Below are 143852 nucleotides of genomic sequence, written 5' to 3' on the forward strand. Positions count from 1 at the left end.
TCCCCCACCCTAGGTACCCACACTGTCCCCCCCGCCAAAGCTCAGCAGAAGTAAAAGGCTCAGGATGTTACTGTGTTCCTGTAGGGTAACTGGTAGAGCAAGGTGATGAAAAAGCCAAGGTCATGGGTTTTTATACCCAGGGTATCTGTACTGTACTGTATTAAAGATAAAAGTGTCTATTAAAGTAATGTATTATGTGTGTAAATGCAAATGTATTATTAAAGGAGTTCTATAGTTTATATTTGTATTTTTGCCTTTTTGTAATGGCATCTCTGTTATAGCAATACTACTCGTGAAAATCTGTTGCTTTTAGTGCACAGGCACTGTGGAAACATAGCAGTGTTTGTACATTTTTGGATTCGGTCATCCTTTTATCTCATGTGCCCAGAACAATGCACTGCCTGGCCAGAGTACAATCCATCCCCTTCCCTTGCCTGTTGTCACTACACACACACAAGTGTTTAATCCTCACAAGCCAATCCTACCAGTGACAAATGTTCAGTGTTGGGGGCCATTAAACAGTACTCAAAGAGCTGTTTGCTTTTGTGTATTTCAATGAGCCGTTGTAAAGCTTTAGTCTTTGGCTGAGCATTTGGTGCTATTTCAGCTTTGGTGCTGTTGATTCAGGCCCAGTATCTCTGTTTGTAGTCCTGTGCAGTGTTCTGTGACCTTTGTTCAACCTCTTGTCCACACCATTGTTGGCAAACATTTTCCTCTTTTTCTGTTTCTTTCTGTCTATTCCTTTCTTCCCTCCATCTGCCCATCTCTCTATCCCATTTCTTCCTGTCCATTTCGTCTGTCCTCTGTCTCTCTTGGCTTGTTTTTGCTCTTTCTCTGTCTTGTTTCTTTCTCTCTTCCCCTGTCTCTCTCTCTGCCTGTTTCTCTGTCCCTCTGTCTCCCCCCCCCTCTCCTCTCTTGCTGTCTCTCTCTCTCTCTCTTTTTTTTTGGTCTGTCTCTGTCTCTTTCTCAGGGCCAGAAAAAGGAAGATGTGTGGCATCAGAATACTTCACTGAGCCAGAAATCGAGATTACCACGGAGAACACAGCAAATATTCTAAGTAAGTGGCATGTCAAAAGAAAACAAAGCGAAAGGACAGCGTTTTGAATTAAAAACCCTCTGAGCTTCCTCCCCACTGAGCTCCTGATGATCTCCCATGAGCTGTATTTTGTTGTGTGTTCCCAAGTAAACAGCTTATTCCTTTGTAGCTCACCCTTCTCCTTGACATCTTCCTCTCTTCTCTCGTACGCACTCTAGAGATGGTGAGGACAGCCACACCCTTCCCCATGATATCTCTTCTCTTCGTCTTCACTGCCTTCGTCATCAGCAACATCGGACACATTCGGCCTCAGCGCACCATCTTGGCCTTCGTCTCCGGAATCTTCTTCATCCTCTCAGGTACTACATATTCGTTGTTATGCGGAGTTAAAGGAACAGTCCACGATTCTACTTCAATACACTCGCTGTCAAATTCTGCAAATTGCTCCTCACGGTGCTCTAGCTGTCTGTGCAGTATAAAAAAAACATACACGGTCCTGACTCTGTAAATAGGAAATAAACAAAATGGCTCGGACTGAGCCATACACCATTCCAAACAATCAACACATTACTTCAGGAGCATGGAAGGAAATGGTATAATTGTATTGGTTGTTGAGTTCAAATATCAACAGCCGTTCACCAGAATCATGGACTTTGCCTTTAAGCGCCAAGATTTTTTTCATTTACCACTTTCAGGGACCAGATGATGAATGTTTTGGATCTTTCGGATGTTGGAATATGCTGAATATGTTGTGTCCTCATATAGCAACTCTTGCATGAGGACTTGCCTAAGGTAAAATTAGAAGTCTAAGATTAGAAGTCTAAATCTGTTTCTGCTGTAGATTTCGCTCAGTTTTATTTATGAAGCAATAACTTGGACTTGGAGACTTGGACTTGCTTTGGAGCCAGATGTAGTGTGTGGCAGCGCCACAGCGAGTATTTTTACTCAAGTGTGTTTGCAGATGTCTCCACAAACATCGGGTAGAAATGAGAAGTGATCAGTTGAAGCTCTTTGTTCCACTATCGATGGGTCGCTTTAGGTCGGGAACTTTGTCAAACTTGTGCAGCACGGAGCCGAAAGCATTAGCCTGGTCTGATCCGACAGACGTACACAGGCTGTGTTGACTGAGCTTCCCGCTGTTATCTCTCTCGCACTGATAAGGCAGGTGGGCGATAACGGCTCCCTCGGTTGCAGATGTGAAATCAGGGAAGCTCGACGTTAACTTCCTGACACACAGCCTGCAGACAAACAAACACCCACCGTGGTTATGAAGAGGTCTAGAACCTTTCGGCCCCAGTTTATTGGTGCAGACTTGGTATCCACTGCAATTATGCCCACAGAATCCTGTAAAGTTAAGTAAATCAAATCCTTTTTTACAATGTGAGAAGACGTTTAACAGCATGTAAATATTGTAAATCTGGGCCCTTCTAGTCATCTGAGGAGAGAAATGTCTTCAAAGTTTTGTGAAAAATATAGTTACTTGCTTTACCATACAGGTTTAGAAGTCATCATGTAGGACGTTTTATATAAGTATATATATATATAATGTCATAAATAGAGACAAAGTAATTTCTCATCATGATTTGCTTGTAGCTGGCCAATATTTAGTTAAAAACTGTTATAAAAACTGTTTCAACTGTTTAAAATTCCTTTTGTCTTTTCTGGAGCTTCCCTGATAGGGAGAGGAGAGGAGCTGAGAGCTGAATGAATATATCTTGTCTTCTCGAGTCTTTGTCAGTGAAAGCTGCATCTATGGTTTCTGTGAAGTTTTCAAATCATGGCATGTGAAACTGTGGCTCAGTCAACGAGCTACTTCACTGGACATGGAGAGAACAGCCATCTAATTGGCAGTATTTCCTTTTGATGCTTGGAGTGCTTGGCCACTCTTGCACTAGATAGAAGATTCATGCACAGGCAAGTGAAGTGTTTGCGTGCTAGAAGACCGTGGATTAGTGAACAATGTGTACTGCCTTTCTGTTAGGTAGGTAGGGCTACTCAAGATCTTCAATGCAGGACACCAGGAACTCGTAGACTCTGTGGGAAACATCATTTTGGCCATGCAGTGTGTATCACCCCATCTCTAAAACTGAAGGATACACACTTCTTGTTAAAATTTAATGATTCTTCTTACCTTGTACATCACCCAAAATGGATAGTGTGTCTGTCTGGAGACAAAGAGCTAAACAGGGTGAATGTCTCTGGCAGCGGCGGCAACAGCTTGGCACTCCTGGCCCTCTCCTGAACACGCCGTTCCCCAGCCACTATCCCGAGCTGATCCATGCTTGGCTCACAGGAGCGCCGCTGCTGGGAAAGACCCGCCGTGCCAGCTGGGCCGGGCCGGACCGGGCTACTCGCTCCGGCACCATCTGCTGTCACGGCTAGTGCCACTGCTGAGGTCATCTCTACTATTGGTGCCACTGCTGACAGTGCGGCTACTACTGCTGCTACTGCCGCTGTAGTTGTCACTGCAAGGGTCATTGGTGACTACTTGGGTCACTGTTGCAAGTAGAGAGAGACACTGTTGTAGTCTCTGTGGCTGCTGGGGTCTTTGTCACTTCCATTACTGCTGATGAGGTCTGCAGTAGAGACATATAGTCTTTTCCTCTTTGGTGCTTCGCTGCAGAGAAGCACTTTCAGACAACTGCTTTGGTGTGTGTCTCTGCAAGGCTCGAACTCCACCAAGGTCATGGGGTTGACTCCTAGGGAGAGACACAAACTGAGAATGGTGTTCCTTCCTCCACTCTGCTGTATGTGATTCTTGATAAAAGCATCTACACTAAATAAATAAGTGTGAGCATATTTGTGTCTGTGTGTGTGCATGTAATTGGTTGTGTCTTTGTGTGTGTGTGTGAGTGTGTGTGTGTGTGTGTGTGTGTGTGTGTGTGTGTGTGATCGGCTGTAAATCTCTCGGTGTGTGTATTTACACACGTGTGTCTATGTGTGTGTGTTTGTGTCTACTTTAAAGGAGGGTATTTAACAATGCATGGCCGTCTCAGTGGATTTGTTTCCCCTGTGCTTTTTTGCAGTGCATTATTGCGTTGCCTGGGCTGAGGCTGTAGCTTATTTAAGATGCCTGTGGTGTGCTGGCTCTGAGTAGGGATGTGTCATGAATATGATATGGCATCATGTTCCACTGAATGCAGCAACCACTGCTGTTCTCTCTCTGTGTGGCTGGCTGAGTTGAGGTTTGCGGTGGGGAACAGTTGTGTTATTCAGATTGCGTTTGACGCGTGTGGTGGTGAAATTCGTCTCGTCGGAGTTGCGTTCACAGAACATGTATCGTGTTGGGATTTTGTTTGGTTGTGTTGAGTTGTGATGTTGTGTTGAGGTTGGCATGGTTGCAAATGTGTACTGACTGTGGTGTGTTTTGTGATACAGCATATGGTGAAATAAGTTGCATCACATGTGTGTTTTACGTCAAGCTAACCCATTTGTGACCACCAGCTACTAAAGTTGTCACACATTCAAACCCTCATTATTCGATTTTTCCTACTCATTAGTTTGGTTAGAAACACTGGATAATTTATGAGTTAATGACTGACGCTCTTATTTTGTCATTGTTTGGGTTGTGGTGTGTTCCTGGTGTGTAATGTTTGGGTTTTGAGCGGTTGTGGTGTGTTCCTGTGGTATAATGTTCGGGTTGTGAGCGGTTGTGGTGTGGTTCCTGGTGTGTAATGTTTGGGTTGTGAGCGGTTGTGGTGTGTTCCTGTGGTATAATGTTTGGGTTATGAGCGGTTGTGGTGTGTACCTTGTGTGTAATGTTTGGGTTTTGAGCGGTTGTGGTGTGTTCCTGGTGTGTAATGTTTGGGTTGTGAGCGGTTGTGGTGTGGTTCCTGGTGTGTAATGTTTGGGTTGTGAGCGGTTGTGGTGTGGTTCCTGGTGTGTAATGTTTGGGTGGAGTTTAAATGTTGCCGCTGCACTTCTAATCTGATGGGGGATTTAATAGAAGCTCAGGCAGAGAACAACTGCAGGAACCACTGACAGACAAGCAGAATGTGTGTGTGTGTGTGTGTGTCTGTGTGTCTGTATGTGTGTGTGTGCCTGTGGGTGTGTGTGTGAGTGTGTGTAGGAGAGAGAGCGAAAGAGATAGGGAGGGAAATGAGGAGGAGAAAGAGAAGATGTTGTGTATGCACATATGTTTGCTTATGTATGTGTGTGGGCCTTTCTCACTTCCCGGTCTCTTGTGGATTGAGAATATTCTTTCCTCATTATTCTGCCGTGGCTCATTTAAGCTGCCAGATTTGCTCACTGTTTCCTGATGTTGTCTCTCCTGAGCACCAAGCACAAGCCAATCTAAGCATTCGCAGCATTTGCAACCACTGCAGATGACCAATTACAGGATTATAATTATTATTATCCTTTTCAATTATCTCTCTATTTAGTCCAGATTGTTTTTCCCTGCTACACTGATCAGGGCCCCTCAGTCTTAAAAGATGTCAGGCTCAGGAATCCGTTGGGGTGGCTTTGTGGTGAGGACACAGGAAGAGGAATAGTTCATAAAGTGGTGTTGAATGGGTAATTATTAGCGGTAGACACTCCACAAGGGTCCTAAAAGGCAATGGGAGCCGTTCAAAGTCTTTTCTCGCGTAATAGGCCTCATGACAGCTGCTTCTGACATGCTACTTTAATCTGCTTTACCCTGCCAGAGGCGCTGTGCTACTCTCTCTCTTCTCATGCTCTCTCTCTCTCTCCATCTCTCCGTCTTCTCTCTATTTTTCTCCCATCTCTCTTTTCCTCTACATCCTCCTGTTTCCTCTCTTGACCTCTTTTTTTCCCTCTGTTTCACCCTTTTCTCTTTCACCCTGCAATTATATTATGTGTCAACATTTGAACATCCTTTCAGACCCGAGTTATGGAACGTGACACAGTAATAGATTTAGGGATGTTAGGCTTTGTGCCCTCACAGCCTTCTTATTTCTATCACACACACACACACACACACTTTCCCTCTTGTCTCTTCCTGTTATCTGTTAAGCCTTACCCTTTCTGCTGCGTGCCTCTTTGTGCCTCCAACATTTCTGTCCTCTCTCTGACTGCCATGAATGTCAAAGCATCAGCGCGTCTCTCCAGGAAAACGCCACCGAACCGACTCCAGACTCGGTGAATGCTGCTGATGCTGATGTAATATTAAAGATGTCTTTATCTCAGTCAGGATGTACAGAGTCGAAATGTGTCACATAACAATCCTTACAACAAAAGCATCTAAAACCAAGCTTGTCTTCTCTCTCTCTCTCTCTCTCTCTCTCTCTCTCTCTCTCTCTTTCCTTCTCTGTTTGTCTCTGTCTGTTGTTCTGTCTGTTTTTTTCTGTGTTATTCAGGCTTGAGTCTGGTGGTTGGTTTGGTGCTGTATATCTCAAGCATAAATGACGAGGTGATGAATCGTCCGAGGGAGCCGGAGGGCTTCTTCTACTACCACTATGGCTGGTCCTTCGCTTTCGCAGCCAGCTCCTTCCTCCTGAAAGAGGTCAGCTCAAAAACACACACATACACACACAAACACAAACATACACACACTCACACACACACACATACAGTACACACAAACACACACATACAAACACACACAAACACACCCACTCACATACACACAAATAAAACATACGCACACACACATATAGCCACGCACATACACAACAAACACACACAGCGAGGAAGCACACATGCCACACATAATTACATGCAACACACCTACACACACAACACACAACACACATCACATACACACACAGACACATATCTTCATATAATAATCCCAGAATAATTAGCACCAGGTGCTTGTGCCTCTGTGATCTCAGAGCAGCCTCAGCACCTACAGGCCCTCATCAATACACATTAGCGTTAGCGGAGAGCACCTGCTGCTACCCACTCACACTCGCTGGACACTTCCCTACCTGTCACCATGCATTAGCATGACAGCAGTGTGACTTCCTGTTGCTAACCGCCATTATCCACCACCAGCACCGTTTATTATTTTCACACAGCAGCAAGCACAATAGCAATAGCAAAAGGAAGACCCCGTTGCTGACTGCTAACAAGTAACAAACACCTCAATCCATACTTATTAGGACGTAAGTGAATAGGCGACAGCTCTGTCTGTCACTCGGATGGTCTGAGACCACCGGCTCTCTCCTAGCTCTTGCCCTGCCCTGCCTGCCTGCCTCCCTGGATGGCTGGGTTGTTTGGCAGTGCTTCTGGGCTTAACTGCACAGCTGAGGCGGTAATTGCCTGGCTGCGCCGCGAGTGAGCTTGACAGCGGCGTATCGTGGGCTGTCTGCCGCAGAGCTGCAATAGCCCTGCAATCCCCCCCGCCCCAAACGCAATGTCATGCCACAACTACAAAGCTCAAACTCAGGAGAAAATGAGAAAATACAAAATATAATTAGCATGATTTGTTTTTGTTTTAGAGTGGGTTTACTGTTACTGTTTTGGCCAAGACTGGGTTTACTGTTACAGTTTTTCTCAATTGCTAACACACATTTTTTGAAAGCATGCCTCGTTTCCTCAAAACTCTAAACACAAATCCCAAAACCACTCATACAAAATGCAAAACCCTTTATACATCCTGCAAAAGGCAACTTTGCTTTCAAAACAGTGTTATGTCACCTCAAAAGGGTACTTTGTTTTCTAATGACAAACACAGCCCATTATATGAGTAGACATTCTAAGCATCGATTGAACACTGATGTGCTCAATGGAAAACACTACTATGAAATGGGAAAACACCAGTATGAAGGCCTTATCAGGAACATTATGTTACTATACGCTTACTCCTGTAGTAAAATATAACTGTATAATGTTTTTACGCAAATATAAAACAACACACAAATATACAGTAACAACTAAAATATTTCTTTATTTTTTCCAAAAGTGCTGTAGCCTATACATCACAGCAAACACAAATGAATGTGTAAATGATTTGCACAGAACAAACAATAGGATATAGGCCAGTACAGTCAACAAAAAAAAGAAAGAAAAATGTAAAATAAAAAAGGACAAAAAACTACTGCATCCTGTTCTAGCTCAAGACAATATTGACAATGTGCTATCAGAAATAGACCTACACAGTGTTGTGAATGTTGTTGCATTTTGTGTGAGTGGTTTAGGGATTTGTGTTTAGAGTTTTGAGAAAACGAGGCATGCTTCATGTGTGTAAGCAATCGAGAAAAACTGTAACATTGGATTGGATTACAATACAGTACAGTAATGTGTCAGTGCTGATAGGACGCAATCAGTTGTGAAAATGTATATGACTTACTTGCACATAGTCATAGCATAACTGTTTGACTGTCGGAGTTTCTGACAAAAGGCAGCCTGTACACCTGCTTTACAGTTTTTCTCAATTGCTAACACACATTTTTTGAAAGCATGCCTCGTTTCCTCAAAACTCTAAACACAAATCCCAAAACCACTCACACAAAATGCAAAACCCTTTATACATCCTGCAAAAGGCAACTTTGCTTTCAAAACAGTGTTATGTCACCTCAAAAGGGTACTTTGTTTTCTAATGACAAACACAGCCCATTATATGAGTAGACATTCTAAGCATCGCTTGAACACTGATGTGCTCAATGGAAAACACTACTATGAAATGGGAAAACACCAGTATGAAGGCCTTATCAGGAACATTATGTTACTATACGCTTACTCCTGTAGTAAAATATAACTGTATAATGTTTTTACACAAATATAAAACAACACACAAATATACAGTAACAACTAAAATATTTCTTTATTTTTTCCAAAAGTGCTGTAGCCTATACATCACAGCAAACACAAATGAATGTGTAAATGATTTGCACAGAACAAACAATAGGATATAGGCCAGTACAGTCAACAAAAAAAAGAAAGAAAAATGTAAAATAAAAAAGGACAAAAAACTACTGCATCCTGTTCTAGCTCAAGACAATATTGACAATGTGCTATCAGAAATAGACCTACACAGTGTTGTGAATGTTGTTGCATTTTGTGTGAGTGGTTTAGAGATTTGTGTTTAGAGTTTTGAGAAAACGAAGCATGCTTCATGTGTGTAAGCAATCGAGAAAAACTGTAACATTGGATTGGATTACAATACAGTACAGTAATGTGTCAGTGCTGATAGGACGCAATCAGTTGTGAAAATGTATATGACTTACTTGCACATAGTCATAGCATAACTGTTTGACTGTCGGAGTTTCTGACAAAAGGCACCCTGTACACCTGCTTTATTCTCAAGGTGTTCCGCCTTAGAACACAGTCCACTGTGGCTAGGCTCACTGTATTGATGTTTAGGAATATGTCTTGGTCATCAATGGTTGCACTTTGTATTTGTTTATGTAATTTTACAGATACAGTACAATGGAAAATACAAGAATACTATGCTCCTGATAAGGGATTCAAACTAGTGTTTTCCTGTCATAGTAGTGTTTCTTACCTATTCCCTCTTCTGAATGTCCAGAGAATGGATGCAACTGAGAAGCGGCTTATATTTGGTTGAACCCTCTGGCCAGCCTCCTGCATGGTCAAACCATGGTTGACCATACGTTTGACCACAGTGGCCCGAATCTCATCAGAGATAATGGCTCTCCTTCTTGCTCTTTCTCTTCATCCTCTTCCTCCTCCTCCTCCTCCTCCTCCTCTTACTCTCACTCCTCTGCCTTTCTGATCACCTCTCACTTCAATGTTGCCATCAATTGTTCTCCAAACCAGGAGCTAACCTGTGGCCATCATATTGCTAAAGCTTTGATTTCAAATTGCACAACAGCCTTTGAAATGGAAGTTTTGCCAATTGAATAGCAGTGTGTTCTGTCTGAACACAAGGAGGTTTTGGCATTGATGAAGTGTGCAAAGTAGAGAGGATGGTGTTTAGTGTTTTGAAGAAAGTGTGGTTAACAATTGAAATTTGTGTCTAAAGCAGATAATTGTGTGTTGTGAGTTGAAGAAAGTGCGGTTAACAATTGAAATCTGTGTCTAAAGCACATAATTGTGCTTATAGTTTAGCCGAATTGGTTTAGGGAGTTGGCACATGAGTTACAGGTTGTGGTCATTGTGCCATAAGTTCCAGTTTTTGAATGTAATCAATCGAGAAAAACTGTATTCTCAAGGTGTTTTCCGCCTTAGAACACAGTCCACTGTGGCTAGGCTCACTGTATTGATGTTTAGGAATATGTCTTGGTCATCAATGGTTGCACTTTGTATTTGTTTACGTAATTTTACAGATACAGTACAATGGAAAATACAAGAATACTATGCTCCTGATAAGGCATTCAAACTAGTGTTTTCCTGTCATAGTAGTGTTTCTTACCTATTCCCTCTTCTGAATGTCCAGAGAATGGATGCAACTGAGAAGCGGCTTATATTTGGTTGAACCCTCTGGCCAGCCTCCTGCATGGTCAAACCATGGTTGACCATACGTTTGACCACAGTGGCCCGAATCTCATCAGAGATAATGGCTCTCCTTCTTGCTCTTTCTCTTCATCCTCTTCCTCCTCCTCCTCCTCTTACTCTCACTCCTCTGCCTTTCTGATCACCTCTCACTTCAATGTTGCCATCAATTGTTCTCCAAACCAGGAGCTAACCTGTGGCCATCATATTGCTAAAGCTTTGATTTCAAATTGCACAACAGCCTTTGAAATGGAAGTTTTGCCAATTGAATAGCAGTGTGTTCTGTCTGAACACAAGGAGGTTTTGGCATTGATGAAGTGTGCAAAGTAGAGAGGATGGTGTTTAGTGTTTTGAAGAAAGTGTGGTTAACAATTGAAATTTGTGTCTAAAGCAGATAATTGTGTGTTGTGAGTTGAAGAAAGTGCGGTTAACAATTGAAATCTGTGTCTAAAGCACATAATTGTGCTTATAGTTTAGCAGAATTGGTTTAGGGAGTTGGCACATGAGTTACAGGTTGTGGTCATTGTGCCATAAGTTCCAGTTTTTGAATGTAATCAATCGAGAAAAACTGTAACTGCCACTGAACAGACCTGTGTTTGGAAATGGAAGCAGTCTGTAAATTAATTTGTGATGGCCACAATTCCTTTTGTAAATGTTGGGATATTTATGATTTCACTTGGGTGTACAAAGTACAAAGTACGTTTTGTTGAATTTGCTAAAGTGTTTGTGTGTGTGTGCTTGTGCGTGTGTGTGTGTGTGTGTGTGTGTGTGTGTGTGTGTGTGTATGCGTGCACGCAAGCAAAATATCAAGACAGGCGTGTCATGTTGCTGACATTTCAGGTTCGTCGTTTAATACACTTTAGTGCAGAAACCACATTACAAACTAAAGACATACTTTTTTAAATTCCTTAGAATCAACATTTGTCTTCCCTGGGGAAACACAATGGCACACAAACGCTGTAATGAGCAGAGACAACACAACAGGTTCTTTGTCTGTTTTGACAGTTTTAGTCTACTCGTATCTCTTGGAGTGGGGTGGGGTTACAGGAGTCCAGACAGAAGGGCTTTTGCTCCCAGCCAGAACCTGCTGTACCCAGCAGAAACATCAATAGTGATTGGGGTAGGGGATGAGCATTAGCCCTTTCTAATACTGAAATTATGCTATTAGGCACAGTTTACAGAAATGTAAATAGATATTTCATTAATAAGATAATTTGGTGTCATTCATGCTTTGATATTATATGGAATGAGAGTTATGTTTAAGACAGTACAAATAATCTTTTGCACACTGAAAATTGTGTTGTACTGTGTGGCAATGGTGTAGTTAGAATGTGATGTGAGCTATGCGAGATTAAGTATTACAAGCATTACCAGATGCACAGTATATTACAACAAATCTCTGGGGACCACCTTAGTGAAGTTTGTCTGAAATTATGTCAGAAACCAGAAGAATTAACTGAGTTTCAAATTTATGAACCAATCCAACACCCTCTGAATGCAGAGAGTGTCGGCATTCAGCCAGGGAAATCATAACGGTAAAAAGGAAATGGTACCTTTCTAAGTTATGGGAGAGAAGGAAAGCCAGCCTTGGCTGCGGTGACTTTTGCCTCATTCCCCTGAAGAAATTCAACAAGTTATCCCCAGAGGTGCTCGCTTGCTATGAAGTGCAATGTCATGTCTGGCCTAGTGCCCTGATCAGATCCATAGATCGATATCGGCGTCAATACTGACATTATTAAATGGATCCGGTATCGGTTAGATTTAACCAATCCACGTCCGATGTGGTTACTTATTCATTATAAAATTGTAACTATCTGTTTATGTGTGAATTTTAACAAACCTAAAAGGATGTTGATATCTGAACGTCTCCACTAGGGTGCAATGGCCTCTACTAGAGGGAGTTTAGAGCGTTTCCTGTTATGGGAGCATGTAAATGGGAAGTCGAGAAGATGAAAACAGACTCTGCTAGCTAGCTAATAACAGATATGTCTGTGATTTGGACATTTTTTTTTTTATCTCGATGGCTCTTGCAGCTCAGCAGCTCTACCTCTTCTGACCCCCTGATGGTGATGTAACGTTATGCACAAGACTGTCATACTCACTGCCACTGCTTCATGTCCCATTCGTTTGGTGTCAGGTGCGTGTTTAAATGGATTGGCGACCGTGGGGAAGTTAGCTTGATATAGGACATCTGCTAGGCAATTACATTCACGACATAGCTGGATCTATAACTGTTATCTCATCGAAGGTTAAATGAACTAATTGCACATTATGTTATTCTGCCAGCTGTGAAATTGTAAATAGTAGGGATGCACCGATACCGATACCAGTATCGGTATCGGTGCCGATACTTCGTTAAAATACTCGTACTCGTTTTGAATTGCCGATACCAAGCACCGATACCACTCATCAGTATTTCACTGCATCAAACTGGCCGGGCTATGCTGACACAAAATGTGATTTATTGTCCTACCTGTCCTACCACTCTCTGCCAGACTAGTAAATAGCTTATTTGCCGTCTTGTGTTGCATTTGCTTGATGTTTGACTGTGTTAGGAAAGTTTGTCATAGTGTCAAAGTATTTCAGTATACAGGTTTCGCTAAATTTAGCTGCTAGCATCTCGTTAGCGATTAGCAATTCCGTTATGCTGCCTTAACGGCGATTTGGGCTCATTTTAAGATAAATGACGACGACAGGAGTAAGGCACAGTGTAAGATCTGCACTGCTACGGTGTCGAGGGGCGGAAAGGAAAGTACTTTGTTTAACACAAGCAATTTGATTAAACTCCTGAAGACACACCATAGTGCTAAGTACACAGAGTTCACTGATGCTAGTGGCGCAAGACCGAAGTAACCAATCTTAACTGACGTCTTGCAGAAGAAAAAAACGCGCACGCACACACAGAGAGAGAGAGGTAGAGAGAAAGACTGTGCCACATAGGTTAAGTGATTGTTTGTGTACTTGAGCAGGAGATTCTTCTGATCCTTTTGTAACTGAAATGTGCTCTTGTGCTAATCCAGTAATAGTTCTGTTCACTTTTTGTTAAGCAGACTGTGTTGTTAACTATGCAGCAAATTGAATTGCCTTTATCTGGCTATATTTGCATTTTGTCTAATGTGATGATATTGTCTGTTTGAAGGCTTTTTTTGTGTGTTAAAACCAGAAAGCTCTGTTTATTTTTGGCTTGGGATAGCCTTCTGTTAATTTTGTACCATAGGCTTGACATAATCTGCAGAGGATAAAATAAAATCTGCCTCCAAATTAATTGCACTTTCATGGAGACCAAATCTAAGAAGTATCGGTATCGGTACTCGGTATCGGCAAGTACACAAATAAAAATACTCGTACTCGTATCGGTTTGTAAAAAAGTGGTATCGGTGCATCCCTAGTAAATAGTGTTTGAACAATACCTGAAACAGTGCATAGTGGCACATTTTTGTATTAAACTGTTTATTCCACCGTTCGTCTTGCAAGATTGAGATCAAAATAAAAGTCCATGCATATTGAGGGTGAGTAGAGTGAGGAGAACATTGGTGAAGTAAGACCAGGAACGGTAAACAGTATTTGATTCAAAATCAATAGCTTCAAATCAAATGTTTTGTAATACGTTTAAATTTAAATACATTTTTGCATATTTTCGCTGTTTGGATAATAATGTGCTGTATGGTTTACAGCCTCATGTAACCTTACCTTACACATAATACCAACAACAACAACAACAACAATAATAATAATAATGATAATAATATTCAAGAAAAAAGAGCTCTCGTATTGTATAGCCACATATCCAAATTCAGGTATCTGAACCGGATCAGAACTGTACAAAAGTGGATCGATACATCTCTAGCGTGGCCCCGCAGCGCTTAGGCCCCTCATCTGAACCTCTGGATAGTTCTTGTTGTGACTTTACTCATGCAGTGGCTCTTGGTGCCACTGGCCACCACCTCTCTGCACGACTATAAGGAAGCCTCCCCGCACCACTAAGGGAGATCCGTAGTGTTCTTTGAGAGTTCTAAGTGTTCTAAGGGAGATCCTTAGTGCCAGTAGTTCCTGAGTTCATGAGCTTGAATAATTAACCTGTGATTCATTCCCCTCTAAACAAAGCATAAAATGTCAAACGGAGTGAGTTGGGCACGCTTCCCCAAAAAAGTCCAATTTGGGAGCACTCATTCAATGTAGGGCACGACTCAAATTCACCAGGAAGATTTGAATGGCTAATGTGGATTAAGTGTATATGGCTTATCTCTGTGTGTTGTAGGGTGCGGGGGTGATGTCGGTTTACCTCTTCATGAAGCGCTACACTGAGGAGGAGATGTACCGGCCACACCCAGCTCTCTACCGCCCCCGCCTGTCTGAGTGCAGCGACTACAGCGGTCAGTACCTGCACCCGGAGTCCTGGCCGCCTCCCCAGCGTGGCCGCAGCGCGTCCGAGGTCTCCAGCGACATCTCCATTCAGCTCAACCAGACCACACCTCCGGGTCCGCCCAAGGGGAGTGGCGCCGGCCCGCCCCCCGGCGGCCCTCTCTCTTCCGGTCCGTCGTCGGGGGCCAGCTACCACCACGCCCCACCTTCCTCCTCCTCCTCTTCCTCTTACCCTCACTCCATCCACCACGCCTCCGGCCACAACCCCCAGGCCTTGCCCATGGCCACGCCTCCATCAGCTGTGCCCCCGCCCCGCTACCACCACGCGCACATACGCATGAGCGCCTCCCCCTGCTAGAGGAAGAGAGAGAAGAGAGAGAGAGAGAGAGCATTGGAATCCTTACAGGAACACAAGCTTAAAACACATACACACAGACATGCCCAAACACATGCACGCAAACACACACACACAGGGTGGGGTGGGGTGCAATGGAAAATATGAATGTTGGATGAGAAGAAAAGGAGAGCTGAAAAGAGCGATGTAGAACAAATGATGGGAGGAAAAGGGAGTAGAGGTAAGGGAAGGGGGGGTAAAGGGAGGAAGGTGATAAGCGTTTGAAGGATTCATGTTTTTGCATTAACTGTGCCTGAGATGAAGACTAAGAGGTTGGGGAGGAGTGGGGGGAAAGAAGTGGGAGAGAAGGGGGGGGGAGGGCCAGAGCATTTACTACACAAACAATATATTTGAAACACAAGTAAACATACAAAAAAAAAACACAAACAACAATCAAGAACACTTCTATATGTATAGAGATTTGTACTTCATCTGTATGAAAAGAAAGGTTGTCATTTCTGTCGAGACGTTTTCATGTTTTCTCCTAGCTGTTATGCTAGATATGTTTTTTTTTCACCTGCATCGTTACTTCATGACAAAGTACAATTTGTATGATAATGTTTTTCTTGTTTGTTTTGATGGTAAGCTTTGCTGGCGAATGTTTGGAATAGTCTTGTAATAGTTGGACATTGAGGCGTCTTTACAATGGAAATGTTATTGCCTGAAGCTCAGTATATCTCTAGAGTTGAATCTTTATGAGGTATAGAATCTTTCTAAAAATTAGATTCTTCCTGAGGTACAGAATCTTGCTGAAGCGGAGATTCTTCCTGAAGTGTAGAATCATCAGCTGAGAATATAATATAATTGTTTGAGCCTAAATGAATCAGCCTTTCCCCAGTATTGTATATAATATCAAATAGCAGTCAGGCTCTTCAGAGAGGTGTGGTATATTGGACACATTTCACCCCTCCTTCCATTAGTCCTATCTCTTTAACTGCCGCACCATCAGTTGGCAACCAATTAAGATCACCCACAAAATTGCAAACGATTGTAGCAATACCATTTAAAGACGTAAAAAAACAAATAGATTTGCTTGGCCTCCCGATGTTGCTTCTTGCAGCTAGATGCAATTTGCCTCTTATTTTGTACTCAGTATTGGATATTGAGGGTCCAAACTCAGCGAAGGTTTAATGCAGCAGAACAGCAGTAGAATGCCTTGCCTTAGAAATGTTTTGTCTTTCTGTTCCCTTCAGGGACTTTCCTGTTTTAGCTCAATTTGCAGCTGTCTGGCTCTGTACTTTATGTTACTAACACTCTAATGTCCATTAATATTTGTACTGGGAAGAACTAGAGTGCTACTATTATTATTATTATTACTACTACTTCTGCTCCTAGTATTACAGTTATTGCTATTATCCTAATAATGTATTATGAAAAAACCTCCATATGCATTTCTAAATCAGTATTGTAAGTACTACTAGAAACCTTTTTTATTGATATGATGTAAATTCAGTTTGAGGAATGCTGAATGGAAGCTGAGAGTTAAAGAGAGAGAGAGAGAGAGAGAGAGAGAGAGATTTATGTCAAATGAAATGACCTTCTCACCAACCGTAACATAGCACTGTAGTCATGAGTGGCTGGAGTATACTACTGAACTGTCCTCTAAACATAGCACTGTAGTCATGAGTGGCTGGAGTATACTACTGAACTGTCCTCCAAGCCAGGGATGTGGACAGTTCAACTGTATTAGACTCTGACGCACTAATAACTAAAGCTATTTGCACAGACTGGTGGTAGCAGGGAGCTGTTGGTAGTTATGCAGCCTTGAACTAAACAAAGGCGTATCAGGTATTATGTCATATTGTGAAATACCTTTGCTATAGCACAATACAGAAATACCAATGCAGAGCCATCGGCAAGGTGAGGCGATTCCCACTGAGTGTCAGGCTGTGATATCATCGGAGGATAAAGACGTGTCTCTGTGGCGCCCCCATGTGGATGCAGAGAGTAACGCAGGTCTCGCTGACGGGGAGGAGGGTATGAGTCATGCTTACCCAGAGAGGACAGCTAATCATTCAGAATGTGGGGGAAAAAACGCCTGAGGATGGACTGCCCCTTGGAGTTCTTTTTTTACCCTCTGTAAATCCTAAATTTTTCATTTTAAAATCTATATTTCAGTTTTCCCTGACTATGAAATCTAGAATAAAGGTAGCACCAAGATTATGGTATTAGTTTAAGACAAACCTTAAGAATTGTATTCTGACATCCAATTATTTTCGAAAAATGGTACCCTAAGTCAGGAATGTACAGGAATCAGAGAACTTTATGTACTTATATGATGACAAGAAAAGTAAGTATAGCCACAACTATTTTTCTTCTGGATCCAAAGACCGTGAGGTAATATCTGTTTCAAATGGGACAGGGTTTGTTGCCCTTCTTTGACTTCCTGCTTTATGAACATGCAGGACTGGTTCCTGCTCGAGAGACTTTAGAGCGATTCGGTAGTTCCTGTTTATAAACCTGTAGCATTGTTACAACAGATGAAGCTCTGTAGTAGAGATTAGTTTTACTGACCATATCCTATATCACGTATATAAATGAGACAAAAGGTGTGTGTGTGTGTGTGTGTGTATTCTTGTGTGCGTTTTGGTATGTGTGCATGTGTGTGGGTACATGAGCCTGTACGGCACGTCATTGCATACACACAAGTGTGTGTTTGACTGTAACTGTGTGTGTGTGTGTATATGAAAGAGAGAGAAAGAGTGGGGCTGGTGATAGGTTGATGACGCAAGACACAAAATTGCTTTGCAACAAATTAGATTGGATTGTACATTGGCTGCCCAGTGTGCTTTCTCTCTGTCCCTGGCACTGTCACATATTTATCGTCATTTGTGCTGTGGCACTATCAGAAACATTCAGCCTGTAGGGTTGAACTGAATGCTGCATTCTGTTGGAAAGTCCTTGAACAGCATGTGTCACATCTGCCAAGTGTTTGGCGGAGTGGGATTCAGTTCTGCTGGTCATTTGTCTTTTGATGTATCTCGTTCCGTTCCTCCAGCACGTCCCCCTTTTCTTTGGTTGTCATTCCCAACCCTCTCTTTCACTCTCCGCGCCACTCCCTCCCCTCTCCCTGTCTGCGCTGCGCATCGTTAATCTTGATTTGTTTTCTCAAACCCCCGTTTGTCTCACCTGTCTCATCTCTGTCCTCTTCTCGTTTCTCTCCCCTCGTGCCAGTACATCTCTCTTCCTCTCTGCCCTGAATCCCCTTTTCATCTCTCTCTTTATCCCCCTTTTCATCTCTCTCTCTCTATCCCCCTTTTCATATCTCTCTCTCTATCCCCTTTTCTTTTCTCTCTCTCTATCCCCTTTTCATCTCTCTCTCTCTATCCCTTTTTCTTCCTGTTTTCTGTCCCCTTGTCCGTCAGTCTCCTCCCATAGCCTCTTGTTCTCTCCTCATGCTCCCCACTCACCCTTGTCGTCCATTGTTTTTGTCAAACTCTTTTCTTCCAGTACCCACTTCTCTCTCTCTTTTTCTCTCTCTCTCTCCAATCTTGTACAGTCAGCAGCTGAGTGTGAGATGACTCTGGTCTGTTTCATTGTCAGCTGTTGTCATCGTGCCTATCGTTTTGCTTCTCTCTCTTTCTTTATCTCTATTCCATATCCCTCCATCCATCCCATCTACTAGTTCTCATTCCTATGCATCTCTGTACGGTACTGTGTTTTTTTCCTTCAATCCTGCTCTTCCACACTCCTCTCTTCCTCACTGCTTGTCTCTCTTTTCTCACAATTAGAGAAACTGTGCCTGAATTAAACTTATATACATATTATTATTATTATGATGATTATTATTATTATTATTATACTTTTCATAAATAGGCTAAATCTTGTATTGTTATATATACAGTAGGTATGATGATTCCACATTGTTTTGCTCTATCTTTTACAATGCACTATCAGAGAGATTGTTCCTACTGAGGAGTATGTTGATGAATGATACATGAAATGAGTACAAACCGGAGGTACTGACTGCCATGTCATTGTCTTCAGCTACTGAATAAATCTTAGGGGTCAAACTGCCTCTGTCTCTGCCTTACATTTAAAGTTATAGAAAGAGTTGTGTCAGTCCAAACAAAGATGTGGTCTAGGTGCGCGGGCAAGGAGATGAACTGTGGGATATTCACATATCAGGACAGGCAAAGGCTGGCATAGTGACACTTTTTTTGAAAGCCTCCTTTTTTATATTTTTTTATGGGGACTTATTGTCTGTTCTGGTGTGTGACTAACTGGCATGTCTACCACTGACAATATGACCACTTGGATGGTTTTACTCTGATTAATGAGAGAGAGAGAGTATGAACGCAAGGGTGGATTGATGAATAGAGAGTTCCGAACAGACAGCCTGAACATTCATGTTATATTTATTTGACGTAGGCTACATATCAGTGTGATGGAGAAGAGCTAAAGAGAACTGAAGCCCAATAAATCTGTCCTGTATTGGACACACATGTGTACCATGTGCAGACATTTGTAAAAAAAAGAAAAAAAAGAAGCTGTGGTGGGTATATGAGATATGAGATAAGGTATTAGAAGACTCAAATACTCAAATGAGTAGTTTAATATGTAGTTTATTTTGCTAAAAAGATTCAGAAAATTATAATCAAATGAAATAAGATAATCAAAATGCACACCAATGCTTTAAAAAACCTCTCCTCATGCTTTACACAGGCTAGAAACATTATTGTATTACAGTACCTTTCATTTTTTTTATACATACATACATACATACATTTCTTAAATCAATTTCAGGAAGGCTTTTGAGATACATTATCAACATGCAATGTCAGTAATAATGGCACAAAGCACACAATTAAAATCCAAGATGCTTTTGTATCAATTATTTTAGGATATATCAGGATAATTAAAAATAAATTAACCTTGAAATGCTGTCTGGCCTATGGAAAAAATTGGGAATACACAATATGTATTACACTACAAAAGTACACAACATGATATTCTCATATCTTGTATCTCTTCTCATTCCCTGGCTGAGAGAGGTTTGCTATATGCATTTCTTCTATCTCTGCCTTAACCAGGAGTGCAATTATTTTCAGTGCTTATTCCACATCTCCAACATCTCCGTCCCAAATGATGTGTCACTCTTACATAGTCCCCCTCATATGGACTCAAATCCTCAGAGAATCAATGGCTGAAATGATCTGGATATAGAGGCACTTCAGATCTCACTTCAAACAGCTCTCCCTGGGGTGGCAGGGGAGGATAAAATGGCTGAAAGGCTTAGGCAATTGATCCTAGTCGTTAAAATACCATGCTGATCTTCACTGCAAAACAGCCTGATTTGTGTAGTTGCTACCAGGTGCTGTATGTGTGACTGCATATGACTGCAGGTGACTGCATATACAGTATGTGTGATTGTGAATATTGGCTTTAAGTGCACAAGCCCAGTGATGCTCCAGCCTTTTGACGAGTGTCGCATGTCTTAGTCACATATACACAGATTGAATAGCGGCTCAGATGGTGTGGTTTTACATCAGCCTAAAACAAGACTTCACGCCCATTTTGAATTGAGAAAAGATTCAAACACACACACACACACACACACACACACACACACACACACACACACACACACACACATTACCACACACCTAACATGGTGGCCTGTGCCTTTAAATACATTTAGTACACAGGCATTTAACATTTAGAGTGAGAGAGAAAGCTGCAGAAATGGACCCGATGTATCCTTTCCCCCTGAGGGGTCGTGGTTGTAGACCCTCACATCCCTCCTCCAGGGTCTGCTGGAGATCAATACCTGATGCTCTCCACCTGAAGCTCTGTGTGTGTGTGTGTGTGTGTGTGTGTGTGTGTGTGTGTGTGTGTGTGTGTGTGTGTGTGTGTGTGTGTGTGTGTGTGTGTGCGTGCGTGCGTGCGTGCGTGCGTGCGTGCGTGCGTGCGTGCGTGCGTGCGTGCGTGCGTGCGTGCGTACGTACGTGTTTGTGTGTGTGTGTGTGTGTGTGTGTGTGTGTGTGCGTGCGTGCGTGCGTGCGTGCGTGCGTGCGTACGTACGTGTTTGTGTGTGTGTGTGTGTGCGTGCGTGCGTGCGTGCGTGCGTGCGTGCGTGCGTGCGTGCGTGCGTGCGTGCGTGCGTGCGTGCGTGCGTACGTGCGTACGTACGTGTTTGTGTGTGTGTGTGTGTGTGTGTGTGTGTGTGTGTCTGTTAATCTCGGTCTCTCACGCGCCACTGCAGCAGGGAGGACCTGTCACCCCATGTTAGCTTTCACTCCTTCCAGGTTTGACACGCTTCCTATTTCACATCTGTTTAAACTGTCCTTCAAAACACACATGCATGAACAGACACAGACTCAGACACACACACACACACACGTACACACACACACACACACACACACACACTCTCTCTCTCTCTCTCTTTGTCACACACACACACACACACACACACACACACACACACACACACACAGACATATACACACACTGCTCTTTTCAGGAATCACAAGAGTGCTGGCCGCTGTACTGTGATGGAAAAAGACCATGAATAGATCATAGGCACATTTCCATTTATCCAAAGAGAAGCCTGTTTAAAAATAACCTTCAGGATTTTCACCTCAATCAGATGCAGCAGGAAGTTTTCCATTTGATTGTAAAATAGAAAGCCATTGAAAATGGAGACTGTCAGGTCCCGGCAGTCTGAGATTACATGCGCATGACAATGTCTCAGTATGTGTGTCACTTTAAATGGGACCAAAAAATAAACTTCTTTTTCGTTTTTGAATCTCCCCAAAAGCGATTTTCCAACCTGTAGTGGTCAGAGCAAATCACAAGTTTAAGTTCTCTCTTGAGTTGGCATATGAAACCCTTTCATCATTAAATTGCTTCAGAATGATAAACAAAGCACACTCAAACACATAGATTAAACCCATAAACACTTTTTGTGACCTCCCTTGTCTTCTCCCTCACAAACAGAAATGAAACCGAGGAAACGCTGATTGCAAGTGTGAGTTGGCTGATCTGCAGACATGTTCCATGTCCACTCTCTTGTGTCATTTTGACAGGCATGTTCTATCCAGTTATGTTAACATTAACATCCCTCACAAGACAAAGGGGACACAGGAAACGAACAAACAAGTAAAAACAAAAACACTCACTTGTGTACAAATCAAGTCAGCAATTATGTCAGAGAGATACAAAAAGAACACCAAATGTATATTGCATGTATTTCTGCAAATATATTATCAGCTTTCTTTTAAATAGGCAAACTTTTATCTGGAGTATAAGCCATATCTACAATAGAAAGAGTTCTCAGATATTTCGAAGACTAGAAAAAGGATGTGCTGAACCATTTAAGCCCCACCTGCAAAAATGCAAGTCTGCATGTTTCAATTCCTTAGTTAGTTCTGTAATTATCTTGGTCATTAAATAGAATTACTCTTTTTTTTCTTTATCTGATCTCAGAATTCACCTTTAAAACTGACATACTCAGGAAAAACTATTCATTCAACTTCAGCCCAATGTTAGCGATGGGGCCCCTTGTAAAACATGCAATTCTTTTTCAGTGCCTCCCGGTGTGTGTGAGCATGCTTTGAAACGGGAAAATTCAGACTTCTTAATTTACCTAGTAGGTACCAGTAGGCCCACTTGATTATTATGCATTTTAATCCAACCTTGAGGATAGCAGTATTCATTAAAAGTGAGAACGTTTTGCTATTTATAATGTGTATATTTTTTCAATCAAAGGAGTTGCTCGTGTTACTGACAGTTCACAAATGGTGAGACAAAGACCCACTGACTGTAATCTGAGTGCAGGCATGCGCAGGGAACTGTCTCCCAAGAGGTACACACTACATTTGAGAATCTCAAAACTTATCCAATTCATAAATCAGGGAGTTCGTTTTAATGGGCTTGTAAAGCAGATATGGCGACACCTCGACGTCTTACTAACGCTGCCCACCGCTCGCCCCCTCCGTCATCCCCCATCCCCGCCGCATCCGTGTGAAGACCATCAGAACTTAGTCTCAGCGAAAGCGCAACAGCAAACAGATGTACAAACAGTGAAGGTAAGATCATACCCAAACAGGAGATGTTTCTTGATGTTTGGTTTAGTTTGTATGAATTATTGTCACTTAACGTACATCGGATGTCTCTGCCTTGCTTCTTAAATACATATGAAGGAAAATGAGAGGCGTTTGAATTGAATTGTTTGATGACAGTTTTCAGGTACACATCTAAAAGAGGTTGTTAATTTCTTCAACGGTTCTGCATTTGACGATTGTGCAAATCCTGTTGTTGTTTAACGTGCAAATGTGGATGTTTATTCCCATTTTAGTACAAGCAAAATGAATGAATGTAGGCGTTGTTATTGGTCGTTTATTGATTTGCCTCAGGAACATAAATCGGGTTACTCGAAGCGTGACAGCAAAGCGTTCACAATTTTAAAGCTTTACTTATATCTTTTGGCAATGTTTTAAAACACAGGTATTTACCTCGATCATTCATAGTTGCCATCATTGGCATATTACAGGTTTTCACTTCGCCGGTGGTTTCGACAGTAGAACAAATCGACACACATCCATATGAAAGCCTCAAAGCGTCCATATCAACGATGTACAATGACGGGAACGGCACACACAAGCGGTCTCTGGCCACAACAGCACGTTCATTATCGCTACGTGTTGCAGTGGTGATACACTAGCAAGGTGTTACACTGAGAACAATCACACTCGCGTCTGGCAACAAGACTAGCCAAGAGCACTTTACCTGAACTCCAGAGATCACACGGCCATATCTCTGGAAGTTAGCTATTCATCTAAACACATTGTACATTTGTTACTTTTCTTTGCCTTCAAAAGGAACATGAAGGTAAAACATAAAGCAAAAGATTTTCTGTAGTCCATAAATGATACACAATCATCATTTGTCAGTGGCGCTACTGTCATGCAAAGATACACCACCACAACGCACTGTGCAGGTATGTCTTTCTTTAGTGCATCAGAAGGACAGGATGTGATGTCTAAGAGTGTGCATGTGAGTGTCTGTCTGTGTGTGAGTGTTTGCACACAAGCATATACGTATGTGTGCATGTGTGTGTGTACTCAGAAGGCACACACAGAATGTAATGGCTGTTTCCAGCACAGAAACTGCCCTGCTCCTGAACCATATCCATCCACTAGACTCGGGTCTGCTTTATTTCCAGTTGTGTCCAAATACTACCCATGTCCCAGGGCATGTTGTTTTCCCTGCCATGACCAGCATGACCGACCCCTGCTTGGCCCATGAACCTGACTGTCATCATAGATCTGTATCGGTCAGACTGCCCGCTCTCCTACACCGCAGTTGGCCTCTGACACCATGGCACCAATGGTCTAGCATCCTCAGTCCTCTTTCTCCTCACAAAGGACAGAAGGTTGCCAATGTGTCCATGGGTGGTCATACCCAAGGATTTGACATGAAGCAAGACCACAGATGAAGATCCTGATGAGATTCCACTGACGAACCACTGCTGCTTTTGTCTCATCTCAAAGTCTGTGTGATGGTTCTATGGAGTAGGTGAGGGAGCTTGTGTAAGATCTGTATGAGGATGTTGCATGTGAAAATGCATAGGAGAGGGGCTGTGCATGATCATATACTGTCATGCTGGCCAACCCAGTGTATGGAAGCATGGGGGCCAGGTGTCAGCTTCCCCTCCGCAGGGAGATATCATACCACAGGATTCCAACGTCACCGGCAGTGGTCAAAGACCTGCAGAAGGACTGTGCGGTCATATACTGCTTATTCTCCACCAAAAAATCCCCTATCTCATCCCACTCTCCCCATTCCTAACAGGCACAACCTACCACCACCATCACCCCCCCCCCCTTTCTCATTCTGTTTCTGTTCTCGACTTTGGAATCCACTGTTGCCATGGCGATGGAATGGAGCACGCTCTTGCTGTCGCTTGCTCTCCCTTTTCTTCCTTTTTCATATATGTCTCCTGTCTTTCCACGACTGTGTGGAAGAGAGACGTAACTATAACAGGACCGGTTCTCCTGTCAGTCTCACAGACGGATGACACCATGAGGTGAAACAATGCAGAATGGCCGTTTTGTCATGACCATTTTGAAGGCATTAAATAATAATGTTCAGTGTTGTGTGTTTGTGTGTGTGTGTGTGTGTTTATCCCCCTCAGGACCAAAGCAAGGACTCCTGCCATGAACATATACTGAGGACAGAGGGAGGAAGGAAATCAACACAAATATCCCTCCCACCTATAGGCAAAGAATAGGGAGTCAAACAGAAGAGAGGAGAGAGAGAGAGAGAGAGAGAGAGAGAGAGAGAGAGAGACGGAGGACAGTCGATGGATACAGCCTGGACAGAGAGACTCTTCAGTTAAAGGACTAAGGACTCTTGAGACATGGAGGGTCCAGGAAGACACTTGCCTCCAGGTAGAATGCACAGTACAGTACAGCGAAACACAGCACAGCACAGCACAGCACAGCACAGCCCAGCAAAGCACAGTACAGCACAGCACAGCACAGCACAGCACAGTCAAATAAACACTTTCCATCAGCCGCCTGAATAGATTTATATACAGTATATGGCATATCACATCTACCCTAACATGTGGTACATACATCTACTAAAACAATTTACACCAAATATGTTCATGATACTTAGCCCACAGGCTCGTTCTTGCTGAACATCTGCAGCACTAATTGATAGTATTGAAAGAACAAATGAGAATTGTTATGTCGCTCATATTAGATGAACTACTACAACTTGATGCACTATCAAGGGTCTTCTGTTTTCTGGCCTCCAAGGTACATGGCTAATAAGCATACTAGATTAAACTCCGTGATTCAGTGGTCACAAACTACATCATGGTTGTCTTTGACTGACACAAGTCTTGACTGGTCAGTGGTCATGTGACAGCGTCCTCCTGTGATGATGTTTTCAGCCTGTCGTGGCTGTCTTGTTTGCTGGCCTTCCTCTGAAATCTCCAGCTGTGAAATCACTGTTGGCAAAATAAAGCCATAGGAGGAGAAGGGCCATGACAAGCCTCTCAGGGAAGCATTGGGTCCTGCCTGTAGCAGTGGAATGGACTAGCCAGCCACATTAGTGTCAGTTCAGGAGAGACAGATGATCTGTCATCTGTGTTTCTCCTCCATCTGAGATGGATGGATTACACCAAGGGGAGGGCTGGGAAAATGCACTGACATGTACTCGTCATCATATGTACGGCATGTATGGTTTTTTTGTGATCCATAAAGTCAATACAATTCCAAAAGAAGAAAGCTGGTTAAAGAGGCACTTTGGCTTTTTTGAAAAACAAACAAAGGAACGAAGATGGGTAGTTAGTCATTTGTTTGTAGTTGTATTCACATGGCCATTAGTTGAATGGAGAGGTAGTGAATGATTGTGAGTAGCCCAGGTAAAGCCTGCTGTTCAGGGTGAATTATACACAAAACAGTGGCGTATTATGTATTATGGCGCTGACAGTGAAATGGGTTCTCTTACTTGGGAGGGGAAAAAAAAGAGGACCAGCCAGGAAGGCAGTGTGATGTAGTTGCCATGGATACAGACAACCTTTTGACCTCCTCAGCTCATTGTGTGGTTAACGTCCCTCATGAAAGCTTGCCCATATGGGTGCTTGCGAGCTATGCCTGACCTCCCTTACAGCGGCCCGCCCCTGCGCCAACACTGGCCCTCGTCCCCCTCACTTCGATTATGCTCTCAACTGCCACTTTCTCGGGCCAAGTGCTGTCTCTATATTTTTCCTTTTTTTTTTTAGTTGAATGTTTTTAATTTTCAGGGGCTATCTTTGCTTCTATGCTGTCAGCCCTCTGGTGCTCTGTGCTCTCAAATTACCATTGTACTTTATCCTCTCTCAGTGCAATGTAATGCCACCGTCTGATTTTACTTTCTCTCTTCCTCTTTGGATATCCTTTCTCTCATCCTTCATTGATGTCCTTCTTCTCTTTCCTGGTCTTCTCTTCTTTTCTCTTCTCCTCTGTCAATATCTTTACTTCTTCCATCCTCTCTTTTGTTCTTCTCCTCTTTTCTCTTTTCTTCTCCTTCCATATCTTCTCTTTTCCTCTCTTATCTCCCTTGTTCTCTCTTTTTTCTCCTCTGCTCTCTCCTCTTCTCTCCACTTATCTTCTTCTCTCTTTCTTTCTCTCTTCTCTTCTTCTCTCTCTCTTCTCTTCTCTCTTCCATTCTCTCTTCCCTTCTGTCCTCTTCTCTTCTCGCATCTCTTCTTCTCTGCTCTCTCCTCTTCTCTCCGCCACCTCTAGCCATGGTGTGGTGTGAGCGGGGTATCCAGGTGCTCCTCACTACCGTGGGAGCCTTTGCGGCCTTTACCCTGATGGCGGTGGCCATCGGCACAGACTACTGGCTCTACGCCCGGGCTTTCATCTGCAACAGCACAGCCAACTCCTCCAATCAGGACGACCCCCACAACAAGGACAAGAAGGACCCGGGAGCCCTAACCCACTCCGGACTGTGGAGGATCTGCTGTCTAGAGGGTGAGAGAGGAGTTCTCTTCTCTTATTTACTCTGTGCCAAACTATATATCTCCCTGGTTCAGGTGTCAGGGATCTACAGTTTAGCTTTTGATGATTTTTACAGACATTTTAATGCCCAAGCAATCTAAGTAATGCCCAATATATTGAAAAATTCACCTTGAAGCTTGACATGTGAACTCAAGCTGTCAATATTTACTGTGTTTTGTCCTTGTTTATGAAACTGACGGTAGGTATTGATTTCAGAGTTATGGTGTGCATTCATTGTTTTGTTTATCGTCAAGGTCCGGCAAGGTCCTTTAATGTACAAATCGAATGTACATCATCAAATATACAACTTGGCAAGAGCATGTTGGAACAGCATACTGGTCAAGTCTAGATGCCTTGTGATAGATAGTTTGTGAGAGTATGCAGGATTCATAAGATTTAGATCATTTGGGGATTTTGTGTGTAGATATGAGAGGTATGTGACATGTTCTAACAATATTATGTGCACTGATTGATCAGGTAAGGTCAATTTGACCTTACCTAGCAGCTACACGCCAAGTCCAACTGGCTCACTGGTTGTGCTGGCCCAGTGTGTTGGCTACTCTGCCTGCTTAGAATAGCATCAGAAACTGCCCAGATCAATCCATGTGCTGAGGTATTATTCTCAAACCCTGAGTTATGTCCTATAGAGACCAATCATCACTGTGTTCAAAGAGTCTAAACTTTGTGTTGATTGACAAACATTACGGATGAGCTGTGCTTTGCACTCTGGAGTGCACATATCCAGAGTAATTGCGGGTTGCTGGCTGGATGCATGTCATCTCCAGTGAGCCATGGTGAACATCACAGCAGAGGAGAGCTGAAGGACAGGACAGGCAGATGCCTGCTGTGAGCGCGACTCCTGTGTCTGATAGATGATCACTGAAGACTACAGAGAGACACAGTTACTCATGTAATTTTGTGGGCATTTCTACAAATTAAATCAGCTAAATGAACACTCATTCAGGAAACACATACACACATACACAGACAATCACACACATGCGCGTGCGAACACACATGTTTATAATAAATGTAGGTTCAATGTACTGCCAGAAAAACATGGATTTTTTCAAATGTACCTCTCATTTCAATTACATTTCAACTTTTAAGTGTGAAGAGTTGCAAGAGTGCAAATGCATCAGTTACTGATAGTGTGGTGTTTGCCTTCTGGAAACTGTCCTTGTAAAACAGAAAACACAAACAGCATCTGCAAAGATGACTCAGAACGGATCAGAGTTCAAGTGCAGAGGTGAAGTGCTTTTTCTATTTACCACATCAAAGCAGACAAAAACACGACCTCAACGGAATATGAATCAAAACCTCAGATCAATCGAAAGGCATGACTATTAAGCACCAAAATAAGCATGACTGTGCAGCTAGTCACTCTTGCTCTTCCCCAGGGTTGAAAAGAGGGGTGTGCTCCCAGATCAATCACTTTCCAGAGGATGCTGATTACGACCAGGATGCTGCAGAGTACCTCTTACGTAAGTATCCATGTGTGTCTGTGTCTGTGTGTCTGTCTGTGTGTGTGTGTGTGTGTGTGTGTGTGTGTGTGTGTGTGTGTGTGTGTGTGCTTTGTCAAATGGACTGAAATAGGTCAGACTGTTTATTCTTCGAAAAAGGACAATGACCCAGTCTTTGTGTTTGCTATCTAAACTTCGTTCTTAGCTCTCCTCATTCCTCTACCCTGCCTAACTTTACAGTCTTTTACAGTCATTTTCACATTTGTCTCAATGCCATATACACTTTTTTAAAACACTTCAACACTTCACTTCACACATCACTTCACACATTCATTATATCAGTAGACTATGTGAACTAAACTGTGAATACTTTTGCATTGCTTTGATACAAAATACATTCAATGACCACTTCTTCCAAATGTCATGGATACCTGTCTCACCACCAGCAAAACTCTCTGCACCTACAGCAAGTTTGGCAGACATTTAGATACTCAGTTCAAAACAGTTCACTTTCATTTGAAAACCGGACACAATTTAGAAAACTGTAGATGGAAATATGCTGTATTTTCACACACAAATGAAACTATACACTAACTACACTATACACTATATACACTATAAACTATACACTTAAAATAAGACACATTATTCTGATTTTTGTGGAAAATGTATTCAGTTTTCTGCTTTGTTTTGTTTGCAGCCTTGTTACCAACTGTACAAAAGTGGTAACACAGCATTTACATTGAAATGGGCATGTATGAAGAAAGATGTAGATGTAGTTTTCGCTGAAGACATTTTCCCACTATTACTGTTGTATATGTAATTCGTAGACTATCAATGAGACCCCAGTGCCCAAAAAAATGCAACTACAACAAAGATCTGATATTTTCATATAAAGTGACTTACAATAGCATATTGCACTGCACAGGAACTGAACCCAAATCAGCTACTTGTTAGACAACAACCACTGTAACATTGACACCATTTACCACACATGGTGAACGGTATTATGACAGGTTCATAAAAATGTCATGCTACAGTGGATACGACAGATCAGCAGTAGGGCAGCAGGACACTTCTAGTTGTAGTGTCATGTGTTGTTGTTTCACTTACTGTACTGGAAATGAGAAGTGTCTGTGCACTATTTTGTACTATAGTACACAACAGCAAATTTAGCATAGTGCTGTCTTGAAGCATATAGCGGAATTTCATATTTACTATATTTGTTTTGTATTGCAACATGTACTGTAAGAGGTGTCATACATTTTTTTTTTATTTTGCAATGCAACACTAAACTATGCAAAAGTAGAGGATACAGCAACACAACACACAATATATGCATTTTGCTCTTGTTTGTGTCTTTAGTGCATTTTGCACCAAAACTTAACTGATGAAATGAACTGATCTCAGGTGTGTGTTTGTAAAGCACACTGTGTGAAGAGTTTTGAAAAAGTGGACATGGTAAGTGTGAAAACTATTGTAAAAGACACAACAGTGTACTCTGATTTTGGTGGCAAATGTATTCAGTTTGTGCTTTGTTTTGTTTGTTTGCAGCTTTGTTACCAACTATACAGGTGTGGTAATACAGCAGTTGCATTGAAATGTGCATGTGTGTAGGGAAAATATAGATGTAGTAGTCGCGGAAGAGATTTTCCACTATGACTGCTGTACATGTAAGTCATATGCTATCAATGAGAAAAAGTGACCCAAAAATGCAACTACAGTAAAGGTCTGGTTTTTCCCAAAGTGCCTTACAATTGCATCCTGAATTGAACCCAGGTTCATAGAGAGTAAATGTAACACACTCATTAGTGGCATCTGCAGTATTGTAAAAGACAATTTGTGGGGCGTTTGGGATTGAAGGGGTGGATAAGATATGCTAAAGATTTTTCACTAAAGATTTACTGCAAGATTCAGTCATATTGCAGTAAATGTGAAGTGTGAAGAGAAGTGTGAAAATGATTGTAAAAAACTGTAACATCCTCTGTCTCAGCCTTATACCATACCTTCATTCTTTCCTCCTGCCCTTCATACTATCTGGCATACCCTTGTGTTATCTAACTTCTCCACATGATCTATACTAATCACACTTAGAAACTAAATGTTATATGGAAGTGTCCTTGAGAGGACTGTGTAGAACTCTCTGATGGAGAGTTCTTTGCGCAACTATTTTTGAACCCTGAATCAGCTTCGACACAAATAATCCTTGAAGTATCTTTAATGGTTTTAGTTAGAAGATTTTGTTTTAGAGTAGTTCTTACTGAAAACCCTTAAAAAGCATCAGAGTAGTGCCATTTCCAGGAACCCTGTTGTGAGATGTTTATCCTGAAATCACAATTAAGACTGATCTCAAATTCACTGGTTATGTTACTCATTGTTGCCATGGTGAGAACAGAAGCCCTCCGCTTTAAGAGTTCTGGAAGTGTGTACACATTCATATTATTGACATTGCACATGTTCAGTGAGAGTAGAAGTGATGGATTCCTACAGTGTTGCTAGCTTATTGAGCAGTATATCGCAGACCGTCTGTCATTCTGTGTGCGAAGTGTCTGAGATTCAGATTAGTTTACCCACTACTGTTGGTTGGAGATTTGGGAAAAAATACTAAGGTAGTTTTAATTTAATTTTCTTTCTTTCTAATGTATAGATTGTTGCTGATACCATATACGGCTCAATATAAAAATCACATAGTAAACATGTCTAATTTTATGATCATTTTTCTCACTTCCTGATCTACTGTTAATACTTTTCAGTATGGCAAACTGCAATAGTGCACACATTGCGCTGATTGAAAGTGTATTGGTTTAGCATTGTGTTTCACATACACAGTGTGTGTGTGTTGTGTAATGGATATATCCCAGGGAGGTCTGAGTATTGTGTGTGCTCCCGCAGGTGTAGTGCGTGCCTCCAGCATCTTCCCCATCCTGAGTGCCATCTTGCTGCTGCTGGGCGGCGTGTGCGTGGCCTCCAGCCGCTTCTACAAGACTAAGAGGCACATCATCCTGGGAGCCGGCATCCTGTTTGTGGTGGCAGGTATGGGGGTCTGGTGGGGGCGAAAAAAACATGTCCACAGGAAAGTGCACAACCCTGGTTGATAACCTGAGGTGTGGTGTAAAATATCAAACAAGAGAAGAGAAACAAGAGAAGGGTGTTCACTTCCTAGGTGCAGTGGAGGTGGATTTCTGGAAATAATCTGGCTCTGATCTGACTCGCAAACAGTGAATTTATCCCAGCGAGGACTAGGGTGTTTCAACAGAAAATAATAACTACAAGGGCACTCGGAAAGCGCAGACCTCTGCCAAGGTCAAAGGCTGCAATGTTTTTCGAAAGTGAAAAATAATTTTTGGAACTGCCTGATGATTAGGATCTGGTCCAAAATGTAATGAGTTCTTCCTTGGCCAATGCTCAACCCACCCACCAAGTTTCATGAAAATTGGCCTTACTAATTCTGCTGACAAACAGACAAATATACAGACAGATAAACAAATGGTACCACAAACATAACCTCCTTGGCAATGAGACACAATCACATGGTATCATGCAGTGTATCTCTACAAGAAACGGGCCCATATTGGGGTATATAAGGCAGTAGATTTGGATTAAAATTCATCAAGGTATGTGACTTGTTTTATAGTCATCATTCAGTTATGTAATTTAATGGGTCTTGTCATTTAACAAATTGCTGAAAACTATTTTGAAGCCAAAACTGAAAACCAAACACATACTGTATGTGTTAAAAATTTCAAAATCAATATGGTGTTTTCGTTTGATAGATTTTTTTATTTTATTTCAATTAGTGGGCAAAATGGTTGTTTTTCTACCCTAGCCCCTATAGTAAATACTTTTAATTATTCTTAGTAAGTAGCACTCAACCTTCTCCAGCTTTTGATTGCAGGCTAAGCTTCCTCTCTTGAAGTATTTCTTGGAGATACACTGATAGTTTAATTAGGGTGGTGAAAGCTTGGCAGCACAGTGGGCTATATAAGGATTATAATATGAGTCATGATCACTATATGGAGAAGGTTGGCACCTACGTCTGGCTCGAGATCAAGGAAATTACATCAAAGGGAACTTGGCACCGACCTTGTTTGATCGGAACGACTGTCACTCTAAACATCCTGCGTCCGTCTTTTTTCCCACGTTTTCTTACTTTCTCTCCATTTTACTCCCTCTCTGTCCCCCCATCAGGCCTGAGCAACATCATCGGGGTGATTGTGTACATCTCGGCGGCCCTAAGCGACATCTCGCCAAAGAAGGACGAGGACAAGAAGTGGCACTACTCGTACGGCTGGTCCTTCTACTTCGGCGGCCTGTCCTTCATCATGGCTGAGGTGGTGGGCGTGCTGGCGGTGAACATCTACATCGAGCGCAACAAAGAGCTGCGCTGCCGCTCGCGCACCGACCTGCTGCGCACCACCACCTCTGCCATGCTGCGCCTGCCAGGTTACCGCTTCCGGCGCCGCTCGCGTTCCAGCTCCCGCTCCACCGACCCCACCGCCCACTCCCGAGACCCCTCCCCCGGCCCAGCCTCCAAAAACTTCGGCCCGCCCCTGGCCGCGGGGCCGCCTCCATTCTCCGTGGCGACGCTGCCAAACCCGCACACGCAGCACAGCGGCGGCGGCGGAGGTGGCGTGGGTGACTTCTCCATGTACACGCTGTCGCGCGAGAAGCCACCCATGTACGGCACGGTGGACCGCTCCTCGCTCTACCAGCTGCACAACTACTTCCCCACCAAGGAGGGTGCCGGCGCCGCCGCCAGCGTGATGATGGGCGGCACGCTGCCCTCGCTTTCCAAGTCCAACCTGGCCGCATCGCTGCAGAGTGGCACCGCCACACTCAACACACTGTCTTCCTCCGGCGGGGGCCAGCAGCCGCCCTCCTCCACTGCCACCATGGAGCGCGACCGTGGCCACGGCACACTGGACCGCGACCGCGACCGTGGCCACGGCACACTGGACCGCGACCGCGACCGCGGCCACGGCACACTGGACCGCCTGGACCGCAAGGGGGACAGTTCCAACTCCAACACGCTCAACAGGAGGACCACGCCCGTGTGACCGCACCCATAAACAAGGGAAAGGGGGGGGGAGAAGAAAGGGTTGGGGAAAGTCGGAAAAAGAGGAAAAAGAGAATAAAAAGAAGACGGGATAGGGAAAAAATGGAAACGGAAACGGAGGAGAGAGGAAGAGATTTGGTTGGCTGAGAATGAAACACCTCAGAGACTGGATAACAGGAGGTATGGATAGTGGGGAGGGACAAAAGAGGAAAATGGAGGAATTATAGCCATGGCCTGACCAATAGGAGGAGAGGGGAGAGAGGAATGAGAGTTGCTTTTCTCTCTTATTCACCCTCTTCTCTTCAACTCTATTTTTCAATACTTTCAATTAATCTCCAACAGGACTAGAGCAGCATCAATGCCATTATTGAATATTGGTTCATTAAAAAAATGCACATAACGTCTGCAATGGTGATCTTTCATTCCTAGTGCTTTATCAATAGGTTATTCAGACCTAACTTCTTATGTATTAGCAATTTGCCGTTGTTTTTAATTGTAGATATAATTACTAGGCTATATGTTTTTTTTGTAGGAGTGTAGTTTTCTGTTTAAGGTATCAGCTGTGGAAACTGTGGAAACATAGTAAGATGTCATTTGCTGTGAAGCATGTGGGCAAAATGTGAGAGAGTATCAAGTACGTGTCTGTAAACATTTATTTATATATTCATTTCATCATATTATTAAAATTAATGATACTACTGAGATTTTTTTTTTTTTGAAGACACACTATTTAGATCAGTGTTTTCTATTACCGTAACTGAAAAGTAACTGAAAAGTGTGCTAGCTGTTAGACTTTTATATGTCATAAATAAATATGTAATTTATTTATTGATGGTTGTACTGTTGATATGATTACAGGTTATTATGACATGACGTGAACTGTATGTGTCGTGTGAGAAGCCGAACGCCAGGACAAAAGAACATTCCTTTGATTTTTGGACTCATTTTTCATTCTGTGGACATTGATGATGGGGGAGCAATACCAATAACTAAACACCTCACCAGAATCAAAATGACAAAAGTATCCTTCAGAAAATAGAATTCATTATATAAACATTATATCTATATCTATATAATGTGGAATAATTTTTTGAAAAATAAAAAATGATATATTCTACATCTGTGTCTGTGTGCTCAGGGGTTAGATGCTTGAACTCACGTGGGCCTGAAGGTATGTACATATCACTCACAACATTTCAGTAGTCACCCTGTGTGTGCGTGTGTGTGTGTGTGTGTGTGTGTGTGTGTGTGTTTTCAGAGCGTTGGGTGGCTTTCTATGGGCATTAATAGATCCTTGATGACATCTCTATGGATGCTCAGTGAAGGAGGTAAAAAGGCGAAGCAGAAAAAGTGTGCACACACGCTCTCTAGACTGATGTAGCTGTGTGTGCGTGTGTGTGTGCTGTGTGTAGTGTGTGAGCGTGGGTGTGTGTTGTGTGTGTGTGTGTGTGTGTTGTGTGTGTGGGTCAGAGCATTGTGTGGCTTCATATGGGCCTTACAGTAATAGATCCTTGAGGACATCTCTATGGATGCTCAGGTGAAGGAGGTAAAAAAACAAGGCAATAAAAGTACGCATACACGCTCTTTAGACTGTGATGTGGCTGTGTGTGCGCGTGTTGTGTGTTGTGTGTGTGTTGTGTGTTGTGTGTGTTGTGTCTTGTGTGTTATGTGTGTATGTGTGTGTGTACGTGTTTGTTTGTGTGTGTGTGTGTGTTTTCAGAGCGTTGGGTGGCTTTGTATGGGCATTATTGGATCCTTGATAGCTGCTCCCGTGAAGGAGGTAAAAAAGCAGTAAAAGTACGCACACAGTACTTAAAGGGTTGCAGTAGTTTCTCTCTAGACTGTGATGTTGGATTTCATGTATGTGTGTGAGTGTGTGTGTGTGTGTGTTTTCAGACCATTTGGTGGCTCTGTATGGGCGTTTAATAGATCCATGATGATCTATTTAGTTGATCCAGGGGGATGGGGGGTGGGGGATTGTGTAAGCTGGGAGGCAACTGTGATTTGTGGGGCTGCTGGGTATTTATGGGGTTGCGCTCATCATTCCAAACAGTTTAGGGGTTTATGTGGACATTTACTGTGACAGTCATGACTTTGTCATAGGCTCAGAGGGCTTATAGGGGATGTTACTGAACATCCATGTGCGCTTGCATGGGCAAAGGCAATGGCGTGGGATTTGTGTGGGCACGTTCTTGGCACTGATTAGAGGGTATGTTAGTGGCTTTGTGCAGGTGTTTGCAGAGTAGCCCTGCCAGATAAACAGAATACAGTCAAGCAGAGTTGGCAGCATGTGTAGGTGTTCATCATCTGGTCTATGCCAGAGGTTTCCTGTGCCGGTGAAAGCAAACAGAAGGGAAGAGGGGTTGTGTAGGTGTTGGCTTGTTAGCGACTGGGGATAGAGATTGATGTCTGCTGCCACTTGGCTTAATGATGGCAAGACTGTGATGTTTTTTTTTGTTTGTTGTCTTTTGTTCTACTGACATGACTCTACCACTGGCTCAGGGGAACTGAACAGCAACTCTCTCAGTCGATAGGGGATTTACTGTTGTATCAGGGCTGGCAAAAGAACCAGCTGGCTAATACATAAAGGAGATTCACTTAAATGCACACCTAAACATGCTTTTTTGAAGCAGAAAGGGATACAGATGGAGACCTACACCAAGTTAGCTCCATGGCTCCTCCGATCAGATATATATGACAGAGAGAAATAGGAGAACATGTGCCAGATTCATATTAACAGTGACAGACCATTATGATGCGGATGCCCTTGCCATTTTAAATATATAAGGATGATACCAGTCGATTCAAGTCAAGTCAAGTCAGAGAAGTCAATAGCATTTAGCGACTAGGATAGACATAATATTCATGTAGAATACTGAATTGTGAAGGTGAGGGTGTGTGGTTAAAGATCCATTAATAGAGGATGTTATATTTTGAAAAAGTTACAGATGTTTAAATTAAAGATGTTCCGACAAGACAAACTTGCCAGAAGGCAAAAATGATATTAAGTTTTCATATGTAGCTTCTGGGGAATCGACTACACAGTTTCGACTACACACTACAATTTGAGATCACTTTTAGAAGATTTGTGATGCCTAGTCCTCAAATATTTCCACGTATATATTGCTATTTATTATCATTTTAAATGTGAATTGTATTCCCCAGGGACGTTTCTGTAAAATTAGTTTGATTTAATAGTGAAATGTTCATACTCTGCTCTTTCCTAAGGGCAAGTTCTAATTGCTATATAGTAGACTGTAAAAGCAGCTGATTGTCTTGGCCTCTGACATGATCAAATGTTAGATGACAATGCAGCATCGATTTTTTTTACAACATCCTAATTTACCCCTTGAGCTGTTCTTTATTTGTCAAAAGCAAAGGTCTACAAGTTGCAAATTGCAGGCTTTTGGGCACGTAACATAATTGCAATTAGGTTAACAAATGTGACATTTTACTTGTAGATAAAAACCCTCTTTGCCGCTCTGACGGAAATCTGGTTATTGATCTTGAAGTCCGTGAAATATTTTGAATGCTTTATTTTGCCCCACAGGACAAAATAATGCCTTTGAATGCCTGAGACGATGCTGTTAGTAACTTCCCATCAATCACCTTGCATCCACCCAGATAATCAGCAGCTGTGTTTTTAATAGTAAAATCAATGGAAGGTGTCACACTCTCATGACCTCAAGGTCATAGGTGCCCTGAGGATCTTTTTATCCAAACAGGGCCACAGTGTGGTAGTTGACACAACCTCCGCCATCTGCGTCAGTGCTCAGTGTGTGTGGGCGTTATAATACGCTTTACACAGTAGCACTAGCCAGGGAAGATTGACTGTGTCCTCAATCTTCTAATTAAAAACCTCAGACCTTGAGTCGGGGTACATTGGTTTAATTATGTGCTAGAAAAATGGTGGATATTGTCCGTTTGTGCTTGTTTTTAATGAGCTGGCGGTTCCCCTCAGGGGAGGGCTGATTGGTCAGGGAAAGTCTTCCCCCTCTGGCGGAAGATGGGACGGGGACAGGTGACCCCCAAGGTCCTGCTGGATCAGCAGTGTCGTCACAGGAAGATGAGTTACAAGAGGCCACCCACCCCCATCTTTTCCCACCCTACACCCCCCTCCCTTTAAATAAATATATCCAGCACCGCATACCCCACCACCCTCCCCCCATACCCTCCATACCCTCCATGCCCCATATCCCCCAGCTCTCTAACTGTTCTAGTATTCCATTTCTGCTGGTCCAACCTGACTCTCTGTCCTGACATAGCCGGCCACCCACCCCCTGCCCCCAATGGACCCTTTTCTACCATTTCTTCTGATGTCTGTCGACACATGCTAACATATTCGTGCATGAATGCACACACACACACCCCCCCACACACAAATGGAGACACACACAGGCACATATACATGTGTGTAAATGTGTACATATGAACCAAGAACTATGATATGTGTATATCATGTTGTTCACAGAAAAGTGTGTGTGGGGGGAGCGGTGTGTGTGTTTGTGTGTGTCGGCATGAGATTCCGGATGGCAGCTGTTTGTATTTAGCAAAATGGGATTGCAGTGTAAAAGATCCTTCAGAGTAAGTCACTGTCACATTTCTGCTTGTGACTAACAAGTAAACATACTGTACTAGTATGCAGATATCCGTCTTTGCTTGCCTGCCCTGAACACACATGTGAATTACCACACACACACACCTCCTGAGTCTCTTCTGCAAACAGAGATCCCTCTCATTCTTAGGTCTATGCATATAGCCAGTCAGTAGGTTTATGATGGGTTTAAAGCTGATATATAGTGAGTGGACACAGCAGCGGGTGTTTGGTTGCACTGAGGGTGGAACAGTTCGTGTTTCCATCGCGTGTGTTAAACGAGGGAGATAGCCCTGTGTGTTTGTGAGCAGACCTTTATGTGTGTGTTTGTGCGTGGGTGGGTGTGTGCGTGGGGGGTTATCCTTGTATGTCTGAGTTGAGGGACTAAAATAAGGCTAGAGGTTAAAACAGCACAGAAAATTGGCCATGATCTGGAGAGGGGGTCAACAGAGTAACAGTACCTGGATTACCAGGTTGGTGCAACAGAGAGGGAGAGGGAGAGGGAGAGGGAGAGGGAGAGAGAGAGGGAGAGAGAGAGAGAGAGAGAGAGAGGGAGGGAGAGATAGGGAGGGAGAGGGAGAGAAAGGGAGAGCAGGTTATGTGGGAGAGGAATAAAGTGTAGTTAGGTATAGACAGGCAGACAGTAATGGGTTTTGAGGTTTGCAGATAGAGAAAGTGGTGGGATTGAGAAGAATAGAGTTACATATGTGTGTGTGTGTGTGGGGGGGGGGTGAAAGTGGTTGATGGTGAAAGTGAGACAGGGTAAGGGGGGTGGTGGGGATGCAGAGTGAAACAGCTGTAGGGTGGGGGTGGACATAGCCAGTATCAGCTATAGGGTGGGGGTGGACATAGCCAGTATCAGGTTGGAGAAGTGGAGAGAGAGATTGCAGCAGAGTGAAGACAGCAGGGGGAAGGAGCCGCGAGATACTCAGAGACACCCAATACAGGATAAACATGGATGGGAGAGAAACAAGCGTCTGCGTTTGCGTCTGGACAGAGAGTCAGGTTGGCCCATCAGAGATGGAATAGTACACCAGTGAGAGAACTGGGTGTGGGGGTGGGGAGATTTATTTGGAGGGAGGGGGTTTAGGGTGGGAAAAGAAAGGTTTAGGTGGGCAGGAAGAGATCCAGGGATCCAGGTTTGTGTTTCTAAATCCCACTTTTGCACGATTCGCCATGCTCTAAATTTAGGGCAAGCTCATGAGGAGAGAGAGAGAGAGAGAGAGAGAGAAAGAGAGAGAGGGAGAGAAAGAGAGAGAGAGAATCTGTAAAAAGGTCAAGATGGCATTCAGCCCCCTGTGCTTTTCCAGTGTGTGTGGTCCATTACTGAACAGGGTGCAGCGCTATACCAAAACATCAGTCAAACCGCAAAACAAGGGTGATGTCACAGTGTCTTTATTCACATGTAAACATCGTTCATGACGCATCCTGACTCACAGGGCTGCATTGGAAAAAGACTTACCATCCAAATCACAGAGAGTCAAGAACATCAAATCTGTAAATATGCCTTGCAAGTGTGCAAGTGCAATGTTGCTGTAAAAGCTTGGCTTATTTATATACAGTTTGCATTGTACCGGTATAAAGTGCTTTGTTGCTGTTGTATTATATGAACGATGCAAATCCAAAAGACATTAATAAAATGTTGTCTTTATCTGTCAATTGTTATATACTGTATTATGAAACATGACTTTAAAACCATTAAATAGTTCAACAGTTATGTATCTTGAATACTTAGATTGATCATGTATAAGACATTTGAGATCCAAAATCCAAATTGTGAATAGTGAAGTTTTACATATATAAGATACTGACAATAACATACAATATCATATCAATTAGCACAAGCAAAGCTGTACAGTGTCACATTTGTGTTGTTTGAAGATTGGATTGTGAGCTTATCTCATGGTTAGCACACTGGCTAACATTTTACTTGCACCCTTTTCATAAGACAAACATACCCATGTCATGGCAGATGTCATAGTCAATCAGTGGACAGTGATGTAACAGTGCCATGTCATCATAATGGGTAATTGTCATGTCTGTATGATGCTATGACAGCTTAACAACATGTGATGTTAAGCTGTTATGTCATATAACATTCGGAGAGCTGTCATGACAATAACAATTATAATCATGTAACATGATATTGTGAAAGCACTGGACATTGTCTTGATGTGCATGGTATCTGTCATAACATGTTTATGACATGGATATATCAGCCTTCATGAAGCCTTTTGAAGCTGGGGTTCAAATAAAGTTTTACTGGACTGCAGGGGACTTACAGTGAGGGTACAGAAGACATATCCAACATGTTACAAACATTGGCATGATGGCATACATTCAAAAAAGATATACGGAATGTACGGTTGCGTGTTACTTACAAAAATCACTTGATTTAAAATAAAGACTTTAAGTTAAATTCTTAACAAACTCCTTGTGTCACTCAACTGCCACCTCACACCGTCAAGTAGAATGAACTATGCAGTGAGACATCATACAAAATATTTATAAAAGTCCACCTGTGCTACAGTATTAATTCTCCGAGTTTTTATTTGGCATGCACCTCTGCCAGGGACTGTAAGGTAGGGCAAGCAACAGGAAGAGGATCCCACCAACTATGAGCAGGGCACCAGCACAGCCCACACAGCTCACAGACCACAAGAGCTCATGATGCAGGGGAACTGTGTGGTCACTCGCCAATAACGCCAGCACTGATTGGTGGAAAACGATGATTAACAGAAAAATCAGGATGCCTGAAATAAAGAGAAAGCCACAAGAAGAGTTACATCTCTGTTTTAATTAAAACATCTTTAGATATAGAGTTAGATCACCATGCCATAAACATAAACAAAATCATGGCAGTTGTTAGTAGTCCAGTGTCGAAACAGTGTCATGTCACTCTAATCAATAATTGTGATAACAGTATGATGCAATAACTGCTTAGTAACAGGTGACATGGCATCTAAATCTCTGATAGCTGTCATAACAATTACCAATAATGGCATCATGACAGTCTGAAATTGGACGTTAATCAAATGATGACTGATGACCGAACAGGGCATCCGCCATAACATGTTTATGACATGGTTATGTCAGTCTTATGATTCTTCAATGACACTTCTTATGAGTTTCCAAGTAAAGTGTACTTCTGCACGCTGGTGGATAGCCGAAGCTGCATTCCTTACCAGACAGCGTGAAGCAGACGGAGGCTGGCTTCAGGAAGAAGGGCACACGTTTGCTGATCGCCATGGTGATGCAGACGGCGCCCATCACCATGAAGAAGAGGCTGAAGATGGCCATAAGGCCGGAGGCCACGCCCAGACCTGTAGGGAATCAACCCAAGCATCAGCAACACGCTTCACTTTATCATCAAGTCCACTCCACTAACAACCACATAGCAGCTGCCTCATACCCCAATCCCCAGTCTCTGCAAGCAAATTAGTACCTGTAAGAGCAACCAGCTCCCACTCAATGTATTCTCATTGCTTTAGACAAATTAGATTGAGTATCAACCATGATGAGATTAAACTCATTTGAAGGGACATTGACTTTGCCTAAGACAGTTATGGACACTCACGAGCTGCATACCCACACTGAGGAAGGAATCTGCATTTCTTTTTTTTTCATTTAAAGGTATAGGTAGGTTTAGATAGATAGCTATATGAACTGGTAGGTACAAATAATTATAGATAGATAAGAAACATAATTTCCGGCCTGAAATTCTATTTTCAACCTGCTTAAAATAAAATGGCCACAACACCACCCTTTAGCAATTGTATCTTTTCATTTCATGCTTTTTACGTTTCATGTCCTCAAAATGGTGGACCAAACCCTGTGTTGATGCTGTAGGTAGAGAGCTATTATCCCTCCTGTCCTCGTTCTGTCATTATGTGACTCTCTGCAGTGTGAGAAAGACCTACACGGTGAATCCCTCTGCGGTGTTTATTTAATGGGAGTGATAGGGACACCTTAGAGTTGGTTGAAGTCGGAAGACCAATTTGACAAGACCCAGATTCTGAAAAATCCACAGTTGTAGATAGAGAGAGTGAGGGGGAGACAGAGAAAATAGAGAGAAAGAAAAAGAGAGAGAGAGAAAAGGAGAGATATGTGTGTCTGTGGATGTGTGTGGGAGTAAAGGAGGGAGGGAGGGAGGGAGGGAGGGGAGGGGGATGGAGAGGTGGAGAGGAGGGCTGGCTGACTCACTCTTGTCCGTCGTCTTTTGAAACAGAACCGCATTCTCCCCGGTGGTGAAGAACTTGAAGAAGGTGCAGTTAGATTCTCGAGTGGAGAGAGAGAGAGAGGGGTAGGGGAAGGTAAAGGGCACAGCAGTGCAACTAGTCACACACACACGGACATGCACACACACACACACACACACACACACACACACACACACACACACACACACACACACACACACACACACACTCACACACACACACAAACACACCAACATGCACACACACACACACACACACACACACACACACACACACACACACACACGTTACACTGCATCAGGGTTTCATTAGCAGTATCATGTATGCAACGAAACTCATGAAGCAGCACTGACTGATAACTGCAGTTAATTAGTGCTCATATTTGATGCATGCTGTATGTGTGACTGCAGGCAGGCTTGTTGTTGCGAGTCTGCTTTAGCTGTGAGCAGTTGACAAAAGAGGTCTGATCAAGTTCATAGCACTTGGATGAACTGGCATAAATATGCCCCCAAATGTACACTTCTCTCTGTCATCTCCTCCAGGAACATGAACTGAACCATGCATTAGTATTAGACATGTTGCTGTTTTACGGCATGGGTTGCCCAGTCCTCCTCATTGAAATCTGCCTTGTTGCCCCTGGCTTTGAAGCACAGCTGGTTCCAAAAGCACCAGGCATCCTGAATGACATTATATTATATGAATTATACGTATTAGTGCTATGTATATTAGTTGTATGTATTATTAGATCAGATTGAATTAATGGACACAAGGAGGACTGGTCACCTTTGTTACACTCATGCACTACTAGTCCATAACCACAACGTGTTTGCTGGTTGAAGTGGGCCGGGCTGTACCTCCCGGCAGATCCGCAGGCCCACAGCTCTCCCTCTCAGGGTCAACGTCGGCCACCCAGAGGGACTTGATGCAGCTCTTCCACAGGCCGTAGTGTGCCACCAGACAGGTGTGGTTGCTGGAGAAGCTCTTGGATGGTGCCAGCTCCACCCAGAACTCTGTGCCCACCCCGAGAATGGTCAGCACGATGCCCACGACTGCCACAAAGAACGCCAACTTGACCTTGCCCTCCTGGCTGTCACTCATGTCGCCCCCGGAGGTGGAGCTGGTGCGCGCCCGGCGTTTGGGCCCCCCACGGCCCCCAATCATCGCCACCTTAACCCCTGCTGGACCCTGGTTTAACCCCCCGGCCCCAGGCGGCCTTCCGTCTTCCTCTTGGGTGGAGAAGGTGGACCACATGCTGAGTTGTCTCAGAGAGAGCCAGGTGAGACCTACTGGAGCCGCAGATAAGACAAAAGAAGATACACCTGAAAGGACTGGAGAGTAGAGAATTTGCTTGCAAATGTGTCATTTAAGTTAGGTGCCATATTTGATGGGAGGTAATGGATTTGCGGAAGTCTATTAAGGCAACAGGGCCCTAAGTGCTGTCACCTTACTGCACCCTTCCGATTGTCAGTCGCGTCTCCTTTTCCAAAGACAGAGAACGAGAGCATGTGTCTATGTCTGTGTGTGTGAGTGTACATGTGTGGGTCTGTGTGTTTGAGGGACAGATAGAGAGAGATCATTCCAGTCAAAAAAAATCAGGAAGGCACTGACACCAAATTTATGCCTGTCACAACATTAGTATTGGCTCCTTGTCATACATACACCATGTGCCTCTACCCAAGAGATTCCATGTTTGACTGAAGATTGTGAAAGACCTTATCTCATGTTGTAGTCATGGCATCATGTTGACTCGACTGTAATAGATCAACCCTATGACAGCTAACCTTCTAAATATGTGGGAGCCATTCACTCTGACACTCTGTACAACCGACGATATGCTACGGCGGTTAATGCATGCAAATGATACGTATCACTAAGGTCATCTGGTGTTAGTGTGTTAGGTTGAGTCTTTACACTTTTAAGAGACTGTAGATGTAGTGTGGCTGTGTAGCTGCGAGAAAACAGGCGGAGCAGATGGACTCTGCGCCATATCCAGTGAGGTAACTGATATACACACCCGTAAATAATTGTATGTGCTTGGCAACAGTAACTGCATACAAAAATAATGACACACACACTGAAACTCTCTCTCTCACACACACACACACACACACACACACACACACACACACACACACACACACACACACACACACACACACACACACACACATAAACATAACCTTGTTCCCTGAAGACATTATCACAAGTTACTTATCACTGTATATGGTAGAAAAAACAGCAAGGCAATCAAGTCCCTTGTGTAATGAGGCAGAAAATAATGAGTACTGTGAGTTGTCCTTTACCAGACCTTATCTCTGTTAATTATACCGTAATTATTGAACATGGCACAACGTTTCAGCACAGTCTCCTCCGTTACTTCAGATGAGCGTCCACAGTGGCCGCATTAGCAACGCAGTATCTCTACTTAGTTCAGCTGGTGCAATGACATGGCTTAATGCATATAAAATATTCACATTAATCTCAGCAAATATCCATTGAAATGGAACATAACCTCGAGTAAGTCTAGATCACGTGCAACAGAAACAGTAGCAGCAACAACAGCAGGCAGCAGCCTATGATGTATGTGTGTGTGAGAGAGAGAGAGAGAGAGAGAGAGAGAGAGAGTCAGCGAGCGACTGTGTGTGTTTTAGGGTTAACAATGCACAGATCATGCCAGCGAGTGTTTATTTGTGTGCGATAGCTAGGGTTCGGGCTAATTAAACACACCGGTGTCAAGGAATGAGTTGCTGACCTGTTTGGTTGTGTGTGGCTGGGACCGCAGTGCGAGGGACTCTTAGGGTAGTGCAGAGACAGTGAGGAAGGGAGAAACTGAGGGAAGAAAAAAGAGAGACAGACAGACAGACGGACAGACAGACAGACAGAGAGAGAAAGAGAGAGAGAGAGAGAGAGAGAGAGAGAGAGAGAGAGAGAGATGGACAGGGTAAAAGAGGGTGGGGGCTAGACCAGCATGGCATTGCTGTGGTACACATGCCCCTCCCAGTTTGTCACAGGAAGCTTTATTTGTCAAAAATGGTGCCCCCCCCCCCCCCCCCTGTCTGTTAATCAGGCAGTCATTACTTTTTGCAGGCTGTTGTAAAGTGTATTTGTGAGAATCAGCATCATATGGTCTCCATATCAGATAGCGGGTTTATGTTTGTGTGTGTGTGTGTGTGCTCGCGCATGCTTGTGTCTGTGTATGTGTGTGAAAGGGGGACTCGGAGGGACAGAGAGGGACTCTATTTTTGACAAACACCTGTTAATGACATGGACCTGCGTAAGAGGACCACAGCAAGCTCCCTCTCCTCTCTCCATTTCACTCTCACTCTCCTTTTTTCTCTCGCTCTCTCTCTCTCCCTCACTCCCTCTCTCTCTCCCACACCCTCTCTCTTTTTCTTGCTGTCTTCCTGTATGAGTGTTTGTGTGTTTGTGTCTGTATGAGTCAGAGTGAGTGTGTGTGAGTGAGAGAGTCACAGTGTGTGTGTGCCTGAGAGAGAGACAGAGAGAGAGAGAGAGAGAGAGAGAGGTGGGGGTGGTAGTGAGCTGGGTTTTACATTCTTGAGGCATCCTGGTTAATATTCAGTCCATTAGCAGGCAGTGTTGATAACTCTCACAGTTACCACAGGAATCCTTTTAGACAAAGAATGCACAATTAATCGGCGCATATCCAACAGAAACACCAGCAAAATAAGAGAGACTGAATTTTTTTTCTTTTTCAGCATTTTAAGCATTTAAACACAAACATGATTTGTCTGAGCACAGCCACAAGAGGAGAAAGTCTTATTCTGAAACAGAAATTTGAGTATGTTGATTGCGGTTGTGCCCTTGAGGGAGATCCAAGGTCCTCTGGCTACGTCAGCTATGTAAAGTTGCTATATAAAGATGCACTCTGGCCTAGGATGAAGGCTAAAGCCATTACAGTTCTGAAATTTCACGCATTCAAACAGAAGCACTGTGAAAGTATTATGTGAAGGGTAGGGCACAAATATCCTTAAACATCTCCATGTCTGTGCAAATTCAACATGTTGAAATACAGACACATGGCCTTTCACTGCATCCAAAACATCCAAACAAATTAGAAGGCTCAAAGCAGTAGTAATCACTTTGTTAAAGACATGGTGCTACTTGCACAGAGGAATCATATGACATAATGGAGCTGGTCTTTTTTTTTACAGTAATGTAATATAGATTGTTAATCCTGAGATTTAATTCAGGAAACAGGCTAGACTTAGACTCAGGAAACAGGCCAAAGCTGAGGCCATTAATGGGTCATCAGCAGTCACTTCAACCTCAAGAAAGAGACAACATAAATATATATAAAAAATATATGAAAAATGAAAATGTATTAAAAAAACAAGAGAGAATAAAAGATTTATAGTGAAAGAAAATTTCAATATTTGTAATTTCACAAATGATTACATTGTACTAAAGAAAACAAAAAAATTGAGAGAATTAATGGCAATTGCTTTTTGAAATCAAACACTGTACAAGAGGTTGAGGTTGCTGCTTGTCCATGTTCCCACCATCTTTAGCGTTGGACACCACAGGTAATGGAACTCTCTCCCATGCACTGCTTCGGTTTGCCAGCAGAAACATTCGACACTTGTCGTTTCACAGTCCACACAAGAAGGCTGTGATTCAAACCGTGATTTCGCATTCTCAAGGGTCATTTGGAAAGGCCAGTGAAAAGGTCAAGGCTCCGTGTTGACAAACATATGCCATAAGGCCTTCCACTTCATCACACATGGAAGTGAACTATGTGGCCTTTTCTGATCCCGGCCATCTTCTGCTCATCGAATGCCTTTGGGGAAAACTACAGTGGGCTCCGTGCTGCAAAGTGAGACACTGATACTCTAAAAGGAGCACAATTGTACTGGGAAAGCATTCTGTCATTGAATGTGTGTGTGTGTGGGTGTGTGTGTGTGAGTGTGTGTGTGTGTGTGTGTGTGTGTGTGTGTGTGTATGTGTGTGTGTGAGTGTGTGTGTGTGTATGTGTGTGTTTGTGTCTGAAGCAGAAAGTAATGGAAAACACTAAAGGAAAAACTGAGAGAGAAATGGTGAGTGAGTGAGTGAGTGAGTGAGAGAGAGAGAGAGAGAGAGAGAGAGAGTAAAGGGAGAGAGAGAGAAAGGCAAACAGAGAGTGACTCCAGTCTACTGCAGTCTGATGTGCTCTGCATTGCGATGGCTCCCAGGGATAGAAGTCACACCGTCACTCTCTCCCCCGCTGCAGTGACGACTGGCCATTAGGGGGCGTCACCTGCATGGAAGGCAGGGCTTAAGGTGGAATATTCCTACAGACCAGAGACGCTCTGTACAGGTGGTGTGTGTGTATTTGTAAATGTATGTGTGTGAGTGTGTATGTGTGTGAGTGTGGTGTATACATTTGTCCTTTATCTACTCTCTCTGCTGATATGTGTTGTATCCGGCAGAAATGCAATGCCTCCTTGTCTCTACCTCTCAGTCTAACCGACACACACATCTTTCCAACCCTCGATTTTCCAGTGTTCCTTTTAGATTCACATCACACAAACATTCTTTATCAAAAAAATAAATACAAATAATGTCACTCGCACTTTTTCTATACCCCCTTCTCTCTTTCTCTTTCTCTCTCTCTCTCTCTCTCTCACTGAGTATATTAAGGACCTGACTGACGCAGAGGGAGATAAGGGGATTATTACACTGCGAGGGATACTTGTCAGTGAATGCCCAGCGGAAAAAAATCTTAGCAGTTAGTCATCAAGCTCACTCTCTCTCTCTCTCTCTCCACTTTACCTCTCACCCATCTCTCTCTCTCTCCACTTTACCTCTCAGCCTTCTCTCTCTCTCTCTCTCTCCACTTTACCTCTCTCTCTGCTCGTTCTGTGTCCTTCGTCATTTAGTCATATTCATCTCTTGCCCTCTCAGTCTGCTTGCAATGAGCATTATTTACTCTCTCTACTTCCACAAACTCTCTCCCCCTCTCTCACTTTTCAGTCATATTCATCTCTCTCTCTCTCTCCTCCCTCTCTTATCATCATCCACATACTCTCATGTGACCCGTCTCTCTCTCTCTCTCTCTCTCTCTCTCTCTCTCTCTCTCTCTCTTATGCATATTCATCGTCTCTCCTCTCCCTGTCACACTCGCCCACAGATGCAGGCTCGCAGAGAAGCCAGTGTTCACCTCTGGGAGGCTGTGTGTGACTCCTCAGCATTAGAGTGGACCAGACTACACTAGACACATACACACACTAACACACACACACCCCTACACACAGACACTCAAACACACTCCACACCACTCCTCCACACACACACTCAGAATGACCCCAGAAACTCAACTCAACTACGTCACCAATGTAGTTGACATCAGGGCTGTTTTGAGGATGCTAGCAGAAAACATACTTAACATATATATATATATATATATATATATATATATATATATTTATAATAACAATATATAATACTACTACTACTACTACTATTACTACCACTAATACTAATACTAATAATAATACATTTGATTTATCTAGCACTATACTGGCAGAAGCCCAAAGTGCAAGTCAAAAGGGGGGGAAAAAACACAATAGACTGAAATAAAAATACATGGTACACTCAGTGTTCTTACAGCATTTCAAAAAGCATGTTTATGTTAAATGGTAATTGTCTGTCATTTGACAGTTTTTATTACAGCAATTATTTGGCATTGTTATAATAATACATAAAAAAAATGTTTTGGTAGCATGCTGTGACTTCTGATCTTTTCCTTCTCTGATGTTCTTCTAAAAATGTGCTACCTGTAATATTCATTTGAAGTACGGTCAATACTACTAGCACAACAAGTACTGCTAGACAATACTTTGATATTCACTTTTATGAAAAACCATTTGCAACACTACTTATTGTTTGTGTGTGTGTGCGTGAGCTCTCTGTGGATTGAACGTGTCCTTGGCACCTGGCACTCTCCCTCTCATGTGGGAAAGACGAGAGCCCTGGCAACAGCGAGCACAGTTCCAGAACCAAAGTCGTCGGTCTGGCAGTGTCACTCCGTTAGCATGCCGCTGTGGCCTGACCCCGGCAGTGGCGAGCGAGCGCTCTAGGTGGAAGGGGAACTGTTAATGAGGCAGCTCAGGGCTAAGTGGATTATTACGTCACCACGACAACAGCAACAGCATCAGCAGCAGTGGCAGCAGCCTCAACATGACACCTGTATCAGGGAGCTGCCTGTCAGCCACCAAACATCAGACACAAGCGTGCGCCCAACTTGTTTCCTGTGTGTCCTCCAAGTGAAGCTGAACCGAACTGCGTAGATGTTTAATGATCGCACTGTTAAGCAGGGTTAATGGGGACACCGGTAAATACTTTAACCGCACAACACCGGCAAATAATGGCTCCTGCTTCTCATAGGATTCTATTTTTGTCATAAATTAAGGACATTTCCCCAGACCAACCAGAGAGGAACACTGAAATGATAACCTTCATAAATGTGTTTTATCACCCCTTCAGAAAGCAGTTCTTCTTTGGAGACGTTTTGAGCGTAGTGAAAATTCCTTACTTGCTTCCAGATTCATGTCAACAATAAATAAGCTTTTTTGTGAAGGTGATAAACTGGTGATAAAATAGACTATACTAACCTACAGCACATACATTCATTGTGAAAAAAAAACTGAAATATAGTGAAATACAGTGAAAAATAAATGTCTTGCCCACATTGATGAGGCCTTCAATTTCCTTGTAGAAGGAGACCAACAAGTTCTTCCATTGTTATTTGCTCATAACCAAACTGAACATTTAAGGACTGGAAATATTTTTAAAGAATGTACTCAATGTACTCTTATAAGGCAAAATGATTACGACCACTGTTAACCCCAGAATTAAACATTTGGCATTCTGTTGAGAGGTGGGAGTTAGGACAGAGTAATAAGGCTGTAAAATTATTAACGTGTAAAATGATAAGCTGAAGCAGTCTATAGACTGATACTTCACTGTAGCCTTGGTCTCCATAATAGAGATTCATGTGTTCAGCGCTGGTAGAGCTGAAAGTGGTGATTTGTGTAACAGCTGCAGACCAGTAGCTGCTCCCATTGTCTCTCATCACTGCGTGTCTCTACTAACTCTCTCTGTCTGCACCCCCAGCAGTGAAGGGGGAGGACTGGAGGGGCCTGGGGGCCTGTCCCCAGAGGCAACAAAGTCAGGGTAGAGGGTTGGGGTGGGGGGGTTTATGTGTGTGTGTGCATGTGTGCGTGTGCGTGTGCGTGCGTGTGTGTGTGTGTGTAGGGGTGGGGGAATAGTTGAGGTGGAGTTGATGTAAAGCTTCCTGGTGCCTGAGGGAAGTGACGTTGTGACCATGGTAACCAAGAAACTCCCTCCCAGTAAGCCAGTGAGTCAATCCAGCACTCTGCCAACTCACTGCTGTTTGACCGTTTGGCTCCATGTTACTCAACAGGACTCCATGTTACATAACTGTGTAACTTATAATTCTGGACTGGCCTGAGCTGCATTCTGTAACTTCTATCTGGTGAGCTGGGGGTCACCCATACAGGCAGACAAAATGCAATCAGAAGAGTGGAATGCTGTTACTATATATCTATGTTTACAGAAAGCTACATTTCAATTCAAAATAACAATTATACTTCTGTCTCACACACAAAACCTTACTGCTCACACCCTTAATTCCATTAACCCCATAACATGAATGTGAAATGTTCCCTATTCTTTCTTCTCAGTTCATACCGTAGCACATTGGTGGCTTCCAAACAAGACCTAATGATATGCCAGTATTCATTTGTGTGCCAAGATACCCTGGCATCTGTTCATTAAGATTAAGTATTAGCATTGAGAAAATATCAGATAATTGATGACAAGTGACGTGTGCTATAGATTAATTTAGCTTTGGGCTTTATTGCCTTGGCTACCGTCACTATCGTACGGCTGAGGATCACTGAACTACTGTGTGTAAAATTTCAAGAGCTCTGAGAGTTGATTAATGGCTCTCTGTCAGCTATGATGAAGATGAGTCTTTACCGACATAAAACAGGACTTTATTCCCACAAGTATGTCAGTCTTATTTGGGAAACCATGCTAAATGCTATTCTTATACCCAAGTACTCTCGCATTACTCCTCTCCCTCCTATCCCTAGCATCTGGTTCTAACTGTCTCAGACAATGTCTACCCCATCAGTAAGGAAAGGCATGTTGACTTGGCAGTATCTCAAGCTCCCTTCATTAAGTGTCTATTATAAGTATGTCATAACCAGGGTAAGTAAGGCCGGACTTGAAAGCGTGGCCTTCTTTAGCTCATCATTACCTTAAATAGTGGACCCAAGGTTTGAGGTTTGGGTTATGAAACACACTTAAGTCCTGCTTGGTCTGGCTGGGAGGACGTATGGTATTGTTCTTCTCCCCAATGAACACCTCATGTGATAGTGAAGCACTCTTACTTACCTTTGACCTTACGCCAGGCCACACCAAAACTTGACCTTGAATGCTAAGGTGAAGACACTAGCTTGCCGGGGTGACCTGAGGGAACGCAGGGAACTGCTGATGCCTGTAGACATACACACACATACAATGGAGGGTAATATTCTCACACTGTGCTAAGCGTTTTACTGCATAACATCACTACAATAAGTAACTTTAAATAAGTGCCTTCAACTTTTACAGGTGGTGCTGTTTGCTTGCTGTTTTAATGGTGTTATCGGAACATGCCTGACCACGCTGCTGCGGCTGAAATGGCCCTCAGCACTGGCCGACCGGCCGTCACGTTGAATGCCGCTGGGCTGGGCCGATCAGTGAGCGTGATCTGTGACACAACTGGCTTTAGTTGTGACTGTCCACTGCTCCTGGAAAGACTGCCCAGCACCAACTCATTCACTTCAAAAGGTTGGAATCGACCCAGGCACAGAGTAGATTCAGATGCAGATCCAACTTGAGTTGGCTATTGTTTGTAACATCTCTGATCTCTATACATTCCAACTCATCCTCCATCCATCCACTTACTCTTCAGATCTCTATACTCTTTCTCTCTCTCTGGCCCTTTTCCTAATCTTACTCACTCGCTTTTTTGTTACAAATCTCACCTTCTCTCTTTCACTTCTGTCCTTCTCTCTATCCTTTTTCCTACCGCCATCCCTCATCCTCCCCCGTTGTCTCGCCTGATCTGCCTTTTTCTCTTTTCTCTGTCCCTCGCTCTTAAGCAGGGATATTAAGACTGTGACTTTAGGAGGCACTTCAGTTGAAAGGCCTAATCTGTGGCATCTGACGTGGCAGGGCTGTGTCGAGGGTGAAGTCACCCAGTATGACCTCTTGGTTCTCCCGTGGGTCCTCTGCAGCAAAGAAACCAGAACCCAGGGAGTGACTACATCAGATCAGATCAGAAATCATATAAAAAAAAAAACATACCTACAGCCACATTTATATCTGTATCCATTCAAATCAATAGACATTAAACGTGTATGAATGGTATGGCACACTACTTTCCCATGGATTGACTAAGATTCAAACACTTGTTAGAACTTAAATAACAACATTTGACTGTGCTTGAGCATAGAAGTAGAAATTAACTGTAGAAGAAACTTTCAAAAAGTGCATGGGGTAAGAGGATGAATAGGTGAGAGAGGGTGTGCGTGTGTGTGTGAGTGTGTGTGAGAGAGAGAGAGATTGAGAGAGAGAGAGAGGGAGGAAGGATGAGGGATGTGAAAGTTAAAATTACCCCCAACGCAAATCCGTCTCAATCTGATCAGTACTTGAGATGGACTTACCAGCTTGTGACTCCATGCCTTGACTGCAGGTAAGGAAAATATTCTTCTCTAGAAATACTTTAAGGTAGATTGAGCAAACTATACTAAACATTTTATTTATTTATTATGGCATTTGTAGCATACCAAACTATTTCATTTCAACAGTAGTGAGACATGATTTTGCAGTCAGTGTGTTAAAGGAGACACTAATTAGATTGGATTGCTGTGTTAAAATGTCTTGTAAAGGTACACATTTTACTTGTGTGTAGACTCTGTAATGTCCTTTATCTTTAAAAAGGTATAGGAACATGTAGATAACAGTATTATAGTTGTATTACAACATTGAAATGGGCCCAGTATTCTTGAACTACTCCTGCAGCTAAACTTTGCCATTAAATATAGTTGGATATTCTTAAACAGAAATATGGACAAACTTTACTTTCACTCTGTAAATATGCATTGAATCATGGTGCTATTCATTTTAGACAAAACGTATTGATTGTTATCGAAGTGATCTTATATAACAATTAACAACAGTGGCGCCTAAACGGACAGATCAGGCTGTGATATAAATGACACTAGAATAATATTGTTTACTTTGCATGTTACATTTGTTCAACATCAAAACATCAATTGCTTACTCACGAGTTTATTTAGTTTACTAGTTTTATTTCATTAAGTTTGACATGTAAACCACTGTATATAGAATAAGTAATGTTTATGTTTAAACACAGGATTTGCCAAAGGATAGTTGCACAATTTTCTGAATAACATCCATTTATGTAATGTCTTTATTTGGCATTGTGTGGTATTTTTGCCCCAGTCCAAGGAGGTATTTTGACCACTTGAGTCATGGTCTCCTCAGCCCATGTCTCTATGTGATCCTAAATCTCTATCTAAGTTCTCCGTACTGTTTTCAAACAATGTTGTTTCATGTACTCGCTATTGCCTACCTGAACTAGTTGCGTCGTTCCTTTATTTCATCTGACAAAGAGACTTAAGTAAACATTCACTATACCATGCTAGTGGAACATGTAATGTTATCTGTGTATACTAGTGCATGGTATAGACAAATACTTTGAGGCTTAAGAGAAGCATGGATACTAGATCAACACTAACATAAAATGACATGCTGTTTTTATTGACTCAGCAGAGCTGGATGGGATTGGGATGTTAGCTCCTGACCTATTTCTAACTGGGAATGCTGGGACCAGTCCAATGCTATTCAAAGTCTTCCTCTTACGTAACATGATGACACTTAGATTAGCTCACTGATTTAGTTTTATCACATTTCACCAAATAAGCTTTCTGTAAACTACAGTAATCTATTACAGAACTATTGTAACCTTCTAGACTAGCAAGGCCTGTGGTCAGCCAGGACTAGCCAAACAAGCAGTGGCCACTTGTTTAGCCATGTTTCATGAATGACCATTCCTTTAAAATAACTGCTACAGCAGCTACTGCTAAATCTTGCAGATCGTGATTTCTCCTTGTAATGATAGTATTAATGTTTAAAATATTCCTCTGTCATTTTGCCTCTTTTTAAGATGTCATGATTTGTCTGCTTCTTTTAACTCAGAGCTTAATTAACTCCTTTCAATAACACTTTATAACACTATTTTATTATATGATATTACATTTAGGGGTTCAAGCTGTAAAGCTGTTGGAACCCTACTGTTTTCGTTTCTTAATTGTTTTTTTTCTACTGCGAAACGCGATAAGAAACAAGAACCGCAAGTTGCACACTACCAAAATCTTGACTATAGATTCCAAATTGGTGCATCTTCTCACCCTAGTAAAATGACAGATTTTAGCCTGTATTGGTTACTATTATAAGCACATTTATGTTTTCACTCATATCTTGGGAACGGTATGGATTGGAACAAAACTACAAATAATAATATAATATAATAAATAACAAATCCATTCCTTCTAATGTTCAGATTTGAAGGTGTGGCCCATAAAGACTCTATGGCCAATGACTTGTGATGTAAAGGTCCAAACTTAATGAAACTTGATACACTCAATCAATGACATTTTTTAGATGCACACCAAGCTTAATACAATTTAGTCAATAAGGGGTGCTATAACTGACACGTGATAATATCTCAAGAGCAAAATACTGCAACACTGCAATAAACAAGAATTAATACAGGAACTTTATGATGTCACGTTTGTGTATATGTCTCTTTTGGCTAACCTGTATCATTGAAAGCTTGGTAGTCTGGAAGTCGACCGTAAGTTTGTAGTTTTAAGTGTTAGCATTTTATCACCTTCTGGTTCCAAAGAAAAAAAAATCCCTACGGATTTCAAATGTAGTTATTAGTCGGACCTTTGTAATTAACTGTTGTCTTGTCTCGTTGTCTCGTAAAAATAAAGATGTTGCTACAAAACTTGAAACAAGTCGGCCATTAGGTGGCACTTCAACAAGCCAAATCACTTTTATTTTCTTAAGTAATTTCTCCAAGATCCCATTTTTCCTCTTTTCCTGGTGAAACAGTGGAACGATTCTACTTCACTTGGAAAACATTGCCAATTTAACTTGGACCCCGATGATTGCCGCTTGCGGCTATATTGCATTATGAAGTTGTACTGTACAACATGCCCAGTGGAGAGGAATGTATTTGAACAATTCCTGTTTGTGTCATGTGATCTGCAACTTCACAAGGAGGCCTTATCTAACACATAATGGTGACTAAATACATGCATAGTAATCATACCCATATGAAAATATAGTAAATATGCACTTGTACATTTGCAAATGCCTATATATTACATGTAGTCTTATGGCAATCAAAGTAATAACTGCTTAGATATGTGTGACCTTAGTATCTGTCAGGTATTTAATTGATTGTCCCAAGATATTGAATGACACAAGATATTTTTGTGATTTTGTGAAGGGATAACATAAGAGTGTAGCTGGCTTCATCCATTCCATTTTGGATGCACTAAAAGTTTTTGGACGCAGTACATGAAAGTTGTTTTTGATTATTCTGCAGATCAAGGGATCAAGGTTTACTCATCCTTGGCACTTCATAGTCACATGGAATTAAGTTCGTAGTTAGTTTTAGGTTTAGAGAAATTGAATATGTGATTGTGTAGGTCTTAACATATGAGCTGTAAAAGTGTATACCCCCACAGTATTTTGTTTCAGTCGTGGGGCAAATTAACCAAAACTTTCTGAGTCATGGGGACGCCCTTAATCTATTGATGAGATTGGCATGTTCAACCCTGTTGATTATCTCACCTAGCCAGCACCGGTGGTGACCGGTGCTAGCGGTGAAGTTCACATGCCACCAGCCTGTGTGGCCACTCCCTCTGGTGTGTCTCCAGGTGTGATGAAACAGGGCCAGAGCCATGCACAAGCCTCTTAGACTAAACACACACACACACACACACACACACACACACACACACAAACACACACACACACACACACACACACACACACACACATACACACACACACACACACCTAGTCTTGAGGGCCGCATACACATGTGACAATGGCGCTAGCGACAGCGGGATCTCCTCCCCTCCTGGGTGATAATCCCCAGATCCGCTTAGGCCAGCGATCTCGAGACACGCCCAGGCTCCTCCCTCCTCCCAGCACGTTGATGCTAAGGGTGCTCCAAGCTCATGGTCAACTGTGGGCCAGTACACAGCCATGCAATGGCCATAAGGCATGGAGAGAGGGACACACCAGGGTAAAGCCTCAGAATGGAAAAAAGACAGTAGTTGTTTTCAAAAGAAAATTTGGTCCCAGTTTTGTAACTATTTGTGTACCTATTGTCCACCAACTTTCAAATTTTTTTGTTCAGACAGGATTACAAATATACTTAAACTTAGAGTTGTGAATGGTATAAAGTGTTTGTTATTATCATTGGTTACGGTTCGGGTCTGTAAGACGAGAGATAGATGCTAATTGACAGGTATGTTTGAGTGGAACTATCCAAAAAACGTGAAAACTTTGTTATTTGTCATTTTTGCAAGATTAATATCACATCAGTAATGTAGGCAGCTGCATCGTTACATTATATATTAAAAGAGCAGAGAGACTGAATACATAAATGTCAGCAAAATCTTTTTTGAACATTGATTTATTTTGTGAACAGTATTTGACCCCCAGGCTGTTTAAAATTAGTTAGCATACATGAGATCTTGCTTCACAAAAACAACGCTTCATGAGTTGGCAACATCCATTATTCTAATGAATCCCTTTCATGTGGTTTAAAGCGGGTAATTGGAGAGGACTAATGCTCCTTGTTGAGACTGAGTATGCAGTAGGCATAAACAGCAAACAAAGGAAATGCGCTAAAAAGACAACAGGCCCTAACTGGCACAGTGGTTTCAAAATAGCAGCTATTTTTCACGAACAGCTGTTGAAAACAGATGACAGCATTTAGAGTCTATTTGTGTTTGTATTGTGATTTTGCACACAAGCTAAATGTATTTGGGTCCTCTGATCTAGACCAGAGAGTAATAGGACCAGCCCTGTTTATTTAGAACAGAATTTAGGGCATTGTTGTTGTTTTTGCCTTCGTTTATTTTTTCTATTTTTATGTGAAACCTTCAGGGTTGTATTTTCAACAGGGAACAGAATGCGCGCAGCCATTAAAACACATTTGCAGTAGTAAACATCCCGTTTGCCAGTATTTTGGATTATGTGAGCTACATAGAAAAAAAGTATGCTTTAGACTCAAAAGCTTTGTATTGCACAAAGGTGTGTGGATCAGTGGATGCTGAAAGGTAGAGCAAGGTGCTAGCAACACCAAGGTGATGTTTTTTTATACTTAGCGATCACACGTAATGATGGGATAAAATAGCCTATGACTCTTTGGATAAAAAAAAGAAACGTGTTGGAAATACGTGCAAAATACACTTTTATGTGAATTACATCAGTAATACAACCATGTATGTCATTCATTTGAATAAGAACAGGTAGTCATTAACATGCTCAGTGGATGCTTAAGCGTATAGCCAAAGGTACCAGCTATTCAGACTAGCCATACTATGCCAGAGGGTTTTCTTGCCGTGGCTGAAGGCGTGTGTGTGCCCCTGGTGTCCCTGTGGTCATAAGAAAGCCCCTTATACCTTCCTACATTTTTCATAACCCATTTATGGGTCATCATGGTAGTCATTGTAATGCCCCCAAACCAGACACACACACACACACACACACACACACACACACACACACACACACACACACACACAGGGAGGGAGAGACACACACACAAACAAACACAGGGACAGAGAGAGAGACACACACACACACAAACACAGGGAGAGAGAGAGACACACACACACACACACACATGGAGAGAGACAGACACACACACACACAAGCACATGTGCACACACACACAGTCATGCCCCCTCCTTCCCCTGGTGTTGGCGGATGGAGGGAGGGGGACCTCTGAGACCGCTAGTCCGCTGTCCTGGAAAACCCTGGCATTACAGTATGAATCACTCCATACAGAAAGAAGTGTCATTCCCTGTGTTGACTGCAGCTGTAATCGGATCAGGTCTCTCTGGGGGCTTCTCTGCTCCAGTCCGTACGTCATACTGGCCCAAGTTCTGCTGGTTCAGTGAGACCCTCCTGCAGAGACTGATTGGCTTATAGTAATAATATCTGGAAATATGCTGTTCATTCAAAGGACTAGATGCTTATGTGATTTTGTGGTGCTTAGTGAACAAACACGTAGATTAAATGTTTAAGGGGATTACAAATGATGAAAAATGCTCTTCAAGGAATGAAAAATACAAAGGACAAGTAAACCTTGTAAACAAGTGGTACATGTCGAAATTAAGAAGGATAAGGCACGATAAATTTGCCACTCATTCTTATCTTTTACCCTGCAGTCTTTGGCTGTCTCCTCAGATTTGTGTGAGATTACATTTAAATTCACACAGAATTTTTCTCTTGTGATCTCGCTTGCTGAGGAGACACAGCTGACAAACTGTTGCTGATCAGTGTCTCTATGAAGAACACCGTTCCTCTTCACAAATATGCCAAGCGTGCCACATGGAATTTATCACACTAGTGTCTTTTGCTTATATGCTCCATTGTGTAACTATGGAATCTAGCACACCTCTGACAGCAGATGTTACTGGCGTTGACAACTTTGTTAGATAGGAAGGTATTGTTTGTCTTCAGATGTGTGTTTGCTCCCGGGCCAGCTGGTATGTCTCTTATGACCCTCACCTCCGTGTTCCCTCCCCAGGAGTCCTCTTTGCTGCCCTGGCAGATAGACATCAGCCGGAACTAACGGGATTACGGCGGCTACCAAGCGCAAGGGATCCAGTTTCGCCAGGATCAACAGACACAGATTCAAAGGCAAGAGAACAAAGGGCAGTACGTCTGCCTCAGGTTTTTCACAACAAGTGTTCCAGGAGCTGCTGTCTGTCTGCCGGCTTTACATGGAGGGTGTGTTCTGACCCACTGAGGAATATCACTGAAGAAGAGAACCTGTCGCTCGGAATAAACACTCACTAGTTTTTCGACAAAGTGTCTGGGGAATTTACAAGCAGTTTCCTAGGGAGCGGTTGGATTATTGTCATGTTTTGCTCCTACTTGTCTGTCCTCAATGACTTCCTCTCATGGTCCATGTCTCACCACAGATAAAGAGGTAAGGACTTAACTGTCCAGGAGGCTGGGAGCGGGACACAACGGATGACAATGGCCAAGGGCTCCAGCGTCTCTTCGTTGCCCTGGGCAAACTCATTCTCAGACCTCCGTGCCCTGGGTGGCATCCTGCACTGGTTCTGTCCTCCTCCCAACCCCCTCCTCCATTTCCTTTTCTGTGCCCTCCTTCTCTCAGGGGCGGCTGGTAGTTTACCGAGCTTGGAACATGATTATGGCTCGCACCCTAAATTTGTCTGCACCCCCATCCCTGCAGACGCGGACCCTTCTTGCTTCACTCCTGGGGACAGCCACAGTCCCGGTCACGGCACTAGCCATGGCACTGGCACTGGCCATGGCAGTGGACACAGTACCGGCCACGCTACCGCACACCATGGGCGAATTTCGGATGAGGCCAAAGCCACCATTCTCCACTTGCGTGAGAGTTTGGTCCGCCAGAAGGAGACCATCCTCGACCAGCGAGAGACAATTCGGGAGCTGACGGCTAAGCTCACGCTGTGCGACGGTTTTGGTAGAGGTTCTGGTGGGCACCATGACGATGACCACCATGGGCCGGGGCATCACGGATCGCACCACTATGATGACCATCACACAGACCACCACACAGACCACCATCCAGAACACCACACAGACCACCACACCGACCACCACACCGATCACCACACCGATCATCACACGGATCATCACACGGACCCTCACTACCCCTTGAACAGCCACCGAGCGGACCACCACAGGGGAAAGGCACCTCACATTGGCCAGCATGGCTTCTCTCCGGAGCAGACAGGGAAAACTCTGCAGGCACTGAAGGAGAAACTAGAAGCTCTGCAGGTGGGTGTGAAGTCTGTTTACTGAATAAAGTGAGAGACTTGGAGAGTAAAGGGACAAAGAGTATTTCAAGTACTTCAAAGTATTTCAAGTACTTCAGTAAGTACTCAGACAGACAGACAGATAGGGAGGGATCGAGATAAACAGGGCAGTGAAATGTGTTCCATGAATGTAATTTCTTTTGCCTGAAAAGAGGTCATCTTAGAGCCCTCCCCATGGAAACATTCTGTCTCAGACTGTTGACATGGGCTTGAAGGACGACACCCCTACGCATAGCTTTTCTTCACCCAGTCTAATGCTAGGTTGTCTTCCTCTGGCCAACTCCAGCTCATGTCACCGCCAGCATGTGCCACTTGCAGTTTAACAAATGTCACTTAGGGGGCATCGGAGTTCAGAATCTTACCTAATTGCCCTAACTTTTTTTGCGTGGCCGGAATTTGTATTTCCAATTATTTGTATCTTCATCCCCAGGGCGTCACCCTCCTTTGTGTCTGCCTGACAGAGGAAGTGTTTGCCCCTGCGCTGTGGCCCCACTGGGTGTGGTGTGCTAGCCGCCACTGTCAAGGCCAATTAGTGTGATCTGCACTGACATGCTATTAAGTAGTGTGTTCTGTTGCCAACCTAAGCCAGATTTCCTCTGAGACACTCAAGGAAGCCTGACAGAGGAGGGGCAGGCTTAAAATGTCTCTCAGCAGAATGTGTAGCATTGGCACGCAATGGTGTTTTTCGGAGGGTGTCTGTCTAGTAGATGTCACTGATGACTTGTCCAAGTCTAGTAAACAATGCTACATGATTTTAGACAATCTAAATGTTAATCATAACATTTTAGAATGTATCAATTAAATCAAAATTCAAATCAATTTTCATGTTTTATTTTTTATTACTCTCATTAGGCCCGGAATTCCACAAGCACCTACTCCAGCTCTTTAAGAGATCTCTTGCAGCGCAGAATCAATTTACTGGAGGAACAGCTGCACCATCACTATGGCTCGCACCACGGCCATGGTCATGGTCATGACACCCACCATGGCTATGGTGGCCACGATGACCATCATGAAGACCATGACGATCACCATGAAGATCACCATGAAACTCACCATGACCCACACGATCATCATGATGATGATCACCATGACCGCTACAATCATCGTTATGATCGCCACAACAGTCACCATGGTGATACTCACCATGGTGAACACCATGATACTCACCACGATGACCACCACGATGATCACCATGGTGGTCACCATGACACTCACCATGATGAACATCATGATGACCACCATAGTAGCCACCATGACGACCACCATGATGACCACCATGATGATGGACACCACGATGAACACGGCTACCAATCTCGGACGAGCATTGGTAAACAGGCACCCAGAGTACCATCTCGTGGGACCCATGCAAAACTGGACACTGTTCTAAGTCAGCTTCATCACCGCAACACTGAACCAGGTATATAAACACCTCTTCATGATTAACAGTAATTACTGAATAACAAATATCTCACTCAAAATGCCACCGCCCCTCAAAGAGCTCTCACAACTGGCAATTATTATTTGATAATAAAATGAAAAATTAAAGCATCGACTTAGGTCTATAACTCCTGACCAAAGTACGCTATGAAGGATCTCTACTAAACCTTATTCATAATAGCTCCTATAGAACAATTGCCATCACTACCCTCCTTACTTGTTCCTACAGCTGGTCAACCCCAGCCCAAGAACCCGGACGCCTTCCAGATTGGCTTCCCTATGCGAACCAACTACATGTATGCCCGCGTCAAGCGGACGCTCTTGAACGAGATCTTCGCTCTGACGGTGTGCCTGTGGCTGAAGGGTGGCAACGGGCCTGGCATCGGCACCCCCTTCTCCTACTCCGTCCCTGGCCAGGCAAATGAACTGGTGCTCATCGAGTGGGGCAACAATCCCATGGAACTGCTGGTCAATGACAAGGTAAAGGTCTTGTCCAATAACTTCGGATTAAAAAAAATGCAATTGCATTCATGCAATAACTATGTTATTTGCCACCAAAACATTTTCTTCATCACATTGCCAGTCACCAGAATAAGTTGTCTCTGTGTGTGTCGCTATGCCACAGAAATCGATGTTCTGTGTATGTTTGTGTGTGTCTGCTTGTAGAGTGAGTGCATAAAACAGAGATTGTGTACAGGGTTGTGTGTATTGTACATCCACTAACTGATAATCTTATAAGCACATAACTCACTTTCACATCATTTAACTTGTGCACTGACACACTGTCACAACACAGACCTGGATGACAGAGGTGTATTCTTGCACCAGGTCCCGGTCAGAGGCTATTCAGAGAATATGTCTTGTGGGACTCAAGACCCTGACAAGACCCTGACCTCTTAACCTTATAGAGGGCGTGGATGGTGTGATGGCAGGTCCTCTCCCTCTGTCCTCGTCAGTCTCCTTAATTAATTAAGACTGGAGAGCATGAGGCAACCTGCTTAGAGAAACCAACAGGTGGGAATTCGTAGAAAAGCATGGCGTAGGCTCAGGAGGTGGCATCGGAGTTAACCTTTTACCTGTGCTTTTATGTCTCAGTGTGGTTCAAAAACAGCGTGACAGTCCTACATTCGATCGAGATTAGGGTCTGAGTCAATGAGATTGGGCAATAATGCCACAGCTAAAGCTACACCATTGTTTTGTAGACGACCGACTTGTTCCAACTGACCTAATTCTAATTCTCAGAAGGCTTGATTGGTTGATTCTCCAAGTGCGTACGTTGATTTATTTAATGTGGGAAGGATTTTAACAAGATGCAAATGGAGCAGTGGAAGTAACAACAAGGTGAAGCTCTATGACATGAAACTAATGACCTAGCAACCACGAACATGAATGGGAAGTAAAGTTTTATACCTTTTCTGTCAAGGTCTTTGGATATCAGAAAAAGCGATAGCAAATTAAACTTGAGGCAAAAAATATATCGAAAATACACAGGGAAACAATAACAATTGTAGCAGTTGTTGTTGCCATGTCTCTTGTGTTTCTAGCCTAAGTAATACTCCGGTGACTATTAATAAAATGGCTGAAAAACATGCCAGAGCTACTACAGGATCAATTTGGCAACCCATAAACAGGCAACACTGTGTTTAATATAAATTTGAGTTCATCTCTTCAAAACTGTAGTGTGCTCCAACAAGCTACCACCATTTCATTATTTTCTGTCTCTCTCTCCTTCTCTGGCTCCAGGCTGTGACGCTGCCTCTCTCAATAACAGACAGTAAGTGGCATCACCTGTGCATTACCTGGTCCACAAGGGACGGTGTGTGGGAGGCATACCAGGACGGCGTGAAGAGAGGCTCGGGAGAGAGTCTCTCCGCCTGGCACCCCATCAAACCTGGTGGAGTTTTCATCCTCGGCCAGGAGCAGGTACATCCATGCATCACTGAACCTGACAGCTGAACAATATCAGGATCATTTCAGTTGCAAGATGCCTACTTTTGTAGGATTTGCTCAGGCTGTTTATACATAGGTGTGAAAGGACCATATAACTTATAAATAAATAAACAGTTTTCTTTGCCAGAGTATAAGAGGGAGAGATTCACACATTAGTAAAAACCTCCAAGGGGGAAAAGCCATTGAGACTGTGGCTTGCTTTAAAGCACTTTGAACTAGTAGTGCACTAGAGGAAAAACTCCATCTGCGAGGATAAACATTTCAATGTTGAGAACCTCATTAGTAAGACATACCTCAGTTTCCAGCAACGCCCCAGCTACTTCTAAGGCACTATAATTGGAGACCGTAATAGGACGCCTTTTTGTTACCTTCCAAAAAGCATTGGAGAAATAAACATTCATTCATTCCCCTCTGGTTAAACAAGACTAAAGATGTAGAATAAAGATCCACTCACACTCTCTGTGTCGCCAATTTGTGGAGAGGATACCTGAAAACAAAAGCACGGCTTATAGTGCGTTGGACTGCCACCTTGGATCAGTGTGTTTACGGCAGAGAGCAGAGTAAGGATTTAATTTTTCACTGTAATTCATGACCGCTGTCGGCGGCTGACAGCTCCCGGTGACAGGCAGACCCAGAGGTGTTTAAAAGTGTTGACATTTACAGGGACCTGAATGTATAGCCCTGAACAATATGTATGTCATCTCTTCACTGACAAAAGGTGGCACCCGCTGTGCATTTTATTATGATCGATTTGCATCTGTTACATATGGAATTGGAACACCAATACATCAATCTACACTGTCTACTATTCTACACGGAACATAATTCTTATAAAATATTATATATTTATAGGTATAGATAGATAGATAGATAGATAGATAGATAGATAGATAGATATGGCACGATCAGTTCCGCTGCAATGTATTATGAAAGATAATGAAGGTGGCATCAGTAATACTCCTTTGGCTCTATTGACAGGGCAGCGTAAAGACTCTGCCTCCATTATGTTGCTGGGCAGATAGATGAGGTCTGACATTTCCCTTGCATAGGATTGTTGGTTTCCATTCATGTGAATGAGAGCACATCTTGTATGAGTATGTGTACACACAAATGGATTCTTTGTTAATAGTTTCATTTTTCCGTGATGCAGGACACCCTCGGCGGGCGCTTTGACGCCACCCAGGCATTTGTGGGCGAAATGTCCGATCTGCAGCTGTGGTCTCGCGTGCTCACACCTCAAGAGATTCACAACCAAGCTTCCTGTAAATCCCACCTGACAGGGGACATCATCACATGGATGGAGTCAGTGGTGGAGCTGCACGGCGGGGTCACCAAATACCCCTTTGAGCCCTGTCACTGAGGCTAACTTCACACAACCTGAAACAAAATGGCTGACGCTGGGCCCGAAGAGTTGGGACGAGCTGTGCATCCTGCCTTGCCTTTGTGCTTATAAAGGAAAGAAGAAAAAAAAAAAAAAAAAAAAAAACATTTACATCAAAAGAGTGGAGGAGAGGGCAGCGTGTGCTAAGTCTCTAGGGTCAAAGTTGGCTGTTCGGCCGTCGCTGTCAAAGTTCCCATACCTGCTAATAGGATTCGCTATCTTTACTCAGGACCCTGTAGGACCTGGTATTAGCCAAGCACTTATTAGCCACGACTGACTTAACGAGTGGTGGCAGTAGCCACACGCATCTCCTGGCTTCATGATCTCTCTACCCTGGGCCTCACAGTGGCATCTCAAAGCAGCAGCTGCTTTGATCCAAGATCTGCACTTTATTATAAGACCAACACTGAGAGGTTTTCACAACTACACACCGCATTCGCAGTATGATTTTGAAGAGCTGGATACATGAAGAGAACTGTCCTGTTTCCAGGGGCTGGTGTGTCATCTTTTCAGAAAAGTGGGCCCATGCATCTGAACAGCTAGGACTGTGGGACTATGAGGGAGTGCTTTTACACCCACATGGCTTTTAGGGGGTTCTTTTTCTTATGTAATAATCCCCCCCCCCCCCCCCCCCCCCAGCAATTTTTTACAGACTATATTAGATCCGACAATAGTTTGCAATTCAAGGTGCTCTTCCAGTCAGTGTTTGGTTAAAAAAGAAAATAAAAAGTTTATTTTGACTGTGAGAACATAATGTATTTATGTGTCACTGGATTTTTTATGTTTTGTGTTTTGTGTACATATTATGTTTATAAGGGCATTTCTGAACAAAAGAAAATGAATACTTTTTACATATCAGTGTGAACACACATAGATTTTTTTTCAGTGTGTGAGCAGTAAGTCTGTATGACAGATCCATGGTAGATCCACCTGTAGATCTCTGCCTGTTCACACACAGATTAAAGGGCTCTAGGAGCTGACTCAATGACACCCCGGCTTAAAGCAAGATCACTGCAGCAAATTGGTTCTCTGATGAGGACTGACCCTTTCTCTCTCTCTCTCTCTCTCTCTCTCTCTCTCTCTCTCTCTCTTTCTTTCTCTGTCTCATCTCTCTCTCTTCTCTCCACTAACAACCATACATACACACTAACTTGTGCTCATCGTGGAAACTTGAGCATTTGACACGCACATCCAAATATGAATTCAAACTCAAACCAAAATAATTTCTTGTTTTGGTTTTCTTCGTTAATGTTTCCTATTTAAGCACCAAAATGATCAGAAAAGAGACACTTGATACTTGAAATGAATATATATGTAACTGTGAATGTGCTTAAGAGTATATATATTTGAATGCCCTTTTTACTTGATGCACAATGAGAGTGAGATAGTGGGCAAAACACTTTCTAATGTTTGTGACTTTATTTAGTACTTAAGGGAGCTTCCATGTGCTTCGTGTATGATATAGATGTTATGCAGACGATACATCTTGGTTAATTTTAAACACTGAAACCCTGCTTGCAAAGCTACTCTTTTTTAGCACTGAAATGACCTTCATGTTTACGGAGTCTCAGTCACAGGTTAAACTCCACTCCAGTAATTCACAACCACAGCAGAATGAAGGCCTCACAATTGCCATGGTGATTCCGAGTTCTTCATGCTCCTAAAAAAAATGATCTTTTCTATGTTTCCTAATGTACTTTCTGGAGTTTTGAACTAAGTATATGCATTATTTTGTAAAAAAGTAAAAATAAAAATACATTATCAACAACATATAAACATAAATATATATTCCTGACAGATTTGTAAATTATTCCTTGTACATTTATACTGATTTTGGTACTGTAAAATAATATTGTAAATAACCCTAGAACTGGTCACAACAGGTGTCAGGCTGACTAGAGTTCAGCTTGTTCTTACAATAACTTCCTCTCGCCTTGGTTTTTTTTGTTTTTGTCTCTAAAAGGTGACATATTGTTAGAATTTCTTTCTTTTCCTTGCGTATTGTACCTGTGCCCATGATGGTGACAATGAAGTCTGTAAATGATAATCATGATGTATGTGTTTGGTCATGGGCCCCCTACGTATGTAAAAGCCAAAATGTAAGCAGAGATTGTGATTTTTTGACTAAGACGGAATGCACTTATTCTTATGGTAATATGTACATAAAGGTTTTGAATAAATTAAATGGCATTGAATTGTGGGACTTTTTTTTAAACAAAGAGCTAAATCTAAGTTGATCTGAAGAATATAGACACAGTGTTTGACACTAACTAAAATGTTGTCTCCTTTTATCTCTTTGGTCAGTATTTACTCTTACTTTAAATGTAGAAATACTATGGTATATTACTATTTCCATGTCCTTGCTGAATTGTATTATTGTAATTGGTAAACACTTTCAGTTATACAAGAAAACATACATATTAGACCCTTAATATGGACCACATCACACACCCAACAATGACACTAGTCACATGAACAGACTGGTTACATTGGGCATTATGCAATCAGTCACATGGGCAAACAAACACCTATCGGCCAATCCCAGCAGCCCCATGGCTAAGCATCACTCTAAAGCCAATCACAAGGATCACATGGGTCAACAGACTATGAAACTGAATCGTCATTGGTAGTTTTTTTTCAGGTCCTCTGGGTATTACTGTAAACCTCATTTAGTACAAAGCTATTGTACGAAAAACGCATTGGCATTATCCGTATTTTGAAGAATTATTTTAATTATAATAAACTATCTGATTTCTTCACTGACACCAGAGGGCACTAAAATAAAACCACTGATTTTAGAGCATGTGTAATTCAATGGGCAAAATTATCCTCAGGGAATTCTACGATTACGTGCTGGAGATGTGATTAGCCATTAACGGAGTAGTATTTATACTGTTGTTTAATGTTGGATAATTACAGTTTACTGTAATCTCTCCTCAGTAATCTCGGCTCTTTTCAGACACCATGGGGCAGACGTGCGGTCAGGGCCAGACCTAGCACATTTGGTGGCGCCCTATGCAAGCTTCACCCCTGGCAATAGAATATGTGCAAATTTGCTTTCAAATACAATTATATATTGTAAAATATGTTAAACGCTTTAAATAATCAAAATATAATATGCAAAATAAATAAATTAAAAGTACAAATTCGCTATGTCTCAAGAACTATTTACATTCCACTACCTATCATCACACTTCAAGGGTAGCCTACATATTAGCTCCTACTGGTTTCCATTTACAGTGCAATCCTTCTGGCCTTCCTCGATGCAAAGTCATCAATCACACCAAAACTAAAGTTGTTGTTATTATTACTAAAATTTCAATTTCATGACAAAACGAAAATGACGCAAATTGCTGTACAGCTGAACTTGCGCTATGTTTTGCCAAAAAATAGCCTGACAGTTTCGACCTGATGGCAATAACAAACGTCACAGCCCTTCACTGGCTATCTAACGTTAGCTAACTGGCAAGATTACATGAGATTATGCTATCATGGTGAGGTTATGTGTCATGATGCATGTTGTAATATGATTAATTGTGTGTTAGGGGAAGTTATATGTGTCATGTTACATGTTGTAATATGATAAATGATGTGATAGGTGAGGTTATGTGTCATGTTCTATGTTGTAATATGATGAATGATGTATTAGGTGAGGTTATGTGTCACGTCGCATGTTGCATTATGATTAATGATGTGATAGCTGAGGTTATAGATAGATAGATAGATAGATAGATAGATGGATACTTTATTAATCCCGAGGTTATGTGTCATGTTGCATGTTGTAATATGATTAATGGTGTGTTATGTGAGGTTATGTGTCAGGTTGCATGTTGTAATATCATGATTAATGTATAAGGTGAGGTAATGTGTCATGTTGCATGTTGTAATATGATGAATGATGTATTAGATGAGGTTAAGTGTCACATTGCATGTTGCATTATGATTAATGATGTGTTAGGTGAGGTTTATGTGTCATGTTGCATGTTGTATGTGGAATATGATTAATGATCTGTTAGATGAGGTTATGTGTCATGTTGCATGTTGTAATATAGTTAATGATCTGTTAGATGAGGTTATATGTCATGTTGCATGTTGTAATATGATTAATGATCTGTTATATGAGGTTATGTGTCATGTTGCATGTTGTAATATGATTAATGATGTGTTAAGTGATGTTATGTGTCATGTTTCATGATGTAATATGATTAATGATGTGTTAGGTGAGGTTTAGTGTCATGTTGCATGTTGTAATATCATTAATGATGTGTTAGGTGAGGTTATGTGTCATGTTCTATGTTGTAATATGATGAATGATGTAATAGGTGAGGTTATGTGTCATGTTTCATGTTGTAATATGATTAATGATGTGTTAGGTGAGGTTATGTGTCATGTTGCATTATGACTAATTATGTGTTAGATGAGGTTATGTGTCATGTTGCATGTTGTAGGTAGGGAACCCAGTGTAAACAGCGATTTGGCCAGCCGCATTTTGCCCCATACTCGCTCTTTTTCCCACAACCCTCTCAAAATTGCATATGTAGGCCTAAAGCACAACTCGTCATTTTGTCGGTTTTAGCCACATGCGGTCTGTTCATACATACCATGCCATGATTTTAGCCGCACATTGTGGTGAAATTACACCTTATGGGCGCTAACATAGATGGGTGGACAGACTATGGACTGACCCACATGACTCCTCGAAGTTCTGAAAAACAAAGAGGAAAGTGTCTTTTAAAGTGAGGAAACGTTAATTTATTCATATTTTATAGTAGTTCACAGCACAGGTCAAAATAGCCTTTGCAACAAATCTGTGTATGAGAGAAGAATGACCTGATGTCACACTGAGTACATGTACACACATTTACACACACACACGTACAAACTTTCCTGTTTAACTTCAAGTCAGAGCCATCACATTTATTTCCCCTATGATATGAATAGTGTTCTTCTGAGAGTTTTTGTGTTGCTTCCATTACTATATTATCCTCAGTCAGACCTGTCAGAGAGGGCCCAAAGCCATAGCCATGGGGGACTCCAACTGGACTAGTCAGAGACACAGCCAATCAAGGGGCCCCTGGTTGCAGACAGATGGAGCTTCTTTGATGGCTGACTCACGTAATAGGAAGAGTCTGACTCTCTCGAGCTGTTCTGTCTCTGTAATCACACAGCTCCCTCTAGTGGTCGGAATACAACATTGACGTAATGAAACAAGACGATGCAAGCATCTCCTATTCCATAGGTGAGAACAGACACTTTGAAGTGATAATCCAAAGGTCCTGAGAGTTTGACCTCCAATATATTGATGTTATCAGGGACAGATAATATATGTTTAATGGCATTCATCTGGTCAGCCTACCCACCCCCCGCTTATTGTATTACTATAGGTATTTTGTAGGATTGTGTAGGATGCAATTTTACAGCCATTGATATCAAATGTACATTTTAAACTGTTATGTCATGGCATTATTGATATTTCAGCACAACAGCCATTCAAATACACTCCAATGTAGGAGCATGAATGTCCCTTGCTGATTGGCTGGTATAGTGCATGGCTTGGTCCATTTACAGAGCCAGGACTGTGCATGAACACTGGTTTTTTTTGGAGTGCACACACTGGGCGGGCAGCATACAGGGGAACGTGAGGAGAATTCCGCTGAATTTAATTAAAAGTGTAATTGATTATGATCAAGGAACTCACCTTTAGCAAGGCTGTGAGTTATAAGTCAATCATGTAAGGTTAATTCATTTAGTCTCCAGGTGTGGGAGCCTATGACACCAGGAGCTGTATGCTTGTCTGTTCCCTGACAAAAACAAGGGAAGAAGTCCTGGATCTTGATGGTGTGGACATATCGCTGTCTACCACATTCTGAACCTGACCAGCTCAATTATGAGCATTTTATTTGTTTTTAACGTGGAGGCCAGAGGAGATGATAAATATACACTAGCATAGGCATGTCCAATGCACAATAGGCTGCCCTGTACCACCATGTACTCTTTCTCATCATGCTTACGGTGTATTTTTTATTCGTCACCAAAATTACACTGGTCGACCGACATTATATCTTGTGTTCAGTAGGCAAGGCATGATTTCAACGCCAGGTGGTGCAATTTAAAGATCAAGCTGAAACGGCGTCCTCTGTTGCCTGGAATACGCAACAATCGTAATTGTACAATGTAGAAACAGCTATAGGCCAACATTGTACAAAAATGGATGCCATGCATGTGTTTTACCACGAACAACTGGGAAATGTTGAAGGGTGTCGGTAGTGTTGATTGGCATTAAATTATTATAGCAGCGTTACTTTTACCACTTGAGCTGCATATTTACAATGCAGGGATTCTGGTCATACTTAGGCTATTCATTGTCACAGCTGGGTTTACAATAGGCTTCATATAGGGGACTAGTCTGATCCTCAGATATAAGACCGAAGATCTCATGGTAGTATATATCTTTATCAACTTATCAAGGTATGTAACCAGGCCTTTGTCGGCTAAGATTCACCTGCAGGGTAGGCTACTGAACATTTAACTGTTCTCCGTTATTTGTTTTAACATTAGCTTTTACCAGTTGTCCAAACTGAGGCCAAATAATGCTGACTTTGGCAGGACTGAGGGGTAAAGGCGTCGGTAGGTTTATACATTAGTCTGATGTCATGAGTTTACTTGCTGAATAGTTTTGTGTCAGAGGGTGGATTGACACGTCAATCCTCATGGGGGGAACCATTGTATGACAACAATTCAGTAGACTGCCGATATAATTTAATTTATATGTAGTATTAACCCGCAAACGGTATCCAGAATATCAGGAGAACTTCACTAATACGGCAACTTTGAGAGAGATTTGATCAGAATGGTCCAACTGTTCCTTCCGTGATGGGCGCTGTGGTACCCGGCTGCGTTGCATCAGCAGCATCCCTCAGCTGGTACTCTCAAGGTCGCTGGCGCGAAGCATCATGGGACGGTTATCGGGTCCACTCCTCGCACACCGGGAAGTGAACGGCCGCCTGAGTTTCACACTTTATTCGTGAATTAACTGGATCACGGGAACAGGGAACATACGCTTGTGCTGTGACGGAGGAGTTGTCACGAGATATGATGTAAAAGCTGGTCACGGCTAAACGCAAGAGAAAAAGAGAGAGAGGGAGGTCGCGCAGCATCTCTGTTTGTATGGGTAGGCGGGGGCGAACTGTGAAACGTGCAGATAGTCTTGCCACGGCTGTATGTGACGAATACCAACGAGATTGCCGACTGCATTGGTGCCAGTGGGTCAGCGGTCACGACTCGATTTACGGTAAAAACACTCGCATTTGCCTAACTTCCTTAGTTTTGTGAATGTTTAGTTATCTGTGGCAGTTGCAGTTATGCCGCATGTGCCAGTTAAAGGGGTACGCTGTTATTTTCAGCTAGATTATATAATGTTATTCAATTGCTAGCTCTTTGACCTATTGTTATTTTTTAGCTATATGTGCACATCATCTGGTCTAGTATGTGGTTTTATAGGGCCCTGTAATGGTAAATGCCCTTGCAGTAGCAGCATATAATTAATACAACCGAGGCAGTCAGGCTTCTCTGGGTGTCGGCATCGCTGTAGGACCTGTTGTACTTCTGAATGTGTCGAATCGATCCTTGGTCTTGCACTTATCACTGGGGGTTTTGGACAGCTTTATGGGCATTGCTGATTACAATAATTTCTTCCATCGTGTATTTCATCCAGCGCTGACTCTACTGGGAGCCCACTCATCTTAGAAACAGCTCCTGCTCTCTCTCTCAAGATGGAGGGAGAACCGGTGAGTGTGTGTCTATCTTATATTTTTGGTTCTGTGGTAATGATTTGCTTTTTCAGGCCTGTAGAGCTGAGCACAATTAAAATATTTGACATGAATTATTTAATTAAAATAAGACAAATAAGCTCACTGTAAGTCTTGTGCAAACCTAAGGTTATTGTGTTGTATTCAAGCACATGGCAGTTTGCTCTGGTGTGACTCATCCTCATCGATCTGTAAATTTGGCAGTTGCATGCAAGTATGTTGTATAATGGCGTGCACTTAAATGGGTGCCTGTTTGTATAAGCATGTGTGTTGTGGGAGGTGATGTTTGGCATAGAATGAGATGCGTGCCATGAATTGCCAATTGATCCTGTTTAGACCCAAAGCTATGTCCCTGTCAAATGGTCAGGGAAGCATTGGATTTATAGTTAAAAGACAATCAATTCTCATTCAACAGAGACCTCAGAGTGGGCTTTTACATGTGGGTAGATGTGACTTGAATTTAGATAGATAGATAGATAGATAGATAGATAGATGGATACTTTATTAATCCCGAGGGAAATTTAGGTCATCCAGTAGCTTATACACATATACACTTATACACCTCACCGACATACATACATAAATCACATATACATACACATAGGGAGAACATATTCACACAGAGTGTTTCCAGATACAGGAAAGGGTCTGACCCTATTGTACAGAGTGCAATGATTTTGACAGTGTCGGTGTCCAGGAGGAAAGTGATCTTGTGCTGCTGGTGTGGATAGTGCAAAAAAAATATAATGTTCTTGTGCTTGTGAGGATGGGTAGTGCAAGATAGTGATCTTGTGCTTGTGTGTGTGTGTGTGTTTGGAAAGTGCAAAGAGCAAAGTGATAGTGCAGAATATGTCATTTGAGAGTGAGCGAGTCATTCCTCTGAATCAGACTGAGATCTGTATAGCCTTCACGTACTATACTGTATGAGGACAGTATAAGTCATGAGGATACAGTAATTTAGCAGCAGATGTCCCAAGACCCTGCCAACCTCATACTGAGGCAGCACGGTCTTCTGTGCTACTGGGTCTTTTGTGGGACTATCTGGTGTGCCACTTCTTGTTTTGGTCTATTTTAGCAGATGTCAATGCAACTGTCACCCTCAGGCCGTTGTTATGACAACGTGGGTGGGACTGAGAAAGTGACCTCGTCGCGGGGGAGGGGGCGGGGGTCATCTGCATGTGAAAAAGATGTAAGGGAGGGGGCGGGGGCAGGGTCATCTGTGTGCTATACCCCTCCCCCACGACGAAGTGTCCTCTTTTTCACAAACTCAAATCTGGTCACCCTAGGTAAGTATCATCAAGTATGTGTAATATCATATTACAACAGGGTAAATAGTTATCTGTAACCTGTTACATTCACATTCAGCCCAGTGCTTATTTTGGTTGGCTGGCATTCAGAAAAAGACTACAACTGTTCCTAAACCCCTTGAAGCCTTGCTGACAAATTCTGCAGTACAGAGTAAGTTTTGAGTCGGACTTGAGGGCATATGTAATTTTTACCCCTCAATCTGTTTGACTGGCTGAAAGAACACCGAACATCTATTTTAACATCAGATAACATCTATTACTAAAACACAATGTACTGTAATGTATCCCAGTGTCACTCGTTGTCCATTGTTGACAAAGTGATTGGATATTGACATTTAGAATTCAATTCAATTCAATTTTATTTATATAGCGCCATAACAATACAATTGTCTCAAGGCGCTTTACAGAGCCCAGAGCCTGAACCCCCTTAGTGCAAGCACAATGGCAACAAGGGCAAGAAAAAACTCCCTGTTAGTCAGGAAGGAACCTTAAGCAGAACCACGGCACATAAGGGGGGACCCATCTACTTGAGGTCGGCCGGGTGGAGAATGACCTTTCTTAAGCACACAGTGTTAATTATGGAGGTCTACCGACATGAATGTCCCTAGGAATTGAACCACTTGCTTGAGGTCGGCCGGGTGGAGAATGACCTTTCTTAAGCACACAGTGTTAATTATGGAGGTCTACCGACATGAATGTCTCTGGGAATTGTCCTTACCTTGGTGACGCCCCACCAGCCCTAACCTCCATCAGCTTGAGATACCGAAACTCACAGGCAGGGATTGTGTCAATGTCCTTCAGAGGGCAGTCTGGCCTATGGAGGACATTTGAGGTCCTGTTGGCTGGTAACACTGTAGCGGGATCATATGGCCCAGTGCATAGTGCCGCCTCAGCAGAAGCACCTCACAGTGGCCTGTAAACCTGCATTCAACAGAAAGCCCTGAACACACAGGAGTGATCTGTCAATAGCCACCTGAAAGTAGGTCAGGGAGGTATGTGAACGTCAATAACAGCATATACAGATGATTCATCCATAAGATGCTAGATGGGTAGATCATGTAAAGACTCACCTCTGTACCTACCACCTATATAAATGATTTTGATGTAAAAGTTGATCTCTTTAAGTTTTTTATAAGTATTAGATTGAAGGATTTTTTTCCAACTCAGGACCCTCAAGATACTAATGATGACCATACAGGATCTCATACACAATGAGGTGCCAACGGGGTAGTAACACAAATTCAAGACACTCTTTTGTAAAAAAAAAAAAAAAGGGCGTTTATTCCTGCTAACAACCGCAATGCTTCAGTAGAAACAAACTGTAGACTGGTTAGTAGAGTCTTGTCATACTTGTCAAAACCAAATCTGTAGAGTGAAGAGAATGTGTTCTAGACAAGAGGATTTTGACAGAAATGTAGTTACTTCGCGAAATATCTTTCTTTCAAGGGGTAATAAAGTAAAACAAATCCAGAATAGACCTCGTTCAAGTTTATTTGAAAGGAAAAGGAAAAATAAAAAGTGATCTACCATTTTTACCACACAATATACAAAACAAGCTGGGAAGATTATACATAAACACTGGTATATTTTACAATCTGACCCCACCCTTGATGTCTTTAAGGACTCGCCTTTGACTGTGTTCAAGAAAGGAATCATCTAGTCAAATCAGACCTGACCCCAGTGCCTTCTTTAGAACAGCCTACATTGGCCCCCTATTCCTGATGGCAGTCGGCCCTGTGGTACTTGTAGGCAATGTAACTATGTACTTACCGTTGCCCCTCTTTTAACATCCATATACAGAAAAACTAATTCCTAGTAAGGGGATAATTGCTTGTGTATCAATGACAGTGTCAAAAGCCCGGAATCAGACAGCCTTGGTTTCATATGTCACAGACCTAAGGAACCAATCCCATCAATTTGCCTGTCAGCAGGGAGAGGTAACATCAGTATACATATATAGATAGTAGGATATTATTTAGGATGAACGAGATGGCTTTCTTCAGAGACTTTCAATTGTGTTCAAAATGTTTCTCTATATCTTTTCAATCTAGTTTGTGTCAGAGCTGGTGATTGGGACATTATCAACACATTATTAGCTGTTTGACAGTCAAGCCGAAGGCAGATAAATAGATCCTTGGCTAATTTGCATATTCATAGATCTGGCAATACTAAATGAGGCAGAGTGTAGAGGTGTAGAGTTACATCCAATCCAGCAAGGTATTGTTTTCATCAAAATATGAATTTTTGAGGAACAGAGATAAGTTTAGAGGTTTAATCGGTGCCAGGAGAGGGACTTTAAAAACACGTATTTCAGAACACCACAGTACGATCCCCTAGCAGCCCACTGACTAGAGAAGAGCCACCATAGCCTTATTAAGGTTTATAGGTATTGAAAAAGTCATCCTACCTAGAAGAGATGGTAGTCTGGATATCTTCTTGCTTCAACGAGAGGCTTTCTGGATCCATTGTTTAAGGACCCTTACTCCTTATGGGCTAAATATGTAAGCTAATATGCTAAGTATGATTTAAAATGTTTCCTCTATAACATAGAGTACTATAGTACTATAACATTCTTTTTTAGGATCGCTACATCTCTGTCTTATTCTTAGTGATGGGACGTTTGTGCATCGAAGCTCATTTCACTTTCACAAGGCTTTGTTCACCCATCCTACTTATTCTTCTGATGGACTATTTTCTGTATTCATGATGTCCACAAGATTGATGTCTTACAGCATTAGTCTGTCAGATATTGTGGATATAATTGTAAATGTTGCAGTTTCTTTTTCTCATTGTTTCTTTCTTTTATTGTCTCGGTCTGATTATGTATTGTTGTGTATTCTGCCTTGAGAGCCTGTGGTCATTATCTTTTGCAACGTGGCATGAATTACACTTGGTGCAACATGTGACCTGCAGAGCCACACCCACATACACCAATGTTCCCTAAAATCAGTTCAAATGTTTGTATAGCAGATACTGTAAGGAAAACAACTTTTCGAAACGTTGGTGAACTTGGTGATTAAAAGAACCTAAGTGGAACTGCATTGGGTGCTTTTTCGTGTTTTTTGAAGAACACGTAGACCTTTTGTTATTAGTTGTTTTTTCAGCCATGTAATCATTGGTTTCCATAAATAATTTAGTTAATTGAGAAATAATTTGTCTTTGCCATTCAGTCATGGAGAAATGTTAAATATAGACTTTAAAGACTCTCCATACAGACAGGTGTCTTTGTCCAGCAGACAGAATATTGCCTAAAGTGCTCTCAAAATGACCACACTGGAGACAATTTATAGCTGTTCTAACCTCAGGCTGAAATAGTTAGCCTCTGCAAATGTCACTGGATGAAATCACCCAATTAGCATTGAGTGGAGAATGAGTCAGCCAAGAGGGAATGTATTGTTTTGTCTCCTTTTTTGTTCTTAATCTCTTAAATATATTCCTTATGTTTCCTCTTTCTCTCTCTCTCTCCAGCAGAAACCCAAACAAGTCACATGCTATCTCCTGTTCTCCCTGGGTACAGCAGTCATCGGCTCCCTTCAGTTTGGCTACAACACGGGAGTCATCAATGCTCCAGAACAGGTGTGTGTGTTTGTGTGTGCGTGTGTGCGTGTGTGTGTGTGTGTGTGTGTGTGTGTGTGTGTGTGTGTGTGTGTGTGTGTGTGTGTGTGTGTGTGTGTGTGTTTGTTCGCCTCTGAGTTTCTATATTGTCCATGTATAATGGGCATGTAAATCAAATGCCTGGCCTAGCTAGAACCATGGTGTAATTGCATTTTATAGTTTTTAACCAAGTTTTTTAACTAAGCTGGTCTTTCACACCTGCACCCTTGTGATTGGTGTCAATACCTGTTTGTCATGTTGTGTGTCAGAAACTGCGGGCCTTCTTTAACAACACCTGGATGGAACGCTATGGGGAGCCCATCGAGAAAGGCACCTGCACCTTCGTGTGGAGTTTGGCGGTGGCCATCTTCAGTGTGGGCGGCATGGTCGGCTCCTTTAGTGTGGGTGTCATGGCCAACAAGTTTGGAAGGTTTGTGTCAGTGGATGCCCCGATATTAAAGATTACTCTCTAAGCCGCAGTCTAAAGGTCAAACATCTATTGTTGATGTAAGGAGAGAGAAAGGAAATCGTTTTTTACTGTATGATTTTATTTGACTCAGTCAAACTGATGAACGACTTGTTTCACTATCTCTATTAAGCCAATCTGTTAAGAGCTTCTGCAGCAGAAGATCTCAAACAAATCAGTGGTTACATCTTGAACCATTCCAATAACGGATGTTACATCCCCCCAAGTTAATCGTCAGAGATATTATTTAGATAAACCAGTCATCCTATGACCTCACACTGAAACACTGGAAAGAGCTGTGATTATTATGGAGGGAGCAATGGCAGACTGGCTCTATTCCACCCTTTATTGTGCTGTGGAGTTACTTAAGCACTTTCCAAAGTGTCCATCCCGATCAACATCAGAGGGGACAATTAGGCTCATTCAGTTACCATTCCCTCTTTATGCTAACTTCTGTCTTACACTCATTCATGTCCATAGCCGTCTCATCTCTCCTCACCCTACAGTGCATTCTCCATTTACGTCGTGTTTATCTGTTTACGCCACCATCCTGAGGCTTCTTCCTTTCTTTCTCCACACCACTTTAAAAAAGTATAGCGTAGACCTAACAAAATAAAGAGGAGAAATGATGCTCATTTTGTAATTCAACTCACTGTCTGTCTGTCTCGCCTTCTCTCCCCAGACGGAAGTCCATGTTCATCGTGAACATCCTGGCCCTGATTGGCGGTGGGCTGATGGGGTTGTGCACCCTGTGCAACTCCTTTGAGATGGTCATCGCTGGTCGCCTGGTCATCGGGCTTTTCTGCGGTCTCTTCACAAGCCTCACCCCCATGTACGTGGGCGAGTTGTCACCTACGCCGCTCCGCGGGGCATTCGGCACGCTTCACCAGCTAGGGGTGGTGATTGGCATCCTCGTCGCCCAGGTAGGAAAACTTCAACCCCATTTGCTAACTTTCATGGTTCCTGTGGTCTCGTTTTGGGGTTGCAAAACGTGTGTCCACTGGTGTTACTAGTAGCAGAATGTTGGACTAAAAGATACAATCTTCTACTGAATGAATGTGAAGTTGTCTCGACATTCTACCACTAACATTTCCTATGCCAAAATTTCACAAAAATGAAATACGAACAAATATGCTTTTAAACCTCATGCTTATATGTACTCCTTATCAGTTAAGCCATCTTTTAAAATGTTTTTTATTCTTCATCATGCCAAAATGTACCACCTCACTAAAATTAATTGTGAAACTGATTAGTTATCAAAACTATTTAGCCTCCTGCTAGAGTAATCTGAGTGTGTTTTTCTCAGATCTTTGGACTGGAGTCTCTGCTGGGCTCGGACAAGTTGTGGCCAGTGCTGCTGTCCTTGACCGTGCTGCCAGCGGTGGTGCAGTGCATCCTTCTACCCTTCTGCCCCGAGAGCCCACGCTTCCTGCTCATCAACCTCAACGAGGAAGAGCAGGCACGCAAAGGTGATTAGATATACAAACTCAGCCACTCTCATTCACAGCAGTCACTGCTCACCCAATATACACTATCTATTCACTCATTTGTTTACTGACTTCACTCATTCACTCACTAATTCACCAAGTCACTCGTCAGTTAGTAATTCACATACTCGCTTTCCGACTCATAAACTTTCTCCCTCACTTACCCCACCCCTTCTTTATTCCCTCATTCTATTCACTATTCACTGATACTTACAAGGTGAGGTTTGTCTAGACTGAGTGAGACGAGAGCTTGTTGACCTGATAACAGAAGCTGAAGTGGAGAAGAGCCCAACAGCAGGTGCTGTCACTTGCCTCCATCCTCGGTAGATGAGCTTGAATAAGCGATCACTCTCTTGGATCAGTCAATTTATATTTCACAATAATGGCTTCCAACTGACTGCATGCTGTGGTGCAGTCCTATGAAGTGTCCTTTGAAGACGAGTAAAGATTCCCGTTTAGAGGTCCCAAATTGTTATGAAAATTAAGACTTTAACTTCCAGAGTTGTCTTCAGAGCCCAGAGACACAGCAGCAATGGGCGTTTAGCCTAGTCCAAAGTTTATTACCGGTTGGCTAAGCAGATATCTTTTCAACAAGCTTGAGAGGAAAAATAACCCTGAAACAGGATGAAATAAAGGTTTTATTCTGCAACAGCTAATGCTAAGGTTCTCAACGAATCATATTCATTCTTGTCACTTGTTGCTAGGCATATGATCAAAACAGTAGTCTCTCCATTTTCCAAATAGGGTCTTTAACCTAAATGATGATTATTGGCTACAATGAGTGGGTTAAAGGGTTAAAACCACAGACATTCTAGGGGTTTAAACCACAGACAGTCTAGCGTACCTTGTCTGAGAAAAACAAAGTAGAAGAGAATCAAGGAAGGACGGAAGAAGGAAGAAGGAAGAAGACACATTATGTAAACATAAATGTTTGTTACAAAGTACATACATTTTATATAACAGTGAATATATTTGTTTTGCTTTTAAACACAAAATTCAAAGTTTCTATTGAAAAGACACATCCAAAACACAGTCTTTTTTGCATATTCCGGTTGATTGCTCTTTCACTGGCAATGCAGGAGGCTGGGCAGTCTGAAAAAGGAAGGCTGTTTCACCATTCAATTAGACAAAATACAGAGAAATACAAAAGTTTTGTTTAAAAACAGTTTCATGTGCCTGGCTTTGGTTTCCACCACTTTCTTTTATGAACCGTCTTGTCATGCATGTCTTGCTGTTTGGGTTGCCAGCCCTGGTGCGTCTGCGTGGTGTGGAGGACGTCAGCAAGGATATGCAGGAGATGAAGGAGGAGAGCATGAAGATGGCCATGGAGAAGAAGGTGACCATTATGGAGCTCTTCCGCACAGCGAACTACCGCCAGCCCCTCCTCATCGCCGTCATGCTTCAGCTCTCTCAGCAGCTCTCGGGCATCAATGCGGTGAGTGGACCACTTTTAGGGGATTGTAGTAATTGTAATTAACTCAACCCAGAGTCTTAACTCTTGTTTGCCCCCAGGTGTTCTACTATTCCACGGGTATCTTTGAGTCTGCTGGGGTGACCAAGCCCATCATAGCCACTATCGGAGCCGGAGTTGTCAACACTGTCTTTACTGTGGTGTCGGTAAGTCTATTCGATTTTGTATTTGAAGTTACACTGTCTGTGTGTGTTTGAATCCACTTTGTTTGACTAACTGGGTTTATATTAATACATTGTGTAATATTGTTGTTGTAGTAACTGTTGGGTTTTGTTTTCAGCTCTTTTTGGTAGAGAGGGCGGGACGTAGGACTCTCCACCTTATTGGATTGGCCGGGATGTCTGTCAGTGCCCTCATGATGACTGTAGCCCTCTTACTGGTGTGTTCCCATATCATACTTGGCTCTCTTTCGTTGACACAGTATTGTTATACAGTTTGTCAAAGAAGTTCCCTTTTCTATCTCTCTTTGTCTGTGCAGAAACACATTAAGTCTCTGAAATATCTGAGCATTGCGGCAGTGTTTGCGTTTGTGGCGTTTTTTGAGCTGGGACCGGGTCCGATCCCGTGGTTCATCGTGGCTGAGCTCTTCTCCCAGGGACCCCGCCCAGCAGCCATGGCTGTGGCGGGCTTATCCAATTGGACCGCTAACTTCCTGGTGGGAGTCAGCTTTCCCAAACTAGAGGTGAACTTTTTTAACTCCATCTGTGCACATACATCTGAGTTTATCATCCTATCACTTAAACATGGGTAAGGTGGGCCACTTCATAAAATAAAAATGGATAATAATATAGTTGTAATTATAGTAAGTGATTAATGATCTGCTGTGCCTCTTAAGTTAAATGTCCCATTTTTATTCCTAAAACGAATCTATACCATAGCCCCAAGAACATCCTGTAATTACATGTACTTCTTTAAAAAGCACATTGAGTCATTAGCCATCAGCTGCTTGTTTGCCGCATGGTATAAAAGATTTTTGGCTTCCATTTTCTAATTTAGTCTGTTTCAGTCTAATTAGCTGAATTTACTTTACAGAGATTTATTTATCCATATATGTTACTATATGGTTAAAACATTAGACTAAATTACTAAAACAAACTCTCATAATTGGTACATAAATTGCATTTTGCTAAATGTTCTCCCACATATTTGTAACGCATCTGTTTGTATTGAATTTGCATCACAGGAATTGTGCGGCCCCTACGTCTTCATCATCTTTATGTCCTTCCTCATCCTCTTCTTCATCTTCACCTACTTCCGTGTACCTGAGACGAAGGGCCGCACGTTTGATGAGATCGCCCAGGGCTTCAGTGGGGCTCCGCGCTCATCTGACCCCTCCGGTGAGGCCCCACCCCCTAGAGACTCCTCCACGCTGTCCACCTCGCCTGTGAAGGAGAAGGTGCCCCTGATGGCTTCCAACGACACCGCCAACGACGTGGGCTCACCGGGGGAGGAGAAGACGTCCTCCACCACCCCTCTGCTGGCCACATCCAGCTCTGACTCCAGGCCTGCTGAGGCAACAGCACCCAGTACAAAGCCAGCACCCGCCCCAACCCCAGCCCCAGCTAAGTCTGCAGAGACGACTTCAACCCCCATCGGCAAGCCTGCTGCAAAGACACCGGTGGAGACGGTCACACCTGTTGCCGCAGCTCCGCCTGCCAAACCAGCCACAGAGGCCAAGGGTCCGGCTCCACAGCCCACAGCCGAGGCTAAGAGGCCTGCCCCTCAACCAGCAGCGGAGACGAAAAGTCCTGCGCCAAAACCAGCAGAGACAAGCGCTGCTCCAAAGCCGGCATTAGAGACGAAAAGTCCTGCACCAAAACCAGCAGAGACAAGCGCTGCTCCAAAACCGGCATTAGAGACAAAAAGTCCTGCACCAAAACCAGCAGAGACAAGCGCATCCCCAAAGCCGGCAACAGAGACGAAAAGTCCTGCGCCAAAACCAGCAGAGACAAGCGCTGCCCCAAAGCCGGCAACAGAGACGAAAAGTCCTGCACCTAAACCACTGGAGACGAAGAGTTGTACAGCACAGCCAGTAATGAAAGATGTGAAAAGTCCTGCTAAACCAGTAGAGGAGGCGAAGGCTGCTGCTCCAAAAGCAGCCCCAGAAAAGGAGATAAAAAGTCCTGCTGCAGCACCTCCTCCTGCACCAGAGGTCAAGAGTCCGGCTCCTTCAGCTTCAGCTCCTGCAGCAGAGGTCAAACGTCCTGCTCTGGCTTCTTCGGCTCCTGTAGCAGAGGTCAAAAGTCCTGCTCTGGCTTCTCCGGCTCCTGTAGCAGAAGCTAAAGGTGCTGTAGCACCACCTGCTGCTGACACAAAGAGTTCAACTCCAAAACCAGTGACAGAAACCAAGGCTCCTGCTGCTCCAAAACCAGTGACAGAAACCAAGGCTCCTGCTGCTCCAAAACCAGTGACAGAAACCAAGGCTCCTGCTGCTCCAGTGACAGACACCAAGGCTCCTGCTGCTCCAAAACCAGTGACAGATACCAAGGCTCCTGCTGCTCCAAAACCAGTGACAGAAACCAAGGCTCCTGCTGCTCCAAAACCAGTGACAGAAACCAAGGCTCCTGCTGCACCAGTGACAGACACCAAGGCTCCTGCTGCTCCAGTGACAGACACCAAGGCTCCTGCTGCTCCAGTGACAGACACCAAGACTCCTGCTGCTCCAGTGACAGACACCAAGGCTCCTGCTGCTCCAAAACCAGTGACAGATACCAAGGCTCCTGCTGCTCCATCAGTGACAGACGCCAAGGCTCCTGCTGCAGCTCCCGCAGCAGAAGCAAAGAGTTCAGCTCCACCACCGACTGCAGAAGCAAAAGGTCCTGCTGCACCACCAGCTCCTGAGGTAAAGAGTGCTCCTCCAAAGCCAGCTGCAGAAGTCAAGAGTCCAATTGTGCCTCCTGTAGCCGAAGCCAAGAGTCCTGCAGCATCTTCTGTACCAGAAACGAAAATCCCAGCAGCACCACCAGCTGCAGAAACCAAGGCTCCTGCTGCACCATCTGTTGCTGAGACGAAAAGTCCTGCTCTTCCACCAGCACCTGAAGCAAAAAGTCCTGCTCTTCCACCAGCTCCTGAAGTAAAAAGTCCTGCTCTTCCACCAGCTCCTGAAGTAAAAAGTCCTGCTGCTCCAGTCAAAACAGAGGCGAAGAGTCCTTCTGCAAAGCCTGAAGCTGAAGTAAAGAGCCCCATGGTTCTGTCTGCAGTAGAGGCAAAGGTTCCCGCTGCACCATCCGCAGCAGAGGCCAAATCACCTTCGCAGAAGCCAGTTGAAGATGTGGCCACAGCAGCAGAGAAGTCCAGTTCAACAGCAAAAGAGAAGGTTTAGGAGAGAAAATGAACAGGGGTAATATAGGGGGCATAGTGTGGGATGAACTTAAGTAGGATTGGTGTTCATGGTGTATCATCACTTATGTTTTGTAAAAGAGGAGCTTTTGGATTCACAGCGTCGTTGGCATGGGTCTAAGTAGCCGGACATATGGTGCAATATTGTAGTTACCCTACATTTTTCAACTATGTTTTTTTTTATTTGACTGCAGTTATGTATTCAGCAGTTTTAGCAGTGCATATGTTCTTTTTCATCTTTTTGAATGAGGTTAAAAAGGGATTTGTCCAATTTGTAGCCTTAAGTTATTTATTTATTGAAAGGCTTTATAACATGGAACAATGCCAAAGTGTCACAATTTCCTCGCACAGACCTCAAGCATCCTTTTGTGTAACATTTCGGTGTAAAAACAAAAAAAAAAGGCTGCTGCCTGTGGCCTAAATATATAGGACTATAAATGTACTTTCTCTCAAAAGACCATTGTGTTGCTTAAATCAGTTTCAGGTATGTTTGACACCAAATATTATCAAAGCCTAGGCATCATAGGAAAGGGAATAATTACACAGACATGCCACCCATGATCTATGGAGTAGATCAGCATGTTATTCTTATCAAACCAACATTCGACAAATGAAAGGTCGAACTTTGACTTACTTTGGGGGGTGGTCACTGATATTTCAATGAATATAGCTAGATATTGGAAATGACAATCGCTCAAATTCCATGGCAACAGAAAAGCACAAAGTACTATGCTTCTAGAAAAACCTAAATTAGACAAGATTGGAATGATTACTGAACTACTGTAGAGCTGCAGCTAAACTTTCATATAAGCATAAACAAGCTAGCAATGAACTACCCAATAGATTTGATAAGCTAATTTAAATCCAGTTTTATTATAACCTAGATTATTAAATATTACCATTGTCTGATTTTGAGAACCTCTATTCTGTATTTGGAAATTAATGTTATCATGTTGTGAAGTACTTTTGAATGGAACCACTAGTGTCTTTCAAAGGCTGAATCAACTGACTTGGTGGAAATTCTTTTTTGGAGTGGTTTTCTCTTGAACACTTGAGTACTATTTTGCATTGGTCTATGTCTTGGCTTGCTCTGTGGGTGAATTATGGGATACCCCTTTGTGACACTTTGGAAGTTTTGTGTGGAGTAATGTGATTCAGTGTAAAAGAAAATTCTGCTTTGTTTGACAGCACATCTCTATTTTTTATTATAGTCAAAATAGTATATATAAATATGCCACACATTTTATTTATTTTTGGCCATATTGCTTAAATATAAATATATTTATATAGTAAAAGTATTTATCACAGGCACCTTTGCAGTCCACCTTAAAATGTGAAAAGGACCACAGTTGTTTTTCTGTGTAAATGTTTTGTGATTACTTGTGTAATGTGTTGCACTGAAGGAAAATAGCAAAAGAATCACATTCCTGTTGGAGTCGTGTAGTTGCCCATTGTATTTGACCTCTCCTTTCAAAAGCAGCTTTCTGTCTCCATGGCAACCTCATCTGCAAACAATGCTTTAACACTGTACAGGAAATAGCTGAAACTTCCCCCCAGAGAGTTTGCTGACTTTGGATGGTATCTGGCACAGACCAGAACCAACGTTAGCAGAAGTCTGGGACCTTATGCATATACTGTAAAACCAACACAAACCTACTGTATAGTCTGGAGAACAGTTGTCTGTACAGATTTTTACTCTTTCTATGTTACAATGCAATGATTAAGTGTGAGCTTCTCTACACTTTCCTTATTATTAGTGCAATGGAATGATGGGACATGATGAGCGAGAGGAAGGAAGAGAGTTGGGAACAGGTCACAAAAATGTTTATTTATTTGTTTATTATTTTGTTATTTACTGTTACACAAAATAAAGAGTTGTTACTTCTCTAATTTTGTGAATAAATGTGAATGCAACTAAAAACAAGCCCTCCCACCTTATTTTATAAGATGTCAGCAGTCAGAGTTGAATGAATGCTTTTATCAAGTCTAACAGATGAAGGAACCATTGTGCATAGATATACAAATGTCTGAAGACAACTCTCTTTGGCTTTGAGATGTCTGTTGCCTAGCAATTGGTTTTTCGATTATTTTAACATAAAACATTAGTCAATTCAGCAATGAGGTTAAGCTAACTGTAACATCATCAGTAACTTTATCCTTTTAAGGTGTCAGTTCATTAACGTTTTATTTGGTAAACTTATTTTGTAAGGTTTCAAAACAAGGAACTTGAGTTTATATTTTCACACTTTTTTTTTTTTTTTTTTTTTTCTAACTTTTATCATCAAATTAGCTTGTTTTTAACTGCTGATTTCATATTTATTGTTTGGGTTTATGTGAGGACTTAAAGTTCAAGGCTCTAGATGCTGAGGCTTAGTGTCATGGTAACCTGCATTAAGAACTGATAGAATATAAAGATTCAAAGACAATATATACTCCTGTATTTACATGTAGCATATGTAAATATATCTGTATATATATATATATATATACGTATATATATACGTTTATATATATATAAATGCTATGTAAAATGTTTTCACAGTGTAGATGTTTACTACCTAGTAAATATCTAAAAACAATTGGTGCATATAGCCATAACAGTTTAATAGAACTGCCTCTAGTTGATCTACTTAGATCTGGTACAGGTTGTTAAGTTGGAAATGCTGACACAGACTGGCTGAGATTTGTTATGACCCTGTCTTGAGTTAATCGATTTGTGTCAAATGTCAAAAGTTATAACAAAGTTTCTTATTGTCACCAGAGGATTCAACATTACAGCAGTGGGCTTGAAAAAAAAAATAGGTTGTTCAATTAATTTGCCGTGCACGTTGTCTGGAGGAGAGGATTGACATAAGAATATTTTACAAGGACGTGATCTGAATGCATTCTGGGCTCGGCATGTTTTGCAAGCCTGAGGTTTAATCAGAGATATGAGGCCTTTGGCAGCAGTGCTGAATTGGAAAAAAAGATAAATAACGTAGCAGTGATACTGTACCAGAATACTGCCATGGTGTTTCTTAAAAGTACATGTTTGAAATAGGTCAGCTTTTTTCAACCTGGATCCTTTGATTAAATTCGAATTACAGCCAGCTGTAAAGGATATCTTTTTAACATGGAATTTTTTCATGTCTTATATCATTTTGCCATGTTTTCTCTAATCATGTGACATCATGTGAAACTTCACTACTTTATGTTGTCTTTATTTTCATGGTATTGTTCATGTTGGTACATGTTTATGTTCCCATGTGTGGTTGTGTGTGTGTGTGTGTGTGTGTGTGTGTGTGTGTTTCCTCTGATGTCTCTCACTATGTATGGAATGAATTGTCACTAATTCCTCACTGCTGATGCTTACACGTGCCTCTGTGCAAACTTTCCGAGCACTTTTTCTAGCTTCTCGTGTGGATGTTGTGTGTACATTGTGTGAACCATCTCACATTAGCCACACTGCAAGAGTATACATTCACGGGGGGAGGAATGAAATCAGATTCCGAGGAATGGAAGGGAAGTCCGTCATTCCTCATCAGGGAGGTCTGACTAAGCAGGACATGATCATGTGAGAATACAAGAAAGAAAACGGCTTGCAAGGTACTACAGTACAGTAATTCGTAAGGTCTGTGTGAGTAAATGTCTGAAAGAAAATAAATGTCCTCGTCAAAAGGGCACTCATTCATGTCCATGTTACTTTTTCTGTCCCAAAAGTGATGTTGGTACATACATAAATGTGTGATAACTATCATGTTGTTTAATAAAGGTCTACAGTCTAAAACAGTCTAACTGGACTTGGTATTTCTTTTTGTACTGCAGACCTATACATTGTGTGGTTATAACAACCATCAATAAAGGCTAGCATGACTGCTCATCAGTCACTTGGAGGTAAACACATGAAACAGTAATCTGTCTGTGCTGTCAACAGAGGATGTTCATGCTATTACCATGACCATACAAAATGGGATGCCAACAGGTATGTTGGACATAGTACTTATCCTCAGCAGAACATTCATCAGTACTGGAGCTGAACTGTTTGTGTTGTAGGTATGGATTTAGTTACTTTCTCTTTATGTGCAGTACACTTTAAATGTGTGCAGCTACCCGCCTCTACCTTTGGCAGAAGTTCTACCAAGAAGACTTGACTAAAATGTCTGCGCCTCACTCTTTCAGTACATCAACTTTTAATTTTTTTTCCAAGTTAATTATGTCTAATGTCCTTTCATCACCTTTTCTCTGCCATCAATCCCTGGAGTCCGGGGAGGATTTAACTCCCTGTCTGCTCCGAGAACAAGCATGTGTCTCATCCAGCAGTATTAATTATGACAGCCATTTTAAATATAGTCAAATGGTGATTCTCATTTCCTTTATTTGTCAATCCTCCCTTCCTTTCCTACTTCCTAGCCCCTCCCTCTAATAAAAAACATGAAGGAAACAAGGAAGGAATGCAACGAGGATGGAGAAATCAAGAACAGACATACATGAGTAATGAGATGTGCTTACTCACTCCTGTGTCACTTTTAAGATATGTCAATTACTGATGACACAGCTGCATCACCTCTTGCTAGACTTAACAAACCTGTCTTTCTATATAGCATATAAGAACTTAAGGACTTTGAGATCAAACAAAACATAAATTATAATGTATGTAATTGTCATCTGAGAGGCAACAAATAATCATTTGAGTTGATGTAATGATTTGTACCTACAGTACGTTGTCACTACAATTCATTTCATTATTCATCATCATTTTCTTTGTCTATTAAGCCAAATGCTAACATCACAATTGCCAAGGTCTCCATTTAAATCCATAAACTTGGCTAAATGTGTTATTACATGAATTCTAACCTAAATAGAGTACAGCAGCACATGAAAATGTTGTCTTAGTTTGACTGATAATTTATTTTCGTTCATAAACCACTGCACCTTATCAGGCTGACAGATGTTAAGAAAAGGGAGGGGAATTTCCTCCCTGGGCCATACCTCATGCAGTCCAATTGAAAACACTTCCACAAAGGGTGCTCTTCTACCTCCTCTCTTAAATGGCAGCGTAATCTATCAGACAAGGGCTTCTCAGCTCGTTCTGCAGGCCTAAGTGCCTAATCACGCTCTGGGTTTGTTGATGTAATGTGATGGCAGTGCTGGCAACCTGAGAAGAACAGGGTAAGTAATTGAAATTCACCAGGGCAGTTCTGCTTGCCTAAATCACATTTTGCTGCTATAGACGACTTAAAGGATTTATCTTGTGTTGACATTGCTTGTTTGGTTGTAGTAAAACTGTGCACATTATGCAACAAGCAGCTTCAAGACAACTTAGCTAGCAACAACTTTGTGCTAGCCTGTTTTCATTCCCGTAATGATTATAATTTCCACCAATGACATCGTTTTCTGTTTCACTGCTCTACTTACCTTTGTAATAGTAACCTTGTGAGCTCACAGCATACTCACTAATGTGTTCTACAATACTTGAATGCTCTTCCCCCAACGTTGGTGTTTATACTTCTCAGAGGGGGATATACTGTAAACCCTGTTTTTTACTCCCACAAGATAAATCGTCATTGAACACCATATGCTACATGCAAAAAGAAAATCCCAAACGAAAAATGTAAATAAATAACAGCATGTGGAGCTACTGGGCCACTGCTAGTTCGCCAATGACACGGGCCAGCCCTGGTCACCTGACATTTCTCACTCATGAACGAGAGTTAACAGAAGTGCTGGACTAAAGTGACATCATAAAAGCATACAGTTTGAAGTGTCATTTTATGTCTTGTGGTGTAACATGCTATACAAAACAACACAAAACAGGTAGGAGACATTATTTGTATACCTTCCAAGATTCACTGATGTCCATAAAATACACATGAGCTTCGTTACAAGCTTGATTAGCCCATAAATAAGGTTCACTTTAATGAACATAGGCTACTATTGACTTTTAGATCAGAAAAATGGTGCAGGCTGTTGACAGGCCTTTCTCTCTCTCTCTCTCTCTCTCTCTCAACCATCTGTCTCCGGGGAGTTTCGTTTCACAGATTTTTCTGACCCATCAACCCCCCTCACACTCTCTCTCTCACACGCACACACACACACACACACACACACACACACACACACACACACACACACACACACACACACACACATACACCCACACACACATACACATATGCACACACACACACACACAACACACACACGCACACGCACACACACACACACACACACAGAGAGAGAGAGAGAGAGAGAGAGAGAGAGACAAGGCGGCTCTCATCACTTCGTTTAACAGAAAATTGAGTTTACAAAAGTCCACCCATTTTAAAATCTCTGGCCTCGCCACTGGCATGAGCCTGACAGAGCCAACAGCACTAAATCCATCTTGCTACCGCCACCTGTCTCATGCCTATAGCACAAATGCCTATACCACAATGGGCTCTGGTCAGTTGCTCAGATTGAACAAGTGGAGGAGTAATCAAACCAGACCTTACAATGCACTACATGCCCCCCATGTGAACAACAGCCGCTGAGTGTACTTAAGTCCTTTTCAATTACTGCTCTGCAGTTTGACCAGCAGTGTAGAATTCATGGGTATTTTTGCCCTGTTGTTTTCAATCACTTCATTGGATGCTCCCTAAGCTTTAGAGAAAATAATGCTGGGGGACGTTACATAACAAGATCGCAGCTGATTCAGGGATCTGACCCTGGTGGTGTGACACAGATCCCTTTTTAGACTTGGCCGATATCTGGGTATAGTATTTTAGCAGAATGAATGGACAAGAACAAGGGATTATAAGGGAAGAATTGCACACTTTTATAGTATGCACATTTTAATAATGACAGTGTCACATAGAAAGTGCAGTTTATCTCATCTTGCATCCAGCAAGATAGAGAAGGACTGGGGTAGGGGGTAAAACAGCCCTAAACATTCCACACCAGATTACAAGAGGATTACCCAGTGGACATAAAATAACATAAAATATTGCACAAATAAAACAACAGAAATATATAACCTTAACGGTCCTATTTTACATATCTTGTACAAACAATGCATTGTCATTCAAATAGAGGGCTTGGTGTATTGGAAGATTTTCTGCAGCTTGCAAGATTGCTAGAGTAAATCTTGACTGTTCATGGATGATATTGACAAGCCAGCCAGCCTGTCAGAGTACAGCATAGTTGTAGGACTCTCCGTATCCCGCCTCCCTCATGTAACTCTCAATGTCCAGTAGCTCAGGCACCCGAAGCACTGTGGTAGCATTCGCACTCCTCTCTCCTGATTGGAGCTTTCTTTGAACTTCAGCCAATGGGGCACGGTCTTGTAGGCTCCACTGGCAGCAGGCCTTTATGATGGTGTAGCTGTGGAGGTGAATAGGTTGCCATGGTTATTATTACTCATTTGTGGCAGTATAACACTTTGAATAAACATCTAACAGGCAACTTCCCAGGGTTGGATCTATGGGGTGGCAGAGCTTGACACCCTAATCCCAAATCCTCCAGACACCTAAAACTTGAAACATTGTAAATGCAGTTGAGAACCAGAGTGACTAAACTGCAACCAACTTCAACACAGACGACCGAATGAAAGGTTTCCCATTGGTGTTCTGTAGATACAAGCATCAATAACTCAAAAGTGTGAGAGCAGCCAATAGCGTGTGTGCAACCCACATTCAAATATCTATGCAAACATCGCTACACTTCTTGCTGGCAGCCTGTAGCCTTTTGCAGAAGAGAGTGGGTGTATGTAGATCGAAACTCTCTACTGTAAGCTATTTTGCATCAAGTTCAAAACATGAAAACAAGTCAAATGTAGTGGACTGAAAACCTTGTTGTGAAACTAGCAAGGACACACAAATAATTCCTCCTACTACACCAATCCATCTGAAGAGTCACACAATATGTGAGTGTATGGGAGGTGGTCAGAGTGAGATGGAGGAGATGAGAGGAGGTGAGAGGGAGGAGGAGATAGTCAGATGGGCAGCAAGGAAGAAGCTAAGTGAAGGAAGGGGAAAGGAGACAAGGTTATGTGCCCTCAAGGAGCTCACATGTGCTAGAGATAGGTGTAGCCTATTTTACTCTTTATTTTTTGTGGTAACCTAAAATATTAATGCTGCCTCTCTGTGGCCTGTGTCCCTGTCTGCCCTGTCTGCCCTGTCTGCCCTGTGTGTGTGTGTGTGTGTGTGTGTGTGTGTGTGTGTGTGTGCGTGTGTGCGTGCGTGCGTGCGTGCGTGCGTGCGTGCGTGCGTGCGTGCGTGCGTGCGTGCGTGCGTGCGTGCGTACGTACGTGTTTGTGTGTGTGTGTGCGTGTGTGCGTGTGTGCGTGTGTTGTGATGCAAAGATTCTAAAACATTGTGTGGAGGGATTTTTGAGAGAGCCGTTGAGTTGGCCATTGATTACATTGATTGGTTTGGGGAGAGCAGTGCACCTCCTAATACCCTGCTGATTAGATTTGTTCCCCTGATAGCCAATACACTCCGTCAACTATTACACTGCACCTGAGGCCTCCCGTGTCTTCATCTCTGGGGAAAGTCTAACAACACTACAATTCATATATATAATACTCTATCACCTTTAACTCTCTCTATCAGCAGTAAGGCATATATGATATAAAATTACTGTATACAACTAAAGGTCAAATATTGTAATAGAAATTTTGGTTTAAATCTGTTGCCCTAACATAATTAAAACTGCCTAATTTCACATATGCCAAAGTGCAGGGAGTTGTGTATAACAATGCCACCCTGGGGAAATTCTTTGCCACCCCAAGAAAAAAACTCAGGTCTGCCCCTGCTTCTAACCTCTCACAGGCAGCATGGTTACTCAAAACTGTGACTGCTATTATCACTCATATCGTATTTATCTTCATACTACGTCTAAGGACATTACACAAGCCTGTGGGTGCGCACAAGGTTAAGTGGCTTACAGTGAATTTGAACATTGCACTGGTTTCCTGAGGGTTTTGCCTCTCTGAAGTTGCTGAAGGAGTTCAACAGACAGGATCCTTGGGAAAGGGGGGTCACCTGAGGAAGAGAAGAGGAGAGGCTTGAGTAAAGGTTCAGGGAATATATATAATATACTGATACACGGATTTCAAAGGCCACTTCCTAAAATTCCTAAAACTTGTATTGCTCTTAAAATTGCTTTAAAAAAAAGTTGCAGCTTGACCACCCCCACTCCTATAATTAAATGTCAACTGATCCACTAAAGGTCACATAGAAATAGTTAATTAAGTTTATTTAAATGTTAATTAAACTCATTTGTAAAATTGCCCAATGGTATTGACAAATTACACACTTACCAAGGGTGACCATTTCATATAAAAGAATGCCGAAGGACCAGCTGCAAAGACAGGCAAAATAATAAATTAACTTAAAAAAAGATGTCAGACTGCCAAGACTGCCAGACTTGTTTGTCAGACTGCCATGTCACATTTGTATAATCTGATACTGGTCATGAAATGATGGTATTTGAATTAGCGTCTGCGATATACTATACGCCTGCATACTGCACATCAAGCATAGTAACAGAAGCACAACATTATTAATTTTTTATTGCATTGGCGCTAAACTATCAGCAGAGCCAGAGTGTTGGGTTACCACAGTTGCAAGAGTATCTGTGATATCGTGTTCAATCCAGAGGCACTTACATGTCACTGCTTTGGGTGAAAGGCCTCCTGGCCAATACCTCTGGAGCCTGCCACTTCTTCAACTCCATATCCTCCAATGAGCCGGGAGTAGTGGGCTGGGACATCCTCCGGTAGGCGGGACCCAATCCCCACAGCTTGGCTGTGAGGTCTCGGCCAACCAGCACACTCCTGGCTCCGATGTTGCCATGGATACAGTTTTTGCTGTGCAAGTATTCCTTAATTGTAAAGAGAAGATAAGGAGTATTGACATTATTAAAGTGACTGCAGATGTCTAAACTAATGAAACAATTGACAGGTTCGTCATGCTTAACAGCTATGCAGAGATGTCAGGCCTCATGAATTGTTCATCAAAGCGCAAAAACTCACCAGGGCAGAAGCTATTTGTCCACCCATGGTGAATATGTGCTTCTCTGTGATGTCACATGGTGGTCCTTCTGTTGGCTGATCCTGTGTTCCACATAAAGCACCAAAAGCAAAGGATTCTCATGAATGATGCAGTGATCACCCAGTGCAACATATAATCCCTTGCTTCACTCACAGGACCAAAGCACAAAGAAAATGTCCCACATAGTAATCCCATGTATTCTCCTGAGGTCTCTAAACAGTATAAACAGAAAACCAACAGAGATGCATCTTGATACACCCTGTTGTGGATAAACGGGAATGCATCATCAAGCACTCCTCTCGTTCTTTTAGTTTTTGTCTCAGTAAAAACAGAATTATTTTGAGTACTCTCTGGTGTCCATCATCCTATATGCTGTCAATGAGCCAGCCATAACATACTTAAACATGCAGTCACCAACTCATAACAAGCCAAGTATAGACCTAACCCTATACGTTGTATGTTTAATGGTTTGTATATAGTATAGATAGTAGGTTCCACCTGTCGACACCTCCAGAGGAAGCCCAGCAGGTCTCTGTTCTCCAGCTCCTCAATCACGGTGATGAGGGGCGTGTGTCTGAAAACCACGCCCATCAGGCTGGGCAGGAAGGGGTGTGGCCCCAGCTCAGACAGGAAGTTGGCGAAACCTTGGAAAGCCTGACGCTCACTCACATCCGCAGTTTCTGCTCAGCAACACAAAAAGAAGAGAAAATATTTTATTCATTTTTGGGTAAATCTGTTAACTTGTTACCTTACTATGTGTAGTTTTTAATGCCGGAACATGAAACATGGGGAAAGACATTTTTAAAAGAAATAACACAATGCTTATTTATCTACATGAAATGATTAAAGAGTTTTTTGTTTAAACCTTAAACCAATGGAAAATAACCAACTGAGGGACTGTATTTCACTCTTTACTTGCATGTAACCTCACAGGCCAATCCCTCACCTTTGAGCACTCTGAGAATGACGTCTTTGCGGTCCACTCTGGCGCGGTAGATGGTGACGGTATTGTCCGCCTTCATAGAGAAGGAAAGGGGCAGTGGCCTGACCACCTGGAAAGTGCCGCGCTGCCACTCAGTGGGCGACTGCGGTACTGCAGGGGCCGCAGTGGGGGTGCTGTGCCTCAGGGGGAGGACTTCATGCTCCAACGGGTTCAATTCGGGAGGAGCTGAGGACACAGAGAGCGGGAGAGGCAGAAAGAGAAGGAGGCAGAGAGAGAGAAAGAGGATAGTCAACATTTAATTCCTGTACAGTCCCTTGGAACAAAACTGCCTCAGGGTAAGTGTTGTACATTACCAGAGAAGAACCATGAAATAATGGAAGAATAGGAGGTATATCTCCTGAGTACTGCAGTAATTCAATTTACATGCGCATACACACATACTTACACACAGACCTTCATTAACTTGTCCACCTACCATCAATCCCTTGCAAGTGCTGTCTGTCCTGTCTGTGAGTTGATCTGCGTGGTCGGCTGTGTTGGTCACTGTGAGGTTGGCTATGCTGATGATCGTGAGTGGACCTACGAGTCTGACTGTGTTGATGACCATCTCTGGATATGTGTGTAGCTGTGTGATGGTGTACATGAACGGTCGTGGGCGAGCTTGAGGTGGGTTTCTTTGAGCAGCAGCGTGCAATGAGCAGGCCCAGAAGAACTACGAGAAATATCAACAGGAGAAGGGCTGGCACTACTATGAGCTCCAACTGGTAGACTCTAACCACTAGAGAGACAGACAGACAGACAGACAGACAGACAAATAAGATTACTCCAGTAGATGCAGTCCAGACCACTGCAGTAAGAAAAATACTTCTCCCTCACTGACACCCTTTCACCACTAGGGGGCAATACAAAAACCTGTTAACTGCTGTTGGTACCCTCTGATTCCAGTGAAGAACGCTCAGTATTCACTGACGAGCATCAGTGTTCACTGTGTGTTTTTAGAACATGTCTGCGGTTTTTTTATTTTTCTCTAAAACATGTCAGTAAATAAAAAATTGAATATATATACTTGATACACTTCAGCTGGTTGTAACAGTAACATGTTTTTTTACAGTTACCTATGTCATTTTGCAGATGCTTTCTTCTTTGTGTATCTCCTTGCGCCACAGATTTCTCATCATTATCTATATGAAATAATCTCTTTGAGACCCTAATCTCCAATGATTATCATAGCAGTCAGTCATTTTATCAAGGTCTGATATTCATCTTCCATGACATAAACACCAAACACAATACATTGCCAGAAACTTTACAGGTGTCATATTTTGAGAGAATGATTCTCACGTGTGACTCACACTCGAATAATATTTTCAAAAGGATCGAAACTACTGGCTGGATGTTCTGCCACACCACTTGCGCCAAAGACGGAAGTTGGCATGACACAGCTGATATTGACATGTAACATCATGTCCTTTGAAACCGCAAAATCTTGTTTCGGCTCATTCATTACTGCCGGCAATTACCTCGTTCATCGAATGTGTGACAAAAGCGAAAGCGTGTAGGTATGAGGAGTGATTACAGCATGAATAAAACACATTATAAGACAAATTAACCTCTGGGGTTTTACGGAGAGACGCTCTTCATTTTGGTATATCGCTTCATCTTTATCATTATATTTGTAGGCTACTTGTTTAAACATTCCAAATAAATCTACTCTATTCAGAGAAATTGTGCAGCAGAATTGATGTACAATATAGTTAAATCTAAGCACAATTTGAAAGCCCATAACACACACAGCAATACTGCAGGGCTATCAGCCCGATCGTAGAAACACAAATGTTTTTTGTTCTCACGGCTTGAGGCCTTAGGCCATTGGCCGCGGTTGGCCTGAAGATAGCCAAAGCTCACACTGACCAGATAATGGAGTCACAGCTACTGTCACACACGTTTGATTCCTCTGGATGTGCGCATCTATAGGGCAGGCTAAGCAAACCCACTCCAGAGGCTCGGAATGTCATGCTTAATGCCCCATGAGTTTGGACACAAAAGGTGTGGCATTCTAGAAACCGCACCTCAAAGGGGTGAGGTCCAGGAGCCTGAACTCGTCTGCCCTGAAAGTCATTCGGATGATAATGGACAAAAAAGAGGGACGTCACTGTTTATAAGAAAAGAAAGGCTTAGAGAGAGGTAAGGGGGAAGGAATGTTAGTATGAAGGCATGGCTCTCTTACCACATAAGGTATCTCCAGATTCACACTGGTTGTCTGGGTCAGTGTTGTTTGACATCCTGAGGAAACAATAAGAGTATCACCATCACTATCACCAGTCAGCTGATTTATAGACTGAAACAGGAGAAATGTCTAAGGCACATCTGTTCTCAGTGCACTGCTAAAAAACAGATTATATGAAAAGAGAATATGAAACTCTTGTTTCACATGCTTGTGTCTCAGGAGGAGATGGTAGCAAACAGCATCATTGATATTTTTCTAAATTGTTATCCTTTTAATGTATACTGGACTTCTGGAAATGTAAAAGCCAGACTTCAATGGCTTTTACATTTCGGAGTAGTGGAGTTTCTTGTTCAAAAAAGACTGCCTACCATTGAGTTTCTTTTCCAACAAAGATGCCCTGCCATAGAGTTTCTTGTCCAAAAAAGACAGCCTACCATAGAATTATAGATGAGCACTACCTACACTACTACTACTATAAACCTTTAAGCATGCTGGGGAGAAGGAGAAGTTTAAAAAATATTCGCTGCCCTTGGTTTTGTGCTCCAGAACATTCTCCACAATCTAGCACTGGTTATGGTTACATCTTAGCAATATATTAGGGCTTTTCCTCAATATAATCAATGTTTTATTGCTGTCCTTTTCACGTAGACATGCATACTCACTCACTCATGAACACCCACACACACACACACACAAACACAGATGGGGAGAAAGACAAAAGGATTTTTGTTAGTTTGGAAAATGTATTATTTTGCCTTAGAGAGAACTTTCAATATTCAAATCCACAGCTCAGATGTGGCCATTGACCTTCTCATATTATCAATGTACAAGGAGGAACGACGGCCCCATCCATATCTGTGATCTACTGACTTTCTAAGTGATTTGATTATCAAATATGGTTGCTGTTTGAAAAGGCCGTTTAGTCCCTGGTTACTTTGCATCACTGAGTGACAAATTGAACATCGTATATCTGGAGAGGACAACCACAAGACACACTACACATCTCCTGTGCAACATAGTTAGTAGTAGCAGTGGTAGTAGCCATCATGTTTCAAATCGTGTTGTTGCACGTAATAAGGAGTGTTTGTGTGTTTGTGTTTGTGTGTGTGTGTGTGTGTGTGTGTGTATGTGTGTGTGTGTGTGTGTGTGTGTGTGTGTGTGTGTGTGTGTGTGTGTCCAGTATAATGTCACTGAACCTGTTTGTCACCATTTCTGTCATACTCTATGCAGGTGACACAGACCTTCTGATGGTGTTTGGGGAAGTACGTGTTTTTGCCTATACACACTGTTTACAAAAATAAGAAAACATTTTCAGTGGAAATACATGTAACCTTTTAGTTAAGTTTTAAACTGTTATTAATTAAACATCTGATAAAAAATCCTCAGAATATGAAATACTTTGCATCTCAAACTTGTATAGATAGATCTTCCCTCATGTAGGTTTTCATGTTATGCTTCCGTTTAATTTATTAGAACACAGTTGAAACCACTGTCATAGCCTACATATATTTTACATTTAAAAGGCTGGTTATAATCTAATTTCTCCCAATTTTTCATATACATTACAGATCTTCTAAAACCTGATTCTGAGATCTACGCTGTCAGTTCACCAAACTCTTTTCTGGTGACTTACAGTGAAGTCCGGGTACATATGAGTATTTGAATGCCTTGAGAATTAAAACCGAAAGGCTGGTGTGGTCTGTGCTACTGACCATTACCTGACCAACAGCATAACTTAATTAGACAGGTGAACTATTGCACAATGCCTTGTATCCACGGTTGTAAAGGTTACAACTCAATCAACAAAAGAGACAAACTCACGTCTCACGCTTTCATGTGAAGTCTGAATCCTTGAGATGTTTGTCTGAAAGTTGGAATAAAATCCAGCGAGAGTTTCAAAATATGTTTTACCTTCATCATGCCTGCTAGCGTCACTCTGTCATTCCTGCCAGGTTATAATAAGGCATATCCTGGGTTTAATTTCTCTTGGTACTTATGCTATGATTCCACACTCTTCTGCTGTCTGTCAATCTTATGTGTTAATGTCAACTGTTCCTCAAATCTCTAGGCCATCAGCCACGTATGTCATCACTGTAGGCCCCGCCCCCTCTGTGTGCTTCCTCTTCCACTCATGTCACGGTGCATTTGTGTTTGCCTGTGTATTTAGCGCGCATCTGTCATTGTGACAGTCCTTGTGTCATCAAATGCATTTTGGACTGAAGCTAGAGTTGCTTAGCGGCACACTGCCCATGTCATACGCTTTCTATTCTCTGCACTGTGTGAGTGTGTGTATGACAGAGAGAGAGAGAAATAGAGCGAGAGAGAGTGCCCTTTTATTTTACTCTAATGATGTTATTGTGTGTTATGTTTATCCTGTGTAAATATATATATATATATATATGTGTGTGTGTGTGTGTGTGTGTGTGTGTGTGTGTGTGTGTGTGTGTGTGTGTGTGTGTGTGTGTGTGTCACCATACATCTCTAACACTGGCCTTCGCGCTCTGCTATTAACACCCTCGTGCATTGCACACATGCCTTTGTGATGGCACTGAAACTTACGAAATGTTCCATCTGACCGACCTGTGCTCTCGCGGAAAAACCTGTCAGTCCAGGCAACTGACGAAGGCAAAGTGAAGGGGAGGAAAAACTAGGGAGGGACAACCAAGGTGTTTTGTCACCAGCCAGGTGTAGACTTCCAGCCTTTGAGAAGGTACCGGCAAGAGCGGTTATGATGGTGAAACATACTACAGGGCTTTGCATTCCGACCCATTGTGATTTGGTGACTTGGTATAGTTTGTTCTGATGCTGTGTGTGAGTGTATGCATTGTTTGTGAGTATCTGGGTGTGTTTCAGAGCAATCAGTGCTTTTGCCTAAGGGTGTGTATTGGGCACACAGGTTTTGTCAGCCGCATGTAATGACCCCTGATAAAGCACTTTCTGCATTCCCTTCAGAAGTGACTAATTTAAAGTCTCAACATAATCCTGCCAATATGTCAGTTACACACACACCAGTGAGATCAGTGATGCTTATAATTTCTCCAATTTCAGGTTGCACGTGTCATGAAGAAAAGCCCTTGAAACACTTGAAGCTGAAAACAAACACCTATCACTCATACAAGAGCAGTTAAAACAAAGATAAACAACATAATACATATACACATTATGTCACATACAGTACAGTATATCAGTATATAACCCCTTTAAAGTGAGGACCCTGTCTGCAGCAGGTCTTTTCAAAGTGAGGTATGCATGAGGTCATGTCCTGTGGGAGAATATGGACGATGAGTAAAGGGCTTGTTTGGCTTATGGATCAGGCAGCTGACAGAGAATCTCTCTTTGGATGCCCACTCCCCTGTCCCTCCCAATGCCCACCCCTCCTCCAAATTAACGGGGCGATCAAGGTCTTACTGTGTTGCCACGGGCAACCTGGATGCATCATCCCCCACACCCCAAAAGAGGATGATTGGGGTGTGTGAAAAACAAGGTATTTGATTTATCTCCCTCTGCCTCTCCCTCTTTCAGTCTCTTCCCTTCTCCTTTTTCAATCTCTCTACCTCAACACACACACACACAGACACTCTCTCTATCTCTCTCTCTTTCTCACACACACACACACACACACTCTCACAGATAACATTACACTCTCTCAAGAACTCTCACATGGTGTAAACCAGCCCCTTCAGCAGGGTCTCAGCCACTTGAAGCTGTGTGTGTGTGTGTGTGTGTATATGTCTGTGCATGAGAGTGTGTGTCCGCGTGTGTGTCTGTGCGTGTGCGTCCACGCCACCCTGCGCTGGAAATGCTGAGGCCGACGAGAGGTTTATTTTTGGGTCAGTGACAGTGTGTCAATGGCCGCAGATGCGTCGCAAAGGAAGGCTCTGAGATACCAACAGACCCTGGTCAGTCTCTTTTTCTCCTCAACTTTTCCTTCTCTTTTTTCCCTGCCTAGATTGTCCCTCTTCCCTACTCTTTCTCTCCTCTCCCTTCACCTACAAATCTCCTTACCTCCCTCTCCCTCTTCCTCTCTTTCTGTAGTACGCTCTCTTTCTTCCTCTATGTCTCCTCTTCGCTGTGTTTGGCACTGCTTCACCTGCTTGCTCCTGCGACATCTTGCACAACCCTTGCATGCCGCGTCAGCTTGCCCTGTGGCAGAGGCTGCTTACCCTGTGACCGGGAGAGGGAGAGGGGGGGGACGTGTTGAAAAACAGACAAGCCGCCGGTGGGAAACACTTAGCGCTGGACAACTACCCGTGCTGAAAAGCAGGTGTTTACAGGGAGCTCTCCAACACACACTTTCCCTCTCTCTCTCGCTCTTTCTGTCTTTCCTCTCTTTCTCATGCCTCCCTTTCTCTTTCTCTCCCCTTCCCCTTCCCTCTCTCCCCCTTCCACCTTCACCATCTCTGACTGCGCTAACACCTGGATGAGTCTGCGTTTCAAAACAAACCATATGCTGCTTTGCTAATGAAGTGAGACGTTGGAAGTTGTTTTTGTTTTTGAGTTGTTTCTCACCTCACACAAGTATAGATGGCAGGACATGACCTCATACACGTGTAGTTATATGACATGTGACCTCAAGCGCACAGATAAACAGGAGTATGTGTGTCCGGGGAAACTCGATATTTCTTCATCTCCTCCATCACGTGGTGCCATAGTGGTACAGAGCACCTGAGGATGGGAACGAGAGCAGCCATGACTTTTACGAGGAGCCAAACACTCCTCAGTTTTATCATGTAATGCAACACCTGAGATTATGGATTGTGTGTGTGTAGTAGTCTAGTGTGTGTGTCTGTAAGTGGGAGACAGAAAAAAAGAGAGAAAGAGCATATCTTTGTACGTAACTATAAGTGTGTGTACTTGTGTGTGTATGCATGAGTAGTTGTGTATGAATGTAGATGTATGTGTATGTGTATGTGTATATGTATGTGTGTGTGTGTGTGTGTGTGTGTGTGTTAGATGTGTGCTGATGTGTTAGACTAGCAGCTGAGGGCCATGTGCTCAGTGATAACCCTACGCTCACACAGTCACCCAGGGAGCCGGCACTATATTCAGAAGTGACACCTTTTTTTCAGCCCGGCACATTGTTTCTGGTCCATTGTCATCACTGCTTTTGTAACATGTCTGTTTATCTGTGTGTGTATATACGTGCACGTGTGTGTTTTGTGTGAGCTGAGTGTGTGTGTCTTGTGTGTGTGTGTGTGTGTGTGTGTGTGCACACGTGTGTGTTTTGTATAAGCTGAGTGTGGAGGGTGGGTAGTGATGTTGGGGGGCCCAGGAAAGTGAAAGCACAATAGGGGCTGCACGTGGAGCTGGGTCTGACGCATGCACAAGGAAAGCCCCGTCCCCCCCACACACACACCCTCCCCCCCACGTAGAAGTCCTTCAGAGGCATTACCTTTGACTTTGACACGCCATCAGCTCTCTCAATGGCTAACAAACTGCAGCCCCGTCCTCTTTTTGGAGGGAAGCATTTCAGAGGGTTTAGCCTCTGGGTCACGTGAGCCGTGGCAGTTGGATGCTCCCCCTCCTCAGGCAGCCTGATGTCTGTGCTCATGTCCATTCAACACTGAACATGAGGCAAAACAGTGCTATCTCTGGAAGATTCTAGAATATTCTGAAATTGGATGAAATCATTCTAGAATGTTTTTTTTCTGTCTGGGCTGCAAATGAAAATATCTTGACACCTGCGTCTGCTCGCTGCTCAACTTTAAAGTCCTCTAACACCCTCCCTTAACCCCTAAAATCTGCAAGCTTCTGATTGACAGGTGAACAGATAGGGAGAGATTGAGAGATGTACCCAGGTCGAGTAAGAGAGAGAGAAAGAGAGAGAGAGAGAGAGAGAGGTGGAGAAGTGTGTCGGTGAACATTGGGTCACACCGCACTGGTAAAAATAGCCCAGAGGGTAGGGTTACACCCAGGGAGAACGGGAGAGGGGGGTGAAGTTTGGGGAGCAGGGTCAGAGTTGTTGAGGCAGAGGAAGGAGAGAGAGAGAGAGAGGAAGGAGAGAGAGAGAGAGAGAGAGAGAGAGGAAGGGAGAGAGGGAGAGAGGTAGTAAGGTAGCGGTGGCAGAGAAAGAGAGAAGAGGCTGAGAAAGGGAGGGGTGAAATATGGAGAAAGAGGGGGATTATATGTACTGTGGGAATGTCTGAAGGTAACTGGATAGAGTGAGGGAACGACGTGAGAGAGGGCTCAGCCAAGGAGTGAATTATATGATATACGTGAGGCATACATTATCAAATATGCAGCATGTAAAGTGAACCATCGGATTAAAATTGTAGTGTCAAATGCATAGTAAAGATGACAGTTATAATTGCCACAAACTTGCCGGCCAATACAAAGTGCTGGTCAGTGCAACACTAGCATCAGTTAAAGAGAGGATCAGAATCCACAGCCTAATGCTGAACAGATGGACAGATCACCTGACCTGCTCTATATCTCGACCCTGTTTGTCAAGTTGACGTTCAGATTTAAACATAACCTTGCATAGCATAGCACAGCATATAGTACTGGCCACATTATGCTAAGGATAAACAATAGCCGCCGGCGCGCTAATGAAGGATTGCTCATAGGCGGCAGGGGCGATTGAAGCCTAGGAGTGTTTACATTTAGCTTATGTGCATGTGTGATGCCCAGGCCCCTATTAATAAGAGGAATTTCAGCCGCTGAGCAGTGAGCTCTTCAAAGCCACAGATGAGACAGGGGGGTTATTCCACTGATGGCAGCTGGATTAGGTGCAGATCCGGCCCAGACGAGGCCCACAGTCAGCTGCTGTTAAGTTCTGGCTGTTATCCATGGACTCTGAGTTTTTTTTTTTTCAGGGAGAGTGAGTAACCATAGCTCATTTGTGGTGGATGAGTTTTAATCTTAGGGGTATTGTCTGGGGGAGGTGTTTTTGAGCTCTTTTTGGTCCTGCATAACCATTTCTGTCAATTTCAAAAACACCCATATGAGAAATGACATGTTCTTCTTATAGCAATCTTGCTAACTGCTTTGTGTACAGACTTTTGAAATTTGAAATGAAACCCAAGTTGGGAACCTCTAGTTCGATTGTGAGAATGGTATTGAGAATCGTTTTTTTTAGTTTTTTACCTTATTCATGGTGAGAGGAGGTGCTCATTCATGTTGTTCTAAGTGAACACCACTGAATACTGTAGCTAATGTGAAAGATGATGTAGTTTGACCAAGAGGAATTTAATCCTTGAGTTCTTCGGTTTTGAAATTTTTCTCATTTACTACTTTATCCAAACTGGTAGTATCTTTTAGCATCTTCAGTATATCGATATTCCTTCTAAAGTTACAGCATGGAATCCTGGAGCTAATGGCTGATCTGCCTTTCACAGCGTGTATTTTACAGCAGGCCATCAATCCAATCCAGCCAAGTGGCATTGATCCCCTTTACTGGTGAAATCTGAGCAGCTCTGAGCAGTGCTTGGGGATCATGCGAGGATAACGGTCGAAAAGAAACCCACAAAGTACCACTGGAAAACCTCCTCATCTGGATGGCTAAGGGTTTCCCAAGCTGTCAGATGCTGCTCCGCCTGTGTTCGGTGTGAATCAACATGCCTAACACAGTCCCTCAGGGGAGCCAGGAGCTGACAGAGCCAGCCCCACTGCACATATACTAAATTAAGAGGTGCTGAGAGCTCATGAAAATGCAGCCCAAAGAGTCCCCGCTGATCGCTCAGGCGCTCATCCAGGGACACACCGCCGCTGATCTGGGGTCAGTCATTAGTTGAGCTCCCATCCAACTCATTTGCATATATTAAGGGCATTCATGGTAATTTGGCAAAAGAAAATGCAAGTCTGTGCACGTTTCTATCCGCTGTGCTATGCGAATAAAAAATGGACACTCTCCTAATCAAAGAAGGGTTGTGAACAGCTGTGGGTTTCAGAACTTGAGGTTGTCAGGGCAGGGCAACAAATGCGATTTGATACAAATAAACTAATTTCCGTCAACCTTATACCCTGTGAGAATCAGGGGTTAATCCATCCACCTCCCTATGGTAAATTAATTTCTTATTCGACTTTATCCCAATTTTAAGCATTTCTATTCAGGATTCCTATTCGAATGGTCAAATTCGCATTAAACAGTTGGATGGAAACCCAGCTATTGATGTGGCAGCAGCCACGTGAATATGGATTGTGAATGTGATTGCCTACACTGGTCTGGCCTAGCCAGAGTTATGTGGCTCCTGGGTGTGGTGGGTACTTGGGCCAGTTCAATATCTGGCCAAGGATCAGATGTAGATCTGGGATAAATAGATCTTTGGGGTGTCCGAGGGTGAGCTGTAGTGGCTGTGGTGTCTGAACTAGTACACAATGCAGAATCAGAGGGAGAATGCGTTAGTCGCTGAGCAGGTCTGAAACCCAGGTAACAGTATAAGCACACAGAGACGGTCCCCCTCCGCTGGGATCTGATGTGACAGCTGGCTGGAGCGAATGTCCTGCCAGGTGACGTGATTTACCAGGTGCTCTCGCTTCCAAAGTGTACACTTGGGAGTTTAATTGAATTCATGAATTTGTCTGTGAACACAAACACACGACCACAGACCTGGCCAAATTCTGTCATTTACAGTGATTTTTGAGTTATTTCAGCTGTGCTTTATTACTGTACAACGTGCTAATATTAAACTATTCCTATGTTGTCTAAACTGAGAAAAAAAAACATATAATTGAGATGGTTCCGCTGAGAGGCATGCATCCTGATATGCACAGCCATGGTAAGCATGTTCCGTAAGCGTGTGCTTATTATGAGCACTGTATGTTGTGTTGAGTGAGAGCGTGGGAATCGGCGCATCTCTGCGTGTGATCGGCGGAGCTCTCAGTATGTGTGTGAGAAGGACAGGCAGCTAGGGGTTAGACTATCACTTTCCCGCATGTCTGGATGGTCTCCAATGTTATAAATCTAAATGGAGTACAGTGGCGGCTCGTCACCTGAAACTGAGGAAGCCCCAACATGAATTTGGACGTGAGGGCGGGGGGAGGAGGCGGTGGGGTAGTTTTAGTTTATGAGTGAGGGTTGTAAGGACAGCTACAATGATGGAAAACACCAGGCTGGAAAGTTTATACGCCTGAACCTTATGGGACAGTAAAAAGCATTATAGTGATAAATATTGTAGAAAATACAGTTAATATGGCTACATTAAATTATTAAATTACATACAATATTACAAAATAATATATATGCCAATTGTGAGATCTTAATTAATGTAATGGCATGGCACAAGAGGAGTTATGTGAATGGTCAACGAATTAATGGTTTATTAATACAATAAATGGTAGGCTTAGATGTTACAGTATCAGTCAAACTGAATGTAATGTAGGACGCAAATGAATTAGTACAACTGTAAGTAATAGTTAGTGAATACACATGTTGGATGCCAGTTAGACCAAATTACCAAATAAACCTGAATGCATGAGATAGAAAATAACATAACCTGAGATGAATAACCAAACCTGAAATGAATGAGTGAGAGACAAACAGACAGAATGTTAGAATGAGAGAGCAGGTGAAGAGAGGATCCCCACACCCAAAGACAGGAGAGGAGAAGCAGCAGCAGAAAGAGCAGAAGAAGCAAAGGAGAGGAGACTAAACACTCTAAAGTTTAGTACCTCAAGACCCGTTGCTTTGCATTTCCCACCAGCCAATCTCTTAAGGCCAACATCTGTCCTTGATACCCTAAAATAACATTCTCTCCCCAACAACACCGATCATCTGGGAATGCCCAGGAAGAGGTTACAATGGGCTAGTCAAATTATACAGCCTGGCAGGTACTTCAGATTGCAATGAAACCATGATCAGACTACCGCCCACATCACCAGGATCAATTCAAGACCAAACATATGTTACATTTATATACATTTGCACATACTTGAAAATCCCAAACCTCTTGAGTCCAGGTTGAGATGCTGTGGTGTGACCGCTGGCTTTTGACCTCCTGGCCAAACACTGCAAATGTCCATTTTTTTGCTGTGGTATTGTTGTGACCTGAATGTCACAGAAATAAAACTCTAACAGGTGTCTCTTTTCTAAAGCTCAGTTAATAGAAAAATGAGAGTATTGCAAGCTCTCAAATGAGTCTCAATACGATACCAACAGTTGGATGCGCTGCAATGATGCTCAATTATGTCTCAGTTTATCACATACAAATCTCAGTGCCACTTTCTCATTGGATATCACTTGGAGCCATATGAGACTTCATTCTTAACAGCAATCAACGACTGTAAATGTGATGAACCAGATATATGGTTTATTTACATTAAGTATACATTACGTGAAACTTTAGTTAATTTCACACACAATTCATGCAATTCAATGTACATTCCGAGTTAATACAGACACACACCCATACACAGACACATAACACAATGACTAAACTCAACAGGCAGTTTAATAGTTTGTCATACTGTATTGGCATAACTGTATTTTTTATCTGATTGGTGTGAAGACAACACCAGGATGGATTTTCTGACCTGCCCACTTTTTGTTTTTATGGAAGCCAAATAGTTGTGGGTTTCCTCTATACAATCACTGGGTATTTTTTTCTCTTTTACAGTCCAGTCAGAGTAGTAAAACACTCAACACTGATTGGTGTTGAGTGTTTGGCGCTGATTTTTCAAGTATGTGCAAACCCTGGTTACTGTAAAGCAAGAGACTTACAACAATATGACATTGAAATGCTTTCCTGTCACCATAGTCATGTTAAAAATAAAAAGGACACAATCAAAATTGAATATAATGACGTGGATTGTTTCATGCAAGTTTATTTCATTTCATTGTAAAGATACCTAGCTTCCGATAAGAGCCACCACTGATGGAGTAATGTGCTTTGAAAAGGTTTTTCAATCCCGTTGAGGACTTTTGTCTATTTCGGGATGCCCTTATTATTACTGTGTGAACATGACCTATCCACTCATGCAGTTCACTCTAGTATGTCTTTGGGGTGAGGGCTACTCAACTTGAAGTGGCAAACAATTCTCAGCTGTTTTCTTTTTTTTACAGACCATTTACAGACCATAAGTGATTTTTTGGGGGGGAAGAAATCCACACATTTGCTGCTTACATCGTGAGAAAAGAGAAATAAGAAAAATTTTGGTCAATTTGTCAGTTATATAAAAATATTTCTGTGACATATCATGGTAAAGATACTTAAGAAAGACAAGAGGGCACCACTGAATCATTAAGTTGTTTGTAGGAAACTGTAAGAAGCAACCTTACCTGATGTTTTCAGCTTACCATAGCCCTAGTGACGTGCGGTGAGGTTTGTGGCTGGTCAGGCACTGACTCTTTCAGAGTCAGATTTACAAATATATAAGCCCAATAGAGTATCTTAAATTACCATTCAATTGGCAGCTTGCACATGGACTACTGGTTGTTTTTCATTTTAGCATTCTTTACACATACACATAGGTAAGGTACATACAGTTGGCAGTTGCTAGCTTGTGATGAACTTGTGTTAATATGTGTGAATATGCACTCATGAATATTAACTCATGAATATGAACTCTTTCATACGAAGTTGTACAGGCACCCTGAGGGTTTCTACCTTTTCCCATTATAATTTTAAGAGTTAAATCGAGGAGACTATAACATCAGCTAGATAACTAGCTATCATTTCATGCAAATTAAACTCTTCCATTTAAATCGTTTAAGGTTATTAAGTGTCCTTAGCTAGCTAATTAGCTAGCATAGCAACTAGATAACCATAGCAACCAGGAAACACAACTTTAGCTGCAATTTAAAGTAACACTATGTAACAATTCTACCTTAAAATAACACCTTGAAAAAAATTATGCCGCTACAATTACTTTTAATATGGAGAATGGCCTCTCCGCCATTGCCATCGGGGGTCTGTAGGGAAATTACTGCGGTCTGTAGGATTTCTGGAGCCGCCCGGTCCTTTGTGTCTGAGCATGCGCGACTAGGATCGGGTAGCGATTTAGATTCAGAGCTAGCCATCTTTCTGCTGGATTAGTAAATAGTTTATTTGCTGTCCTGCTTTGTCTTGTCTTGCACTTGCTTGATGTTTGACTGTGTTAGGAAAGTTGTTGACTCGCTAGTTTGTCATAAACGAGGAAAGCAAATTTCAACAGGTTTCGCCGCTAGGGGGAGCTCCAAGCCAAAAACTCCTTAGTGCTGCTTTAAGTTTAATTTCTCAAAATCAGCTCACCAATAAAAAGCAGTCTTGGGTTTAAAGTGATCACAACCACTTGTGTGATTTTAAATGGCTTCACATAGACATTAAACAATCCTATAATAGAAATAATGGGAAATCAACAGAGCTGCCGCTGTACGTCCAAAACCAAATTTATTCTTGAGGTTCCAAACATTTTCAAAGCAATTTGGCTTTGAATGTGAGAAGTCGATCGAGTTATCTTCTGTCCCGTCGTTTGAAGCATACCTTTTCGCTCCGGCATTGGTCTCCCATTATTGATCACTTCACGTTTTGAGAAATGTTTTAGCTTAGCTATAGAATCTTCCATTTTCGCAGTCAGGGTACAGTGTAGAAGAAGAGCAACAACAGAAAAAGAATAAACCCGACCGGTGGGCTCTTGCACGCCCCCTTCATTGAGGGGATTGCGCAATCTGAGATGAGGCACAGCTCGTCATTGCCTCACCGTCTCGCAGGACATGCGCAAACTCAGCGATTTTGGTTATAAAAATGCTCGAAATGATTGGAATCATGCAGAAATTACATGTATAGCACAGATCAGTAGAGAAATATTAATATTTATTTTATTTTATCATTTTTTTTTTTTTTCATGATGACAGGTGAGGCTCTGCCTCCCCTGCCTCCCCTGACCGCACGTCCCTGCATAGCCCCCATCGCTAGTTACCATTGAACTCAGAAACCCAGTCCATGCTTTTGTCCATGCTTAATGTCTGTTGCATTTGGCAAGTTAGCTGTCTTGCAGACCTGCTGGTATATTATCTGGTTAGCAGACTAACAAGTTAACTAGCCAACAGTCTTGCTGACCCAGGCAAGTATTAAGTAAGTCTGGAGACAACTGTTAAAAAAAATGTGTTTAAATGTTGGTGGGATCGATTAGCACGTCCAATGAAATTAACGGTTCAGGGTAAAATAAAAGCACAATTAAGGTGATTTGTGTTCTTGTCAAGTTGTAGGTGGGGCTTAGGATAAAAACGAGCCTTGTTCCAGTCAACTGTCAGCAGCTCTTTAGTTCCACTGTTTCAGGTTGTCTCCAGGCTGTATACTGGAGTGCTAAAGTCACTTCTGGCCCCATGAGACAAGCTAACAAGCTATCAGACACAGCTAGCTTTAACCCTACAACATGAGTGAAGACCCCATTTCCTTATGCATGGAACCACTAAGATTTACCTCATGCTGATGGCATAAATATTAAAAATAAATATGTCGTGTTCATTTAAACAGTAATTTCCTCTTGCTAATGGTAGCTCACCTGCCTGTCTACAGCTTGGTGGGGAATACCATGAGCATCCAGGCTCTTCTCGTCGGAGAGAGGCTACTCGCCTGCTGACAGAGAGACAATGGAAGAAACAACACCACCATCACCACAGCCACCATCACCATGGCCACTCCCATGGTCACCGTGGACACAGCCGCAGCCACCATGGCCGGCATCACAGTCGCCACCCAGCCACAGAGGACGACGCCGGCAAAACCCCCAAATCGGAACAGGACCACATGTCCTCGCTGAAGAAGCGGCGGTCCTATTCTAAGTGTAGAGGTGAGAGGTCAAAGGTTGAATCAGCTGTTGAATACGGTGAGGTAGAGGGTGGTCCAGGGAAAGGAGTCAACAGTAACCAGTTCAGAAAGCGAGTAGGGCACAGCAATCTATTAGCACCCCTCGCTGTGTTGACACCTGTGTGGATTTCTGAAATTTAGGGAACACGCTTTAAGCATTTTTTTACAGACTACCATGCTTTGTTGGGTAGTACAACTAGTATGTAATACAATTTTATTTGAGGTGGGAAAAACTAATATATCATTTCTCATGTATCAATATTTCAGACAACAAGGTTTTTTAAATTATAATATTTGTTTTCCATCTCTTGTTAGGCAACTAGGATAATTGGCAATCTTCTGTTGTCAATAATGATGATTGTTGGATGATGATGATGACATCCTTATTGTTTGCTATCAGTGAACCTAAATCCAACGGAAAACATCACCGCAAACTTCATTGTAGCCAACCACAAATTGAAAAAAAATCTTCATAGTTGTTGTGGTGCAATACTGTGATAACATTGTATATGTGTCATTATAAAGACAGCACAGAGACCATCTAGCTGATGATGTATTTTCTGCAGGTTTGTTTTCCCACAGTACCCTTATCTAATCTCTGAGTCATCTCAACTTCATTGAACCGTGTAGTCTATAAAAGCCCTTTAGTTGACTGAATTTGGCTTTTTTGATGTAGCTGGTGTAGAACGCTACTGATAAGATGATTACGAAGAGGAACAGCCTCCTTCATGTGTTCTTGTTTCAGACTGATAAGATGATTACGAAGAGGAACAGCCTCTTGTGTTCTTGTTTCAGACAGCCTCCTCCATGTGTTCTTGTTTCAGACTGTGTGGCACGAGTACAGAAATTCCTGGTCTCCAAGTTGGGTGAGGACTGGATCTTCCTGGTGCTGCTTGGTGTGACCATGGCTCTAGTCAGCTGGAGTATGGACTACGCTAGCGCTAAGAGTCTACAAGGTAGAGATTTACAAGCAGTACTTCTGTGCTGCTCTATCCTCCATGACAGTACAAAAAGTCAGGTCAAACAAAGTGTTATGCATTTTTTTTTTACTCAGCAGAGACCAGCACCCTTTTATTACATGCTGTCATACCTATAAGTTTTGTCATTCTCATGTAAACTCTCTGCTTCGTTCCCTGTTTTTCTCACTTTTTGTGGTCTTCCAGCCATTTCCATCAGAGTATGAACTTTATTTTTATTTGTATTTTTCATTTGTTCCCTCTTTTTTTTCTTTTCTTCTCTCTCTCTCTCCCTCTCTCTCGCTCTCTCTGTATTCCCTTACCATCAGCTTACAAGTGGATCCACGCAGAGCTGCGGGGTAATATTCCGCTACAGTATCTGGCTTGGGTCTCGTATCCCATGATCCTCATCATGTTCGCCTCTTTCTTCTGCCACCTGGTGGCACCCCAGGCTATCGGTGGGTAACATGCCCTTTGCCCAATTATGCCAGTCCCCTGTGGGTATTTGCCATGTGCTCATCTATGGGTATTTTCCAAGCGCTTCTGACTAACGTTTTTGATACTCTTACATTGAACTATGACCCTTGATCCTTCCTTTTATAGGCTACCGGCACAAGTCCAAGACTGCCTTTTACAATATGTTTATTTCTTGGTGATTGTAACAAGAAATATAAACACAACATACATACTACATAGACATTATTGTAGCTAAACATCACAAAAATATACATGATTTTGGAACCAAAAATATAAAAAATATTGAGCATCATCAAATTGCCTCAATCTCACCTCTGACCCCATTTGGTTCCATTTTGACCATGGTTTCTCTGAATGCTGTGGTTCTCATATGTATTAATAACTAATGAGTGAATCTGGTGTGCCAGGTTCTGGTATTCCCGAGCTGAAGACCATCCTGAGAGGTGTGATCCTGAAGGAGTATCTGACACTCAGGGCATTCGCTGCAAAGGTTGTGGGCTTGACGGCCGGGTTGGGCAGTGGCATGCCTGTGGGCAAAGAGGTGGGTGTGCTCTCTCATATTACCATCTTCTTGACCTAGTTCCATCTCCTTTCGTCTGGTTGTTATTCACCCTCTGCATCTCTGTCACAGTGCTGTCAAAGTGGTTTATCCGTTTCTTCTTTGGTTCTCTGTTTAACAGGGTCCTTTTGTTCACATATCCAGCATCTGTGCCGCTACGCTCAGCAATGTCATGTCCCGCTTCTCAGGGGTCAACCAGGTAAGTAGAAGAACGTGGTGAAAACAGTTTGTTCTTTTGGCTCACGAAGACCAAGTGTTTGCTATGGTAAACTGACACTTAATCAATATGAAACATCTCTCTCTCTCTCTCTCTCTCTCTCTCTCTCTCTCTCTCTCTCTCTCTCTCTCTCCTTCTCTCATGAACTCTCCCATGTGTCAGTAGAGCCCCTACTGTTATACTGACATCCTGACCGTGGGATGTGCTGTTGGGGTGGGATGCTGTTTTGGGACCCCTCTTGGAGGTGAGCTGTCCACAGTTACAGTTCACAATTTTAGCAAAGGAGATTTGGCATTGACTCTGTAACTTATTTTACAGATGATTTTTAAGACACAAACAAAATCATTATTGATGAAGAGTACATATGTTTATCCATTGAAATATATGTTATCTGTCAAATAATGGCGTGTTTCTGAGCTGTCTTGTCTCTTCCTTGCCACTAGGGGTGCTGTTCAGTATAGAGGTCACCTCCACCTACTTTGCTGTGAGGAATTACTGGAGAGGGTACTTTGCAGCCACATTCAGTGCCTTCATATTCAGAGTGCTCTCTGTAGTTAACAAAGATACAGGTAAAGTGACCCGTCAGACTTCAGAGGATGTCACAATAAAAGGGTAGTGTAGTGCGCTTTCACTATTGCAGACTTGGCATAAACGCTGTCGGGTGACCAGACACTACTCAGGTATCATGTTTCAAGTGTTGTAGTGGCTGTTATATTTACTTTGCATATAAGCACTGTACAATTAATGTCCATATGTTTTTATACATGCTATAATTGATGTCTTAATTAATGTCTATTTCTTCATTTCAATACACTTTGGATAGCCCATTTCACACACTTTAACACGCAGTAAATTATCTATGGGCCATCAAATACCTGTCAACAAGCCCTAACTCTAAACTACATGTTAGCGAACAGTACCTAATACCACCGTACCCTATTCATAAGCGTCAGCATGTACGTTGTGGACAATGAAATAAAATAAAATAATTAAATTAAATATTATAACATTTTCATATTCTTTTTAGTGTTTTTCCTGTTTTCTTTCTCACCTTATCTTATTTGTCTCTTATAGTCACCATCACCGCTCTCTTCCGCACCAAATTCCGTATGGACTTCCCCTTCGACTTGCAGGAGCTGCCGGCATTTGCCGTGATTGGGTGAGAGCGAGGGCCAGAGCGTGCCGTTCGTGGTGAGGGCCAGTGATGCCACTGTATTAACAGTGCTGGACTTCCTTCCTCCCTCCACCCCACCCAAGAGTTCCCTACTCAGCTCTCTGCATGCTCCAGTTTAACCTCCACCCTCCCCAGTCCCCCCATAACCACTGACATGACACCCCCCTTTGTCTCTATCCAACCCCCTCACCATCTTTCATCTTCATTCCTTGAATTTCTTGTGTCTGAACCGATGTATCAGAACCCTGCAATGAAGTCTGTTCCATAAACATTTCAACAACTACATTCAAAGGATATTGAGGAATACTTACAGTATTTAATCAGGTTTCAACATTATATGTTGTATTGAGTTTAGCATGTCAACAGAGTGTGAGAGTTATTTTCATCCTCCTGACATATAGCACACAATAAGTCCAAAAGAAAGAATGGATAACTCCTACAGAATCAATGAGGAAAGGTTGTCATATGTCCTTGTGCTCTGCTCTCAGAAGCAGGGCTTCTGCTGTGGGATATCAGTAGCAGTGGTTCTCACTGCAGTAGTGGTTCTCAGATGTCTTTGTTTTGCGAAAGTATTTGAAGTAGTAGTAGTATCATTTACCAAACCTTAACTAGAAAAACAAAGTTAATATGTGAAACTATTTTACAAAGTGCATTCATTCATGCAGCCAGAAAAAAAGGTTGTATTTTCCTGTGGCCCTTTTTCATTTTATTGATTATTAAAGCATCAATAAATAATTGTGAATAATCTGGTTTTGGTACTTGTAGTACCAACCAATGCATGCTTGCCTAAGTAGGGTCTGCCTCCTCAGGCTGAGCTTTAGGGATGCTGGCCAGGCTTTGGCTGTGGAGTGTGGGAGATTCAAAATGGCTCTCTGCTCTTCTTGTCCTCAGCATCGCCTGTGGGTTCATGGGCGCCTTCTTCGTGTATCTCAATCGTCAGGTGGTACTGTTCATGAGGAAGCCCAACACACTGACGCGCTTCCTCACCAGACAGTAAGTCTAAGACACCCTGCTGAATTAAACGCAGTCATAGCATAGCCCACCTTTTTAAAACAAATCATGATCATGCATTGTGATTCTGTGGCTCAACTGGTAGAGGCACATGCTGACCACCCCAAGTTCATGGGTTTGATACTCATTTATAGCACAATACAGATATACATTTTCATGTTCATACATACTGATGGAAATGTATATCTGTATTGTGCTATAAATTGCTTTGCATACAATTGTCTGCTAAATGAGTAAGTGTATTTAGTTGATACAAAAAAAATTTGTTTTGTGTCTAGCCGGCTGATATTCCCAGGAGTCGTCACACTACTGATCACCACCCTGACCTTCCCTCCCGGTTTTGGACAGTTTATGGCTGGAGAGGTTTGATGCCGTCTGTCTCTCTGTTTGTGTGTCCCCTGCCAGTGTGATTGGCTTAACCTAGAGCTTCAGTCTAAGAAGAGGACCTAGGAGGCAATTTTAGGACAAAATGAAAGTCTTGACAGCAAAATTGCCAGTTTGTTCCATGCAATTTCTTTCTGGTCAAACATCTTGAGAACTGTGTGCTTTCATTGGAGGTTGCAATATGCCACTGTCTGAAACACCTGGTCTGGTTCAATGAGTGCTTTCATGAGTGCTTTCATGAGTGCTTTCATGCTGGACAATTTTGCAATCAGAATCAGAATCAGAATTGGATTTATTGCCAAGTAGGTTTACACCTACTTGGAATCAAGATGGCATAGCTATTGCAGAGGTCAGAAAAACACAGCAATGGTGGTACTGGTAGGTAGCCTAAAATGATAATCAGGGCTGTCATTTCAAATTCTTAGAGTACATCTATAGTGTGGTACATTATATGCTTGTAAATATAATTATGATATAATGTGACAGTTGACATATTTAGGTCATTCAAGAATCGTGGTGACTTCGTATGGATTTCAGTTACAGGCACTAATCTCTTGAGCACAGCTGATGTCAATTACTCGTGACAATTTGAAATATTTGGAGTAAATCATAAGTCATCTTACATAGGAAAGGCATTTAGGTGGCACAAAATCCTGATTTGTTTTATTTTACTTACATTTACATGTTTTCTCTATGAGCAGAGTTCTTGTTTGCTTCCTGTGATGTTGTTTTACAAATAATCAGAAACTACTAATTGTGTAGTAGTTTAATTGTGTAGTAGTTTAATTGTGTATGCGGTCCCTTGTTGTAGTTGATGCCCAGGGAGGCCATCAACTCTCTGTTTGATAACTTCACCTGGACTAAGGTGTGGGGGAACCCGCTTCCACCGGGCTTGGGGCGATCTGCTGCCTGGTTCCACCCTGACGTCAACGTGTTTGTCACCCTGTTTCTCTTTTTTGTTATGAAGGTACTTCATCCACCTGAGGCGCACACACCCACACACACAGTCCACACACACTCAACACACACGTTCGCACGCGCACACACACACATTCACAGAAACAGAATTACTGCGCATACTGCGTATACCACACATATTGTACAGGCACACACATACATAATGTGTACACACATACACACACACACCACAGTGTGACTGAAGACTTTTTCTCTCGGCTATAGTTCTGGATGTCTGCAGTCTCTACCACCATGCCCATCCCCTCAGGAGCCTTCATGCCTGTCTTTGTCCTTGGTATTCCATTCTATTCTATTCTATTTGTATTACTTTCAAAGTCACTTTCTCACTGAATGCAACTGTATAAATATCATTGCGATGCTTATTGTATGGATTAAAAAGATTACAGCAGTGAACCTGCTTAATATCAGTTCCACAAAGAACAAAATTGGAGGGAGACAAATTATAGGGAATGTGCCAACCACCACTTATCACACTACTAAAGACTCCATGAATACATTTATGCTGGCTCATTTAGGAACCATATGTGCAGCCTACAATAGACACATGGGTTGGGAATAAATCATAGAGAGTGAACACTGGAGTGCCCAAATGCATGCTGGGTAACCTCTGTTGTTGACACAGGGGCAGCGTTTGGCCGGCTGGTGGGAGAGATCATGGCCGCCCTCTTCCCTCACGGCATTCTGTTTGATGGTATCCTGTATCGCATCATCCCTGGAGGGTATGCTGTAATTGGTCAGTCTTCCCTTTCCTGTCCTCCTGCTTCTCTCTCATGCATATGTGGTACATTTTTCTGTTTTAAAACTTCCGAACGCCAATTTTATACCCCCATCTCAACCCATCTGAAGCTTCATTTATTCTATATTTCATAAAGAATGGAGAGGGTGCACAGAGATCGCATCGCTAGTGCAGTCCTTGCCAGGCATTTCAGGACCCTGCCCAGTTACCGAGCCAAACTCACTTTACTCACTCACATAAATCAAAATGGTGGGGCTTGTGAATCTTGTGTGATCCCATTACCCAAATAGCCTTATCTCCTCTCCCACCTTTCCTCTCTCCTCTTCCTCCTCCTTCTCCATCACTCATCCATTCCTGACACTGCATTATCTTGGGAAGTTCCCCTGTGTAAATGGCGTTTTCAAATGTTTACTAACTATGTCTACCTTAATTATGTTTACTAATTATGTTTACCTTCACCCGCGTTTCATTTACTCTCTGTATTCTGACTCCTCCTCTCTTTGCCTCGCTCTCCTCACTCTCCTCTCTCTCCTCTCTCTGACCTTTTGTTGACTTCATCTTTGCTATTTACATGCCTGTCTCACCTCCCCACCCCCACCCCCAGGTGCTGCAGCATTGACGGGGGCTGTCACACACACGGTCTCCACAGCGGTGATCTGCTTCGAGCTGACAGGCCAGATCTCACACATCCTACCCATGATGGTGGCGGTGATTCTGGCCAACATGGTGGCCCAGGGCCTGCAGCCGTCCCTCTACGACTCCATCATCCAGGTGAAGAAGCTGCCCTACCTGCCTGAGCTGGGCTTTGGCCACATCAGGTGAGTAACTGGCCTTCAGGGGAATTGACACTGGTGGACATTTTAGATCTACTGGGCCACTATCAAATACATCCAGTACGCAAGAACTCAAGAGCAAAGTACATTGTATTAGTTTCCAGTTTTGTGAATACACATTAACACACAAATACATGCATAGACACATGCATAGTGTTTGCTCTTTCTCTCGTATGCTCTCTCTTTCTCACACACGCTTGCAAGCATGCTTTTTTCAGTCCTTTCAGGATTTAGCAACCTTGCGCTTCTGCAAATTCAATCAAATTCAAGGTTTCCCGCAAGGCTATGTTATTACCACAATATTTTCTCAAGAATTTCTGTATGGTTTGCGATTGCTTTTTAGCACCAAAATGTTATTATCAAAATCACTGCAGTTTTAACCACACTTTTGCCACAATAATTACAGCAAAACCTTGCAAGATCCTGTTGGGACTGCTTTTTGACTAAAGCTTTTCCTTTGTTTGCAGGTCTTGGTGACAGGCATAGATAAAAATAGCCAGACAAAAAGAGCATTTCCAAATTTACGGCACACGGGCACATGAACACACAGACTGTAATCCCACTTTCAACACAACATAATTGTTTCAAATTTAGTAAACTACACACACTCAGGCACGCGCGCGCACACACACACACACACACACACACACACACACACACACACACACACACACACACACACACATTAAGGCACGCACACACACACACACACACGCACACACACACACACACACACACACACACACACACACACACACACACACACACACACACTGTACACTAGTATAGACATAAACACTACATACATATAACTATGTACAGTATGTTCCAAACTATTTTCGAGGACCACATAGCTAAGAGTCTGAACAGAGCTATGGTATCTTGGTGCCAAGCCGTTAAAGGCAAAAGCAGTAATCAGCAGTCCATCATGCCTTCAGTGGGGTGATGACAGCTTTCTGAACTCACTGTCTCCTCTCTCCACCCACCTCCCCTCAGTCAGTATAACATCTTTGTTGAGGACATCATGGTACGGAAGGTGAAGTTCATCTGTTCCCAGACAACGTGTCGAGAGTTGCTCTATCTCCTAGACTCCATATCCCTCAAAGCCATCCCTCTGGTGGATTCCAAAGGTACCTTTGACCTGACCGTTCTCCTGACTGCATGAAAGCACCGCTGGCCATATGGTACATGTACTGATATAGCCCCATATAGTCCAGAGGCCTGTATCTTTAATGTCCAACTCATCTGTCACTTTTCCTCTCTCCCCCAGAATCCATGATTCTATTGGGCTCCGTTGACCGATCAGAGTTGCTGGCTCTTTGTGATTGGTGGCTGTCAGCCGAGCGGCGAATCATGATGCAGACCCAGGGTCTGCAGCAGCAGGAGTCCTGTGTCAGGGCCAGCTGGGAGTCCTTCGCCTACGTGGACGAGGAGGCCGAAGACAATGGAGACAAAGTCAGTCTAACTACGTTTATGTTAGCAGACATTTATCCAAAGTGACTAACGGTACAGCACAGATATACATTTTCATCAGTATGGTGGTTTCCCTGGGTATCAACTCCATGTTGATCTACCAGTTGAGCCCCAGAAATACACTATTACTATGAGAAGTGTTACATAATTGTATTCTCCATTATTCAGCAGGCACTGATTAACAGTGGAGTTGAAGCAGAATTTATGATGATATTGAATGTTGATAACATGCATCTTTAAATATTGTACAACGTTTCTCAGCCCCACTCCCTTTCACTCAATTCCTGTCTGTCTTCACTGTCCTGTCTACATAAAAGCAAAAACTTTCAATAAAATAAAACTTTATGGTGCCTGTACGCACTGTTTGCTAACATGTGATTTCATGAGCTTACTTTCCCTGTTGTAAATAGTTTCACATTGTTCCTTTTTGCATTTGTCTTTTAACCAATGAAAAATGTGAATCATACAAAAAAATAATATCTAACAGTAAAGTATGAAGCATATTCAAATATAAATCCTTTAATGCCGTTTAGAATACTCATATCCAGGAAGAGCGAAATGGCCCCCTGCCTTCTCCTAAACCATCAGAACCAGCCACCAATCATACGGCTCCTGGTGAGTACCAATCCTACCAATCACAAAGCTCCTGAGGTGATTACTGCTGTTATCTCCCGCTATCAGAAAGCTCCTGGTGTATAATCCAACAAAGCGTCCCAATCAGATTGGTTCAGGTGGGTATCACCTGTAGATTGCCCCAGTTGTTTGAGTCCCACCATCTTGAAAAGAGAGAGATGACATGAAATTTCTCAGTGACTCCTTTCCAATTTCCAATCCTTCTTTTCAGCCACGTTATTCTCATTTCATCCTTTTTGTTTTTAATAATTTCCTTTTATTTGTATTTACTCTCTCTTTGTCACTTCCATTTTCTCCCTTCTTCATCCCCTCTTTTTCCCATCCTCCAGTCCTTTCTCTTCACCTCTTCTCTTCCCTTTGTCTTATTATCTGTCTTTGCTAGATAAAGGCCCTCTGCAGTCTGTGAGGCGAACTCTGAGGAACATGTTTTCATCCTCCTCAGACAGACAAACAGAAGGTCAGACACAGGTACATTGTGTGGGTGTGTGCATGTGTGTATCTATATGTGTGTGTGTGTGCTTGTGTACATACGTGTGTACTTGTGTGTGTGTGTGACTACGTGTACGTAGGTGTGTGTGGGTGGGTGGGTGGATTTTATCCAGCAAAAAATATGATTGCTAGGGGGAATAATTTACAAAATGATTAATGGCTCTCATGAAATAAATTCAAATATACTGCTGCTGGATTTGACAGCCAGGTTGTGATAATAACAGAAACAGGAAAACACAAGCCTAACCTGGGGGCTGACAGCAAGTTCATCAAAGATCACAACAAAGTTGCATAACACAGAACTTACCTGACACTGACACTGTTCCTTGCACTTGTTTTATTTGATGAAGGACTACCATTACAGACAATTTTATCTCAGGAATTACCCTGTTTTCTTTTTCTTCCTTCTTTTTCAATATCTCTATCTCTATTTCATTCTTCATTTCTTTTTTTCTTTCTTTTTTCTTTCTTCATCTCTTTCTTTCTCTGTCTCTCTCAGGACCTCTCCCCTCCACCCCTCACTGACACCATGACTCCAGAGAAGGTCTGTTTTTAGTTCACTCTCTTGTCCTGCCCTTTGGTACCAATCTATAAGATGCACCCTATAATGTAATGCAATGTCAACTGCATCTTTATTTTACCCAAAATACGTTAAACATAGCCATGTTCTCGTGAAAAAGTAATTCTGGTGTTGAACAGTCCTCTGTTTTGACTGTAAAGAGTGTAAAGTTGTGAGTTGTTTTCAGGTCAACTGCCCTAGAATTGCCTTTTTAGGAAGTACCAGACAATTGTTTAGAATATACCTGTGAATATTTTACCAGATCATTTCGTGGTTTATTGTTCTTTTGTAAATGATTATATACAGTATTACAGTATATTTCTTCTGTGTTGTACTCTATATAAACTCTTATAGACTATATTAGAGGTAGTTCAGATAAGCAATCACACAGTCAGAAGTCATGCTGGTAGCCTTTGGTGATTAATGTAGGGATGAAGTGTATTGACAGAGTAACACAGTCAGTAGTCAGCTCTCCCTCCAGGTAGACGGTCTACTTAAGCACAATGACACGAGTGAAAGTGAGGTTGGTAAATCTTAAATCCCCTAACTGTTGTAAGACTAAGTGAGACAGTGAAGGCAAAACAAAGTGTCACTTGTGTAAGGGATGTCTTTCTGTTCAACTGATATATTCACAGAACATCGGAACAGTATCCGTGTTCTAGTAGACAAGCCATAGTACCAGAACAAAATGTTACTGCTGTGACATTGATATGTTTCGATCTGCCACACTCCGATGCCTTTGCCACTGCGTAGTCCCCAACCTTCACGTCTATTCCAGGCTTGATGTGGTCACTAATCCACCGCTGTCGTTAACATGCACGGAGCGCCACTGTGGTATGCATGTGTGTGTGTGCAATGTGTATTTACCACGGTTCACGGCAAGTTCATTTCTGATTGGCTGGCTCAGATCAAAGCGTGGGAAGAGGAGCAGATGGACCAGCCATTAGAGATCGATCAGATCCGCATCGACCCCTCGCCCTTCCAGCTGGTGGAGAGGACATCACTGCATAAGGTGCGGGAGCTCCACCTAGAGAATCACAATCAAGGGGGTACAGCTCTAGGGGGTCGACCCAGAGGCCTGCGAGCAACATGGGAGTAAACTACTGAGCAGGAAGTAGAAGCAGAAACAGGAAGTAGATCCTGCTTCCAGACCCATGCGCTTTAGTGTTTTGTTCCAGAGAACATTTGGCTGATAACACTGAGATGACATGACATGGGATTTAGTGTTATCATCCTTTTTGTTTGGTAGGAGGGAGGTTTTTCATTGTGATTAAGGATTGTATGTGTCATTTAGCTGACACTGCAGAGGTCACCTGTCATGGTCAAGCTAGGATCCAGAACAGGGATGTGTTGATGAGTTCACACTCCAAAGTTGCCTGAAAAGAGAAGCGAGCAGAAAGCATGTCTGGCGAGGTCTCTAGCCAGGATCCTAAAGGGCTTTGCAGGGACCACACAGGACAGACAGGACAGGAGTCAAGCGTTATCCCTGCATACACCACATTTTGATTCTTAACCAAGGAAGACGGGATTCGTGAGGGGAGGTGGTGGGTTGAGAACACCTAATCCAAACAGGGGGTGCTCAGGTTACACTGTGCTTAGTCCAGTATCCAGAAGATTTCACTTCCCTAAATTCCCTTTTGAACCATGACCTTAACCTTATGACATGTGATTACTCTGACAACTTTTACATATGATATGACAACTTTGAACTTTTATTCTTATTTTTCACCGTAGACTCACACACTATTCTCCTTACTGGGGCTGAGTCATGCCTACGTGACCAGTATTGGACAACTGGTCGGGGTTGTGGCACTCAAGGAGGTAAGTCGCTTACTCCATCTTTCTACTTCATTCTGTTCCTCTTCCCATGCTCTCTTTCTTTCCCTGCATGTCTTTCCTGTTTTAATCTAAAAATATACCTTGGCCTTTGTTCTCGATGGAAAGCATAAAGCCCAGCCTTTCTCTTGGAGAGATGCAGCCTTACATGGACACTCACACATTTGCGCACAAACACACACACGTGCATATGTGTACACAAACACACATGTGCGCGCGCGCACACACACACACACACACCCTTTCTCGCTCTCTCTCACACACACACACACACACACACACACACACACACACACACACAAACACACACACAAACACAAACTGAAGCCATGAGTCACATGCATTAGACAAGAACATGAAGTGGCAGGAGGTTCGCCTCTTGGTTGGAGGGGCTCCAGACAAACTCAGGGAGGCCTTATGTCTGCTCAGTAGTCCAGACATAACTGATGAATGCATCTTACATCAGTGCAGCAAATTCACTTATCATATCAGTTGACAGGTCATCTATTATGTATCCTGTGATGTGTGTTAAGTGTATTTTATATTGTGTGCTCTTCATCTTTGTTGGATGATGTGTGCTATGCCATCAGTGGTCCATGAGTGCAGTGATGGTTGACAGAAATGTGGTGATTTTAAATGTATTGTGACATATAGTGTGTGGCTTATGTGGCATGAAACAGTCTGATTGGATAGGCAATCTTTTGGGTTTATACATTAAGCAATGGTAAACTCGGGGCAGACATCAAACACTGTTGACTTTTGTTATTTGAGCTGCAGAATTCTGCCATGTGTCATCTGTTTGTAAACTGCCTCTTTACTTTGCAAGGCCCAAAAACATGCCAGTCATTGCCATTGAATGTGACATGTTGACAACTATTGCTATTGCATGTGATGTCTGACGTGGATAGGAAGATGATTTATGTATTTAGTTATCAGGTATTGCCAGGGGCACTGCCAATTACTAAACAGTAAATAAACTGTAAATGAATCAAAGCATAAAATGCTCAGGATATTTGACATGTGTTTTGTCTGTGATCTGCAGCTCCAGAAGGCCATCGAGGGGTCGACCCGCAGTGGTGTGAGACTACGTCCCCCTCTGGCCAGCTTCCGGGAGTCCAGACGCAAGTCAGCAAAGCCCCCCACTTCAACCTCCTCCGGCCCCTCTTCTCCCTCCTCCCCCACGTCCCCTACGTCCCCATTCACCCCTGCTCTTACCCCCCATCCACCCCCTGCTCCCACCCCTGACCCAGCCCCAGATGCACCTGCCCCAGCGAAGGAGATGGAGGTGTGGATCGAGGGGGTGTGGCGCGAGCCCCAGGTTGGGGTGGAGAGCAGCAGTAGCACCAGCAGCACCAGTGGCAGCAGCAGCAGCCTCAGCAGCACCCCGTCAGGGAGTAACCCCTCACTAGTGCCCCCCACACCTCCGTCACCCTCCACCATCCCCCTCTCCAACCTGCAGCCTGTCCCCGAGGTGGTGCTGGAGGAGACAGATGAAGAGGAGCCTATCTAACTCACCTGGGGGGAGGGTGATGTCTTGTTTATTTTTTACTTTTGAAGTTTTTTTATGATGTTGGAAAGATTTTGTTAAACAATCTTGCTTTCTCTATTCTCAGTTTTACTCTCGCTGTTCCTCTTTTGTGGTCGGATGAGTTTTAAGTCTTGAGTCTTTTGTGGTGCTATTGGCTGAGTTCTCAATTGGATCATTCTAGATTTTTTACAATTTCGAGGAGCTCCTTAAATGTTAGAAACCTCAAGTCACATTTTATTTCCTATTGACAGAGTGTCAGTATGATCACAAATACCATCACTCTAAGGCAAAAGTAATTAAATTAAATTGGATGTATTGTTCAATATGAGGAAGCACAGTGCATGTATGATGTAACTTATTTCATGCTGTAAATTATCTTAAATGAGATTATTGTAATACACCAACATAAATTAAAGTAAAACATAAATATCTAAAATAAAGCTGCATCCGGTATCACAGAAAATTCCAGAGAAATTAAAACTCATCCTCACCATTGACATCATTCTTCCTCATTACTGTTGTGATGTATGTGAGTGAATGGGTCAGATGAGATCAGGTCCTGATTGAGAAAAGTTGAAGACGTGCTCAGGTTATCCTGGCTTTTTTATATGGTTGTTTGATATGTAGCATTTGAGTTGCATGGATTTTTTTTTTAAATCACTAGATTTCCCTTTCCCAGATCCAATGAAGATTATTATATTGCAAAAGTGCCTCTTCCAAGGCTTGGTAGCTATTAAATTCACTGGATGGTCTTTCAACATGAACATGTATAATGGAATGGAAAGACCCTGCTTTAACATGACAGTTATTCTCCCGTGAGTGATATGGGCTTTCGTTGAATTCATCCTGAATTATGTATACGGATGAAGTGTTATGTCACTGTCAAGTTCAGTGAAGCATAAATGTCAAAGTGAACAGTTTTCTAGCTCGTTTATGTCCGGGCTGAAAATGGAGGTGAAAAAACGCCTTGGTAAATATGAACCGGGATTTTTGTCCATTCCAACTCCATGCCCACTTAAATTCCTGTGTCTGACACTAAAATTGAAATGGAAATCAGCTTATTTTCTGACAATGACAAATCCTGTGTCTAGTGCATCAGTATGCCAAGGCCTTTTCTCTATGTCTGCAGGTGAATATCTCTTTCATTTTCTCTCTCCTTCTCCTGTCAGAGGAAGTCTCTGAAATTGCCTGTCCTCTATAGAAGCACCCCCACAGTCTAATTTATAGAATCCATGAAATTAAAATATAACTATTATTTTATTATTTTAACTGCACACATGATATAATAAATAATAAATTAATAAAAGAAAACATGGCACACAATATGGTTTGATTTAAAAGAATATGGGAAGAACTGAAGACACTGTGTTATAGGGTAAACTGTTCCCTTTAAACCCCTTTAAGGGGAATATCTTTCCATGTCTTCTATCAGCTATCAGTCTTTGGCAGCTAAGTGCTCTTAACCTTGAGTAGAATCTTCAAAAGAATGATACAATCTTTGGACGACGCATGATAACCCTGTGGTTCTCATCAAGGCCAACTCTACTCACGGCCAACCATCCGAATATAGACAATGTTACAGACGTTCAAATTGTAACCTCAGTATATGTACAGTAATACATTGTAAAAATTGTGTGCCTTTTGTCCTATTCTACTGTGAGGACCTGTCCATCTGTGGCTTCCTGGGGCTTTTTGGCTCTTAGAGGTAAAAGGCTATACAGCCATCTCAAAGATCAGAGGCAGCCTCAGCTGGAAAAGGAGAGAAAAGGAGCCATGGAGTGTTTATCCAGACCTTACAAGGACATTTGCTCTTTCTGTGATCTTCCTCTCGCTCTCTCTCATACACACACACACTTTCTCACTATCTCTCTCTCTCTCTCTCAGGTTGATCCATATGTCTTTAAACTGGCAGGTTCTTCATCATCAGAAGATTGTCTGCTTTCTTGATGTACCAAATGTCTCTCTGTGTGTTTTAAGAATGAAGGAGGATCTGTATGTGTTGTACGTCTCGGCGTCCTGTTTGTAGTCTTGTATTCATCTCTTTTTGGGGTCGATGGGATTCATAACAACTGCTAATATTACAGTTGTTACGTGTTTTGTTGCAGCTGATATTTTATAGATAAACATCTTTGGATAGAGATATATATAGAGATATATGGAATTGCTTAAATTATTTTAGTTAAGTTAAACTATATTTAATATGTTATTTATAAATAAAGTTTTATGACAATAACGAAGGATTGTTTTTCTTTTCGGTGTGTGAGATTCTGGCCTATAATTAGATGTGGACAATGTGTACTATATATAAAAAATTGATTTTATACATTTGAGCATGTGATGTAGCAGCATACTGTAGTAGAGGTATTTGAATAAATATGGCTATAATAATACATTATAAACTATTCTTCAGAAATTAGTATTCAGGGATTAGCATATTATGAACTTCATTCATAAAGGAAATGTATATCCTTATACTGTACATGTCACTAATCGAGCAACATTTACAGGTAATACAATTTTGTAGTAAATAGCAAAAATTAAGTTTTATGAGCGGCTTCAGAGACTCATTAATAAAGACACAATCCCAGAGGTCACATTGGTGGACCATTTATTTACAACACATAAAAATGCACATGTTCTGCATGACACGGGAGCTAGAGAGGTCTATGTCTGCCAAGTCTGACGGCTGAGCTGTGTCTCGATGTCTGTCCGTCTGTCAGTGGTTTAAATGGTCTCGTTCCATTAGTAACAGACATGGTGAGGACATAAATGAAGAGACAGCGTCCGAATGGCCAAAAGAAGGCAAAAAAAGATAACAACGGCAATATTGAGAGTAATGAATGAATACAAAAATAGACCATTACACTATCTATCAGCTGTATTTTAATCAGACACAGCTGTAGTTCTCACTTATGAACGTACTCTCGCCTATCCCTAAATAACTACATGGGACATTTAACAACTGTTATTTTTAATGCACATTAGCCTAAAGAGTCCCAATAATATCATACAAAAATAAATGTAATCCCACTGTTGCATAAGAATAACAACAAGAATCAATATGTTTCAAGTCAGTGTCTCTCCCCACAGTCTCTGTAAAGATACCAACATAAGATATAGTTTTAAAAAGAAGTCCTTTAATCATGAGATCATGACCTCTGTCCTTTTTTGTATGTCCACCAGGAAATATTCTTTGAAATCTAACCTTTGCCTAAACCTCCATCATTTGCTCTGGGCTTCTCACAAACCTAGTACTGAAGTAGAGAGAGAGAGTGACTAATAATCAGGTAGGAGCCTGTTTGGAGATTAAAGTATCTCTCTCTGGGAAATGAGAGGGGAGAAAGTACTCTGCCCTGCCTTCTCTTGTGGCACGGTCCTCTCTGAGAATTGAGTTTCAGCCCAAGGTGTAGCCAGAGAAAAGCCAAACAGTGACTGCATCCTGTTTGGGCTCTGGTGCAAAGCAAGAGTGCCAGTTTGAAAAATAAAAGGGTACTTCTGAGTTGACCCTGCCCAATGCCTTTTCTCTGTGGAAAATCTAAGCTATATTCTCTGGACAAGTTAGTCCCACAGTTCCAAGGTCAGAAAAATGCAGCTTATGTCTCCAATCATCTAAAATCATATCACAGATTCAAACCACCTCACATATTAGAACCTCATGAAAACAATGTTTTAGTGCGTCAGTTTGTGAGTGGGGGTGGGGGTCTCTAAATGTTTCTTTAGATTCTTTGAATCTAATTTGAAATGGATTTTCTTTGTTATTTTTTCTAAATGCTCTCAGCATGCTGTAACCCAAGCCATCGAGATGCGAGGGCCGAGAGCTATTCTAAGAACAGATGCAAACTCTGTCCTCTGATTTCCAATTATTTTCTTTTTTTGGCCGAAATGTTTCTACCTTACGTGGGTGTCTTTACGTCAACTAATAACGCCTTACAAAACAAACAGGTATGTTGTATGCTACAATTTCAGAGTGGCAGATTGCACACTTCAGGATGAGAGCTATAATCCTGTGTGTCTTTATTGTGCTGTGCAAGGCATCAGCAACCCACTGACACAGGACGCCTCTGCAGGAAAGCTGGCAACATAATCAATTCTAACCACTAGAGGGGGCTTGTCACTATTCACTAAGCATGTAATATGATGTGTTGATTTTTGTAATGCAGCTGGTGAACCTCTGCTACAGTGAACGTAAAAACAAGAAATAAAAAAAGAAAACACGCAGAATCAACAAATATCATCGTTCAGTACCAACGCTGCATGCCAAATCAATCCGAAACAGAGCGGACTCCAATAAACATCCTTTCCTGCCATCTCATCTTCAACACATCCCTTAAATCTTCCACGAGTCCACATGTTACTGTTGACGGGGGAAATGACAGGGTCCATCTATGTCCGCTGCTCCATAGTCTTTGCTTCACTGAGGTGCCCATCAGAAGATATGCAGGTTGGTAGCAATTCAGTACTTTTCACGTGACGATCAGTGCAAATCAATGTTGAGCAGCTTGGTGATAAAGTACAAAAATAATAATAATACAAAGCAACATTTAGTACTATAAGTAATTAAAAACATGATTTTTGTCACTCGGTGTATGCAATACATTCTGTTAAGTTTGGTCCAGTCTCTAGTAGTGCATATATATTAGAATTTACAATAGGGTATGATGATAAATTGGGCAGCACTGTTTAAACTGGGCAGTATTGTGCTTGATTATACAAAGAGCACATGTGTGTGTGCATGTGTGTGTGTGTGTGTGTGTGGGTATGTGTGAGTACAAATATGTGTGTTTGTGCATGTGTGTGTGTGTGTGTGTGTCTGTGTGTAAATTTGTGTATGTGCGCACAAATTTTGTATACTTGTGGATGTGTGTGTGTATGTGTATGTGTGTGTGTGTGTGTGTGTGTGTGTGTATGTTGGTAATAAATAACATAGGAAAGATTTCACTCAACATCACTGCCAACAGGCAAACTGGTAATATGATTTCAGAATATACTTTTATACATACAGACATACATTCACCCATGAACACACACACGCACACACACACACACACACACACACACACACACATACACACACACACACATCCACACCTTCACACATACATGTAAATACATATATTGTTTCATTGGCTTTTTATTTTATTAAAAAAATCAATATTATTACTGTGTATACTGTTAGATTTCAACCTTTTTAAATAGTTCAAAAGCATGCACTTTCTTTTGGTTGTCTTGGCTCTCTATATTGCACTCCTCTTCTCATCTGCTTTCCTCTTTGCGTGTGTCCTTGCTATCTCTTCCTCTCTTCCTTAGTCCATAATTTTTCACATCTAGAGCCCCAGAACCACATGTTCAGTTCCTCCAATAGGGTAAATAGTGAGTGGGGGAGGGTTAGGGGTAGAGGACGGGGGATTAGCGTAACTGGTTGATTATTAAGGTGTTTGTTTAGCTTGGTGGTCCATTTTTCTTTATTGGCTGGCAAAAAGCCTCTTGGGCTGCCACACGTCAGTTGGTTGCCACGACAACCACAGAGCCTTTCTCCTTCACCGCCTCCTCGTCCTTCTCCTCCAGGGACTGGACGACGCAGAACGTGACCTCGAAGGGCGCATGCTCCGCAGCCGGCTCGACGGCGGCGAAGGGCGGGGGGCCAGGGCTGGGGCCATCCACCGAGGGGCTGCAGGTCTCCCACGGCGACGGCTGCGTCGTAGTTGGGGGCGGCGTGCCAGACTCGGGTTCCAAGGTTAACGTGACCTCATCCTCCTGAGGAGGGAGCAGAATTGGATTGGAACAGCAGGGAAGAGTAACTGACCTCAAACATTGTAAAAGCAGATTACATTGCTAGTTGTGAGGGGGGGGGGAGCAGTGTGCGGAATGTGACCTTTTGAATTTTCTGCACCAGTGAAGATTGAGTCAGAGGGTATGACCGTTTAGAAGAGACAGCTTGAAGCTTCCTGATACATTTTTATAAACTTGCTTTGAGTCCAAATCAGCAATGGTCTTTGACTGTCATGTCCTTAATTGTTTTAATGACAACTGCTGTAGTGTCATGTTGTCATGGAGAGCTGCAATTGTATGGTCAAGTCTACCTTGTAGCACAGTCAATAGCTCACTGTTCCCATAGACACAGGCACAGTCAATAGCTCACTGTGCCCATAGACACAGTCACATCACAGCTGGAGATACAGGAGGGGAATCCTGAGAAATAAGAGCTATAATAATAGCTGTGGATCTAGATGAAATCCTGCCAAATCACTGGCTGGGATTATTAAGAGAAATGGTGTAGGGTGTGGGTTGGAGTTGAAAGGCTGCCACGGGTATCTTAATCTGAATTTCATATTTTTAAATAATATACTGGTATATTACTTTTCAAACAATGACCGTGCTGAGTTTGCTGGGAGGTAAAATTAGCAAATAAACCTGTTTCAATTACAGATTCCAATTTTCAGTTCTAAAAACTCAAACATTTTGAGGCATATTGTGTGGAGATGAATCCACAGATGAAGCATCCCAGGGAATAGTGGTAGGCTTTCAAAATGTCCTAAACAGCATTTAGCCAATCACAGATCTACCTCACACAACATTGACTGTCACTATGACCAGGAAGACAAAATACCATATTTTGCCAAGATGTCAGTGTGTAGATCAAACAGAGGATAAAGTCCAATGAGGTAAATCCATACAATTTTTTTATGTTTATTTTTGGGGCTTTTTGCCTTTATGTAGATAGAACAGTGACGAGAGACAGGAAATTAGTGGGAGAGAGGGATTGGGAGTGAGCTCGGAAACGACCACAGATTCTCTTCGAACCTAGGTCCCCATAGGCCCTTGTACCTGTACATGGTTGGAATGTTCCCGCTCCCGAATGCTCCTCCAAACCATAGAATTCTTAAGCCTAACACTGTAAGCTAGTTATATCCAGCATTGATTAAAACTCAACACATAACACATACTTTTGTCATTATTTAGCTTGTTAAGCTTGCAGATAATTTTTTTTAATGGAAAAGCATAGAAGGGTAGTATGATAAAGGTTCAAAAACTACAAATACTAAACTGGTAAGAGAGTGGGAATGTCCAGGTCATTTTGTGGACAGGGTGCTTTGGAATAGAGAAAAGTACTGACCTTAGCCTCCTCCTCCTGCTGCTCTGCAATGATTTTGCTTTCTGCGTCAAACCCATCCCCCATCATCTCAGCCATGCCCCCATCCATCAGAGTCATCTGCCCGGCGATATCCACCTGTTGGGGCTCCACCAGAGCTGACGCCCACAGGTCCGCCAGTCGAGGGTGAGTGAGCGGGCCCATGCTGTGGATGGTGCTGTTGGGCGTGGCTTGCAGGGAGTGAGGGTTGCTGTGGAAGCGGTGCTCCAGGGCCTGAAAGGCGCGTCACGGCAAGAGGGAGAACAGACTGTTAGACTGTTATGAAATTAGTCATGTTAAGTAGCTCCTGGGGCCAAATTACCTCTGCTGTAGATGCGGATGCCACTCCATCTGTAGCTAAAGTGTTCAGTACTGTGAGACAGTGGAGTATTTTAAGTTCTAAACTCAAGTAAGAAAAGCAGTAGAATAACATTTCGTACTGCCTTCCCATGTTTCACACACTGCATATCCATCTGGCATCAGTGCATTTTGAATAGTGCGTATTTCTGTCTGCCTCCCATATTCAGTAGCTTGTAAAATTGTGGCACATATTTGTTGGAAATGCACTCAAATAAAAAGACATGTCTAGACAGCTCTACAGCCCATCTGGTGAGCAAAAAAACTGTTTAACCGATTAACACCCCTGGATAACTCGATCCGATCCGGTTGATAATTCGACTATCGCGGCACGTAACGGTGAATTGGATTAGGAACTGGACTTTGCGTCTTTGCGCATGCTTGAGATCCCGCCGCCCTCCTCCCTCTCTCCTTCCCATGTCGTGACCCGGAAGTCGAAAGAGACGATAAGTTGTCTCAACTGTTCATACTAATGACACGTTTATTTATGAATATCCTGCAGACTGTCTCACAAGCTTATTCTTGTTGATTATGAACAAACAAACATGGGGCGACAGTGGTACAGTGGTAGAGAAGTCGTTTAGTAATCAGAAGGTTGCTTGCTCGATTCCCTGTCGAAGCGTCCTTGAGCAAGACACTGAACCCCTAATTGCTCCTGATGTGCAGTGTGCCATCAGTGTAAAATGTAAAATGTGTATACATTGTAAGTCGCACATATGTAAGTCGCTTTGGATAAAAGCGTCTGCTAAATAAATACATAAATAAATAAATAAATAAATAAAACATAAATGAAGCGGTCCGAAGATATGAGCACCTTTACAACCCCTCCTTGAGGACGTTCAAATGACGATACTTATGTGGTGCCACTGTGTTGACAAAAACGTTGACTGTGACTGTTTGGACAGAACGCGCTAATTCACCGAACAAATACTTTCATATTAATTTCCCACCACTTGTTAGTCATGTCATCCATTCATATCGATGTGAATCAATCAATACTAATACAACTTTAACTGTGATGTGTTTTTGTTTCATTTCACAACGTATTTACTGTATAATCAACGATAGCAGGTGCCCGCTTGTAAACAGTCCACATTTTATTTGCTTAAAACACACAGCAGTAGGCCTACTGTCAAATCAGAAAGCAAATCAGCTGTCAATCGGCTATTACCTGACCAATACCTTTCAAACTCGGTGATAGTATTCACAACTAATTTGTTCTTCATTCTATCAAATATGATGAAGTGTGGTCCGCCAGTGGCCCGTAATGGTCCGCGACGATCATACACTCCCATTGCACTCAAACAACCACACTCAAACGAGGAGATATTCTATCAATTAGCCTATTAAGTATTGTATTGTATTGTATTAATTGCACAGAGTTCAACGTTACAGCAACATAACTTTGCTCCGGTCGCTAAATCTGATATATCCGTGTGCGTCACCGTTCTCGCTCTCGCTCTCTCTCTGCCACACCCACCCTGTAACCTACGTGTTTATACATTATAGGGGCAAGACCATTATATTAACATTAGATGGGGGACCGGGATGAAAATGTGACCTGGAATCATAGTGCGAAAATAGACCTGTCAGAGAAGTAAGACCTGGCGATTCTCTCGCCTTTTATCTTTCACCTTTGAATAATGTAACTTATAAACACGTCGGCCGGCAGAAACAAACAACGCGATGGACAACCCAAGACTCATTTCCCAACACTCATTTCTGGACTGATGAACAGACGCGATTCATGCTCAATCAACTGTTGTTGCTGTTGGTAGCATAGACATATATATGTCTATGGTTGGTAGTGGTGAAGAGGTCAAGCGGAAACGGCTGTATCACCACTAGTTGTAATGAAAACAGCGCCACCTATTGTATCGGATATGACATGCTTTCGGCCAATGATTCGATTTATTCACTGCCATGTATATTGGGATAATAGCAGTTGCCCCAAAAGATAGCATAGTCCGACTAAAGCAAGATTCGAATTATACCATCATGTAAACACACTGACTGATGCCTGTTGCAGATATAACAAACAATGCTTGGGAATTGTTCACAATTCTGCTGGCACAAATGTAGGTAGCTGTAGCTGCTGGTGTAGTGCAACGGAGATGGGCTGCTAGTTCTCCTGTTTCCTTATTGTTGCTTTTCATTTCGCAGTTTTTCAAAGGACCAATGATCACATCCTAATTTTGAGAGATAGCCCTATAACAGCACGATGTCAGCACTCACATTCCTACATTTGGATAAGCATTCATAACCTAACAAAATTACATCAGCCTTAAGCCCGAATTATAGATCTGCGTCGGTGTCCGTCCGTTTTACGGATGGGCGGGGAAACAGATTCGGACGGATTCGGACGTACTGTTTTTGATTTATACTTCTCCGACGGCTGTGGGTGTTGAAAACAATTCACCGCCAGAACAGTAGGTGGAGCAGCGGTTTTTTGGTCACAGACGAGCTACTACGCAACCTCTTTGAGTGATAGAATTCGTCGATTGTTCATCTCCCTCCTCCCAGCCGTCATGTCATCAAGAGCAACAGGTGTAGTCACATGGGTCTTTGAGACACACTGCATTACAATGGTTAGTCTGTCTAACGCTATATATTCACTTGAAAAGACAAACTTATCTCCATCATGGTAGGTATTATTTGTGTGAAAAATAGTAGCAATCTATAACAAAATGATATGCTTATCTTACATACACTATAGAAACTATTAAAAACGATTCAATGAAATGAATACTATCTCATTTTCTTTGGTATTTTTTGTCATATTCAGATTTGTAATGATGATTGCTGGGTAATATGTATGCTGTTGTCCAATGTCAAGTCTCTATTTGATCATGTGACGAGACGATATGATAGTTTAGGCGCAACATCTGAACGTCAAGACCAACAAGCTGACTGGGCAAATAAATATCTGTGACAACGTGATTACAGGAGGCAAACTGGTATCAGGGAAGAAGTTAAAAATAAACTGTCATCTGGAGAGTTTAAAAGAATACAAAACGAGGGGGAATCTACTGTATGGAGATATTTCTGCTTAGTAGTCAACGCGGATTGATTAAACCTGGATGGTTGGGGGAGAGAGATGAACGTCAAAACCGACAAACTGGGCCAGAGGCAAAAGCACCTGCAAGCTGAAAACAATGGCTTTCAAACATAAGCGTGATAAGGCATTGAACATTCCATATTTAAATATCTTATCTATAAGTAGTCAAGTCAACGTGTCTGCCTCACGTGATGGAGAAGTTCGTTTTTGAGAGTAAAATAAATCACATTTAGGATAATAGCCTTCTTGTGTGCGGGGATTTTTTTTTATGTCCTAGCTGTGACAACGCGATTACAGGAGGCAAACTGGTATCAGGGAATAAGTTAAAAAATAAACTGTCATCTGGAGAGTTTAAAACAATACAAAACGAGGGGGAATCTACTGTATGGAGATATTTCTGCTTAGTAGTCAAGGCATTGAACATTCCATATTTAAATATCTTAATAAGTAGTCAAGTAAACGTGTTTGCTTCACATGCTTCTCCCCTGTACAAAAGCGTCGGCTAAATGACTAAATGTAAATGGATTAAACCTCGATTGTTGGACTATGTAGATCGTTTCATAACGAACTTTGTGCACTTAAAGTTTAAAAAAAAAAAGAAACTGTCATCTGGAGAGTTTAAAACGACACTCGAGGGGAAATTTACTGTAGGCCTATGGAGATATTTCTGTCGGATGGCATCATATTCTATGCGGATTCTAATGAGGCTGTTTGATATGTCCAATGTAAGAAGTGTGAAGCTTTAATGAAATATGATTGATGCCATCCTCTTTCTCCACAACATGGATTAAACATCGATGGTTGGACTATGTAGATACTTTTATAAGGAATGTGTCCGTGTAGGCTACTTACATTTTTCAAGAAAAAAGATAATCTTCAATGGTAAGACTTGTTTTATTCGCGCCTCTTCTGGTGTAGCATATAACGTGAGTTTTATTTAGGCATATCAGATGCATAGCGTGTGTAATGTGTAGGCCATTTCATTCCGTTCTTGCAATGTGAATAATTCATTTCAATATGCTTATATCCCTTTTGTGCGCGCTTGTGCGTTTAACGGGGCTTGTTTGTGTGAGCCAGTGCATTTATCATTCATCTGTTGATGCTCGAGTTTAATAAAGGCAGGCTATTCTTAAGAAACGTATGTAAATGTGTCAGTAGTATGAACAGTTGAGACATTGACTCATTGGGGTTCGGACTAAATATTTTACTTGCTGTCCGGCCGGGATAGGGCTGGGACAAGTCAGCGCGATAAGGCATTGAACATTCCATATTTAACTTGCCGGCATAGTCGCCCCATAATGCCGTGCGGCGGGCACATATATTTCTCGATGTGATGCAGTGCCCAACGATGTTCTTTAACAATGTTCCTTACTGTTCTAATTGCATGTCGTTGTTCTGTGTTGGGACGGAGTTTATACAGGTGTGTGACGGTAGCACAGTCTGTTCGTGATAACTTGTAGCAGTGCATAAAGCCCGTGCCATTTTGACATTGTATTGTGTTTAGTGTTTAATTAAAAGCCATAACAAATATTCCACACTTCCGTGATTTGTTACAATATCTTAATAAGTAGTGAAGTCAACGTGGATTCTATGGATTAAATTCATTTATTGACACATCTTTTCAGGACGGCCACAGCGCTTTAAAACGACGTGTTTATAAGTTACATTATTCAAAGATGGAAGATAAAAGGCGAGATAATCGCCAGGTGTAATAAGCCTACTTTCTCATTATGTGTGTGTGTTAGGGTTTGTAATGCAATGGTGTTGGCTGCAAGTTAACTCCACTTCACGTTAATGTTAGCTTTTGTATATGAGCATTCATTTCAACTGTTCCATCATCTGAAATATCACGGTGTCGAAAAACAAACCTTTGATCTAAACAGAATATTCAGTATGGAATGGGAATATTTCAGAGCAGTAGGGCTATCTTTTATCGCGTTTGACAAATATGCTCCGATTGCTGTGATGTCTCCTGTGAGAATGGGATAGTATTCTCTCCTATGAATTTGCGGTCATTTGAGTGTCCTTATAAGTGTTTCAGAAATATCTTCAGACCTCTTCTGTTATGTTTGTTCATAATCAACTAGAAGAAGCTTGTGAGACAGTCTACAGGCTATTCATAAAAAACATACGTAAATGTGTCATTAGTATGAACAGTTGAGACATTGACTATGTCTGGTTGGATTCCGACAATATATTTGAATGGCTGTCTGGCTCGGGCACTACTCTGTCGGACGCAGGCCGGGCTCGGACAGAAATATTCGGCTGATCCACACTCTATAACAGAATAGGAACAGATAGGGAATGAAACAGGAAATGTGAGATTCCGGAAATGATGTCGTTAGGATATGATTTCGTTAGCGGACCAATCACAGCCAAGGGGGTATCCGTCGCTATCCGTTCGTATCCGAAAAAGTTACAAAAATCGAGAGGTGCACGTCGGTGTCCGTCCAGCTCTCCGAAGGGCTTGGATGGGCTCGGATGGGCGTTCCACCACGGGGAAGGGTGTTGCCAAGGCGTGGCTATGTGTCCGTCTCCGTCCAAATGGATAACTATAAATCTAGCATTAGGATGTAAGGCTGTGGCTGCTGGTAGGGCGGAGGTTCATGGGAGTTGTAGTTTACCTGTTGCTGCTGGTATTGCAGAAACTGCTGCTGCTGGTACTGGTGAATCTGATGCAGCTGCTGAAGGTGGCTCTGCTGCTGCAAAGTGAGATGTGGCTGCTGGGAAAGGAAGTGGGTGTTGTTCCCCTCGAAGCCCTCGCCAGAGGTCCCGCTCGCTAGGACGTAGGAGCCAGCGGCAGGGGAGGCCACGGCCGAGGGCTCGTTGCTGATTGGCTCCCAGGCCTCAGACGAAGAGAGGCAGTAGAGGCCCTGTGAGACGTAGGTGTGAGGCCACACTTCAGCGGTGGAGTGATGCATTGCCTGGTCTGAGGGACAGGACAGGAAGAGAGGATGTAGAGAGGTTATAAGTAGTGGCTCAAAGGAGTAGAGATCTAAAACAAAACCCTACATTTCAGGTTTTGTGTGGTATGTCCCTCTCCAATTCCACATAAAATGTTTCTCTCTCCATCGGGATATCATGCAAAATGAGCTTTCCCAATAGCAGATATTCAACATGTCTATCTGATAAATTTATACACATCCAAAGAGAAGAAACATGTAACATTAAGGAAACATTGCCTTCATCCAATGACAGTATGAGGGAAAAACTACTCTACTTATGAGACGACATGAGAGAAAATGTCAGGAAAAAAAATATGTCTCAGAGTCCTGTGTGAGCAATGGACATACGGATGAAACATTTTGTCAGCCTCCTCTCTCTCTATTTTTCAAATCTCTGCTTCATGCTTCACCAATCATCAGACACATCTCCAGCTTTTACAGTGCTTCCCTGTGCCCTGCTCCGCCCCGCCCCGCTCCAGGTCACGGATTGAGTTTGCCCAGCCTCGGCTGCGCACACAACACCATTATTTTCCGGCAGCCCAAGGGCTCCGTTGCCATTTTGAGTGCCTCCATAGCCCGTGCGAGCAGTAAATAAAGCCGTGTCACACCTCCAAGACCTGTCAAACGGGGGTGAGGACACATCAGTCAGCGGGGTAAACAATATCAATCAGGCCAAGCCCAATCGATCAAATTGTGTGTGTGAGTAGGGGGGTGGGTGTATTTGTGTGTTTCTATGTGTGTGTATATACATGTGTGCATGACTGTATGTGGATGTCTGCAATGATGTGTGTGTGTGTTTGCACAGTATGTATATGTGCATGTGTGTTTGTGAGTACATCATGCATGTCTACGCCTGCGTTTGTTTGTGTGTGTGTGTGTGTTTGTGTTTATGTGTGTGTGTGTTTATGTGTGTGTGTGTTTGTCATGACCTCTACTGGAGTACACCAAGCTGAGGAGCGGGAGCACCAAAACATGGGCAATGAGCACCAATCAGTGAAGCAGGTAGCTGGCTGTTCTGAGGAGAGTTTTACATACAGCTGCTGTGAAGCAGAGTGCAGCTGTTTGCTTTCAGAAAGCCCATCTGGCTCTCACTGCAATAGAGAGGACGCACATTCACTGCCATTCCTGTTATTTGCATTTTCCATTATGCATATCGCAAAAATCCACTGTTTGTTTGTTTCTTTGGGTGTGTGTGTGTGTGTGTGCATGTTTGTTTTGTTGTTTATGTGTTGATTAATGCAAATAGACAACAAAAAGTGCCAGTCATGGCTGGAGGCCTCTCTGGAAATACACTGTGTGTCACACACACACACACACACACACACACTTCTACCCCACTCTCTTGGTCTCTCAGTCTTCTGGGTGTTGTGGCACTTCAAAGAGGGTACAGACTGGCTCACACCCACTCCAGTATGTGTGGTGCCAAGCCAGCAACCATTTGTTTTCGCACCCCCACTCCCTAATGTCTCCACACACACAGGGCTAAGTAGGCCAAAGAACACACCATTCCAATATGCTCCTCGGCAGGTTAGACGCACTAGGTACAGGCAGGTGTCAGTTACCAGTGACAGCTCAACCCACACAAGGACTGAGGCCAAAAGCACTCTGCCCAAGATGGCATGAGATGCTACTGGGACCCAGACCTGTGAGTGTACTGGCTGGGCCTTCATGTTAGGCCAAACACATTCTACCAGATAAACACATAAATTGAAAGGGCTAAGCCAATTCTATTATATAAAAGAAATTGCCCAAGGTGTAGTATCAAGTCTCTGTTATCTTGTTGGAATGGCATAAAAAATAACGAATAATAGACTTATATCTTAGAAATTCCTATAACATAGCAATTCCTGAATTTATTGTGGTGTGATAATATACATGGGATTGCTTGTGTTACTGAAGCTAAAATGACAAAATAAGATGCTAACATTGCCAAGATCATGGGTTGATAACACTCATATTGATGAAATGTATATTTCAACAGCACTAAGTCACAGCTGCTAAATGAATGACTGTAAATATATAAATCGAATGTGTCTCATTGGCACAGAGGCAACTGATGTGTCTTTACCTCGACTGGTGATGCTCTCCTGGTTGACCTCGCTCAGGTGGGCTACACTGCCCTGGTTGGAGCCTGCACACAAACCGTCTTCCTCCATGGAGGTCCAGCCTATCAATGTGGCCTCTGAGATGGCAAACTGCTGCATCACTCCTGGGGAATGAAATTTAAGAGAGATTTTAAGAGATTTAAGAGAGATGGTTTATCACAGTGAGAGAGAGAGCTGCATGAAGAGCCAGGCTAAAGAAGGATGCTAAAGAGGAAGGCTCAAGACACATTTACTCTTGTTGCATAGCATTAGCAATAGCATAGCAAGTTTTTTTCCCTCATGTTTTTCTTAATCAGTATCACCTGACTTTGACTCACCGGCTGCAAAACGTGCCTCCTTCTCCCCATCACTGAGGTCACTGTAAATATCATTCTCTATCCGCCTCTCCCTCTCGCGGTGGAGGTTGTTCCGACCCACACCCCCCTCCGGCCCAGCAGATGGTTTTCCCCAACTCTGCCACTCGATCATGTGAGCCACACGCCCCTGAGCCATTGCTGTGGGCTTGGTGACTTTGTCCTTCATGGTGCGGGACACACCTGAGGAAGATGAGGAAGGCGAGGAGGAAGCGGCTGTGAGTTTAAAGACCATTTGAGAGGCAAAGTGTTTCACTGGGAGTGAGATGATTAGGAGTTGCCGGGCAGTTTGATGCCGGGGCTTTGTCCTTTTTTTTTTTTTTTTTTTTCACACTTGTGATTCAGACGTGACAGAAGTGCCTCTGATGCAGGGTGAGAAAATGAAAGTGGATGGCGCCAATGGAAACTGCCTGAATCTGTCAAGCCTTGTTGACTTGACGAATCCTTGCACCTTTCCATGACGGGCAATAAGGAAGAACTGATTGGGAGGCTACATCGCCATTTAAACGCATTAGTGATGAAATTAATTTATAACACATGATTAATTATACAGCACATAAATGAATAATTGGGGATTGGGTAAGGAAACATCAAAAGCATCAGTGTTGGGGGGGGGGGGAAATGTCTAATTAAAATGCAAATTGTGTGGTCAGAACAGGGGATGCATTAGTGCAAAACTGTCGGGGAGACAATACGACTCAAAGGCCCTGAGCAGAACAAATTGGCTTTGTTGATAGTATTTCTGTTTTTGTTTTCCTTTATTGCTTTCCTGTCACTGAAGACAATACACTGTTTTTGTTTTGAAAAATAGCCCCATCTTGTTTTAGGAAAGTGTAATTGATGGTGTGATGCTCGAGGCTATAACTTCCACTGCTCTCAAAATTGATGTTGCATACAAAAAAAACAGCTAAGGAAAATACATCTTCGTTAGTTAGTTAGTAGTTTCTGAAGTAAATGTGAATAACTGCATATTTGTATCAAGTAATACAGACACAGAAATACATGTAATACAAGATTCATTTACTTTCACTACACCAGACACAGCAACACTCCACAACACCACACAACCACCACACACCACTGCGACTTCACTCCACACCAGAACAGCTCACTTCCCAGCAGACAGCCCGTGGTGATGTGTTTGTCGGTAGAGCACTTACGTTAGCATGTGGAGATTTGTTTGCTTTTGATTGGTTTCGGTGTGGGAAAGTGGGAAGAGTTGACATTGGATCTGATTGGAGCTCATCATCAATGGCTGTAAACAGCAGCATTGACATGCATTTGTAATGGAGGTAAGAGAAGGGGGTGGTGGGGGGTGGGGGGTGAAAGGGGGATACCCACGGGGGTGGCCATGTTGACTCCACACTCCTCTCCTCCGCTATGGAGCCAACATGGGGGCGATTACCAGCTATCTGGACAGACACACACCTGACACACCTGTCAAAGAGGACTTAGCCAGAGCACCGATCCCATAGGGGTTGGCCTTCTGCTTGATGCGAGGCAGGATGGAGGTGGTGTCCTCCGTTGAGGGCTGTGAGGCAGAGAGGCAGTGGAAAAGAAAGAAAGAAGCACCCCAGAGGAAGCACAGAAAGAGCCATGAACGAATGAAAAGGATGGGAGAAGGCATGAAGAAAGAGGGAAAGAAAAAAAGAAAGGAAGAAAAAAGAAAGAACGAAAAGACAGAAAATGTGGAGAAAAAA

General features: G+C 42.6%; 8 protein-coding genes across 20 annotated transcripts in view; 5 read left to right on the forward strand and 3 right to left on the reverse strand.

Moving 5' to 3' along the window:
• cacng7a (calcium channel, voltage-dependent, gamma subunit 7a) overlaps positions 1–19641 on the forward strand; it is a 23459-nt gene extending 3818 nt beyond the window's left edge. The window contains exons 3-6 of the mRNA XM_012829529.3: positions 971–1057; positions 1255–1395; positions 6355–6500; positions 14655–19641. Coding sequence (XP_012684983.1) covers positions 971–1057; positions 1255–1395; positions 6355–6500; positions 14655–15116 — 836 coding nt within the window. The 3' untranslated portion in view covers positions 15117–19641. The remainder of the gene's footprint in view (positions 1–970; positions 1058–1254; positions 1396–6354; positions 6501–14654) is intronic.
• A 3278-nt stretch (positions 19642–22919) lies between these two features.
• Positions 22920–35291, forward strand: cacng8a (calcium channel, voltage-dependent, gamma subunit 8a). Of its 3 annotated transcripts, XM_042710663.1 has the most exons (7): positions 22920–23185; positions 23978–24096; positions 25294–25549; positions 27398–27628; positions 29056–29139; positions 32011–32151; positions 33307–35291. In XM_042710663.1, the coding sequence occupies exons 3-7, from the start codon at positions 25519–25521 to the stop codon at positions 34173–34175; spliced, it is 1356 nt and encodes a 451-aa protein (XP_042566597.1). In that variant the 5' UTR covers positions 22920–23185; positions 23978–24096; positions 25294–25518; the 3' UTR covers positions 34176–35291. The 3 variants fall into 3 exon arrangements, with proteins under 3 accessions (XP_042566597.1, XP_012684947.2, XP_031442289.1); XM_012829493.2 differs by lacking the exon at positions 23978–24096; XM_031586429.2 differs by lacking the exons at positions 22920–23185; positions 23978–24096 and adding an exon at positions 24267–25185.
• Positions 35292–40154: 4863 nt separating this feature from the next.
• cacng6a (calcium channel, voltage-dependent, gamma subunit 6a) lies at positions 40155–45896 on the reverse strand. Of its 2 annotated transcripts, none has more exons than XM_031586486.2 (5): positions 45741–45896; positions 43843–44271; positions 42972–43046; positions 41954–42091; positions 40155–41521 (listed from the first exon to the last, which is right to left on the reverse strand). In XM_031586486.2, exons 2-5 carry the CDS (start codon positions 44237–44239, stop codon positions 41301–41303), a joined length of 831 nt encoding a protein of 276 aa, XP_031442346.1. In that variant the 5' UTR covers positions 44240–44271; positions 45741–45896; the 3' UTR covers positions 40155–41300. The 2 variants fall into 2 exon arrangements, with proteins under 2 accessions (XP_031442346.1, XP_012685040.1); XM_012829586.3 differs by having other exon boundaries at positions 40156–41521; positions 43843–44274.
• Positions 45897–53656: 7760 nt separating this feature from the next.
• si:dkey-14o18.2 (sarcoplasmic reticulum histidine-rich calcium-binding protein) lies at positions 53657–68181 on the forward strand. The gene is made up of 6 exons (XM_031586699.1): positions 53657–53753; positions 59931–61177; positions 62068–62635; positions 62885–63135; positions 64399–64578; positions 65756–68181. Exons 2-6 carry the CDS (start codon positions 60380–60382, stop codon positions 65963–65965), a joined length of 2007 nt encoding a protein of 668 aa, XP_031442559.1. The 5' UTR covers positions 53657–53753; positions 59931–60379; the 3' UTR covers positions 65966–68181.
• A 4105-nt stretch (positions 68182–72286) lies between these two features.
• slc2a3a (solute carrier family 2 member 3a) lies at positions 72287–89219 on the forward strand. Of its 4 annotated transcripts, none has more exons than XM_031586010.2 (11): positions 72287–73277; positions 73701–73773; positions 78570–78677; positions 78965–79125; positions 79844–80084; positions 80468–80630; positions 81896–82083; positions 82161–82265; positions 82400–82801; positions 83303–85166; positions 85200–89219. In XM_031586010.2, exons 2-11 carry the CDS (start codon positions 73759–73761, stop codon positions 85439–85441), a joined length of 3489 nt encoding a protein of 1162 aa, XP_031441870.1. In that variant the 5' UTR covers positions 72287–73277; positions 73701–73758; the 3' UTR covers positions 85442–89219. The 4 variants fall into 4 exon arrangements, with proteins under 4 accessions (XP_031441870.1, XP_031441868.1, XP_031441869.1 ...); XM_031586011.2 differs by having other exon boundaries at positions 72295–73277; positions 82400–82498; positions 82598–82801; positions 83303–89219; XM_031586008.2 differs by having other exon boundaries at positions 72294–73277; positions 83303–89219.
• A 3008-nt stretch (positions 89220–92227) lies between these two features.
• Positions 92228–100567, reverse strand: styk1a (serine/threonine/tyrosine kinase 1a). The gene is made up of 10 exons (XM_042710738.1): positions 100550–100567; positions 98639–98694; positions 96887–97189; positions 96415–96636; positions 95967–96148; positions 95450–95530; positions 95084–95298; positions 94736–94776; positions 94361–94457; positions 92228–92796 (listed from the first exon to the last, which is right to left on the reverse strand). Exons 2-10 carry the CDS (start codon positions 98691–98693, stop codon positions 92601–92603), a joined length of 1392 nt encoding a protein of 463 aa, XP_042566672.1. The 5' UTR covers position 98694; positions 100550–100567; the 3' UTR covers positions 92228–92600.
• Positions 100568–102351: 1784 nt separating this feature from the next.
• On the forward strand, positions 102352–128435 carry clcn1a (chloride channel, voltage-sensitive 1a). Its single transcript, XM_012829570.2, has 23 exons — positions 102352–102537; positions 112072–112345; positions 113187–113318; positions 113648–113776; positions 114203–114336; positions 114476–114553; positions 114737–114815; positions 115015–115140; positions 115646–115730; positions 116637–116738; positions 117035–117119; positions 117952–118107; positions 118323–118392; positions 118741–118851; positions 119459–119672; positions 120684–120817; positions 120958–121142; positions 121694–121775; positions 122176–122261; positions 122782–122826; positions 123749–123853; positions 124576–124662; positions 125720–128435. Exons 1-23 carry the CDS (start codon positions 102487–102489, stop codon positions 126185–126187), a joined length of 3018 nt encoding a protein of 1005 aa, XP_012685024.1. The 5' UTR covers positions 102352–102486; the 3' UTR covers positions 126188–128435.
• Positions 128436–131320: 2885 nt separating this feature from the next.
• Positions 131321–143852, reverse strand: part of fam131ba (family with sequence similarity 131 member Ba) — a 31912-nt gene continuing 19380 nt past the window's right edge. For 4 of the 7 annotated variants that reach the window (XM_031586287.2, XM_031586288.2, XM_031586284.2 and 1 more), the window contains 6 exons: positions 143581–143683; positions 142117–142335; positions 141763–141903; positions 139374–139678; positions 133320–133568; positions 131321–131959 (listed from right to left, as the gene is read on the reverse strand). In XM_031586287.2, coding sequence (XP_031442147.1) covers positions 131705–131959; positions 133320–133568; positions 139374–139678; positions 141763–141903; positions 142117–142321 — 1155 coding nt within the window. In that variant the 5' untranslated portion in view covers positions 142322–142335; positions 143581–143683 and the 3' untranslated portion in view covers positions 131321–131704. The remainder of the gene's footprint in view (positions 131960–133319; positions 133569–139373; positions 139679–141762; positions 141904–142116; positions 142336–143580; positions 143684–143852) is intronic. The other 3 variants (XM_031586285.2, XM_042710647.1, XM_031586289.2) reach the window with 2 other exon arrangements.

The sequence above is a fragment of the Clupea harengus genome, chromosome 19 (genome assembly GCF_900700415.2).
Source record: "Clupea harengus chromosome 19, Ch_v2.0.2, whole genome shotgun sequence".
Lineage (NCBI taxonomy): Eukaryota > Metazoa > Chordata > Actinopteri > Clupeiformes > Clupeidae > Clupea > Clupea harengus.

Coding starts and splice junctions, on each gene's coding strand:
- cacng8a (XM_042710663.1), top strand. CDS start 25,519: ATGGAGGGTCCAGGAAGACACTTGCCTCCAG. Junction 25,550..27,397: donor AGGAAGACACTTGCCTCCAG/GTAGAATGCACA, acceptor CGCCACCTCTAG/CCATGGTGTGGTGTGAGCGG. Junction 29,140..32,010: donor TGCTGCAGAGTACCTCTTAC/GTAAGTATCCAT, acceptor GTGCTCCCGCAG/GTGTAGTGCGTGCCTCCAGC.
- cacng6a (XM_031586486.2), bottom strand. CDS start 44,239: ATGTGGTCCACCTTCTCCACCCAAGAGGAAGACGGAAGGCCGCCTGGG. Junction 43,047..43,842: donor GCCTGCGGATCTGCCGGGAG/GTACAGCCCGGC, acceptor TCTCCACTCGAG/AATCTAACTGCACCTTCTTC. Junction 41,522..41,953: donor CGTCTGCTTCACGCTGTCTG/GTAAGGAATGCA, acceptor TCTTTATTTCAG/GCATCCTGATTTTTCTGTTA.
- si:dkey-14o18.2 (XM_031586699.1), top strand. CDS start 60,380: ATGACAATGGCCAAGGGCTCCAGCGTCTCTTCGTTGCCCTGGGCAAAC. Junction 61,178..62,067: donor AGAAACTAGAAGCTCTGCAG/GTGGGTGTGAAG, acceptor TACTCTCATTAG/GCCCGGAATTCCACAAGCAC. Junction 64,579..65,755: donor TCATCCTCGGCCAGGAGCAG/GTACATCCATGC, acceptor TCCGTGATGCAG/GACACCCTCGGCGGGCGCTT.
- slc2a3a (XM_031586008.2), top strand. Junction 82,266..82,399: donor CTGTCTTTACTGTGGTGTCG/GTAAGTCTATTC, acceptor TTTTGTTTTCAG/CTCTTTTTGGTAGAGAGGGC. Junction 82,802..83,302: donor TCAGCTTTCCCAAACTAGAG/GTGAACTTTTTT, acceptor TTTGCATCACAG/GAATTGTGCGGCCCCTACGT.
- styk1a (XM_042710738.1), bottom strand. CDS start 98,693: ATGTCAAACAACACTGACCCAGACAACCAGTGTGAATCTGGAGATACC. Junction 95,531..95,966: donor TCCTCTGGAGGTGTCGACAG/GTGGAACCTACT, acceptor TGTGGAACACAG/GATCAGCCAACAGAAGGACC. Junction 94,777..95,083: donor TTCACCCAAAGCAGTGACAT/GTAAGTGCCTCT, acceptor CTGTCTTTGCAG/CTGGTCCTTCGGCATTCTTT.
- clcn1a (XM_012829570.2), top strand. CDS start 102,487: ATGGCCGCAGATGCGTCGCAAAGGAAGGCTCTGAGATACCAACAGACC. Junction 114,554..114,736: donor GCTTCTCAGGGGTCAACCAG/GTAAGTAGAAGA, acceptor ATGTGTCAGTAG/AGCCCCTACTGTTATACTGA. Junction 121,776..122,175: donor CACCAATCATACGGCTCCTG/GTGAGTACCAAT, acceptor TGTCTTTGCTAG/ATAAAGGCCCTCTGCAGTCT.